At 41.8% G+C, this 144,179-nt stretch overlaps 3 protein-coding genes across 11 annotated transcripts in view; all 3 read left to right on the top strand.

Annotated features, from left to right (window-relative positions):
* Nucleotides 1-21,312, top strand: part of ak9 (adenylate kinase 9) — a 274,249-nt gene extending 252,937 nt beyond the window's left edge. For all 3 annotated transcript variants that reach the window (XM_087983041.1, XM_087983046.1, XM_087983034.1), the window contains 6 exons: nucleotides 2,768-2,964; nucleotides 4,568-4,737; nucleotides 4,844-4,942; nucleotides 14,174-14,276; nucleotides 17,808-17,922; nucleotides 20,460-21,312. In XM_087983041.1, coding sequence (XP_087839167.1) covers nucleotides 2,768-2,964; nucleotides 4,568-4,737; nucleotides 4,844-4,942; nucleotides 14,174-14,276; nucleotides 17,808-17,922; nucleotides 20,460-20,671 — 896 coding nt within the window. In that variant the 3' untranslated portion in view covers nucleotides 20,672-21,312. The remainder of the gene's footprint in view (nucleotides 1-2,767; nucleotides 2,965-4,567; nucleotides 4,738-4,843; nucleotides 4,943-14,173; nucleotides 14,277-17,807; nucleotides 17,923-20,459) is intronic.
* Nucleotides 21,313-31,004: 9,692 nt separating this feature from the next.
* zbtb24 (zinc finger and BTB domain containing 24) lies at nucleotides 31,005-56,769 on the top strand. 6 transcript variants are annotated; one of them, XM_087983002.1, is made up of 8 exons: nucleotides 31,112-31,147; nucleotides 33,726-33,825; nucleotides 36,446-37,431; nucleotides 38,003-38,170; nucleotides 38,738-38,821; nucleotides 49,587-49,670; nucleotides 50,992-51,073; nucleotides 54,695-56,769. In XM_087983002.1, exons 3-8 carry the CDS (start codon nucleotides 36,483-36,485, stop codon nucleotides 55,542-55,544), a joined length of 2,217 nt encoding a protein of 738 aa, XP_087839128.1. In that variant the 5' UTR covers nucleotides 31,112-31,147; nucleotides 33,726-33,825; nucleotides 36,446-36,482; the 3' UTR covers nucleotides 55,545-56,769. The 6 variants fall into 6 exon arrangements, with proteins under 6 accessions (XP_043543047.1, XP_087839128.1, XP_043543046.1 ...); XM_043687112.2 differs by lacking the exons at nucleotides 31,112-31,147; nucleotides 33,726-33,825 and adding an exon at nucleotides 31,005-31,045; XM_043687111.2 differs by lacking the exons at nucleotides 31,112-31,147; nucleotides 33,726-33,825 and adding an exon at nucleotides 32,261-32,373.
* Nucleotides 56,770-59,150: 2,381 nt separating this feature from the next.
* Nucleotides 59,151-111,951, top strand: ppil6 (peptidylprolyl isomerase (cyclophilin)-like 6). 2 transcript variants are annotated; one of them, XR_015751955.1, is made up of 9 exons: nucleotides 59,151-59,234; nucleotides 93,443-93,538; nucleotides 96,979-97,167; nucleotides 98,361-98,423; nucleotides 99,322-99,469; nucleotides 99,728-99,784; nucleotides 102,198-102,333; nucleotides 108,210-108,870; nucleotides 111,480-111,951. XR_015751955.1 is itself a non-coding variant. In XM_087976301.1 (8 exons), exons 1-8 carry the CDS (start codon nucleotides 59,151-59,153, stop codon nucleotides 108,319-108,321), a joined length of 885 nt encoding a protein of 294 aa, XP_087832427.1. In that variant the 3' UTR covers nucleotides 108,322-109,077. The 2 variants fall into 2 exon arrangements, 1 of the variants encoding a protein (XP_087832427.1); XM_087976301.1 differs by lacking the exon at nucleotides 111,480-111,951 and having other exon boundaries at nucleotides 108,210-109,077.
* The last annotated feature ends 32,228 nt before the right edge of the window (nucleotides 111,952-144,179 follow it).

Here is a 144,179-nt window from a genome sequence, read left to right as displayed (position 1 = left end):
CCTTTCATCTGAACTTAACCTACATTGTTCATCAATTTTTCCCAGGACTTTTCCATTTACTGTATAGTTGGCTCTGGAATTGCATCTTCCAAAATGCATCACCTTGCATTTGGAGTCATAGAGATGTACAGCATAGAAACAGACCTTTCAATCCAACTTGTCCATGTCAACCAGATGTCCCAACCCAATCTAGTCCCACCTGCCAGCACCAGGCCCATATCCCTCCAACCCCTTCCTATTCACACACCCATCAACATGCCTTTTCAATGTTGCAATTGTACCAGCCTCCACCACTTCCTCTGGCAGCACATTCCATACCCGTACCACCTTCTGTGTGAAAAAGTTGCCTCTTAAGTTTCTTTTATATCTTTGCCCTCTCACCCTAAACCTATGCCCTCTAGTTCTGGACTTCCCAACCCCAGGGAAAAGACTTTGTCCATTTATCCTATCCATGCCCCTCATAGTTTTATAAACCTCTATAAGGTAACCCCTCAGCCTCCGACGCTCCAGGGAAAACAGCCCCTATAGCTCAAATCCTCCAACCTTGGCAACATCCTTGTAAATCTTTTCTGAACCCTTTCAAGTTTCACAACATCTTTCCGATAGGAAGGAGACCAGAATTGCACGCAATATTCCAACAGTGGCCTAACCAATGTCCTGTACAGCCGCAACATGACCTCCCAACTCCTGTACTCAATACTCTGACCATAAAGGAAAGCATACCAAACGCCTTCTTCACTATCCTATCTATCTGCAACTACAACTCCATCTGCCATTTCACTGCCCAACTTTCCAAATTATCCATATTCTGCTGTATTCTCTGGCAGTCTCCTTCACTATCTACTACTACACCAATCTTAATGTCATCTACAAACTTGCTAATGAGGCAACATACACCTTCCTCCAAATCATTTATGTATATCACAAACAACAGTGGTCCCAGCACAAATCCCTGTGGGACACCACTGGTCACAGGTCTCCATTTTGAGACCCCTCCACAACCACTCTCTGTCTCCTGTTGCCCAACCAGTTCTCTATCCATCTAGCTAGAACACGCTGGACCCCATGCGACTTCATCTTCTTCATCAGCCTACCCTGGGGAACATTATCAAATAGGAGAAAGTGAGGTCTGCAGATGCTGGAGATCAGAGATGGAAATGTGTTGCTGGCAAAGCGCAGCAGGTCAGGCAGCATCTAGGGAACAGGAGAATCGACGTTTCGGGCATTAGCCTGTTCCTGAAGAAGGGCTAATGCCCGAAACGTCGATTCTCCTGTTCCCTAGATGCTGCCTGACCTGCTGTGCTTTTCCAGCAACACATTTCCAACATTATCAAATACCTTACTAAAGTCCATGTATATGACATCTCCATCCCTTCCCTCATCAATCAACTTTGTCACTTCTTCAAAGAATTCTGAAGGTTGTAAGACATGACTTTCCCTGTACAAAACCATGCTGCCTATCACTGATAAACACATTTTCTTCCAAATGGGTATATATCCTATTCCTTAGTAACTTCTCCAGTAGCTTCCCTACCACTGACATTAGACTCACAGGTTTGTAACTACCTGGATTATCCCTGCTACCCTTCTTAAACAAGGGGACAACACTAGTAAATCTCCAGTCCTCTGGGACCTCCCCCGTTTTCAAGGAGGCTGCAAAGATGTCTATTGAAGCCCCAGTTATTTCCTCTCTTGCTTTCCTTAGTAACCCGGAATAGACCCATCCAGTTCTGGGGACTTGTCCACCTTAATGCCTTTTAGAATACACAACACTTCCTCCCTCCTTTTGCCGACTTGACTTAGAGTAATCAAAGATCTACCCCTAACCTCAACATCCACATGTCCCTCTCCTCAGTGAATACCAACTCAAAGTACTATTAAGAATCTCACCCATTTTCTCTGACTCCACGCATATCTTTCCACTTTTGTCCTTCTTTGGCTGAGGTATCGAGTACAAGAGTTGGCAGGTCATGTTAAAATTGTATAAGACTTTGGTTTGACCATATTTGGAATACTGCATACATTTCTGCTCGCCACATTACCAAATGCACGTGGATGCTTTGGAGACGGTGCAGAGGAGGTTCACCAGGATGTTGCTTGGTATGGAGGGTGCTAGCTATGAGGAGCGGTTGAATAGGTTAGGATTGATTTCATTGGAAAGAAGGCAGTTGAGGGGATCCTGATTGAGGTCTACAAAATCATGAGAGGTGTACTCAGGGTAGATAGCAAGAAACTTTTCCTCCAGAGTGGAGGACTCAATTACTAGGGGTCACAAGTTCAAAGTGAGAGGGAAAAAGTTAAGGGGAGATATACATGGAAAGCTGTTTATGCAGAGGGTGATGGTTGCCTGGAATGCATTGCCAGCGGACATGGTAGGGGCAGGAACGGTAGCATCATTTAAGATGTATCTAGACAAATACATGATTGGGCAGGGAGCGAAGGGATACAGACTCTTAGAAAATAGACGGAAGATTTAAATAGAGGATCCAGATCAGTACAGATTTGGAGGGCCAAAGGGCCTGTTCCTGCGCTGTAACATTCTTTGTTCTTTATTCCCGAAGTAATTAATCAATTGTCTTTTCAGTATCAATAACCAGTAGTACTAAGATAAAACATAGATGTGTATTATATAATTACTAGATTCTAATATTTAAAATGCAACCTTTTGATGATATTTTGTATAAATGCTTTTTTTGTGACTATGTTATTTGAGAAAGAATGTTCCATCTTGAAAAATATACATATATGTGTACTCTCTCACATACAGGTAAAGCTGCCTGTATTATTGGTCTGTGTATCACTCCCAAGGAACTAAAGTCTCGATTTGGAGCGTTTCAGCAATATTGCCCTGTTAGCCTTCAGTTGCATGGAGAACTCGTAGACTGTTCTATTGATCCGTCATTAGAATTTGCAGCAGAATTCCGAGGATATTACTATAAAATGGCATCAAAGGAGGCTCTAGATGTAAGTATACTTACAGTCAGATAATAATGAAAATTAGCGCTGAAAATGTGTTGCTGGAAAAGCGCAGCAGGTCAGGCAGCATCCAGGGAGCAGGAGAATCGACGTTTCGGGCATGAGCCCTTCTTCAGGAAAAGAAGGGCTCATGCCCGAAACGTCGATTCTCCTGCTCCCTGGATGCTGCCTGACCTGCTGCGCTTTTCCAGCAACACATTTTCAGCTCTGATCTCCAGCATCTGCAGTCCTCACTTTCTCCAATAATGAAAATTAATCAAGAACTGAAAAGAATATATTTCAGAATTCCTCATTATGTGTCTAAATTATAGGGTGTTTCTCCACGTTCATAAAATGATGGGATAGGACTTTTTGAATGGCAGTATTTAGAAAACTGCACTAGCCAATCATGTAGACCCAGCAGTGTCATTGGCAGCAGTAGGCAGAGTGGAACTACAAGAGTTGTTGTTTGTCTCATGGTTAGTGTGTCAGTATCTTTAAGAGGCATGTCCATGATCTCATCACTACATACTAGATCATGGACTATGAGATCTTTATGCCTCAGATGACATGCATTGATGATATCATGGATATGTCTTTTAAAGTATACTATGGATCATTTCCCACCCTAATACATTCCTGGCCGAACAGCAGCCTCCAAATGGGATTATTTCTCCTGACCTACCATGACAATCTCTCTAACCCAACTTGATACCTTCCCTGCTGCACTTAACACCTTCTTCCCCTACCTCAAAAATGATACCTCCCTTGACTTGACCCCTCGGTCTACTCTAAGCACTTGTCCACTTACCTAGCACCTTAAACGCCTCATACATCTAACTCATTGACCTAGCATTCTATCCATTTATCGGCCTGGCATCGTACTCATTTTCCAACCTGGTACCCAAATTCCTAGCCCCAACCCCAAACAATGCTCACCTTACCACCATATTTACATGATATACTAAGTCACACAGTAGCGGTCAATGTGGCTGACTGCTGGACATTTAAACTTCAGATTACAACACAGTTACTGTTGCAGAAGGTTGTGGTGGGGTGGGAATGAAGTGGGGGGGGGGGGGGGGGGGGGAGGGAGGTGGGCGGTGTCATGGCTTTAATGATAATTTTCTCCTCAATTGGCTCTGATGTTTCCTGGAAAGGGCTCTGTGGTTTTGTAACAAGAGGCTTCTATCCAGGAAAATCCAGTGCTGAATTGATCTCAAGTTAAGTAGGTAACTTACAAATTAAGGTTTCTGACTCCAATCTGGATTTCTGGTTCAAAGTTCAGGGTGTGAAAAAAGCAGCTCCAAACCAGATCCAGTTGTTATATGGTATCAGCTTATTGTATCATGGTATTATTGATAACTTCATAAATCCATTTCATGTTACAAAATATCATACTGATTCTGTGGAAGTCAAGTTTGGACAAAATGTTGCATGAAAGTATACAATATTAAGTATGAAAGGAAAAATAATGAGACATTCAGAGATAATCTCAAACATATAGTTCCATATTCGTACTATTCGTATAGAACACATTCATGCTAATGTTGTGATGAAAAGTATAAAACAATACTCAATTTTCAATTTGTCTGCTTTATCAATTTTTCAGATGTTCTTGGACAGTCCAGAGGCATTTGTACCTCCAATAGCTTCTAAATCTCTTCCAACATCTGAAATGCTACCCAAAAGGCTTACTGCAGCTGGAGTAAAAGCCAGATTTCCTAAACAGGCAGAATTTATGGGCTATTGTCCAGTCACATTTGTGGATGGAAAACTGAGGTACATTCAACTAACCAATATTTTTGAGGATAAAAAGAATAGAATGTTAAAAAAAAATGACTTGACAGAGAAATGTTTGTAACTGCTGTTTTGGTGCTTCTATCAGATATGAAGCATTGATCCCTGGAGTCATTGATAATGCTGCTGAGTACAGAAACAGAATATACCTTTTTCAGGATGAGGAACAGCTTGAAAAGTTTATGCGGTAAACATTTCTGAATAATATTTTCACCTCAATGTTGTTATTTTCAATTATTTAATTTTATTAAAACTTTGTATTTTGGTGTTAAAGAATTTTATGAACACTTGCACAATGATACAGCTGCACATTTATTCACACATTTTTAAGATCCTGAATTTATGCAAGTATTCTGTTGGTTGAGCTGCGTATTCTCATAATGTTAGACTCTTGAGTACAACAGAGTCTTGTTAGTGGTGGTCATAAGTGGAATTCTTTTGACATTTATGCGATAGCTATCAGATTTAAGTTTGGGAAGCACAAATTATGCAAAAAATGTGGTGGATCTCATGTATATTTTAAAGTAGTTTATTAAGATGCAACTGTTTAAATTATGATGCACAAACTAAATAACAGAAAAAAGTATACAACCCTTAAAAGATGAGAGAGGTTTACTGGTCCCAGACGATGAGGCAGATTGAGTGTTGGTCTACATAGCAAATGGCTGACAGCAACATTCCTTTTTGCTTCTTAACCAAAGTGTTAGAATATTCCTCTCTGGCTTTATCCGTTTGATGCTGGTAGCTGCTGTTTGCCACCAACCACTCATTTATATACTTCATTTATAAACAATTGTTTTTCCAAGAATCCGGAGTAGACCACTCACTTGATTGAGCCTGTTCTGTCACAAACCCATCTATTTATGACTTCAACTCCACATTCCTGTCTACTCCTATAATCTTTGGGCTCTCCTGATACTGCCAACATAGTTCTCTGGAGAAGAGATTTCCTCATACTAAGAATACTCTGAGAGGCAAAAACAATACCCCTCATCTTCAATTTAAATGGAAGATGCCCGATTTTTAATTAAGGTTCCTTATTTCTGGTCTCTACCACAACATCCATGCATCTTTACCATCTACACTGCAGGTCCCATCAGAATCTTACATGTTTCAATAAATAATTTATTCTTTTTCTAAACTCCAATAAATCTGTATCTCAACCTGTTCTTGTAAAAGAACTCCTTCATTCTAGTAATCAGTTAAGTGAATCTTCTCTGAACTGTTCTAATGCAATCAGATTCTTCCTTAGGCAAGGATAGCAAAACTATAGAGTACTCCAGATGTGGTCTCTTCAATGCCCTTATAGACTAAAATAACTGTCCTACTTTAATGTTCCATTCTGCATGCAAAAACTGACAACATTCCATTTGACTTCATGATAAGTTGCTGCACCTGCCACACCAACTTTTCATGATGCATGTCCCAAGATATCCAGATTCTTCTGTACTGCAGAATTCTATAATGTCTCTCAAGTTAAATGTAGTCTTGATGTTTTGTTCTTCCTGCCAAAGTGGATAAGTTGATATTTTTCTCATGTACTCTACTGCATGTTTCTATGTCAGAAGCAAATTTTACAAATATACATAACTCATATACATTCAACCCCTTCAACCAAATCCTTGATCATAAATCGTTGAGGCCCCTGATCAGTATGGCACTCCACTGATTAGAGGTTGCCAATCCCAAAATGATCCATTTACCCTACTCCATATCAATTATGTATTCACTTTCACCTGTTGATGAACCAATGGATAGGTACCCAAGATAAGCTCTACATGAATTTGCCTGAAGAACTTCTTTCATTAAATCTTATGCTGGCTGTCACTTGTTAATCCATGCCTGACACTTGTCGATTATAAAAGCTAATCTTAGCAATGATAATCAAGACAACTACCATCCATTATCACAAAGACCATCTAGTCCACTGATTACTATTAAGGAAGGAAATCTACCATCCTTAATTGGTCTGGCCTCCAGCAATAGCATTCCTGATGAAGAGCTTTTGTCCGAAATGTTGATTTTCCTGCCCCTCGGACGCTTTCCAGCTCCACTGTAATCTTGACTCTAATCTCCATCATCTGCAGTACCCACTTCCACTCCAGCAATAGCAGTCCATTCCATTGGATCAAACCACTAAAGAAACAAAGACAGGTCTGGCATAGACCTCAGCATCAAAACCGACATTAGCAAAGACAGACCTGTCAACTCTGCAAAGTTCTCCTTGCTAACATTTGGAGAGCTGTCTTACAGACTGGTTAAACAACAGTCTGACATTATTATACTCACAAAATCATATCTTACAGTGGAAATTTCCCAGGCTCTAAATAAAATTAACAATGGCAAGACAGGTGAGAAAATGCAGTGAGAATGAAAAAATGTATCTCAACATTGAGAATAAGAAGTCTGACTTTCTGCATAAGTTTCCAGTGGCTAGAATTTCACTAGGGAACAGCAAGGGTCCAGTTTGCGTGCACACTGTTATTTTCCCAGACAGCACCAATTTCCAAAATGAAAGTCAGTGCAGTTTCCTGGTGACTGCAACTCACCGGTGTCTTTTCCAGACACCCATCTTGGCTAGCATTTCCCAAAACCTCAGTGACTGTCTGTACTCTCCACCCATGCAGGTTGGTTTTGGCCAAGCATCAATCTCAGCATGTTGTCATGGCACATTTCAGACTAACTTATAACAGCTCAGCACTTCAATATTGCACCTTGGAACTCACCAGCACCTTCCATTTCAATGCTGCCACCAGACTAATTTGCATGCAAAACACACACCCATCTCATATATTAGAACAAGCTGTATTTCAAGGTTGTTAGCTTGCTTTTTTAGTGCCAACCCATTTTGTGCCTACTTGGATGCTCACAGCATCTCTGCCTTGCTTTTTTGTGTATTGCGCTTCATTCAGAATTTAAAGGCTCAAGGTATTTCAGTCTTACCTTTTGGTGCAGACATAAAGTAGAAAGGCATACAGGCTTGGCATGAAACCAGCAAGATCAGTCAAGAGGGTGGACATGTAGCGGTATGGCACCATGTAACATCAATATCACGTCTATATCATGTAGTAGCAGCTTATACAACAAACACATTGTATATATGTCAAATGCGAGGTGTTACATTTTGGTAAAAACAGTTATGCACAGTTAGTGGTAGAAGCCTGGGAATGTTGTGGTAAAGAGAGACTTAGGGGTCCAGGTACATAGTTCCTTAAGAGTGGCGTCACAGGTAGGGTAGTGAAGAAGGTGTTTGGCACACTTGCCTTTATCAATCACAGCACTGAGCACAAGAGTTGGGAGGTAATGTTAGGCTCTACCAGAGGAGAGGCTGGATAGGCTGGACTTCTTTCCCGGGGGTTTTATAAAATCATGAGGGGCATGGATAGGGTGAGTATCCAAGGTCTTTTCCCCAGATTAGAGAGAAAAGATTTAAAAGGGACCCAAGGGACAATTTTTCACACAGATGGTGATGCATGAATAGGAAGTCCAGAGGCAGGTACAATAACAATATTTAAAAGACATTTGGACGGGTACATGGATAGGAAAGGTTTAGAGCAACATTAGCCAAACACAGTTCACTTTATGCAACCTAATTCGCATGGATGTGTTGGGCCAAAGGGCCTCTTTCCATGCTGTATGACTCTCTGACTCTATGACAAAATGGCCATCTCTCAAAGTCCTCATTCAAGTCCAGGGGAACTGTCACCCAGGGTTCCATTGTTGTCAGACAAGGGTGTTTGTTTCATCTCAGTCCAGAGGCTTGGACATGACCAGTCAGCCAAATTCAGAGGGTCAATATCATTTCAGTGCAGTGAATGACCATAAACTGTCCAGCATGTTCCAGTGTAATCAGTTTAGGAATTGGTGATAATTCATAGTGGAGCAGCAGATATCAGTCATGGATCTTTTAAACATCAGACATAGCTGTCACTCCTAGTTGATCAGGGTGTACGTGGTCATTCTTGATTCCTTTTAGTTCACTGAAAGTCAAGGTGAGTTATTGGGTGTCACTGCTTGGTGGAGAAATTGGGAAATCAGAATGGGAGGCAGGATGCTGGGATGTAGAACAGACAATAATTGTGAAGGTGAAATGTATAAGTGTTGGAGATAACAGAACATTGAGGTTATGGGTACTGAAGGTGAGGGAGTCATTGATGGTCACCACTACCCTGGCTTCATTTGGGAGATTTGGCAATGTTTGGTATAACTAAGCTGGAGGCCTGAGGCTCAGGGATAAAGTGAGAATGTGGGGAATCTCAAACCTGACAGGGTTGATGGAGAGTGCAAGACAGAAAAGAATGGGGGTCACGAGCATATAACTGTGAAGCACAACTGTGAAGGGATGCCTTCCATGCTTTTATTTAGGAAGCTTGACTTGTTTGATCCTGCCATCGAAGACTAACTCCAATATGTGGAAAGAATGCAATTTTGTTTTCAGGCAAATGGCATTTGGGCAAATGAAAAGCAGGATAATTCTCCTGACATCTTGCTGACCTGCAGTATTTTCAGTTATTAGGAGCAGAACTTTCCCTGTGGCGCCAGACACTAAAACCTTTCAAGAGCCGACAAATTTAGTTCAGGAATATTACAACCCCAAACCTCCTCGAATTCTGAGACACTATCAGTTTTCATCAGCATTTCAAGAACCAGAGGAATTTGTATCGGGATTTTTGATAAGGTTAAGATCAACTAGGAGAAAGTGAGGACTGCAGATGCTGGAGACCAGAGTTGAAAAGTGTGGTGCTGGAAAAACACAGCAGGCCAGGCAGCATCAGAGGAGCAAGAGAATTGACGTTTCAGGCATAAATCCTTCTTCAGGAATGAGGTTAAGATGACTGGCAGAGACATGTAATTTTGAGTTAACCCTGAATGCGATGCTGCAAGATAGTTTGGTGTGTGGAATTAGTGATGTAACCATGCAAAAGCACCTACTAGCTGAAGCCCAACTGGACCTCAAATAGATGCTGCAGCTGGCCTTGTTGTTAGAAAATGCAGCAAGTGAAGCATGAGAACTACAGGGCATCCCAATGGAAGTTGACACCTTCACCTGTCTGACTGAGCCTGGAGAACACCACTTGAGTATAGGCAATCGCAGAGCCTCACACAGGGCACATCCTGAGCAGAGGGCTCCTAGGTCAGGCCACAGCAAAATCCCACAATAAAGCTGAGCCTCAGCTAAATAGCTAAGATGTTCTTCAGGATCCAAGCCAGCAAGCCATTGTGTTGCTGCCAGTATGCAGACTCAAGACAGCAAAGGAGGCCTACAAGGCCTGACTTGAGTAAGAGAATCATAGGCTGGTATCCAGGAGAGTGCACACTCTGGAAAGTCCACCTGTAACTGGTTTGGAACAGTAAAATTGTTTAGCAACATCCAAGTCAGAACCAATCAAAGTAAATATCTGATTAAATGGTTACCCAGTTCTAATGGAGTTTGATACAGCCATTGCTGTATCAATGATTGCAGAGTTAGTCTTTAACAAGATTCACTCTGGACTCCAACCCTTAAGTTTGCACAAGACCTTGGACAAGCTGAGAACGTACACTGGGGAACAGTTACAGATTAAAGGTACAACTTCGGTTCTGGTCTCCTATGAGAAGCAGTTGGTGCAGTTATCTCTGATTGTAGTTAACGGCTATGGCCCAAGCTTGATGGGGTAAAATTGTTTGAGAAAGATTCACCTTGATTGGCTCAACATTTTTTGATTAGAAAATGGCTGACTGAGCAAAGTCCTACTTATATATCTGGACATTTTTCAAGAAGGTCTAGGGACAATCAAAGGAGCCATGGTCACCTTACATGTTGACCAGGAAGCAATTGCATGATTCTACAAGGCCCGCACAATGCCATTTGCCTTACGGGCAAAAGTAGAGGCAGAAATCAGAAGGCTGGAATGCGAAGAAATCATCAAACCAGTCCAGCAACACTGGTTATTGTGAAGCCTGACGTGTCAGTTCACCTTTGTGATTTTAAGCAAACAGTAAACTATTTCTCACAGCTGGATAAACACAAAATCCCTCGCGTAGAGGACTTGTGTGCAAAACTGGCATGCGGCCATCTTTCATGAAGCTGGACACATGCCATGCACACCTGCAACTGCAACAAGATAAGGAGTCCCAGAAGTGGACCACAAATAATACCCATCAGAGTTTGTGCCAATATACAAGACTGCCACTTGGGATATCGTTCAACCTGTGCCCTTTTCCAGCGGATGAACATTTTATGGAATATACCCCATTTTACAGAATCTACTGGATGATATGCTACTAACTACAAAGACCAATAAAGAGCACTTGGGGAACTTGGACATAGTACTTAAACATTTTTCGCAGGCAGATATTTGCCTCAGAAGGGAAAAATGTGTATTCTAGACACCCAAGTGACCTACTTGGGCTACAGAATTGACAAGACTGGGTTACACCTTTTAGATGATGAAATGAGGGTAATCATCGGTTCCCAAGCTTCCATGTCTGTACTGGAGCTTAGGTCTTTCTTTGGCTCAGTAAATTATTATGGAAAATTCATATGTAACCTGATCTCCATCTTGGCATCATTACACCTGCTATTGAAAAGATGTCAGCTTTGGAAATTGTCACATGACCAAGAAGTAGCCTTTAGGGAAATGAAAAAGAAACTATTGTTGTCGGGGATGTTGGCACACTACGAACCCATGTTGCTGACATGCGATGCCTCCCCATATGGCAAAGAGTAGTGTTGGCTCACTGGTAACCCTACAGAGAGGAATGCCTGATAGTGTATGCTTCCTGGACTTTGGCAGGTACTGAACGCAAATGCGAACAGATAGAAAAGGAAGTTTTGGCAGTCCTCTTCGGTGTGAGAACATTCCACCAATACCTTTATGGACATAAATTTATAATATTAATGGACCACAAACCCTGCTTGGGCTACTTAAAGGAGACAAAATAGTGCTGCCCATAGCTTCGTAATTCAGCGGTGAGCCCTTATTCTCAGTGCGTACAATTACAAGTTGGAACACCTACTGGGAGGCCAAGTAGCAAATGCGGATACTTCGAGCTGCCTCCCACTGGCAGATACACCATCAGTGGTACCTTCCCTGAAAGAGTCCATTCTGGTTTTAAACTTTCTAGCCACCCTTCCAGTCAGTGCTGACAATATCTGACTGTGGGCAGAAAAGAGATCCCATCCTATCAAAACTAAAACAGCTGATGGTGTTGGTGGAAACAAAAGGGCTATTACAACCAGAATTGAAATCTTTTTGGAACCAGCGAGACCAGATAACATATTATTATGGGGAGCAAGAGTGGAGGTCCCTAATAAAGGTCACCACCAAATACTGGCTGAACTCCACCTGGGTGTCCCAAGGGTTTCCAAAATGAAGATGTTGGCAAAAGGTTATGTCTAGGGGCAAGGATTGGTTGTCGACATAGCCACATTGGTGGGGAAATGCCCAGAGTGCCAACAGGGACAAAAATTATCACCAGTAGCTCCCCCAAATTGTGGCCAGGGGTGATGGGGGGAGGGGGAATGGCTGGGTAAACCCTGGAGTTGGTTACACATCAACTACACCAGTCCTTACATGGGCTTATTGTGAATGCCCATTCAAAGTGGTTGGACATGCATAGAGCTGATTTATTAAACTCAGGGATGACTTTGGAACAGCTGCAAGCATCTTTTGCAATGCAAGGACTCCCAGAAGTATTGATCATGGACAATGGAATATCATTTAGCAGCAGGGAATTCAAGTATTTCTTGAAGTCGAATGGCATTCGGCATGTTCGGACATCTCCATACCATGCATCATCCAATGTTTTGGTCATAAGAGCAGTCGAAATGTTGAAGGCAGGCTTAAGGAAACAGCCTACAGCTTCAATTGATACCATACTGTCCTGGTTCCTGTTTGATTGCAGGACCACCCTCACACAACTACAGGGATAGCTCCAGCAGAGTTGTTGATGGGGAAAAGACTCCAGATCAGATTAAATCTAAAATTCCCAGACCTAGGAGTGAGAGTGAAATGGCATCAGGAATGCCGGCTACATGCCTCCTCGAAGTGAGAGAGATAGTTTACTTCAGGGGACAAAGTTTGGCACTAAAACCACAGAAATGGCCCTGTATGGGTATGAGGCAAGGTCAACGGAGGTCAGATCTCATGACATACCAAGTTCAGGTAGGTGAGGTGATCCTGATTTCCCTGAAAACTGGTAGGGATATCCAGTGGAGGGCTCTCTACGCAGGTGTCCTCCCCCTTTCTGTCGGGGATCTGGGTGGAGGGTGCTGCACGCAGCGGTTCCCTGCAACCGCAGATTGCAGTGGTTCACGGACTGCCAGCCCAACTGCTTGTTCTGTGGTGCTGTGGAGTCTGTGGACCATGTATATATTTGGTGTGGGCATTCGCACTCCCTTTTTGATTTCATTAAAGACCTTCTCCTCTGTTTTTGGTTGCACTTCAGTCCCACGCTCCTGATCTTCAGGCACCCGGTGCAGAAGGGGGAGGGCAGGTCAGAGGACGTCCTCATGGGTCTGCTCCTGGGACTGGCCAAACTGGCCATAAACAGATCCAGGCTGCGGGCCGTGGAGGGGGTCGTTAGGGCCGATTACCTGCCCCTCTTCTGCGGCTATGTCCGAGCCCGGGTGTCTCTGGAGAAGGAGCACGCGGTGTCCACAAACACCCTTGAGCTTTTCAGAGACTGGTGGGCAACGCAGGGAATGGAGTGGAGTATTCCCCATCCAACTCTATTTTGATTTAATCCCTGCTATCCCCTTCACTGTTTGATCATGCAGCATTGCTCTTTGATGAAAAGGGCATTGCTTGTCACTGGCCACTTGGGTGTTGCCTTTCTTCCTGGTGGTGGAAATTGAATAAAAATTTGTACACCTGGTGTGTTTCACTGTGTCTCACATTTGCACACACACAACATGGGTGCTGGGGAAAACAAAAAAAGCAGCAGTGTGTTAACCCCCCTGCATTTTTTTTCACATAAGCATTGCCCTTATCAGACTTTGCTTATTCATGTTTTAAAAAAAGGAAAAAAAAGATTAAACAGGAGTCTCAGGGACTTCCCTCACTCTAGGGACTGGTTCTAAGCTAGCTGGTCAGAATCTGTGTACTGTGCATGTATCAACAAAGGCTAACTTGGTAACAGGACAACAGCCTCAATGGAATTATTTCAATGACCTTTAATATAAAGGGAAACATTTCAGGAAATGTGATATATAATAGTACCAATTCATTACCATTTACAGAGGCTACTCTTTGGGTGAGCACCTCCTTTGACCGCTGTAAATTACAACAGAAAATGATATGGGGATCAAACTTGGCAGGGTTCTGGCATTTTTCTGTCTCAACCATCTGATATTCCAGTAACACAGGAAATTCTGATCAGAAAATTAAAGCATCAATGTCTTAAAGTCACCAATTTTAATTTTGCTCCCTTTCAGACTTCCTGACAAATACTGGGATCTAATACTCCCAAATAAACTTCCACCAGTAAAGGATCCAGTTCTTCCCACTTCACTTCCAATGCTTGGATACATGGAACAAGTAAGGAATCTATTGTTGACGGTTTAGCTTATACGATTACTTTCGATACTATCAACAATGCATCAGCCCATACTCATGTTGATTTGCATCATTGAAAAACTATAAAAAGTAATCATAATAAGTATTAACAGAATAGACCTATTAAAGTCAAGTCTTGTGTTTTCTTGAATTAGCTGTAATTTCAATACTTCCTAGCTGAGTTAGAATTATCAAAATTCTCTACAGCATTATTGATACCTCGTTTACTACTGCCGGTTCAAACATTTCAATCAGATTTGTGCACATCCTCAGCATGGAAACTGCAGCAAAGTCAACACCATTGATATCTCACATGCTGTATTTGAGGATTATTATCTTTTCACATCTTCCTCAATTTCTACACTGCTATTAACACTCCATTCTCCTCAAGTATCTCACCTCCAGAGTCCATCCTCATGGCTCTAGGCATGTTTCTGTTCAAAATTAATTGGATTCTTTCAGTTGTTTGAAGGCAATAACTATCCAGAAGAACTGGCCTGTAGAAAAGGCTAAGATGATTCAAAGGCAGTCTTTAAAATTATGCAGTGATTCAATCAGGTAAATGCAGAAAAGATACTTCCAGTCATGGGGAAAGCCAAGATTAGTCATTATATTGCACAGTCAGTAATAAATCCATCAAGAGCAGGTGAGAAACAGAGTACAGGCAGTTCCTAATTTACAAATGTTGGACTTATGAACACTCCTACTTATGAACGCGATCCCACACAGGAGTGTATTAATATTAATTTTAAAGATCCAACTTGTGCATATTTCCTCATACTTACAAACAGCTATTTTATATTGTCCTATAATATGTTCTGACTTGCGTACAAATTGATTTCTCCATGGTCTCCAGAACAGAATCCATTTGCAATCTGGGACTGCCTGTACTTAAACATGTTAGGACGCTATGGCATCTGAAATTGTATTTCCAGGATTTAATTTCAGGTATGGGCCAAATAAAACACAGAACTGGACATCTTTGAGAAAACAATTCTTGAGGTATAGAATAGCTTTGAACTCGATACTAAGCCAGAAACTGGGCTCCAAAGTACACATCTCGATACATTTGGGAATATAGCCATTTGGGAATATCCTCCAGTTAAAAAAAATCTAATACATTCTAAGAGGTGCTGAATGACTATGATAATTATTTTAACCTCAGAACTAGTAAAATTTGTGAAGGACAAAAGGTTGGCAGAGGTTAGAAACATGCAATCCTTATTCTGAAATTATGTCCTCAGACCAGGAAGAGGAATGAACAGAACTTGTCAGAGAATGTGAGGCTCCACCTTCATCTCCAAACCTGAGCAATGGACCTGCCCTGACCTCCAAACCCCAGCACAGTATCCTATTCCTGGACTCCAGGCCACATTGCCCCAAACCCACTCACTGATACCTGAACAACATTCCACTCCTTGACCCCTATGACAGTAACCAACACTTAATTCATCAAGGAAAATCATGTGCTTGACAGGTAACTGCTACTAACAGGCAGCTATTTATTTAACTAGAATATTTTAACATTCTTAAAGACTATTGTTCTCAGTCTTATTCTGACTTCTATAATAAAACTTGCAAAAGATTTACCAGTCAAATTCCCAAACCTCCAATTACTGTACTCACTCCATCTCAGTCTCCTTCACTCTGACCAGCAGCTTACTTCTCAGTGTTGAGACAAAGGTAAAGTTACCATAGTCTTTCCAAACCATAGGGCTGACCTCTCATTCGAGACAGAGTCATTTGATGGTGGTTTAACCTGAGAGTCACCATACCTAGGCAAGTGAAGAGGTTGAGAGGGAGAGTCCTTCATGGTAACCTCAACTGCTGTGAGAATTGATTTGGTTATTATTGTCACATGTACCTAAGTACAGTGAAAAATTTTGCTTTGCGTGCAGTACAGATGGTACAGTTAGGGAAACATAACAGAGTGAACAATGTTATGGCTGCTGAGAAAGTGCACAAGAAGTAAGATCAACATTAAATTTAAGGTTTGATAGGCCTATTCAGAAATCTAATAGCAGGGAAGAAGCTGTTCTTGATTCTGTTGGTATATGTGTTTAAGCTTTTGTACCTTCTGCCTGACAGAAGAGGTTGGAAGAGATTATAACTGGGGTGGGAGGGGCCTTTGTTTATGTTGACTGCCTTCACAAGGCAGCGAGAAGTATAGATGGAGTTACTGGATGGAAGGTTGACTTGTGTGAAGGACTGGCCTGTGTTCACGACTCTACATAGTTTCTTACGGTCCTGGGCAGAGCAGTTGCCATAACAAGCCGTGACACATCTGTAAAAATTGGTAAGAGTCTTTATGGACATGTTGAATTTCCTTAGCCTCCTGAGGAAGTAAAGGTGTTGTTATGCTTTCTTGACCATAGCGTCAACGTGGATTGACCAGGACAGATTGTTGGTGATCATCACTCCTAGGAACTTGATGCCTTCGGCCATCTCCACTTCGGCACCATTGATCTAGACAGGCATGTGCCTGCCACCTTGCTTCTGGAAGCCAATGACCAGCTCTCTAATTTTGCTGACTTTGAGGGAAAGATCTGTCTCATCATTGTTTGATATCCGGCCTACATTGCTGGTGTCATCGGTGAACTTGCAGCTGGAGTTAGGATGGAATTCGGCCACACTGTCATGATTGTAAACGGAGTATAGAAAGGGACTGAGTCCACAGCCTTGCCTGGAGCTGATGCTGAGGATTATCATGGAGATATTGTTGTGTATTCTCACTGATTGCGGTCTGTGGATCAGGAATTCATGGATTCAATTGCAGAGGGTGGAGTAGTGACCTAGGTCTCAGAGTTTTGAGGTTAGTTTGGTTGGAATTATGTTGTTAGCATTACTGTGCATTGTAAACCAGCAGTCTAGTCAACTGAGCTAAACTGACCCACTCCCAGGGCAACTGCCTTCCAACTGTATATCATTGTGCTACCTCCTCTGATAGGTCAGGATGGTCTACTGGCAGGACAGTCCAAGGGATGCCATTGTTGTTGTCTGGGACACAATGTATGAGGTGTGACTTTGTGAGTATATCAGGCTGTTGCTTGTCTACTTTGTGAAACAGCTGTCCCAATTTTGGCACATCGTCCAAAAGCTGAGTTTGCCATTGTCATTTCTGGTTCCTTATCAATGCCAGGTGGTCTGTCTGATTTCATGTTTTGAAGAATTTATTGATACAACTGAATATTACACTTTAGAGAGCACTTAAGAGTCGATCACGTTACTATGGATCTGAAGTCACGTGTAAGTGTATTAATGAACCAGATTTTTTTTTACAACAATGGTCACCCAGATTTTTATTGAATTCAAAGTCTACTGCCTGCTGTGTTAGAATTCAAATCTAAATCCCTAGAACATTACTCTGAATTACTGGGCCAGTGACAATACCACTGCAACTTTAAATCCGGGAAATATTTAAGAAATGTTATTGCGTGCGTTAATATGTTTGATCTATATAAACAGAAAACTTATTGACTTAAAGATTTATCATTTAAAACTGATGTATTGTAGGGTGCAGCATTATCAATAATCAAAGCATTGACGGCTGTAGGTTGCCTGAAGCCAAAATATCCCTTCTTGAGTGTGAAGAAATCTGCACTACTCTACGTTTTTTATCATCTGAAAGGTAACAAATTGTACTAGATATCATTGGAAACTCATCATAGTTCAGAGCCATATATTTCTGCCCAGTCTGGTGATTAAAATTGTTAATTTGGATTCATGACCTATTTTTGATGGTTGCCTTTTTCTGAGAGTCATAGAGATGTACAACACAGAATCAGACCTTTCAGTCCAAATCATCCATGCTAACCAGATATCCTAACCTAATCTAGTCCCATTTGCCAGCACTTGGCCTATATTCCTCTCAATCCATCCTATTTATATACGCATCCAGATGCCTTTTAAATGCTGTAATTGTACCAGCCTCCACCACTTCTTCTGGCACCTCATTCCATACACACATCACCCTCTACGTGAAAAAGCCAACCTCCCATCTGTAGAATCCATCTACCAGGCCCGCTGTCAAGGAAAGGTTGCCAGCATTCTCAAAGATCCATCCCACCCTGGTAATGTTTTTCCACAACCTCTACCACCGGGGAGAAGATACAGAAGCCTGAACACACGCACCAGTCAGTTTCAAAACAGTTTCTACCCTACTGTTGTTAGAATACTGAATGGACTCACAAACTCTTAACATGCACCTATACCTGTGTTTTTGTTTTTGGCACTGTTTACCTATTATTTACGTATCTCTGCTACTTAACTCTGTGACCTGCCTGTATTGCTCACAAGACAAAGCTTTTCACCATGCCTCGGTACACATGACAATAAATTCAATTCAATTCAATTCATTTCATTTCAAAGTTGCCTCTTAGGTCCCTTGTAAATTTTTCCCCTCTCACCCTAAACCTATGCCCTCTAGTTCTGGACTCCCCCAACCCAGGGAAAAGACCTTGTCTATTTACGCTATCCATGTGCCTCATGATTTTATAAACCTCAATAAGGTCACCTGTCAGCCTCCAATGCTCCAGGGAAAATAGGCCCAGCATATTCAGCCTGTCTCTGTAGCTCAAATCCTCCAACCCTGGCAACATCCTTGTAAATCTTTTCTGAACCCTTTCAAGTTTCACAACATCCTTCCAATAGGAGGGAGACCAGAATTGCACACAATATTTCAAAAGTGGTCTAATCAATGTCCTGTATAGCTGCAACATGACCTCCCAACTCCTATCTTCGGAAAATTTGCTGAAATTATTAATTACAAACTTGAGCCACACAGCAGCTTTGTGGTAAATCAAAAATTTTGAATCTTAAAAATAAAACAGACACCTGATTCCAAATTCTACATGCCTTGTCAACAAATTTACGAGGAATCATTCCTCATCAATGAAACACATTGACAATGATACATACTTTTCTTTAATATGGAACAGTATATCAATTGTATCTGTAGTTGAGGGATGTTGGAGTCAATCACGATTACTCAAGAAATCCTGTAATGCTGACAGAGCATAAGAAAATATTTTATTTGCTACAATGGACTTACATTTAAATTTCTTTTGGAGAAACTTAAACTCACACCAAAAGTACCTTTACAGCTGTTTCTTCAAGATTGTCATTTTTGTCTGATAGTTGTAAGCCATCAGTTTTTGCTTAGTGCTGAAACTTGCTGCCACACAGAACATCTACCATCAAAACTAGTTACTTTGTCTTTGGGGAGAAATTTGGGTGTGACATAAGTTAACTTGTAAATCCACATGAATTTCCAGCTGGGATGAGAATGAGAGAGAGTTTTTGTTAACTTCATAAGCAATAATGACATAAATCATTTAAGATTCATTTCTTCATGTATTCTTATTCAAGAAAGTAGTCAGGTTACAAAAGAAAAAAATAGTTAAATTGCAGAAACATACTCAGATGCTGATGCAGCAGACAGAGTTTCTGTGAAAATGCAATGTGGCTGATCCAGCATTAACTTTGAGGCCTGATTTAGAAATGGAATATGAGATGCCCCTCTATCATTCCATGAAAGACAAAGCAATGGGTCCAAGATGGGAATGGAGCACAGGCTTCGGAGAGGAGATAGGATAGCACCTGGGAAGGTAGGGAGTGGTGAGACCACAGGTAAGAAATAAGGAATTTATCTAAAACAGACCATTTGAAAATTTGAGTAATATACTGTCTACGTGACTTACAATGTTTCAATATCTGATGAATTCTCATTGAGTTAAAGTGCTACCTTGGATTGCTTTCTGGGGTGGACATTCCCAACGTTGACTTAATAAATGATCATTGTCCTTATCTCAAGGCTCCTAAGATTATTTCATAAAATAATTACCACATTTGTAACAAGCAACACATCTTCAGCCAGTCTTAAATCCAGGAACCAATTTGGCGAGATACAGGTGATTCATAGCATACTTTCACAAAGGAGGCCTATTTCCATAAATAGAAGTCTTTAATCATGAGTCACAAATATTTTCCCTGAGTGGGTGTTACAACATTATTCAGTCTCAGCTCCAGAACTTCTCCAATTATATTTCCTATTACGGTTCAATATTTCAATTTTAAACCAGATATTTTAAAATTGTTCACTAGATTTTTCCATGATTTTCAATTTATAGAAAGAAAAATAATTTTAGATATATTTTCTGTTTCCAGCGTACAATCCAAACAGCTTTGACTATGTGAAAAAGAAATACAGAAAGAAGTTGGAGCAGTATGAAGAACATTGTGAACTTATCCGTTACCTCGGATCAAAGATGACCAGAAAGTACAAGGAGCCCAAAGATAGACCTATTGACTTTGATCACAAGTTACAAAAGTTCCTATCACTCAAAAACTTGGATCCTACAGTAACTGGAGTTCCTTAAGAAGATTTGCCTTCACTAAACCTGTCACTATTTTTGAAATTGAATTATCTATCAGCCAGCAAACATTTTTCTTCGAGTCACACATTCTTTAATACCTGTCAGTTCTTCAAGAAATGGTAAATGCCACACTGTTAATTAAAGATGTTTTTGTATCACATTTTAGAATAGTCCGCTATGTTGCTTTTCTTTATATTTATTGTCTCCATGGCATTAGCTTTGACCCTACAGAAGTGGACAATCACCTTGCTCCTGTGTATCTTACAAATTTTATTACCTCATTAGTAGCTAGAAGGCATGTAAGAGCAGCCTAGTGATGCTTGCTTTGTTTCTTCCCCTAATTGCTCTGATTAAGTACTTACTCCCTGTCTATGTTAACCCAGCTTTGATTTTATTTTGCAGAGAATCACAGCCATGAAACTTTCCTGTTCTAAAGGAGTGATTAATTTGTTTCATAATGCACCTGCCTAGTAGACGGGCTTTGTGTTGCATTCTTACCTCTAAAGATTTTCAAACTTTTTTTGCTTTATTCTGCTCATAAGCTACATTTAAAACTGAGAACAAATATTTACTTGAAATAAATGGTATACTAGTAACTATTTGTTTATCTTCAATGGCATGATGTGCAGACAACAATAAAAACTAATTCAATGCATGTGTATTTATAGAGGAAATATTGGAAGCAAAGGTATTTTATGTAGAAAGATAAAAAGGTTGAAAAAACATCAGATGGAGATATTTGAATCAGAGCTGTTATCTACCTTGAATTGCTGAATTAACAAACATGGGACTGAAAGTTACCATGTTTCGACAGTGTCATTTTCCTTGAGTTTCATGGAGTGTTTCTCTTTCAAGGCCTAATGAGTCAATTGTCCCAAACTCACCTCATTAACTGCCTACCCTATCCCTATGGCACTCATTTTTCCCAATGATAACCTGATTCTAACTCTCCCCGTAGACAGAAGAAAAACTCACCACTGCCAGGATATTCTGGAATAGTGTTGTTTTGGAACCCCAACTGTGCACCTGGTCAAGCGTTTTCAGTCCAGAGTTGCCTATCACTGTCAACATAGGACAACCCCAGTGCTTCTCACACTTACAACTGCACATGCCTACCCCAATCACATTTAAGTACCAGGCCACAAACCTTACTAGTCCTTAGTCATAACTCATCTTAAAATCCTTTCGAAGTCAATTCAACTCTGTCTCCAGTGCCCACGAGAGCCCAGCATCTCACCATTGTACACTGTGTGGCCATCTCTAATAACTACATACAACACTGACTTTTATTTGCAGAAACCAAAAGTGAACAGATGTCAAACCAACAGAGGTTGCATTTCTTCCCTGCATACAAACAAACTGTTTGTGTAAGAACAACAAGTATTTTACTATCAATGTGTGATCACTGCACCCAGCTGGGGTCAGTGAAATTCTGTCTGGCCTGATGCAGCTGTGCTCTGTCATGTAAAAAGTGATGTTTCTCTTGCTCAATGTCCCCATTCACTTCCTTGGAAGACTGCTCCCACTCTCCTAGTTTCTCCACATTTATCACATCCACCTGCTTCAGTTGTGCAGAGCACTTCATGCTAGGATTACACACCACTCTCTGTCTAGACTATACTGAAGAGCTTTACCAGATCTGATCAACCTCACCTTCAGCAGTGAGATAAAACAAAGAACTCCAGTTGCTAGAAATCTGAAAGAAACATTTCTGGAGAAACTCAGCAGATCTGGCAGCATCTGTGGAGAGAAAGCAGAGTTAATGTTTGAGATTTTGGAGAATATTTGTAGCTCAGGTTGTAGTTCAGGTTGTAAATTTGCTCACTGAGCTGGTAGATTTGTTCTCAGATGTTTTGTCACTATATTAGATAACATCATCAGTGAGCCTCCGATGAAGCATTGATGTTCTATCCCATTTGCTATTTATCTGTTACCATAAATCTGAAATCAAGGACCCCAAGAAAAATTGGAATCAATAGTATCGATGGGCAAACTCTGCGCTGGTTGCAGTCATACCTGGCACATAGGTAGATGGTTGTTAGAGGTCAGTCATCTCAGCTCTAGAACATCTCTGCAAATGTTCCTCAGGATCGTATCCTAAGCTCAACTATCTTCAGTTGCTTTATCAATGGCCTTCAATCCATCATAAGGTCAGAAGTGGGGATGTTCACTGATGATTGTACAATGTTCAGCACCATTCGTGACACCTCAGATACTGAAGCAATCCGTGTTCAAATGCATCAAGATATGGATGGAATCCAGGCTTGGGCTGAAAAGTGGCAAGTAACATTCATTCCATAAAAATGCCAAGCAATGACATCTCCAATAAGAAGCAATCAAATTACTGCCCTTGCCATTCAATGGTATTACCATCTCTGTCAACATACTTGGGATTACTATTGACCAGAAAGTTAACTGGACTCACTATATAAATACAGTGGCTACAAGAGCAGTTCAAAGGCTAGTGTTACTGCGGCAAGTAACTCACCTCCTGGCTCCCAAAGTCAGTCCATCATTTGCAAGGCACAAGTCAGGAGTGTGATGCAATACTTGCAGCTTCCTGGGTGGGTTCAGCTCCAACAACAATCAAGAAACTTGATACCATTCAGGACAAAGCAACCTGCTGATTGAACATCCACAAGCATCCACTCTGTCTATCTTGATGCTCAGTAGCAGCAGTGTGTACTATCTACAAGATACGCTGTAGAAATTCACCAACGATCTTTAGACGGCATCTTCCAAACCCATGAACCACTGTTTTTAAGGTGAGAGGAAAAGATTTAAAAAGGACATGAGGGCATCTTTTTTACACAGAAAGTGGTTCGTGTGTGGAATGAACAGCCAAAGAAAATGGTGGATGCAGCACGGTTACAACATTTAAAAGACATGAGTTCATGAATAGGAAACGTTTGGAGGGATGTGGGCCAAAGCACAAGCAGGTGGGACTAGTTTATTTTGGGAACACGGTCAGTGTGCAGTGGTGCAACCAAAGGATCTGTTTCTATGTTGTATGATTCTATAACTCTATAAGCCGATCACCATCCTGATTTGGAAATATATCATCATTCCTTCACTGTTGCTGGCTCAAAATCCTGAAAGTCCTTTCCAAAGGGATTTGTAGGTCAACCCATACCATATAGACTGCAGCAGTTCTAGAAGGCAGCTCACAACCACCTTTTCAACGGCAATTAGGGACTGACAATAATTCCAAGCCAACCAGGGACACCCATGTCCCACAAGTGGATATAAAATAAATGGCAGCGCATGACACTGAGACTGCATCTCAGAATGGAGCAAGAACAACTGTCCGACGTGCTCTGAACATCATAGAGATATCTGTGACGCTGGATGGATTTGAAACATGAAGAAATTTCAATTCAAATCCATATGGGTTGAGTCTGAGCCAGAGGCAGTCACTGCGGAATGTGATGTGCTGTGGAAGCAAATTTTGGCAAATACCTTTTCAAATAATAGGAACAACAACAAAAGTAATGATGGTGAACAAGAAGGAAGATTAAAATCTCCATCAGAGAGAGGAACAGAACTTCTGGGAGAGATGCAGCAGCAAGATAAACACTGAAATAAAACAAAGAACTCCACATGCTGGAAAACTAAACATAAACAGAAATAGAAATTGCTGGAGAAACTCGGCAGGTCTGGCAACATCTGTGGAGAGAGAAAGCAGAGTTAAAGTTTTGGGTCGAGTGACTCTTCTTCAGAACTGGAACTCCAAAGAAGGCCAACCAGAGTCAAAACATTAACTCTGCTTTCCCTCTCCACAGATGTTGCCAGTCCTGCTGAGTTTCTCCAGCATTCTCTGCTTTTCTTTCATTTTCAGCAGACCTATTGCCCATTCCATTATGGCCCTAGTTGAAAAATAGGCTATGTTGAATCTGTGGTCTACCACAATCAGGGAATTTCACAACAGAGTCAACAGCCATGGATGCAGTGGAATATCCCAGGTCTCCCAGTAAACATCCATGTTGGCACCTGGACCTTCAGAAGCAGCAGGAACATGAGAGTTGTCAAGCATATAGGGGTTATGGCAGCTCCCAGGGTATCAGGCACAAATCTGTAAAAAATCTGTGAGCATCATGCTAAACAAGCCCCCATCGAGGTGGCAGATAGTATAATAATTAGCTGTATATTAATGAGGTGAGATTCAATGTTAGAGACAATGATCATGAGCAATAATCCCCATTAATGGGCATCTCGTTATCTCAAGAATCTCATCCTGATGTCTGGAACTTAGTTGGAAAATGCAACTTCTTTTTCCTGCCATTGCAAAAGGTGTAGCTGAACTTCTCCCATGATTCTCCCAGATTTCCCAGCATAACCCATTTCATTCAGGGCCATGAAAGATTCCAACACTGGACTCAGGTTTGCAGGAACAGAGGGTTGACAATTACTTGAGACCCAAATATGACATAGCATAAATTCCCATACCTTCCTAATTCCGTGGAATCAGTATTATCCGTCAGCTGGAAAGCTGTCACTCCTTCTAGAATCCCAGCAGATCTTACGCCTGCATTAGTCAGATCCTAGAATGAAATCTGGCTTGTTAGGTCATATTTTATTTATTTAGGTTTAATGTGACAGTTTTCACTGAAACATCAACACACAAGGCTGCAAATTTGGTTTTAATAATATAGTAAATTTAATAGGCATTGGCTTAATGTGTTGCCTAAAATTCCTAGTCCCAAGAACTCTTGATCACAACAGTCAGTGTTATTAATTAATTCTGCCAAAAGCTTCAGGTATCAGCAATGTCTTGTGGCCTGGAAAGATTCACCCTAGTTACTAAAGTGGCAATCACCTTCCAAGATCCCATCACTTTCACAAGGTGCAGAAGCTGTGCACTTCATACCTTAGACCATAAGACACCCACACAGTTACCTTTTATACATTCAGCCTTTGTTGGAATCTGTGGAGATGGTGGAGAGGTCCTCAGTATGGCTACCACATGTACAGTCTGCTGTATGTGTGTCAAGAGGCTTCATCAATAGATATCTCAATCAGGGCAATGATGTGCATTGTCCATGTACAGATATCCTTGTTAGGGCATCCAAGTCCTAATATGTGTAAATAATTGTTGAAGTATCACCTCACTGAGAAGCTTTGTTTCTGATAAGGGCTCAATGAAACCATCACTAATGGATTTAGGCAGATAAGTTGTGGTCATTCCTGTGGCCTCTGAACTAAGGGCTGCTACACAAATAAGTGAGGATCACATGTGTCTGCAAGCCCAGGACCAGCATCAGTTTCCAGTGAATGTGGAGTCAACCCCTTCTGAGGAATTTCCAACTTAGGTGGCCTCATGATGTAGCAAATATGCCAGAAAGCTACCGTCACTCATCTTCCATGGAATGCCATGCAGATGAGAGGGAGCAGTGGTGCTATACTCTGTTCAAAAGTGGAGATTAGATTAGATTAGATTAGATTAGACTTCTTGCAGTGTGGAATCAGGCCCTTCGGCCCAACAAGTCCACACCAACCCACCGAAGCGCAACCCACCCATACCCCTACATTTACCCCTCACCTAACACTACGGAGAATTTAGAATGGCCAATTCACCTGACCTGCACATCTTTGGACTGTGGGAGGAAACCGGAGCACCCGGAGGAAACCCACGCAGACACGGGGAGAATGTGCAAACTCCACACAGTCAGTCGCCTGAGGCGGGAATTGAACCCGGGTCTCTGGCGCTGTGAGGCAGCAGTGCTAACCACTGTGCCACCGTGCCGCCCACATCTGAATAAAGTGTCATGCTGTCCAGCATTTCTGAAATGCAGCATCTTCTACCACTGGGACCAACAAGGCCCACAGGATGGCCCCTCCACATCAGGTTTCCATACAGGTCATGTCTGGGGCTTTGAACCAATAACGTCCAAAGGACATTGCCTTGATCCTCAGAATCACAGCTCCAAACAACTGCAGGACACACCAAGGCAATGGAAGAGACAATGGGGATCTGTGAGGCCTCCAGCATTGTGCCAAGAAAGAAGGTGAGGATATTTTTCAAACAGAACAACATCTTCAGCATCCTACAGCATGTCGACCAAAGCAACAGGGGGAGGACTTCCTCATGAATGTCATTCAGTGGGACTCAGATGTGTGATGTTCTCTTTCAGTGATTGCAAATACTTTAATGGTGCTGATGCCAGTGTTCCCTGCATAATTCCAAATGCAAATGCTGTTTAATGGTTCATTCTGTTTAATAAATGTTGAGATAACAAACAAAGGAGAGATGGAAGTCTTTACAACATCTGATGTTCCCTCATTTAATCCTGACAAAATTTCAAGTCAGTATGGGTGCTATGGAAAAGATAGCTATCACTCAGATAGGGTTAGAGCAATGGGTGGCACTAAGGAAGGCTAGTTTATCTCTACCATTGTTCTTGTAGTTGCAGCTAAAGTGATCACACAGCCAATGATGAAAAGTAAGCATTTACTTGCAAATGTGATAATATATTTATAATGTAGTGTGACCACTGCCACCTATGGAAAGTCTTGACCTGACACATAGCTGTGTTTTAAAAATGTTGCCAGCACCAGGAATCCTGTGTTCTGCAGCTGGTGAGCTCATCCTAGAGAGAAAAGGGCACCATAGCAAGTGCATAGAGAATGAGGCAAGCTGCAGAGAATTGTGGGTGAGCTCGCTAGAGTTCACAGGGGAAGCCCTCTACGGAACTGCCCAAAATTTATACTTAGCAGCTTTTTTTGGGAAAATTCAACTTATTTTTTCTTTGTTTCTGCTTCCAAATCCAGCCTCATATTCCTTCAGCCTGCCTGCTCCCCAGCACTAACTCAACAGAGCTCCATAAATTGAGGGTCTTTTATATGGTTCCAAACCACATTAATATCCACTCCAGTTTTATTTTCCCTAGAAATCTAAAGATTCAGATGATCCCTCAGTTAGGATCTGATCCAAAAAACACACACTCTGAAAAATACAGACACTAAAACTGATTTCTGGAATGCAGGGATATGTAAAGGAGAACAAAACGAATGTTGTGGTTCCACAGAATCTATGGACACAGCACAGGTCCAGCATGTTCCTGACAGCATCAGGTTGGACACCTTAATTAGCTGTCAGCTAAAGCTCAGCCACTCTGTTCTCCCACTATCCAGACAGCTTCTTGCACAGTACAGAAAGCGGGTCAGAATCTTGAGACCCAGCAACCCTCTATTTGTCTTTACCCTTTGTTTCTAATTATGAATCAGCTTGCTCTACAGGAGAAAGTGGCGATTTCATTATGCAACAATTGCTTATTGATCCTTGTCTGCATGTATCCACATCATACATATAGTGACCATCAATGTTAGGTTCTATTCAATTGGTCACTCAAGTCAATCTGTATTACACTTTGAAGTCAGGTGTCATATACAGTAGTCCTGGTGCCAGCCACCTAGTGTGCTACACACTTACACAAACACATAGCCTAATGCCATCAAGAAGCAATCATGATTCCTCATACTAGATAAGTTCTCATTAGCATCAACTCTCACTGTGAAGTTTATTGGGCAACTGCTGTGCCCAAGATTGCAAGAAAGTACAGTTGTGAACGTAGCCCTGTCCATCACTCAAACAAGATTTCCATCCATTGATTCTGTCTATATTTCCTGCTGCCTCAGGAGAGCAGCCAACATAAGTTAGGACCCCTCTTCCACACTCTTCTGCCAGACAGCAAATACAAAAGTTCGAAAACACCAACGAACAGATTCAAGGACAGCTTCTTCCCCATTATTATCGGAGTCTGAACGGATCTCGTATATATTAAAGTTGAATTTTCTCTGTACCTTCTCTGTAAGTAGAATACTATATTCTGCATTCTATTCTATTCGCCTGATGTACTGATGTAAGGGATGATTTGCCTGGATAGTATGCAAAATAATACTTATCACTGTATTTTGGTACACGTGACAATAATAAATCAAATCAAACCAAATCAAGTCACTGGGGTATAGGTAGCCATCACTGACTGCATTTACTGATGTAGAGCTCATTTCTTTCCATTGACACTCACTGGGAAGCAGTTTCCTTCACTGACAGATCATAGAACTCATCGTCACCACCAGCACTCCTAGATCATAGAGCCTTCACAGCGTGGAAAGAGACACTTTGGCCTATCGTGTTTGCACTGGTCATCAAACATCCTTACATCTATTCTATTCCTGTTTTCCAGCACTTGGCCTATGATGTTTGCTATGATGCTTGTATGCTATGATGTTTCAAGAGTTCATCTAAATATTTCTTAAGTACCTTGAGCATTTCTGCTCTTCCATTCTCTTACTAGCCATTCCTGTGTCAAGAGATCTGAGTTCAAGTCCCTCCTGCTCCAGAAATAACATGCCTGAATAAGTGATTAAAAACTGTATATTTAAAAATTCCACAGCATGTAGAAGTGTCCCTTATTTCTGAAAATCTCACTTTAATTTCTACAATAAAATAAAACAAAGAACGGCAATGCTACAGACCTGAAACAAAAATAGAAATTGCTGAAGAAACTCAGCAGGTCTGACAGTATTTGTGGAGAGAAAGCAGAGTTAACATTTCGGATCCAATGACCTTTTCTCATAACTATTAATAGCAAGGAAAGGTGGTATGTATGCTGAAAACGGAGTTGGGTGGAGAGAGGGTGGGTGAAGATAGATGATAGATGGAGATGGAGCCCAGAGACAGAGGGGAAAAGACAGTTAGACAAACAAAAGGATGGACAATGCTAAGCCAGGGAGAAAGAAAAGCTGATAATGGGGACAAAGGTGAAAGTGAGCTGGCTGTACTGAAAGCAGCCCATGTCATGACAGGGCCAAGGGTATGGGGTGGGTAAAGGGCATAGAGGAAGGAGTTCAGGTTCTAAAATTCAAAGGGATCATAAGCAGCCTTTTCCACCACCTCCAGCAGGATGCCACCACCAGGCATATATTCCCCTTTCCTCCCTTGTCAATATTTTGCAGTGACTGTTCCCTCCAGAACACTCTGGTCCTCCTCCATTCCCGGCACTTTCCCATGTAATTGAAGAAGGTGAAACACCTGTCTGTTTATTTCCTCCCTCCTCAATATTCAAGGCTACAGACAACCTTCCAGATTAAGCAGCAATTTACCTGAACTTCACTCAGTCTGGTGTACTGTGTTCTCTGCTCACAAAGTCGTCTGCTCTGTATTGGAGAGATGCAACACAGAGTGGGCGAATGCTTTGCAGAATACCTACATTCTGTCGCAAAAAATGACCCCGAGCTTCCAGTCACCTGAGACTGCAACACAACACCTTGTTCCCTGGCCAACATCTCGGTCCAGGCTTGCTGCAAGTGCTCCAGCAAAACTCAGAGCAAACTGGAAGAACGGCATCTCATTTTCCACTTGGTGATCCTGCAGCCTTCACGACTCAACAAATCGAAGGACCGAACACCTCCTTCCATGACTTTCACCCACACCCACAGCCCTGTCATGACATGGGCTGCTTTCAGCACATCAAATCCATTTTTACTTACTTATGGCCCCCATTATCCACTTTTCTTTCTCCCTCCTTACCGTTATCCATCCCTTCGTCTGCCTGTCTTTGTCCCTCTCTAGGCTCCATCTATTCTCTTACACCTTCCCTTATCTTCTGCCCTCCACATAACATGTCACCTTTTCCTAGCTACTGACAGTTTTGAAGAAGGGTCACTGGACATGAGATGTTAGCTCTGCTTTATCTCCACAGATGCTGCCAACCTGTTGAATTTCTCCAGCAATTTCTGTTTATATTACTTCTTCTGGAAATCTGTGAGGTATGCAATTGCTAAGTAAATCTACCTCTTTGTTTAAGCTTTTGGTCATCTGCCCTAACAAATATGGCGAGGAGTCAAAAATTCAGCTTGAGAAACCTCCTTGGCTCTTGGGACATTTTAGGGAAAGTGAGTAATTCAGATGCTGGAGATCACAGTCAAGATTAGAGTGGTGCTGGAAAAGCACAGCAGGTCAGACAGCATCCGAGTAGCAGAAGCCCAAACGCGGATTTTTTTGCTCTTCAGATGCTGCCTGACCTTCTGTGCTTTTCCAGCACCACTCTAATCTTGGGACATTGTGCTATCTTGGAACAAAACAAAGAACTGCGGATGCTGGAAAGCTTAAACAAGAACAGAAAATGCAGGAGAAACTCAGTAAATCCACAGAGTTTTGAGGAAGAGCCACTGGAGCCGAAACATGAACTTTGTTTTCAGTTCCCAAAAGCTGCCAGAGTTGCTGTGCTATCCTGGGCGCTGCTCTCACTTGCTCAGACCCAATGGGGAGCTCTAGCTGCTCTCTGCTGCCCCCTCTTGGTGTCAGAGGCGGACTCCGTGCTGTGTCTCGCGCGAGTCGCCGTGCCGCCGCCGCCATCTTGTTGGTGCCGCAGGGTAAGGTCCCGGCAGCGGAGCGTCCACCGTTTCACCTTTAACCCGATCCCCGCTTTGCGCGCACTTGAGAAACTCGGCTGGTCTTTCACCTACATTAATCCTGTAAATACATTCACAAACCCCGAGTTCAGGAAACACTCCGCCTCAGAAAAAAATACTTTTAATTCTTCGCCTGAGAGTCAGTGAAAGGAGAGGGGCCTTGGCGCAAACTTCAAACCCCAGCAACTCAGGGGGAGTGGAGAGGGGAGGGAGGGGAGAGAGAGAGAGAGAGGGGAGGGAGGGGAGAGAGAGAGAGAGAGGGGGAGAGAGAGGGAAGGGAGGAGAGAGAGAGAGGGGAGGGAGAGGGGCAGGGGAGGGAGAGGGGCAGGGGAGGAAGAGGGGCAAGGGAGGGGAGGGAGAGAGGGGTGAGGGGGAGGGGAGGGAGAGAGAGGGGAGGGAGGGGAGAGAGAGAGAGAGGGGGAGAGAGAGGGGAGAGAGAGAGAGAGGGGGAGAGAGAGGGGAGAGAGAGGGGAGAGAGAGAGAGAGGGGGAGAGAGAGGGGAGGGAGGAGAGAGAGAGAGGGGAGGGAGAGGGGCAGGGGAGGGAGAGGGGCAAGGGAGGGGAGGGAGAGAGGGGTGAGGGGGAGGGGAGGGAGAGAGGGGTGAGGGGGAGGGGAGGGAGAGAGGGGGAGGGGGTGAGGGGGAGGGGAGGGAGAGAGGGGTGAGGGAGAGGGGGAAGGGAGGGAGAGAGAGGGGGAAGGGAAGGAGGGGTGAGGGAGGGAGAGGGGTGAGGGAGGGAGAGAGGGGCAAGAAAGGGGAGTGGGAGAGGGGCAAGGAGGGAGAGGGAGAGAGGGGCAAGAAAGGGGAGAGGGAGAGAGGGGCAAGAAAGGGGAGAGGGAGAGAGGGGCAAGAAAGGGGAGAGAGAGAGGGGCAAGAAAGGGGAGAGGGAGAGAGGGGCAAGAAAGGGGAGAGGGAGAGAGAGGGGCAAGAAAGGGGAGAGGGACAAGGAAGGAGAGAGGGAGGGAGGGAGAGAAGGGGAGAGGGGCAAGGAAGGGGAGGGAGAGGGGCAAGGAAGGGGAGGGAGAGAGGGAAGGAATGGGGTGATAGAGGAAGGGAGGGAGCGAGGGGAAGGAGAAATAGACAGAAAGGGGGAAAGGAGAGAATGGGGTAGTGGAGAAAATGGGGAATGTGTAAATTATCATGTGGTTGATAGTGTGGAAGGACACAGTAAATTACATGGAGATATCAGTGGATCGGCAAGGTTTGCAGAAAACTGGCAAATGATATTTAATCTTGAGATTAAGCAGAATACACAGGAAGCAGTGGATATAATGTATTTGGATTTCCAAAGGTATTTAATAAGGTACACAAATATCTGGTCGGCGTGGAAGGATTGGACCGAAAGGTCTCTTTCCATGCTGTACATCTCTATGACTCTTAACAGAAGTCAAAGAGTTGGCATAAGTGGGAGTATTCAGGATAACAGCTTGCAACCAGTAGAATTCCATAGGGATCAGTACTGGGGCCACAGTTATTTACAATATACATTCATGACTTGGACAAGGAAAGTTGATATGCTAGATCCAAGTTTCTAAGTAACACAAAATTAAGGTAGACAAATATTAGGGATGGCACAAAAAGGCTACAGACGCATTTGGATTGGTTAAGTGAAAGGGCAAAAAATTTGGCGGATTGAATATAATGTGAGGTTCTGCACTTTGGCAAGTACAATAGGAATATTATTTAAAAGGAGAAGGATTGCAGAATGTTTACAGCTCGGAGTAATTTGGGAGTCCTCATGCATGAATCACAAAAAGTTTGCATATAAGTTCAGCAGGTACTAGGGAAAGAAAATGTAATATTGGCTTTTATTTCAAAAGGAACAAAGCATAAAGATAGGGAAGCTTTGATAAAACTGTTCAAGGCACAAGTCATACCGCAGCAGGAATACTGTGAACAGACTTGGGCCCCTTATCTAAGGAAATATGCTAGTATTGGAGGCAGTCCAGAGAAGCTTCACTAGGTTGATACCAAGGATGGATGGACTGTCTTTTGAGGAGAGATTGAATAGGTTGAGCTCATCAAAATTTTGAAGAATTTAGAGATAGCGTGATTGAATTGTACAAGATTCTTTGGAGATTACATAAGACAAATGTAGAATGGTTGTTTCACCTTGTGGGAGAGTCCATAGAGTCATAGAGATGTACAGCATGGAAGCAGACCCTTCGGTCCAACCCGTCCATGCCAACCAGATATCCCAACCCAATCTAGTCCCACCTGCCAGCAACTGGCCCATATCCCTCCAAACCCTTCCGATTCATATACCCATCCAAATGCCTCTTAAATGTTGCAATTGTACCAGCCTCCACCACATCCTCTGGCAGCTCATTCCATACACGTACCACCCTCTGCATGAAAACGTTGCCCCTTAGGTCTCTTTTATATCTTTCCCCTCTCACCCTAAACCTATGCCCTCCAGTTCTGGATTCCCCAATCCCAGGGAGAAGACTTTGTCTATTTATCCTATCCATGCCCCTCATAATTTTGTAAACCTCCATAAGGTCACCCCTCGGCCTCCGACGCTCCAGGGAAAACAACCCCAGCCTGTTCAGCCTCTTCCTGTAGCTCAGATCCTCCAACCCTGGCAACATCCTTGTAAATCTTTTCTTAACCCTTTCATGTTTCACAACATCTTTCCGATAGGAAGGAGACCAGAATTGCATGCAATATTCCAACAGTGGCCTAACCAATGTCCTGTACAGCCGCAACATGACCTCCCAACTCCTGTACTCAATACTTCAGAGTAAGGATGTGTCCAATTAAGACAAAGATGAAAAATGTTGTGAATCTGTAGAATTCTTTACTACGGAGTGCTGTCAAGGCTGGGTCATTAAGTATATTGAAGGCTGAGATAGATGGATTTTTAGAGGAATCAAGGGGAAAGACAGGAAAGTGGAGTTGAGAATTATCAGATCATGATCTCATTGAATGTCAGACTAGACAGTACTTCTGCCCTTATGTTAATCGTGTGAAAGTTGTCAGAGGAATATACACTTGAGCTAATGTATTCAGCTGGGCTACAGGCCAGGAATGGATTATTTTGTTTTGCCTGTTGCAAGGACAATGATCTCCTGTTGTGCTGTAAATATTCTACATGAAGGGGGAGACATGGGTTAAAGTGGATAAAGACAGATAAGAATAGAGAAGATAGGATACAAATGTAAAGAGAGAACCATTGATTGGATATAAAGTGAAGTACAATATAAAGAGGGAGACACAAGATAAAGTAAGGGAAGCATATGATAAAGTGGAAAAAAAGGATAAAGTGATGAAAAAAAACAGACCAGGGATAAATGTGAAATATTTGCAGTTCTCAAAAGATTCTGAACACTCATCTTCCCATTTTATGTTCCGTAAGGTATCTGAAAAGACTGGGGAAGCAGAGTCACTCAGTAGTGATTCTTCACTGTTGTGAGCACACCTTTATTGGTTATCATTGCCTCGTTTTGTACATGATGACAGTGACAGCACTTCAAAAAGTACTCAATTAGCTGCTAAGCATTTTGAGATGTCCTGAGATTGTAAAAGGTTCTCTGTGAATATAAATTTGGTCTTTTTATGTGGCTGAAAATTTTCAAATATTTTATATAGGCATATTCAAAAGATTTCTACCATTGGCAGATATGAGAGATACCTGGGATAAAATGAGACAAACGAATGGAGTAAAATGTAGACAGATACAAAAAATTATCATGTGGTTGATAGTGTGGAAGAACAACCAGAGAAAATTCAGCGATAATTTTAAAGCATTGGAGTTTTGCAGTTTTTAGCAAGAAGATATGATATACTTTTAATTTTTTAAAAATGGGAATTGTTAAAATATATAGTTGTATTTTTAGGAGAAAGCGAGGTCTGGAGATCACAGTCGAGAGTGTGTTGCTGGAAAAACAGCAGGTCAGGCAGCATCCAAAGAGCAGGAGAATCAACGTTTCGGGCATAAGCACTTCATCAGGTTTTTAGTTGAGCTAGCAAGTCTGCTATGTCTAGAGTATGTACCTTGCTGATGTTGCTGTACTAAATTGCTGCAAGTGTTATTGCTGTCCAGTTTTATTTCAACAATACGTATGCTGCAGTTGGGTGGCTGGGAGGTGGATTGATGTTACAGAAGCAAAAGCTGGTTTTAGTGCAGTGGGATTATCTGCTAAATGAAAGTGAATTCTCAGGAACTTTGCCTGGGATAGAATAAATCAAAAAGCTGTGTTTTGTCAGGGAATCTGGTATTTTGAAGTTCTAAGGAATTAACTTTGAAGTTTTTTTGAGATTTGATACAGATGATTATCACAGATTGTCCTCCCGTAAAAGTGTTTCTGACTTAAGGAAAAGTGAAATGAATGTTGACAAATTTTAAAATTGATTTAAATGTGTGAATATGTATGTGAAGGTATTAGATACAGAGAAACATATTTTGTAAACTTTTTACTCAACTTTCTTACATCACAAGCCTGTGAAAGTGGATTAATTGTTTGTACTTTTCCCTCTCCATGTATGAGCAAGTTGTCAAGGCAATATAAGACAGCATTATGCATTGAAATCTGGCTGCTTTGCCTGAATGTTTCAACGTGTGTGTTTGACATCCATTCAGAGAAATGGAGTTTAACCATGTATTTTGTTTTATTGGAAGATTAAAGAATTCAAATGTAGTGATAAGTTTGAGTGTAACTGTAGTAGACCACAGTTGGAGTGATGTATTTCGGGCTGCATGCTATAGGATACTGAGACCTTTGTAGATGGTATAAATTCCTGATGAGGAAGTTACTTTGTATAGGCAAATAATAGATTGGTCTGTTTTTATTGGAACTCAGAATGAAAGAACTTTGCATTAGACATGTTAGAATTAATGCAATTTTAAACAATGCAATTAGAAGCTGACTGGTTCCAGTATTTGAGGGAGCTGGACAAGGGGATGTAGATATGTGTTTACAGCGCACTATATAGGAAGCTTTCTACATTATCTTAACATTTATAACTGGAGGTAAACGTTGTTGGTCAGCATCTGGATTACTGAGGAACACATGACTTATATTCCTTGTTATCACTAGAATTTCATGAAACAGAATATTTAGTCACATTTCTATATCTGACTGACATTTTAGATTATGAAAAGTGCCCAGCACTAAAGTTATAGATTTTGCTCTTCCAAACTTGATGTATGTCAGGAAAACATGTTAAGCTGTGGAAAACACTGAAATGAACCGTTGGTGATTACACTAAAGTGATCAAGTAAGAGTAACATAAATGTGAATATATCTAAGGTTTAATGCATAAAATATACCACATAGTTATCAGCAAAAACACAAATGGCAGTTGGGATCTGTACTGCTGAATCAAAAATACTGACTATTTACATGTTCTTTCATTGGTAGGTACATGGGGATGTATGTTTGACTGAGTGCCATCAAGATGGATGAGACATTGCCTGCTGTTTCACCTGCTTCTTCTCTCATCATTCAATCTAAGACTCACAAAGACACAGTTTTAACTAACTTTGAAGAACAAAGAAAAAGAAATTTCTTGTGTGACATCACTTTAATTGCTGAGGATGTTCATTTCAAAGCACACAAAGCACTGCTTGCTGCTAGCAGTGAATATTTCTCTCTGATGTTTGCTGATGAAAGCCAGCAAGGTCAAGGTATCTATATGCTTAATGGAATGGCAGCAGATACCTTCAGTGCTGTGCTGGAATTCATATACACTGGTCGTCTGAATGTTGCTGAAAAGTCCATTGAGCATATTGTGACCATTGCTGAGATTCTGAAAGTGAATGATTTAATTAAAGCATATTCAGACTATCAGGACAACCACTTACATGTTAAGGTATCATTGGCTTCCAATGGAATTAAAGTGGTAGTTGTGGATCCCAATGTTGATAATGATCAGCCCTCAAAGCCAAAACGCAAAAGGGGAAGACCCCGGAAATGTGAACAGCTGCAAACAGAAAGGACTGAAGCTGACAGTGGGACTCCAACTGACCCACAAGAACATCTGAGCACATTGGAAGAACCTACAGATGAATCTCATTGTAAAACAGGCAATAAGGTTACCAATGAAGGGAGACAAAGCTGTCAGATTTCAGAACCAGAAACCTGTTTTGATGCTAACGCAGTTTCACAGACAGAAGGTTATGAACGTAAATTAACGGCGGTGGGTCGCAGCCGCTATAGCAACCGTAGAATTCAGAGGCCTATTAAGTTAATGGGGTACAAGCTTGGCACAGTAGAGGAGGAACAAGAGGAAATGAAGAAGCGAGGGAGGAAGAGAAAGTATCCGGATGTGGAGGCTAGATGTGAAGACTGTGATAAAGTATTCAAAAATCACCACTTCTTGGCCACACATCGAAGGACACACACAGGTGAGCAATGAGCAGCCTTTTTAGTTTTGTGATTGGGGGAGCTTTGAAACGGGTAATTCACCCAGCATGACAGTCATAGAAAAGTTATTCCTTTCCCCAGTGCCCTAATCCCATACTCAGAACCTGTAAGAAAATGTGAACTTTTCAATATTATAAGTTTTTAAAATTTATAACCTTGTCTTTACTAATGATTGCATATTTTTGCAATTTATGCTTATTAAAATGGCCATTGTTTATTTGGTATGTCCGATGTCATAAATTTGTTCCTAAACAATGAGAAAGTACTGTCTTCTGTTTCCATTTTTTGTTCCTGTTTTAATAGCATAAGACTTAAACCTACCATTTGGGCTGATAAAATCCACATTTCAGTCCCTAGATTTGACAAAACATATGTTTCCCTGCCTAAGTGCTTTCTGTCCAATGGACTATCAGCAGGTGCTGCTAACCCTCAGGCCCGCTGTTATCTTGTGTTACTATACAACTGAATCTCACCAATGACATAAAATATTGTCATAAGGTTGGATACAAATTTTGAGACTTAAATATTCACTTCAATTTTTTTTTGTGGTAGGTGAACGTCCTTTTAAGTGTTTTGAATGTGGTAAAGGATTTTCACAGAAGCACACGCTGCAGGTTCATGAGCGAATGCATACAGGGGAGCGCCCTTATCACTGCACAGTTTGTGGAAAGGCATTGACCACCAAGCACTCTTTGTTGGAGCACATGAGTCTGCACACAGGTAATTGCGCTGCAACTTATCTTTTAAGCCTAATTTAAATAACAAAATGGACATTACCATTAATAGGTAAACTGCCATTATGGTGCATTGCATTGTAGTGATTTGCTCCATGATACCTCAGAATCAGGTGATGTTAGTGTAGTAATAACCTAATTACAATTGAGCAGATGGCCATTTCACTCATTTGAATTCATGTCAGCTCTCTGTAATGATAGCAATCAGTCCTTTACTCCTACTCTATACTGGCAAACCCTGAAAGTTTATCTCTCAAATGCCGATTCAGTTATTGTATGCTGACGTAGAAGTCTAGCATTTTGGAATTTTAAATGTTTCAATCAGATCCCCTGTCATCCCTCTAAACTGTAGTTTAAACAGGCCAGGTCGAACCAGCCTCTCTTCACATGACAGCCATTCCATCTCCATAAGTTAGTGAACCAGTTGGGTTTCATGGCACAGTATTTGTCCCACTATCTGGTCATTACCACATTGATTTTTGTGGAAGATTCTTGTTTTATTGTCTATCTCTTCAGAAAGCCTTCACTAAAAAATATTTTTTTCCATTTTTAGGAAAGAAAGCTTTTAATTGTGACCAGTGTGGGAAGGTTTTTACTCAGAGAAGACAGTTGAAGAGCCATTACAGAGTCCATACAGGTATAACTTTTTTATTCATTCACAGAATGTGGGCATCGCTGGCTAAGCCAGCATTTATTGTCCATCTCCAACTACCCAGAGAGCAGTTAAGAGTCAAAGAAGTAAAAATACAATGTCGTAGATGTTATACTAATCTTCCACCCTGTCTGATGCCTCAAGTGGACAGAAAAGATTTTAAAGATTTCATTCAGAGGATGTGGGCATCATTGGCTAGGCAGGCATTTATTGTCCATCCCTAACCTAAAGCTGTGAGTCTGGAGTCACTTATAGGTCAGACCAGCTAAAGATGGCAGATTTCCTTTCCAAAAGGATACTGGTGAACCAGTTGGGTTTCATGGCACTGTATTTGCCCCACTATCTGGTCGTTACCACATTGAGTTTTGTGGGAGAGTGCATATTTAACTACTATATTTTCTATGCCATACCAAATTAAACAGTAGTTCGTTTATTGTGATGGGCTTTGTGATACCTGAGGGCACGTGAGATGCTGTATAAATACAAGCATTTCTTTTTAAACTTTCCCAAGGCACAGGAATTTTACGAAACAAAGTTAACAGAAAAAGGATACACAAAGAACCGTTATGGTAGATACCAAAAACATGGACTAGAGGTAGGTCTTAAGGAACATCTTAAAGGAGGTACGCACATTAGAGGGACAAAATGACTTAATGAATGAGTTCAGAGTTTAAATCATGAGCAGCTGATGCAAGCCTCCCCCCCCCCAACCCCCCACCACCACCATGGTAGACTGTGTATGTGCAAAGGTCAGAACTGAAGAAGTGCAAATATTTAAAGCGTAGTAGGATTGGAGGAGATCATAGAAATATAGAGTGCCAAGTTTATGGAGGATTTGAAAATAAAAATGAGGAGCTGATAAGGATTTGATCAATTAAACTTGATCCCTTGTTACTGTTCAGAAGTAGACATCAGAAAAAAAGGATTGGTTTGAGTGTATTTCATACATTACTCTCTAAGTTCATTTTCTTCTACAGTGTAGTATTCTTATATTTGGTGCTGTAATGAAATCCCCTGTTCATATCTACTTTTTGTACTGAGCAATTCAGCATTCTATAGCTGCTACACTTATTGAACAGTTAGTTCAAATAGTTGTTTGCTGGCTGTATTTAATTCTGCCCAACATTAGGAGAGGCTTATTACAATGTTCTCAAGAAGTCACTCAGCACAGTTCAGGAGTCACTGAAGTGGAGTTCAAAAGTTATGTTTGTTAGAGAAAGAGACAAGAACTGAAGTAGACTCCATGCTAGGCACTACTACTGTAAACAATGCTGTTAAAGGTAGCTGAACTATGTGTATTTTGTGTAGTGAAGACTCAGGGAAGAACTTGAGCAATTGAATAGCTCTGCATAGGAGAATGGGAGAAAGTCCTGGAAGTAGTACACAGAAAAAGCTGAGTACTACTAATAGTTCAATTCAGCTGAGAGCTGAAAGGTCCACAAGCAGGATTTCCTGGATGCGGTTGAGCAAGATCAAAGCTCAGGGGAAAAAAAACTCAGGGGCAGTTTTAGCTTGGTAAAGCCAGCATTTGCCAAAAAATTGGAATTATTCTTGTGCAGTTTCAGAGTCCAGGATGGACTTTGGCGAGGAGAGTGATTGATCAGAATGGGAACTTTGGAGTTACTGGGACACTCCAAAGCTGGGCAATTCTTGAGAGGGAATTTCAAGGTTAGATCAGCAAAAGTGAGGATTTGTAATCCCTTGTGAAGTTTATCAATAATTTGGTGACCCACTGCATCGATAACTTGGGTGGGGAGGAGGAATTGTTAAGAAATCCATTGGATCTGTTTTGATTACATTTGCTAATTGATATGCTCTGTGGGATATTCAATCACAATCTGTTACCCATTCTAATGACATGTTAATTCTGGTTGTTAGTAAATGTAGATTGTATGACTGTTCCAACACAGTACAGTAAATTTTAGTGTTGTAGGTTCAAAACTGTGGAATCTTATGACTTTATTCTCTTCATAAGTCTCCTGGATCTCTCAATTTATGCAGCAGGCAGTGAAGAAGTCAAATGATATGTTAACTTTGATCGTGAGAAGGTTTGAGTACAATGGCAAGGATGTCTTGCTGCACCTGGTATAATACCGCAAAACTTTGTTTCAAGTCCAGTATATGATCACAAAATGGATTAGATCGTGGACTGAGATTCAGAAACCCATCTATTGGGAAACAAATTGACTTGTGTAGGACTCATATAATTGTACACAGAAAAAGCTGAGTACTACTAATAGTTCAATTAGTGAAACCTCATCTGGAGTATTGTGCGCAGTTTTGGTTTCCTTATCTGAGGCAAGATGTTCTTGCTCTAGAAGGAGTGCAGTGGAGGTATACCAGACTGATTCCTGAGATAGCAGGACTGGCATATGGAGAATCAATCTGTTAGGACTATAATCACTGGACTTTAGAAGAATGAGGAAGAATTTCAAACAAACTGTAAAGTTCTAACCAGACTAGACAGGGTGAAGACAAGATGGATCTTCTTGACAACTGAAGAGTCTAGAATCAGGGATCACAGTCTAAGGATACAGAGTAGGCCATTTAGGACTGAGATGAGGAGACATGACTGGAATTCTCTCCCATGGAAAGTGGTTGAGGCCAAAATGTTTTCAAGGAAGAGTTATTAAGGCTAAAGGGATCAAAGGGTATGGGGGAAAAAGTGGCAAGAGGGACTGAGTTAGATGATCAGCCAATAGTGGGTGGCACGGTGGCACAGTGGTTAGCACTGCTGCCTCACAGCGCCAGAGACCCGGGTTCAGTTCCCGCCTCAGGCGACTCTGTGTGGAGTTTGCACGTTCTCCCCGTGTCTGCGTGGGTTTCCTCCGGGTGCTCTGGTTTCCTACCACAGTCCAAAAATGTGCAGGTTAGGTGAATTGGCCATGTTTAATTGCCCGTAGTATTAGGTAAGAGGCAAATGTATGGGTGGGTTGCGCTTCGGCAGGTCGGTGTGGACTTGTTGGGCTGAAGGGCCTGTTTCCACACTGTAAAGTAATCTAATCTAATCTAGTCATATTGAATAGCAAGTGGGCTTAAAGAGCTGAATAACCTACTCCTGTTTTATATATTTCTTCTTGACTTAAAACTAAAGGTTGCTGGGGAGATCCAAGAGGGCGGCGATCAGATAGGTCTGCTGTGCTGGGCTCTACATCATAACCGAAGTAAAGTGGTGCTTTTACCTCCGCCTCACTAGCTGTCTATAAGGAAAATTAGGAAAATAAAGTAAGACAAAAGCCCTAGAACCTTTTAAATACTGATCCTAATGTTTTGGGAAGAAGTTGAAGATGAATAAAGGAAAGGGAGTGTGAGGGTCGCAGAAGCAGGGCACTCCCCTACAATGCCGGGCACACCTGCAGCCGCAGCCCTAACTCCTGTGGTGGTGCTTTGGATCCCATTGGAGCAATAGAACTTAGTCTCGGAGTTTGTAAAACTCTGAAAGAAAATCGATTTGGTGCTGGAACCGATCTCTGCCATGCTACAAAAGCATGAGTTGGTGATTCAAACGCTTGATTGATGTGTTAAGGCAGTCGAACAAAGGACCACAGCGTTGGAGACCGTGGCGGAGAATTCGGAGGTGAGGATCCGAAGGCTGGAAAGCCAGTTTCGGACCCTGCTGGTCTAGGTCGACAAACTTGATTCTCAAGGTAGAAGGAAGAACTTATGGACAATCGGGCTCCCGGAACATGACAAAGGTGAGAACCTGGTCAGCCTCCTGGCAGTGACTCACCCAGTTTCTGGGGCTGGGAAGTCGAGTCAGGCTGAATGTGTGTGGAACAGGCCCACTGGATCACGATGCACAGGACCAGGTCAGATCAGCGTCCCTGCCCGATCCTAGTGCAACTCCAATGTTACAAGGAGAAACAAATGATAATGGAAGCCTCCAGAAGGCTGGGAAAAGACTCGCAGTCCCTGGTACACAAGGGGTTGAAAATGATGTTCTTTTAAGACTTCTATATGGCTGTAATCAAGGAGAGGAAATCTTTGGATAAAGTCAGGAAGAGGTTGAAAGACCTGAATATCCAGTACTCTGTGAGGTACCTAGCAGTACTGCACTTTAATCATGGAGGGTCGATTTACAACTTTGACTCAGCAGAGAAAGTAAGGGATTTCCTAGACTCTTTGAAATAGATGGTCTGGATCAGAAAATACTATGGACAACGGTATATCCTTTGGTCTCATGATTGTTGGTTTTTTAGGCTTAGCATTGCTTTGATGTGAAATTCCCCCTTTTGTTTACTAATTCCTGTTATTCCCTTGTTTTCTCTGCGTTTGGGATGGTTATCTCTTTTATTAAGGACAAATAGGATTGATGTATGGAGGGGATGGGTTGGGCATCCACTTTTAATTTTCACGTGTAAATAATAGGTTTTCTTTGTCTCTGTGGTGCTTGGGTTTGGGGCGTGGCTTTAGCTGGAAGGAACCATGATGGTTGTAGGGATTGAGACGAATGCCCCCTATAGGCGAGGGGGAATCTTCAGTTATTTGTTGTTTGTATGTTTGTTTGTTTAATTTAAGAGTAGTGGTTAGTTTTTGAGTTTTTGTAGTATTTGTAGTGGTAGTTTTTAGATTTTATAAATCCTGCTTTTTCTCCATTTAGCGCACCATGAGTAAGCTTCCACCTCTTGGAGGGCCGCGGGCCGCTTTGGGCAGTTATGACTAGTGGTTTGTTTAGATGGTGCACCTGGAACATAAAGGGGAGCCATTCCCTGATTAGAAGAAACCTCAGAAAGGAGAGGGTTGACATCACCCTGCTATAAAAAACACACTTGAGTGACAAGAAACATTTGAAATTACAGCAGGGAGGGTTTGGTAGGGTATTCTTCTCCTCTTTCAACTTTAAAAGCAGAGGAATGGCCATACTAGTACAGGGGAACCTCCCATTTCAGATAATAGACCAAGTTAAGGATGAACATGGGCGGTTCATCAAGGCCTCAGTACATGGGAATGAATATGGCATCCTGAATGTCTCTTGACCCCCCCCCCCCCCCGTGCACCCCCTTAAATTCTTAATCGACCTATTCTCCAAGTTGATGGCTCTTAGGGTGTGCCATACGGTTATAGGAGGAGACCTATCCATCTCATGGACCCTGAGGTGGACAGGATGCCAAAGGGTCTCTCGGGGATCTCGCCGCAATCCAGACGGTTGGTGGACTTACGTGGGGAGTTGAGATTGGTGGATGTTTGGACATATCTCCACTCTAATGGACTTTTACTCCAACCCACACAAATGCCGCATAAGAATTGATATGTTCTTTGTTCCATTGATCTGTCTGGATTCAGTGTTATGATTACATTAGATTCTCTACAGTGTGGAAACAGGCCCTTCGGCCCAACAAGTCCACACCGACCCTCCGAAGAGTAACCCACCCAGACCCATTTCCCTCTGACTAATGCACCTAACACAATGGGTAATTTAGCATGGCCAATTCACCTAACCTGCACATCTTTGGAATAGAAACATGGCATTGGCACATGGATCCATTTCTTCTGAAGGATAGCACATTTATAGAGTACTTCACGAGGGAGTTTAGGACCTTCTGGGACATTAATTCGGGTACTGCCAGTAACCCATCAATTTGGGAGACTACCAACGTTTATTGAGATGCTTAATTATTTCATGCTCAGCTGAAGGCAGCCAAATTGGCATATTATGATAGACTGTCTATGGCTAAGCTCCAGCGGGTCACAGCTCTCCAGGCTACTCTGAATTCAGTACTTAACCCAGGCGGCGAAGAGAGAGGTCTCCTTTGCGAAATAAAGGATCTTTGAATATGGTGATAAACCAAGTAGATACCTGGCATGTTTGACCAGGAATAAAAGAGCCCCACAGTCCATTGTGTCCATTATGGAGAGAATTTGTACTATTACTCACAAGTCTAAAGAAATTAATGCAAAATTCAGGAGATTTTACGCAGAGTTATACTAGTCGGAGGGTTGTGAGGATGGAGTAGCAAGGATGGAATCCTTGTTTGAGAAACTGGCCCTCCCAGGTATAAATGTAGAGCAAGCCTCCCTTTTGAATGCACCCTTAACAATGCAAGAAAATCCAGAGGTGATAAGGCAGCTCCAAAGTGGCAAAGCACCTGGCCCAGCCAGGCTCCCATTGGCCAAGCCAATATTGGGTGTGTACAAACACTCATCCAGTCAGGACTGCATTTTGCCGTCTCTTCTTCTCCCTTATTCGAAAGAGTGGGAAAGATCCTGAGGATTGTGCCTCATACAGACCCATCTCACTGCTGAATGTAGATTTTAAAATCCTGTCTGATATGTTAGCTTTGAGATTGGAGAAAGTACTGCCTACTATCATAAAGGAAAACCAGACAGGTTTATTAAGGGTCGTAGCTCTTCCAATAATATCAGGAGAGTGTTGAATATAGTACAGGTATGTCAGCAGAGGTCAGTTCCAGGCTTGGTGGTCTCCTTGGATGCAGAAAAGGTGTTTGACCGGGTGGAGTGGCCATATCTTTTTGGTGTCCTGGAATGTTTTGACCTTGGGTCGACTTTGGCTAGGTAGGTTGCAGTGCTGTATAATAACCCTATAGCGCAGTCCTTACAAATGGCGTAAAATCAGATAATTTTAGCATTGGGAGAGGCAGCCGACAACAGTGTCCTCTCTTGGTGCTGCTGTTCGCTTTAGTAATCGAACTGTTGATGGAGGCTATTCAGAAGGACTCTAAAATAGTTGCCGCGGAAGTAGGAATGGGAAAGCACAAAATTACTGTCTACGCTGATGAGGTTCTTCTCTTTTTGGCTAACCCGAAAAGTCATGTTTGGCATGTTCTGGGGGTATAAAATTAATTTTACAAAATCGGAAGTCATGCCTGTGGGGGGCTTGGTGGGAGTGCCTGACCTGGAGGATGGAGCACAATTTCCTGTCCGGTGGTCACAAAAATGTTTTCTTTACTTGGGTATTTTTATTAACCCTGCTTTCCACCAGCTGTATACAACTAACTTTGTGCAACTATTTGAAAGGATAAAACAAGATCTTCAGTGTTGGGAGGAGTTACCAGTATCATGATTTGGCCAAATAGCCCTGATAAAAATGAATGTTCTTCCTCGGTTACTTTACCCCATGGAGAATGCTCCAGACGTTGCTCAGACAAGTGCTGCAGAGACTCAGTGGCTGGCTTGGATCCTTCATTTGATGTCGTAGATGCCCTCTGATTAAATTCACCAAATTGCAACTCACACAGGATATGGGGGGGGGGGTAGATCTCTCAACCTTTAAGCGATACCAAATAAGCGACTTATTGTCCTATGTGAGTGACTGGGTGTAGAAGGATCCGAGGTCGATATGGCTTGATATCGAGGCCACGCAGGCAAGGTGTCCCCTCCTTAATTTGTTATTTATGGATAGGATGAAATCTGTTTTTGAGCATTGTATAAACACAGTGAAAGCATGGAGGATGATGCGGCAGGGCGAGGGCAACCTGCATAAGACTTCACCATTTACCCACTTAGTTAGAACCCCAGGATTCAGGCCGGGGTCAATCAATTCCGGCCTTAAAGCAAAGGAGGTCAAGGGATTCTCCTGTTTGGGAGACCAATTTGAGGGAGAGGTCCTGATGTCTTTTGATCTGCTAAGTCACAAATATGGGCTACCCAGCTGGGATCTCTTCCGTTATTTTCAGATTAGGGATTATATGCAAAGAAGGACCACGCTTTTAGCTCAGCCCTACAAGCCCGACATGGAGAGAAGAGTGCTCCCGTGCGCGGGCACTCTCTTGGTGAGTACACTGTATCATTCACGGAGAGGATGCACCTTGGAAGATATGTTGAGACTCTACGGAGTCTGGAGTTAAGAATTAGGTGTAGAACTTCCGTATGAAACATGGGAGGACAAATGGGAGAATGTGAAAAAAATCAAGATATGCAATAAAGTGCAGGCTATGCAATTGAAGATTCTCCACAGAGCCCATATGGCCCCAGAGCAATTAGCAAAATTCAGGAAAGGAGCATCTCCAGGATGCCCTAAATGTAAAACAAGCACCGGCGCCCTCACACATTGTCTGTGGTCGTGTCATAAGATCTGTAGGTACATAGTGAATGAGGTGGAGGAGATCCTAGGAATTGAAGTTAAGGTGGACCTGGTATCCCTTCTTTTGGGACTGCCGAATTTGCCTTCACTAGATGAATACAGCAAGAGCTTATTCAGCATTCTCACGTATTGTGCAAGGAAGAACATTTTCATGAGCTGGACCTCAGAAAACCACCAGGTCTCATGGGGTGATGCAGATTAGTGATTACATTAGATTAGATTAATTACAGAGTGGAAACAGGCCCTTCGGCCCAACAAGTCCACACCGCCCCGCCGAAGTGCAACCCACCCATACCCCTCACCTAACACTACGGGCAATTTAGCATGGCCAATTCACCTGACCTGCACATCTTTGGACTGTGGGAGGAAACCGGAGCACCCGGAGGAAACCCACGCAGACACAGGGAGAACGTGCAAACTTCACACAGTCAGTCGCCTAAGGCAGGAATTGAACCCGGGTCTCTGGCGCTGTGAGGCAGCAGTGCTAACCACTGTGCCACCGTGCCGCCCCTGGAGCACATTCGCCTGGATTTTCTTACGAATACGGTGCACCAGAAAACAGAACTATTCTATAAGATGTGAAGGCCAGATTTGGCAGTCTGGGAGCCTTTTGGGGAGAAAGCTTGAATAAATACGGATAGAATAATTCATGCTGCCATGGATGGGAGTCTCGGCGGGGTGCGTCAGGTGGTGTAATTTTAAGTTAAGCTAATTTAAGTTGATTTAATCTAATTTGACCTAATCTAAGTTAGGTTAGTCCAGTATAATTTAATTTAAACTAATTTGTAAAGTTCAAATATTTATCAAATTGTAACATAGAAAGATTGTTCTGTACCTTTATGATAGTTTCGGTTTTGTTTTGTAGAATAGTAGGTAGTTTATTGTTAATGTTTTTGTACATAAGATTGTTGTACTACCTCTTATACTTTTATAATTGTAAAAAATAAAAACCTTTTCAACAAAAAGTTGCTGATTCCTAACCAGATCATTACATAAATTTGCTGGTCAAGTCTGGGATCATAATAGAGGTTTGCTTATTTTGCACGGTAGTTTTCCTCTTCTTCGCTATGCCATGTCTTAAGATCAAACAATGTCCTTAAGAGAAGTTCTCCTTTCCTGGCTATTTTAAAATTTGTGCATGCTGGTTACTAGTGCCAAAAAAAACTGATGTTATTATAGAGATTTCTGCAGCTGGAGCTAGTAATATAAGCCATAGTACTATTAAAGATAGTCATGAGAAATGGTCATTTGTGAAAGGATTACTGCAAGTAATTTCCATTACATTCTGGTGCCAGATTTACAATGTCTACAACATCACATTTATGCGTTTCACAACCCTTGATGAGATGTCCATTATAGAATAGAAATTACTGTTGGTAAATCAGAATATGAATTTTTAATATATTAACCATTTGAGTTAATACCTTCATTAAAATTTAATAAAGCAAGTTATTTCATGGACTAGTTGAATGGTTATAGTATGGAAGAAGATCATTTGACCTAACATAGCTGTGCCAAGTCTTTGTGAGAGCAATTCAACTTCATACAGTCCCTTGACTTTTCCCCATAGTCCTGCAATTTTTTTCTCTTCAGATAATTAACCAATTCCCTTTTGATGACCACAATTGAATTTTTTCAGGTACCAGACTTAACCACCTGCTGTCTACACAAGTTATTCCTCTTGCTTCTTTTGCCATTCATATTAAACCGATGTCATCTGGTGTTTGGCCCTGCTGGGTTCACGGCAGTCAGTTGGTAAAAACGAAAATCAGAAGTCAATCTCGAGTCAGTTTTATTTATAAATTGAAACATTACATATTTATGGCGATTAACGGTCCAAGTAGCACCAGTGTCAATAAATATCTCTTTATGCTTCTTTGGAAATAAGTAAACAAAATTAACCAGTTGACAGTCCCTTGAAGGGCCATGTGACTCTTTATACACCTGTAAAACCCATTCAAAACAAATAGATTTATTTAAAAATGTGACTGATATACTCTGGCCCCTTAAATAGACCAGAGTATATCTTTATACTCTTTGAAGAAATATTTTGCCTTTTTAAGGGCCTATCATTTGGGAGGCAGGTAGGACTTCAAACCAGACCAGAGATAGGAACACAACCACAGAACCACAAGAACCCCCAGTTAATTTGTTTACAGTGGTATTTTAATCAGTTTGTATTGACGTGCTATACCACATCTCGGAGCCAGATGGGATATCAGTCTGACCCTTCTCGCCCAGAGGTAGACACATTACCACTGTGCCACAGGACCCCTCCATGATCCACAATTCTTCTTGTAACAAAGGATAACATCTCATTATCCTTCTTGATTATGAGCTGTACTCACGTACTAACCTTTCGTGACTCATGCATGAGAACAGCTAGCTCCATCTGAGCTCTGAATTCCGTAGTCTTTCTCCATTTTAGTAGTTCTTGGCTTTTTCATTCCTCCTGCCAATGTGAATAGCTTTGCATTTTCCCTCATTGTACTCGCTCTACCAGATTTTTGCCCATTCACTCAACCTGTCAATATTCATCTGCAAATTTAGCTATCATGTCTTTGCTTCCCTCATCTAAGTCATTGTTGTGAATTGTAAAAGCTTTGAGTCTCTAGTAGAGAGTCCTATGAATTTGCATATATACAGCAATAGATTTGTAAAATATATTGTTTTATAATGTTGTAATTTTTCCCACTACCTGTTTGCCAGGTCAGTCTATGCCTGAATGTGTGCACTGTCATCGTAAATTCATGGATGCTGCTCAGCTGAAGAAACATATGAGAACACACACAGGTAATGTGCACTGTGAATGATAGATAGCACAGGAATACATTTTTGGAAAAATGTGGGAATAAATGAGAAGCCAATGGTGAAATGGGACAGAATATTTGTCTGAGCCAAAGAAATCTCACTTCTTTTTCACGATAGTTTGTTGGAGAATATTCTCAGATAAGCAGTTTGATAATGTAGAAATCAGTTGTAAAATTCATGTTGGTGGCAGGATGTATATCTGATTGTTGATGGTGTTTACCTGAAAAGTGATCATGTATCTGTGCATAATTATTGAGGCAACAGGTCAATATTGAAATGAAGGGGTCCAGAGTGGAATTTTAAGAGTTCTTAAACAATGACTGTAGGGAGGTGTGAGTGTCAACTATTGCTAGAAATGTGCTGGACTTGTTGGGACAAATAGATAGAACAAAACAAAAATACCACGTTGTGGACGACAGACAACAGGGTGTAGAATGGAAGGAGTGATCAAAGATCAAGCAATGGCATGAAGGTCAAAGACAAGAGGAAGGGGCGCTGCGTGCTTGCAGTCACAGAAGATGTTATTGACCTTATGAGGGCAGTTGTAGTCCTCTGAGGAAATATAACTGGATACTTTTGAGAGAGGTAATAATGGAGCAATGTGTTTAGGAACCTTGGAGATAAAGATATTTATAAATGGAGGTAGCTGACAAGGAAAGCAAATTGTGGATATTATTTTAGAGTTGAGGTGACAATAGAACATGGAAAGAAATGGATGAGTTTGTGACTAAAGACAGTTGTTTTAGGATATAGCAAGGTAAGAAATAACAAATCACCAAATGTGTCAGAGAATTAAGTACATGGTTGTTTGACAGTTGTTATCCCCTTATTGTGACGATAGAAAAGACTTCATTTCAGATTTACTTCATCCTGGACTAAAACCGAACTGTTTGACACCAACACTGCTGTTTTCTGTTATTAGGACAATTATTTTCACAGGATCACAGAAGTATTACAGCCCAGAAAGAAGCTACTTCGCCCACAGTGCCTCATTATATGAATATCATTAGCTAGTGCCAATATCCTGTTCCCCCCCCCCAAACCGCCAGCCAATGGCTTCTTGAATGCCTCAATTGAATCTTGATGCATTTTCAATTTAGATGAGCACAACAATTCATTTAAAGGTGTAGAAACTAAAGGATTAGCATTGGCACTCACGAAATGAACTGTAGATGCTTGAAATGCACGGGATGTTCTTCAGCATGAAACTTAGGTTACTGTTTCACGGAAGCACCTGTCAGAAAATTATAGAGGCACGTAACCAACTATGACAATAATGTTGACCTGTCTTTTGTTCTTTCAGGCGAGAAACCATTTACATGTGAGATTTGTGGTAAATGTTTTACTGCAAAGAATACCCTGCAGACCCACATCAGAATCCACAGGTATATTCTGTTGAGTATCGAAGCTTTAACATGATTTGAATATTAAAAGACACTTGTAGTGAATTAACCCATTTTCCATATTTAAGCATAACTTGTATTACTACTCTGTTGAAGAAAGAGGAAGCTTATTTACCAAATAAATACTTTTTGTTTCTATAACCCCTTTCATGAGCTGGGGACATTCGAAAATGCCTTATGTTATGATGTGCTTTTAAAGTCTAGTTGCTGTTGTACAGAAACATGGTAGCCAGTTGGTGTGTAGGAAGATCCCAATTCCACTATGTTGGCTGACGGATACTGAGCAGAAAAAAGGCCTGCAGCACTAAAGTGTGACCATTATTAAATTTGATCACAGCTGATTTGCACTTGAACACCATCAATAAAAACCCTTACCTAATGAAAATACATCAAAATCTTGTAAGCTGTTATTGTTGGAATTTCTGTCTTTTTGGAGAGAGTGCCAGATTTTACTATCCTTTTGAGTGCAATAATTTATCTTGATTTCACTGTCAAATAGCCATTCATTGATTTAAAGAATGTGTTCTTAATTCCCCAACTGAATAATAGTTTATTGATATGCATTCTATCAGATTATGTTAATATTTAAAATACTCAAGTCTTCTCTGTTTAAGAGAACAAAAGCCAAGTCTAAGTGTCTGCTCTCATTATTTAATCCTCTAAGCCTTGGTACAATTCCAGTGAATTTGTGCTGCATCCAATCTGAATGTGAAAGATCTTTACTGAGGTGCCAGGCCCAAAGGTGAACAAATTACTCCAGGTGGGATTGAACAAGGCTATATAACTATGTAGCATCCCCTTCATTAGTTTTCCAACCTCTCTGTCATTAAACTATTTTATTGCTTTCTGTCTGTTGTCTAAATCATTTTGCTTCTTTATACTACCTCTTTACATGCTATTTGTTTTCCTTTGATCCACAACAGTTGACTCACACCAATCCCTGTTGAACTCTATGTCCCTTTACTTTACTCATTTAGTAATATGTTTCCTTTTACAACTTTCTTCTTCAGCACACTCTGTTAATGGTACTTTCTATCTTAGTTGTATCAGTATGTTTGGATGTCATAGAATTACAGAATGACACATTTCAGCTCATTCTGCCTGTGCCTGTTCTTTGAAGGAGTTACTCAGCAAATTCCATTTTTCCGTACTTTTCTATATATTTGGACATTTTCCATTTCAACTCTCTACCCAATTAATTTCTGAAACTTATAATTAAATCACCTGAATCCTCGCCAGCCTTAGCTCATCTGCTGCTCAAATCTCTTAGTCATCTCTTTATTACCTCTGGACTTGACTGTTTCCAATGTGTTCCTGTCCAATCTCCCATTTTCAACCTAAGTACATTCAAGGCCATCCATTACTCTGCTCCTCATGTGCACATTTACGTCATGTCATGCATGTTCGCATCAACTCAACTGATTCATGTTCATCTATCAGTCTTGTGCTCACTGACCTAAGTTTGCCGTTCATGCATCCTTATTTTTAAATCTCTTCACTCTTTGTTTCTCTATCTAAGTTATTTCTTCCAGCCTATTGCATTTCATTGTCTGCACTCCTTGAATTCTACTTGTTGACCATTTCTGATTTTAATCACTGGACCACTGCCAACCACGTTGTCAGCTGCCAAAGTCTTAAACTGTGGAATTTTCTCCCTAAATCTCTCATCCTTTAAGGTTCTCTTTTCCTCTTTGATTAATTTTTGCTTATCCTCTTAAGTCTGTGGCATTCCATTGCTACAGGAAACCCTTTCTTGTTTATCAAACTCTTTCATGGTTTTGAACAACTCTATTGAATCTCCTTTTAACCTTCTTTACTCTAAGGAGAACACTATCAACTTCTCAAGTCTCTCCATATAACTGAAGTCCTTTGTTCTTGATTCCAGCACACTAAATGTCTTTGCATCTTCTACAAGTCCTTAACATCTTTTATATAGAGTGTGGTACCCAAAATTGGACACACTACCCCATCTGAGGTGTAACTAATGAATTATCAATTTAGCTTCATTTCCTTGCTTTTGTTTTCCAGCCATCTGGTTCTGAATTTTCACTGCGGGTTCAGTTCCTGCACGCACTTTAAAATTGTACCTTGTAATTTATATTGCCTGTGCTCATTGTTCATTATAGAGTGCTAACTTGGACTTCAGTAAACCCTTCAACAAGGTTCTGCATGGTGGCTTAATTAGTAAAGTTAGGTCACATGGGATTCAGGGTTAGCTTGCCAATTGGACACATAATTGGCTTAACGGCAGGAGACGGAGAGTGGTGGTGAAAGGTTGCTTTTTGACTGGAGGCCTGTCACCAGTGGTGTTCTATAGGGATCGGTTTTGGGTCCTCTTTTGTTTGTCATTTATGTAAATGATTTGGATGAAATATAGAAGACATGTTAGTAAGTTTGGGGACAATACCAAAATTGGTGGCAGAGTAGACAGTGCAGAAGGTTTTCTAAGATTACTAAGGGATCTTGATGAAATGAGTCAATGGGCTGAAAAATGGCAGATGGAGTTCAATCTGGATAACTGTGAGGTATTGCATTTTGGTAAAACAAACAAGGGTAGGGTTTATATAATTAAAAATAATGCCTTGAGTAGTAGTGTTGTAGAACAGAGGGACCTAGGGATTCGAGTACAAAATTCTTTGAAGTTTGTGTCAAATATAGATAGAGTTTTAAAAGGGTATTTGGCACACTTGCCTTCATTGCTCAGTCCTTTGAATACAAGAATTGGGAAGTCATGTTGCGGGTGTACAAGCCATTGGTAAGGCCTTTTCTGGAATACTGTGTCCCGTTCTGGTCACCCAGTTATAGGAAGGTTATTATTAAGCTGGAGAGGGTTCAGAAAAGATTTACCAGGATGTTGCTGGGTATGAAAGGTTTAAATTACAAAGATAGGCTGGGACTTTTCTCTGGGACCTATCTCTATAAAGATAGGCTGGAGTGTAGAAGGTTGAGAGGCAACTTTATGCAGTTTATAAAACGAGTATAGAGAGAGTTAATGGTAGTTGTCTTTTCCCTAGGATGGGGGATTTCAAAACTAGGGAGCACATTTTTAAGGTGAGTGCAGAGAGTTTTAAAAAAGACACGAGGGGCAAATCTTTTACACATAGGGTGATTGACATGTGGAATTAACTTCCTGAGGGAGTAGTGGATGTGGATACAATTACAACATTTAAAAGACATTTGGATAAGTACATGAATAGAAAAGGTTTAGAGGGATATGGGCCAGCGGTAGGCAGGTGGGATTAGTTTAGTTTGGGATTATGATAGGTATGGACTGGTTGGCCGAAGGGTCTGATTCCATGCTGTATCACTGTGACTTGGTCGCATTAAATGTCATTTGCCCTGTATCTGCCGATTTCGCTATTCTGTATCTTCTTGAAGTCTGTTGCTTTTTTAAATCACTGTTTTCTACTTCTCAATGTTTTGTGTCATCTGCAAACAATTAAAATTATTCCCTATACTTTCAAGTGTAGGTTATGTGTATGTATCAAAAAAGGCAGTGGATCTAATACTGTCTAGTGTCAAAATACTATTATTCCTAGCAAAGACAAAGTAATATTTTTTTAAATTTTATGCGTGGAAATTAATGTACGATATTTGTTCTAGGGGAGAAAAACCCTTTACCTGCACTATATGTGGAAAATCCTTTGCTGATCCAAGTGCTAAAAGACGTCATGATGCCATGCACACAGGAAACAAGCCTTTTGTGTGTCCAACTTGTCATCAGCGATTCACTCGAGCTGACAATCTTAGGTCTCACATGAAGATTCACAGCAAGGAGAGGAAAAACAGTGAGATCATTAATGTTCCAGCTAATGGGGATGCAGAAGGAGTGAAGACTATCTTGCAACTGCAGCAGTACCAGCTTCCTACTGTAGGTGAACAACAGATACAGCTGGTGGTAACAAATGATGTTGACAATATTAATTTCATGCCCAACCATGGACAGAGCATTCGTATTATTTCGGCAGAGGGATCACAGAGTCTACCTAATGACCAGGCTTCAAATTTGGCTCTGCTTACTCAGCAAGGAGAGCATATGCAGAACCTGACTCTGGTAGCTCAGCCTGGCCAAACAGACAACATCCAAACCATTGGCATGGTGGGAAACCAGCAATGTCCAGGCCACCCAGAGCATATGCATGTGATCACATTGACGAAAGAGGCAATGGAGCACCTCCAGGGTCAAGCTCAACAACTGCAGATAACACAGGGGAGATCACAGCCTATTAGTCTTGGGCAGGAGCCCACTCAGCCAGTTCATTTGAACCAGGAAACAGCACAGCATCTTCAACAAGGTCGATCAGCAGATGTTTCTGATCCATCAACTCAAACAATCTCTGTGAACCAATCTTCACAACAAATGCAAGGAGAGCCACTTGCAGATCAAACATTCCAGTTGCAAGCGGACAATGTTTCTTACCTTTACACTACTAACTTAGTTACACACAGCTAGAAAAATCAAAAAATGTAGTTGCAACTGTTTACTGAAAATAGGATAATGATTATGTAACTAAGAGGTTATCACATAATCTGTGATATTCACAGTCACAGTTTATCTTTAATATAGCACTCTATTGGTCTATTTTAAGAATTCATTTGAAAATTGATTTGTTCCAAATTATTTTCTCCTCTTTGCTTTTACTTCTTTGAAGGTTTCCCATTTTCAATCTTACATAATATTATGATGAATTTTCTTTCCCCTCTACTTCCTATTCTCAAAATCAGAGTGGAAAGGAGGAATGAAATGATTTGCATATTCTTGATATGCAATTTGAAGATTGATATCCTCATTAAACTTTTTCTTTAAACAAGTTTCCTGAAAAACATGCTTCACTCTTGGTCAGGTCAACACAAAAAATTTAAAACACCCAAATAGTTCAGAAGAGGCTCATGTTTCATTTATCTGTTTTCTGTTGTGCCTTTTCATAACCAATCTTAAACTTGAATGCGTTACAACAAAATTAACTCCTCCTAATTGCTGCTGTCCTTTATAGTGTTTTTTAATTAAGTGTCAATATGAATTTTTTAAATATTACAATTCTCATCAACTCATGGTTTAAAATTCATTGTGTCTAAATGATTCACATCACAGAATGCAAAGTACTTGTATGATTATGTGGCTAACTTTTGTTTTAGGAGATGAACATTTAAAAGATACTGCATCACTAACTCAGGAATAACATTATTAGAAATATTTTCTTTTGCAACTTTAAGATATATTTTGTGATACAGTACCTCAAGTTGCATCTTTCTGCTCTCTGTTTTCAAGCTTCAGCTTCTGATGATGCTGTGGATATAATTACAACTACAGTGTGTTTTCTTCTGAAAAAGAGATCATATTTTACAAATAAATTCACTTTTTGCTTTAAATATCGCACACAATCTTGTTTATGTGCCTAAGCATATGATTGGCTTCAATTTGTTAGCACAAATACGTGGGTGATTAGCATCTCTGATAGCTACATCTCAGTTGTGTAAACTGCATAATTTATATTAATACAAAGCATCCAGAATATTTTATAATATAAATATTGAAGAATACTATAATTTGCATACTGCCACCATTTGCTGATGGGGGATCAATCTGCAGACCAAATGTTTTGTGCAGCAAAACATTGTAAATAATTATAACTTTTAATAAATGTATGTGCTTTTGATAGAGTACATATTGATTGCCACATTGCAGTTATTCCAAGCTGCCGCTAATACAGTGCAAGTCAAATTTGTGTCCAGTTTGTTTCTTACAGCAATCAGTGTTTGTTTCATGGTCACCATTACTGAGATAAGCATTCAATTTCAGATTTTATTAACTGAATTTAACTTTCATCAGCTGCCATGGTTGGATTTGATCCTGTGTCCACGGGATATTAAACTCCACCTCTATATTACTAGTTAGTGACATGACCATTACAGCAGCACAGATGGATCACAGCTTGGTATGGCAACTGCTCTGCCAAGACTGTAAGAAATTAGAGTCATGATCGCAGCCCACATATCACACAAACCAGCGTCCACCCCATTGACTCCATCTACACTTCACGCTGCCTTGGGAAAGGAACCAATATAATCAAAAAGTTTCTTCCACCCAGGTTATACTGTCTTCTTCCACCCTTTTCCATCTGGCAGAAGATACAAAAGTTTGAAAGCACATATAAACAGACTTAAGAACAATTTCTCTGTTGTTATCAGACTTTTGAATGGGCCTTGCATATAGAGAGTCATAGAGAGATGTACAGCATGGAAACAGACCCTTCGGTCCAACCTGTCCATGCCGACCAGATACCCCAACCCAATCTAGTCCCACCTGCCAGCACCCGGTCCATATCCCTCCAAACCCTTCCTATTCATATACCCATCCAAATGTACCAGCTTCCACCACTTCTTCTGGCAGCTCATTCCACGTACATACCACCCTCTATGAAAAAGTTGCCCTGTAGGTCTCTTTTATATCTTTCCCCTCTCACCCTAAACCAATGCCCTCTAGTTCTGGACTCCCCGACCCCAGGGAAAAGACTTTGTCTATTTATCCTTTCCATGCCCCTCATAATTTTGTAAACCTCTATAAGGTCACCCCTCAGTCTCCGACGCTCCAGAGAAAACAGCCCCAGCCTGTTCAGCCTCTCCCTGTAGCTCAGATCCTCCAACCCTGGCAACATCCTTGTAAATCTTTTCTGAACCCTTTCTTTAGCACACAAAACAAGGTTTTTTTCTCTGTATCTCAATACATGTGACAATAATAAATCAAATTTTATTGAGTTACCTAGAAGGTCCAACCTTCTCAACCTCTCCCCTTGCCTGAGAGGTGGTGACCCTCAATCTTACTATCAGCCATCTCTAATGCGACAAGTCCTATGCTCCTGTGAAACTATGGTGACTTTACGAATATCAATAGGCCATTGTCTCCCCAAATGCTTGAAATGCAAGTTATTGGAACAATTTATTTCTGGATATCCTGCCTTTGTCCAACCAACTGGATTTTGAGTGAAGACATTTGCTAGGTTGTTATTAAATCACCCAAGTATAGTGAAGTTGGCATCTTCAGCTAGCGATGGGAAGCATGTTGTGAAACTTGACAGCAGAGTGTATCACCAGTGTGATCCTCTTTAGTAACTCAACAAAGCTCATGCAACAGCCCCTTACAAACCCATGATCTATTCCACTTAGAAGGACAAGGACAGCATACAAATGGAAACACACAACCTTTAAACTTCCCTCCAAGTCACATACCATCCTGCCTTTCAGAAAGGATTTACAAGGATGTTGCCAGGATTGGAGGGTTTGAGCTACAGGGAGAGGCTGAATAAGCTGGGCTGTTTTCCCTCAAGTGTTGGAGGCTGAGGGGTGACCTTATAGAGGTTTATAAAATCCTGAGGGGCCTGGATAGGGTAAATAGATAAGATCTTTTCCCTGGGGCGGGGGAATCCAAAACTAGAGGGCATAGCTTTAGGGTGAGAGGGTAAGATTTAAAAGGGACCTAAGGAGCAACATTTTCACACAGAGGGTGGTATGTGCATGGAATGATATGCCAGAGGATGTGGTGGAGGCTGGTACAAATACAACATTTAAAAGGCAGCTGGATGGGTATATGAATAGGAAGAGTTTGGAGGGATATGGGCCAAATGTTGGCAAATGGGACTAGATGAATTTAGGATATCTAGTCAGCAAGGACAAGTTGGACCGAAGGGTCTGTTTCCGTGTTGTACAGCTATATGGCTGTATATAGATAGAAATGAAAGAGGGTAATAACAAATCTGCCAATGTTTGATGGCAGTATTACCCAGAATATGACAAGTGATATTGTTTGTATCACAATTATGTTCCAGTAGTTCTGTGTCTCAAGTTGGTTCTGTTTAATAGTGACTCCTCTGGAGTTTGAAGGTTTGCAGGTTTGTGTGCTGAATCTTGTTCACACCATAGCTTTGTCTTCCTCTGAAACGTCAGCTCTCCTGTAGTCAGTTTGAAACTAGCCGCTCTTATTGCTTAGGCAGGAAGGTTTCTCTGTACAGGCCTTTGACTGTCTCCATAGAAACTGTGTCTGTTTACAGCTACTCCTTTCAGCATGGCTCTGTCTCCATACTTGCAGCTTGAAGTAGCCGGTTGCATTACAGATCCAGCATTTTACAGGGCAAAATGTGCAGCAGAGGTGATTACTATGTTTTTTGTCTTTTTGCTTATTAAAGATTGCCTTGTTTTAAAAGGCAAGAAACCTATCAGTACAGACTGAACCAGTTTCAGAATCTCATCTGGTTTTATTTCAGTTAAAAAGTGAAAATTTAATACATAAAAATTAGCATATATATGTCAAGTGATTTACTTTCTAAAATTATTAACATGAAAATGCATTTTTTCACATTATTGAGATGTGAGCATTACAGGCTTGTGCAGCATTTATTGCCCATCCCTAATTGTTCTTGAGATGGTAGTAGTGTTTTGCTTTCTTGGACCATTGAGGTCCACCAAAAGGTGCAGACACACCCAAAGTATTATAAGAAAGGAGTTGTAGCAACAGTGAGGGAATGGTAATATAGTTCTAAGGCAGGATGTTATGTGACTTTGAGGGAATTTTAAAGGTTGTCTGTTCCCATGTATGTACTGTCCTTGTCCTTCTAGCTGGAATAGATCACAGGTTTGGAAACAGGTATGGTAGGAGCTTTGTTGAGTTGGTACATTAAGTGAAAGTTTAAGATTGTGGGTGACGTACCAATCAAGCAGCCTGCTTTTGTACCAAGCTGCTTGCATATTACTGGAGCTGCAGTCACCCAGGCAAGTGGTTTTGTGCCTTTTAGATGGTGTGCAGGTATTATGAAGTCAGGTGATGAATTACACACCACAGTATTTCCAACCTGCTTTTATAGCCATGAGTATTTATATGACTAGCTGGTTCATGTTTCTGATCAATAATATTGTGTAAAGTATTGAAGAATTGTGAGAATGGGTCATTCAGTGGTGATAATGATTCAAGGGGAGATGGTTACATTCTTTTTTTTGGTGCTGGTCATTGGCTGACATTATGTGGCACGAATTTATCAGCCCAAGGTGGAATGTGATGTATGTCTTGCCCTACACAGACAGTGAAGGCAAAAAATAGTGGAGATCGCAGCGTGTCAGGCAGCATCCATGGAGAGAAAGCAAGCTAACATTTCACAGGTTGTTTTATCACGTGAGGAGTTGCAAGTGGTATTGAATTATGTGATCATCAATGAACATTCCCTTTTCTAACTTACAGTTGAAGGGAATGCTATTGATGAAACAGCTGAAGATTGTTGAGCCGTGAGCTTCTTCAGCTTGATATTCCGTTAACTGGCCTTCCACATCACAACCATCTTCTTTTGTGTTAGTTGTGACTCCATCCAGCAGAGGGCTCTTCCTCTTGATTTACTCTAATTTTGTTAGATGCATTGAGGGCAGTGATAGTGTCTTTATTTGAACCAAGAGGTTCAAGTCTCACCTGTCTCAGAGGTCATAGGTGTGTAATAACAACTCTGAAGAGGCTGATGAGAAGATGCGTAGGAAGGAAATAAGCCCTGTCTATATGTTTCTAGTCTTTAAAATGCATTCTATGCCATGCTGTTTCCAGGCTTTAGTATTAGTTTTGTTTGTAATTTCACCGGACTCACATGTCATATTTTAAACCTAATTCTGCTGCTGGCATGCTCTTTTACATTCACTGATGTAGGGTTAGTCCTCTGGCTTAAAAACAGAAAGTGCTTGAGAAATTCAGCAGGTCTGAAAAACACCTGCGGAATGAGAAAGAGAGTTAATGTTTTGAGTCCAATGTGATTTCTAAAAAGGAGTCAAACCAGACTTGAAATCTTAACTGTATTTTTCTCTCCACAGATGCTGCCAGACCTGCTGAGTTTCAGATTTCCAGCATTCATAGTATTTTGCTTTTACTCAGTTTTGTGGCTGGCTGATATAGGTAGGTGAAGGATATGGCATACCATGAAGTTACAGGTTATTATTGAATGCAGTGCTGTTGCTTGCAATGGCCTACAGCACCTCACAGAAGCCCATTGTTGAGCTGCTAATGAAGAATGAAAATTATTAGCTATTGGAACCAGTGCTAATACAATTGCCCTTGAGACCGAGTTATAGGTTCAAGCCTCACCCCAGAATTTGGATTCACAAGTATCTACAGTCAGAAGCACTGTGTTTCAAATCTCAGCTTATCTAACATGGTAAATGAACACGAAGGATGTATTTTTAATATATGTGGTTTACAATGAATAGTAAATGGATGGCAGAGAGTTTCAAACTAATTTAATATCCATGTCCTCCTGCTGTTCGCAAATAACCTTGAGCTTTGCTTTTCATTTATTGCTAGGCTACCATCTGTCAGGCGAAACTATAATTGAAAATTAATAAACTATGAGACTTCATTTTATGACCAGCTGAAAAGTGTTGAGAGTGTGATGTTGTAATATCTGACTGTAGAAAGGGACCTACTTCAACAGAAAATATCCACTTGATTAAACAATTTAATTAGAAAAAACTGTAGAAGCTTTCCTACAAGGACAAACTTTATCGATTTCATTATTGGATAGAGGTCAATATGAGGCAAGCCATTTCAAAAGGTCTGCTTGGAAAGACCTCTTTGGGTGAGAACAGGTGACTTTGTGCGTGTTTTCGTTATATTGAATGCAGATCTTCATTGTAGACCTAGTATTGACTGTGACACTCTAAACATACACTATCAACCAGGGAAGTCGAGTGTTATAAACATACAAATTAGGAGCCTAAGTACGCCATTCAGCCCTTAGGCCTGCTCTGCTATTTTATAAAATCATTGCTGATTGGTTTGTGTGCCAAACAATTCCCCATTCCCACTATCCCCTAAAATCTTTGGCTCCCCTGCTAACAAAAAGTTATCCCCCTCCACCTTCAAAGTATTTAGTGATCCCACTTCCACCACCTCCTGATCTAAAGTCCTAAAGTCACACAACAGTGAGAGAAACAATTCCCTTCATTCTCAACTTAAAAGGGTGACTGCTAATTTTAAATAGAAGGCTTTATCCATAATGTCAAAATAGTCCCCATACATTCAGAGTCAGGGGCCCATGACATCAGCTAACCATGATAGAACAGGCCTGAGGACACTTCTGCACATGTGCTCATCAGTGAATGCACCACTGTTGAAGGAGCCACGTAGATTAGATTAGATTGCTTTCAGTGTGGAAACAGGCCCTTTGGCCCAACAAGTCCACACTGACCTGCCGAAGCCCGGACCACCCAGACTCATTCCCCTACATTTACCCCTTCACCTGACATTACGAGCAATTTAGCATGGCCAATTCACCTAACCTGCATATTTTTGGACTGTGGGAGGAAACCGGAGCACCCAAAGGAAACCCACGCAGACACGTGGAGAATGTGCAAACTCCACACAGACAGTCGCCTGAGGCGGGAATTGAACCCGGGTCTCTGGCGCTGTGAGGCAGCAGTGCTAACCACTGTGCCACCATGCTGCCCAATAGGCACTGGGCAAGAGGGAAGCTGGGGGCTAGGGCATTACTGGGTCTGATGAAGTAGTTTCTCACCCCTGGTAGAAGTAGGGGCAAAGATCTGGAGTGGGAATGGAGGTAGGTCTTGCACCAGGGATGGAGGTGGGAGGGAATTCTGGCATTGTGTAATGGGGGGGGGGGGGTTGCGGTGGGGGCAACAGGAGTTGGCCAGAACTTGAAGCTCTATCTTTCAGACTGACTACTGCTTTCTGTCTCTTGCCTGTAATATCAGATTTCTCTTTGTGTCATCTACAAGTGGAGTTATGCAAATTCACAGCCAACATTTTAGCAGCACCCTCTAATTGTAGATTCACCAAAAAGATGAAACATCCTTTACATGCCTATCTTGTCAAGACCAGCTTCCAATTATCAATGAAATCACCCCTCACTGTTCTAAACCTCCAATGAAAACCAGGCCAGTCTAATATATTTTCATAAGAAAACCCAATCATTTCTGGTGTCAATGTAGTAAACCACCTTCACTATCTCCAATACATTTATATCCTTCCTTTATGAAGGAGACCAAAATTGCACCCAGTACTTGAGATATGGTTACACCAATGCCCTGGATAACTGAAGCATAACATCCTTCGTCTTATGTTCAGTTCCTCTGGTATTAAAGAATAAAATACCCTCAGCTGCTTCTTCACTTACTGTACCTACTTACTATGTTTTTTTTTGTCACTAATGCAGTAGAATAAAAATCCCTCTGAGCCTCAGAATTCTGCAATCGTTCTCTGTTTAAATAATACTTTCCTTTAGTCTTCCTGCCAAAGTGAACCTTTTCCCAGATAATACTCCATCTACCAGATTTTCACCTTCTCGCTAATAATATGTACAACAAAGTGTCATCTCCATAGCATACATTCTTTCTGACCTTTGTGTCAACCGAACATTTAACTCCCAAGTCTTGATCCCCTCATTTAACCCATGGGTACAAATTGTAAAAAGCTGAAGACCCAGCACAGATCCCAAAGGGACCCCACTCATCACATCCTGCCAATCAAACAAAGGATCATTAATGTACGCTTTGTTTTTGCCAGCAGCCAACCCTTTACCCAAATTCATTTGGTATCCCCACTCCATCAGCTTTTATTTTCTGCAATAATCTTTTATGTGGAGCCTTGTCAGGATGTGTCGTGGTGTAATCCTCCACCATTTTACACTGTCACACTATATTAGATTTTGCTTTACAGCTTACACCTTGTTTGTTTCACTAGTTTCGTGAATATTTTACATGTTTTTTGCGCAGTGAAGGGATGTCACTAATTTTGTGCTACATATAACCCCATCATACTGTTCTGTATTTATAAAATCTTCTTTGATGTCCTGTTTTGATACCATCACATGGATAACTGGTTATTACCTCTCTACCTTATGTAGTTTATACAGTTTTGGATTAGTTGTTACTTTGGTTAGGTCCTCAGCATGCGACTCTTATACCTAGCATGTTAATCTAGCTATTTGCTTTGTTTCCAGCACCATCCTATTTTTCATTTTTTGTAATTATCTTTTGCTTCAATTAATCGAATCACAGATCATCTCTTCACTTGCTATTCAGCTGTTGACACTTTACTCACACATCTGACTTTTGTTCACCTGCAGAGACTTGTTATTCACTCTGTCAACAGTCTACTCCCACCATTTGTACGATCTTTTGATCTCTCTGCCTATAAATTCTGTTAAAAAGCTCACAACACCAGGTTATAGTCTAACAGCTTTATTTGGAAGCACTAGCTTTCAGAGCACTGCTCCATCATCAGGTAGCTGTGGAGCAGCATCATAAGACACAGAATTTATAGCAAAAGATTATAATGTCACGCAACTGAAACAATATATTGAACAAGCCGAGATTGCTGTTACATCTTTCATCTTTTAGAATGGATTGCAAGTTTCGGTTCATTAATGTGTAACTCCCAGAACTTCTTTTAAGTCACATTCTCGAGATAACTTAAGGTTTTATAAAAAAAGACAATGCATTAAAGGTGTGAGGTTAGAGACTGCCTGTATCCCAATCTTGAGTCAGACTGGTTCAATTTCCAAAGTAGAAATTTATAAAATGTTATATAGATTGACTGCCTGCAGATTATGTGCTTGGGTTCATGTCACACTGCGCTGCACTCTCTCAATAGCCATAATGTCTTTCCTCAAATTTGGAGACCAGAACTGCACACAGTACTCCAGGTGTGGTCTCACCAGGGCCCTGTACAGCTGCAGAAGAACCTCTTTGCTTCTATACTCAATCCCTCTTGTTATGAAGGCCAGCATGCTATTAGCCTTCTTCACTACCTGCTGTACCTGCATGCTTACCTTCATTGACTGGTGTACAAGAACACCCAGATCTCTTTGTACTGCCCCTTTACCTAAATTGATTCCATTTAAGTAGTAATCTGCCTTCCTGTTCTTGCCGCCAAAGTGGATAACAATACATTTATCCATATTAAACTGCATCTGCCATGCATCTGACAACTCACCTAACCTGTCCAGGTCACCCTGTAATCTCCTAACATCCTCCTCACATTTCATCCTGTCACCCAGCTTAGTATCATCAGCAAATTTGCTAATGTTATTACTAATACCATCTTCTATATCATTAACATATATTGTAAAAAGCTGCGGTCCCAGCACTGATCCCTGCGGTACCCCACTGGTCACTGCCTGCCATTCCGAAATGGAGCAGTTTATCACTACTCTTTATTTCCTGTCAGCCAACCAACTTTCAATCCAAGTTAGTACTTTGCCCCCAGTACTATGCGCCCTAATTTTGCTCACTAATCTCCTATATGAGACTTTATCAAAAGCTTTCTGAAAGTCCAAGTACACTACATCTACTGGATCCCCCTCATCCATCTTCAGAGTTACATCCTCAAAAATTCCAGAAGATTAGTCAAGCATGATTTCCCCTTCATAAATCCATGCTGACTCTGACCTATCCTGTTACTACTATCCAGATGTGTTGTAATTTCATCCTTTATAATAGACTTCAGCATCTTTCCCACCACTGAGGTCAGACTGACTGGTCTATAATTTCCTGTTTTCTCTCTCCCACCTTTCTTAAAAAGTGGTACAACATTAGTCACCCTCCAATCCGCAGGAACTGATACCAAATCTATCGAACTCAGGAAAATAATCACCAACGCATCCACGATTTCTCGAGCCACCTCCTTCAGTACCCTGGGATGTCGACCATCAGGCCCCGGGGACCTATCAACCTTCAGACCTAACAGTCTCTCCAACACCAATTCCTGGCAAATATAAATTCCCTATTTTCTCCCAGGAACCAAGAAAATGTTTTCTGATAAGAAGGAAAATGGGCATTTCACTGAAAAATACAGAGAGAAGTATTTACTGACACCAATTTTCCATCCATTGGGGCAACTATCTTTTGTCAAAATGGTTACTCATGAAATGCTTGATTCTGTTCTGAAATGCAGGAACGTCAGGCGAAGATGAATGGTGAATATTTAATACATTGTGTGGACAGGAAACAAAGCTAATATTTGTGCACTATCATGCAATGGTATCCTTAGGTAGAAGTCACTGCTAAAGAATTCACTATTTTGACCCCACATATAACCCAATTGCAAGGAACAATGGAGTGGGGTAGAAATTACATAGGTAACATTAATCAGCACTGAGACACAAAGAGCAGAATGGGCACTGCATAAAAAGCTGGGCTGGGAACTACTAAAATTTCATTCACTCAGAGTCTTTAGTGCAGCAAGGAATACTCAAAGCACTTTGCCAGAATGTAGTCTGACAAGAGACAGAGACCTCAGAAGAGTGACATAAAATCAAAATAGCGGGTTTTAAAGAAGTACTCAAAGGAAGAGTGAACAGTGAACACCAGAGAGTGTAGGAAGGAATTACAGATTGTAGATCATGACATGAAGGTATGGCAGGTATTTGGCAAAGGAACTGGAGAATTCAAGAGACCAGAATAACAGGAACGTGAAGCAAACATATTAAGTCTTGAAAAGACCACAGTTGCAAGTGTGAGGCCATGAAGAGATTTAAACATGAGGATCTGAAGTTTGACTTTCTGACATAGTGGTTAAGAGTCGATAGGTAACTACAGAAGTGATGGGTCAAGGATGTTTGGTGTGGAGTAGAATTCTGACAGCTGAAATGAATGCTGGAAATACTGTGCAGTTCTGGCAATTCTGAGTGCTCTGAAAAGGAGTCATATTTGACTTGAAGCATTAACTTTGTTCCTCTCATCACGGATGCTGTCAGACCTACTGAGCACTTCCAGCGGGTTCTAGTTTTACTTCAAATCTTCAGCTTCAGCAAAACATTGCTTTTATTTTACAGGCAGTAGAGTTCGGGTTGGGCCGACTTTTGGGAAGCTTGTTAGGAGAGCATCATCACTGTCAAATCTGCAAGTGCCAAAGACATAACTGAGACTTCCTGAAGTAGATGGATCCTGTTGTGTAAGGGCAATGTTGCAACTGAATATAAATAAGAGTGTGAGTGGAGTTAGAACATATAATAAGATCACAGGAAGATTAAGACTAGAAGGAACACTCTGACAGACATTAGGATGACACACTATGGGAAAAACACAGAGAGCACATGGACATGAATACATAGTGTTAGCTACAAGATTCATTGCCTAGAAAATTATGTCAGTAGAGAAGATCAAGAAACAGACTTGAGATCATCTGGAGAAAAGAATTGAAATAACTCCATAGCGGCTGGTATTCTGTCACCAAGTCAGACTTTATTTACACATGATCAGTCCTTAACTTTAGTACTGCCTCTTCAGAGTCAACTCTCAGTGTGTCAGGATGTATGACACTCCTTTTTTTTAATCTCAAATTGAACAGAACCTCTGACGTTCCTGTTAATAATTTTTTTTTTAAATCCTTATTTATATTCCACCACCAGGAAGAAAGGAAACAGCCAAGTGGCCAATGACATGCAGTACCCTTCTTAGAGGGCAATGCTGTGTGATCAAAAAAGTGACAGGGAGCGCAGGGATTAAATCAAAATAGAATTGGACGGGGAAATAATATACTCCACTCCCTGCAGTGCCCACCTCTCCCTGTACACCTCAAGGGTGTTGGTGAACATTTCATGCTCCTTCTCCAGAGACACCCAGGCTCTGACATAATCGCAGAAAAGGGGCAGGCAATTGGCTCTAACAACCCCCTCTATGGCCCGCTGCCTGGACCTGTTTATGACCAGGCGCAGGAGTAGACACACGAGGAGGTCCTCTGACCTACTCCCTGCACGCAACCCCTCCCCACACACACACACACACACAGGGTACCCAAAGATCAAGAGCGTGGGACTGAAGTGCAACCAAAAACAGAGAAGGGTTTTAGGAAAATCAAAAAAGGGAGTGCAAGTGTCCACGCCCAATATATACATAGTCCACAGACTCCACAGCACCACGGAACAAGCAATTGGGCTGGGAGTCCGTGAGCCACCACAATCTGTGGTTGCAGGGAACTGCTGTGTGCAGCAGCCTCCACTCCACATCCCCGAGAGAAAGGGGAAGGATTCACACTTAGAGAGTCTTCCATTGTGGAACCCCACCATCCAGTGATAAATGGGTGGATAAGGGAGAAGAAGTGGATGGTGTGCAGCAGCAGTTGATATAGGGCCCGCCTTTTTATGTCCCTAAAAAAGGTAAAACTAAAATTCCGGAGGTGGCTCAGGTTGTGGGGCATAGGTTCCCCCAGGAAGTACGGGACCTTGAGGTCAATGTGAAATTCCGTACAGGCAGGGGTGAGCACAGATGGGATTCTACCGCGCACCTGAGCATCCTCCAACTGGTGCACTATCTCGGGGCTGAACACTGCCATTTTAAGATGTTGAATGGCAGTGGTCACGATCTGTTACTGCCCTGCTCGCTATATCCTATGGCAGCATACAGCCCAGGCCCCCGCCACCCAGCACATCCTCAACTCTGGTCACCCTCACCACCACCGCCCTCCCCTCTGACAGCCACTCAAACCCGCACTCCTTTTTATTTTTTACTCTTTTTATTCTTTTGTTTACCAGAACTCCTGACACTCCTGTTCTTTAGCACCCATGTTGTGTGTATGCAGGTGTGAGACACAGTGAAAGACACAAGGCACAAATCTTTATTCGGTTTCCATCACCAGGAAGAAAGGAAACACCCAAGTGGCCAGTGATGCACTCCTGTTTTTTTTCTACTGATCCAGCTCCCTCAGAGCCAGCTTTAAGAGTGAACAGAACCTCTGACAATCCTGTTTATTTTTTTCTTGCTTATTTTTTCTTTTTTTTCCTTCTTTTAAACCCCCACACTACCGCCTAACTGCGGTAGTGCTTATATTTTCCCCAGCAGCCATGTTGTGTGTGTGCAGGTGTGAGACACAGTGAGAGACACAAGGTGCACAAATCTTTATTCAAATTTCCACCACCAGGAAGAAAGGAAAACACCCGAGTGGCCAGTGACAAGCAGTGCCCTTCACATCAAAGGGCAATGCTGTGTGATCAAACAGTGAAGGAGAGGGCAGGGACTAAATAAAAATAGAGTTGGAGGGGGAAATAAGGCACTCCACTCCCTGCGGTGCCCACCTCTCCCCGAACAACTCCAGGGTGTTGGTGGGCACCACGTGCGCACTCTTTTTTTAGACACAAGGCGCACAAATCTTTATTCGGTTTCCATCACCAGGAAGAAAGGAAACACCCGAGTGGCCAGTGACACACTCCTGTTTTTTTTCTCTCTCGATCTGTTGAAGGAGAATCACAGTTAACAGGTTTCACTGTAATAGTGTACCTGAGGACCATGTTCCATCTCCTCACACATTTACTCAGATACATAAGAGATGTAAGTGTGTATACACATTCAACAAAAGGTTACTAAAATATTTCAACAGAGGCCGGTATCCTGTCACCAAGTCACCCGTTATTTACACATGGAGACTGATACATCTCTGTCAGTCAGGGCCAGCTCTCAGAGTGAACAGAACCTCTGACACTCCTGTTTTTTTTTGTGTGTGTGCAGGTGTGAGACACAGTGAGAGACACAAGATGTACGAATCTTTATTCAATTTCCACCACCAGGAAGAAAGGAAACACCCGAGTGGCCAGTGACAAGCAGTGCCCTACACGAAAGGCAATGCTGTGTGATCAAAACAGTGAAGGGGAGGGGAGGGACTAAATTAAAATAGAGTTGGAGGGAGAAATAAGGCACTCCACTCCCTGCTGTGCCCACCTCTCCCTGAACAACTCCAGGGTGTTGGTGGGCACCACATGCGCACTCTTTTTTTTTAGACACAAGGTGCACAAATCTTTATTCGGTTTCCATCACCAGGAAGAAAGGAAACACCCGAGTGGCCAGTGACGCACTCCTGTTTTTCTTTTTTTTTCTTCTTCTTTTCTTTTCTTTTTTTTTCTTCTTTTTTTTGGTAGTGCTTATTTTATCCCCAGCACCCATGGTGTGTGTGCGCAGGTGTGAGACACTGTGGAAGACACAAAGTGCACGAATCTTTATTCAATTTCCACCACCAGGAAGATAGGAAAACACCCGGGTGGCCAGTGACAAGCAGTGCCCTTCACATCAAAGGGCAGTGCTGTGTGATCAAAACAGTGAAGGGGAGGGTAGGGACTAAATCAAAATAGAGTTGGAGGGAGAAATGATGCACTCCATTCCCTGCGGCGCCCACCTCTAATGTCCCATTTATTTTGATTTTTTTTTTCTTTTTTTTTCCAACTGAGTGCAGTAGTGCTTATTATTACCTGTTTTTTTAAATTTAACCCCCACACTACCACCTAAGTGCGGTAGTGCTTATTATTTTTTTTCCCCAGCACCCATGGTGTGTGTGTGTGCAGGTGTGAGACACAGTGAAAGCACTCCTGTTTTTATCTGTCAGTCAAGGCTCCCTGATTGGACCAGACAAACAGCCTCAATCAGGGAACTCATATTCTCCGCGGTCCAGCTGGCTAACCTCATGACAATCACTACAGAATACTTTTTTAAAATCATCCAAAATCAAGAAAAGTTACCATCCAGAAAAAAAGGTACCTATGGTAGAAAAATATCTGAAAAGAAACTCCTCCAGAGAAACTATCAGAAAACTAAGTCTCAAAAAAGCTTTTTACAGGCAATAATTGGGGAAGCAAGCCATTTTAAAAGTCAGAGCAGAAAACGCTCACTAGCAGCTGAGGCCCCTGGATATAGGAGTCATTCCTCTGGATTGGAAAATTGCAAATGCATTTTCTAAGAAACCCTAAAGAGGAAAGCTAGGGACTTTCAGACCAGTTAGCCTGACAACTGTGGGGAATTTCTTGGAGTCCCTGATCAAGGGTGGGATAAATGATCATCTCAAAATTTTTCTGTTAATCAGGGAGAGCCAGCAGGGATTCATGACAGGTAGGTCATTCCTGACAAATCTAGTTTAATCTTTTTGAAGACAGGTTTCTGGGTAATCCAAGATGGAGGACGGGAAAAATTTCTGGCTGTAACAGCTGCTCCTTTATTGAGAGGTGATTTTTAGGTGTTGGAGGTGATTTCCTCGAATTCCAGGAGCAGCAATTACTGTTTTATATGCTGTTGCATTGTTTTGGAACTTTGGAGAAAAAAAAGTCAGAACAACCGCAGTTTTAAAAGGGAGAAGAGCAGACAAAGGAAGCACATGGTGAGGTCAGTGCAGGAGACAGAGAGAGAGAGAGAGAGAAAGGAACTGACACCACAGTGAACCTGCACAGTTACGGCCTTTGCTGTTTGAATTCATGTATCGCTGTGCATCGGAGTGCATCTGGAAAAATTAATAAACAGTAAAATTCACAACTGATCTCGGAGGGACCTGTTTGGGAAAGGTTACAGCACAGAAGCAGATAAGTGCATTTTAAGCACGGCCTTAAAATAAGTCTGTAATAGTGAGTAGAGTGAGTTCTTTCTTGATTATATATTTTAATGATTTATGTCTCTTGATTAAACTTAAAATATAAGCCATAGTCTTAATATAACCTGAAGCAGCGTTTTATAGAGGAATAAGACAGTGCTATTTTCTGGGTCTGTAGATTGAAAGAAGCAAAAATGGCCCTTAGTAGAGTGATATGCTTTTCTTATTGGATGTGGGAGTTTAAGGAGAGTTTACAGGTTACTACAGATTACTGCGAATCCTACCGGATCAAATGGATCAGTTGGAGAGGCAGCTAGAGGCAATGAGGAATTTACAAGAGCAAGGGGATGTATTGGATGGCAGTTGTAAGAAGGAGGGAAAGTCTCAGGTACAGTCACATAGATTAGATTTTTTTTTAGATTACATTACAGTGTGGAAACAGGCCCTTCGGCCCAACAAGTCCACACCGACCCGCCGAAGCGCAACCCACCCATACCCCTACATTTACCCCTTACCTAACACTACGGGCAATTTAGCATGGCCAATTCACCTGATCTGCACATCTTTGGACTGTGGGAGGAAACCGGAGCACCCGGAAGAAACCCACGCAGACACGGGGAGAACGTGCAAACTCCACACAGTCAGTCGCCTGAGTCGGGAATTGAACCCGGGTCTCTTGCGCTGTGAGGCAGCAGTGCTAACCACTGTGCCACCATAGATGGGTTAACTCCAGGAAAGGTAAGAGAGGTAGGCAGGTAGTGCAGGAGTCTTCCATGGCTATCCCCATTTCAAACAGGTATGCTGTTTTGGAAAATGTAGGGGGTGATGGACACTCAGGGGTACGTAGCACTAACAGCCATGTTTCTGCTATTGAGACTGGCTCTAATGTAATGAGAGGTATGTCGGGTTCCAAGTGATCGATTGTGTTAGAGGACTCTCTGTTCTGAGGTACAGACAGATGTTTCTGTGGCCAGCAGCAAAAAATCAGAATGGCGTGTTACTTCCCTGGTGCAGAGAGGGTGCAGAATGTTCTCAAGGGGAAGAGGGCCCAGCAAGAGGTCATTGTCCACATTGGACCCAATGACGTAGAAAGGGAAAAGGTTGAGATTCTGATGGGAGATTACAGAGAGTTAGGCATGAATTTAAAAAGGAGGTCCTCAAGAGTAGTAATATCTAGATTACTCCTGGTGTTATGAGCTAGTGAGGGCAGGAATAGGAGGATAGAGCAGATGAATACATGGCTAAGGAGATGGTGTACGGGAGAAGGATTCACATTTTTGAATCATTGGAAGCTGTTTTGGGGTAGAAGTGACCTGCACAAGAAGAACGCATTGCACCTAAATTGGAAGGGGACTAATACACTTGCAGGGAAATTTGCTAGAGCTGCTCGGGAGGATTTAAACTAGTAACGGGGGGGGAGCTTAGGGAGATATTGAGCAAAGATTTCAATCTGAGACTGGTACAGTTGAGAACAAAGGCAAGTCAAACAGTCAGAGCAGGAAGGGACAAAGCAGAGAACAAGGTAGGACTGATAAATTAAACTGCATTTATTTCAATGCAAGTGGACTAACAGGGAAGGCAGATGAACTCAGGACATGGTGAGGAACATGGGACTGGGATATCATAGCAATTACAGAAACATGGCTCAGAGATGGGCAGGAGAAAGTGAGGTCTGCAGATGCTGGAGATCAAAGTTGAAACTTTATTGCTGGAACAGCACAGCAGGTCAGGCAGCATCCAGGGTACAGGAGATTCGACGTTTCGGGCACAGGCCCTTCTTCAGGAATGAGCAGAGAGTGTTTAGCAGGAGAAGATAAAAGGTAGGGAGGAGGGACTTGGAGGAGGGGCGTTGGAAATGTGATAGGTGGAAAGAGGTCAAGGTGAGGGTGATAGGTCGGAGTAGGATGGAGGCGGAGAGGTCAAGAAGAAGACTGCAGGTCAGGAAGGCGGTGCCGGGCTGGAGGGATTCGGCTGAGACAAGGTGGGGGGAGGGGGGATGAAGAAACTGGTGAAGTCCAAGTTCATCCCCTGTCGGTGGTCGACGGTGCCCTCCACCGCATCTCCTCCACTTCCCGCTCCTCCGCCCTTGAGCCCCGCCCCTCCAACTGCCACCAGGACAGAACCCCACTGGTCCTCACCTACCACCCCACCAATCTCCATGTACAGCGCATCATCCGCCGTCACTTCCGCCACCTCCAAACAGACCCCAGCACCAAGGATATATTTCCCTCCCCTCCCCTATCAGCTTTCCGTAGAGACCACTCCCTCCGCGACTCCCTTGTCAGATCCACACCCCCCACCAACCCAACCTCCACTCCCGGCACCTTCCCTTGCAACCGCAGGAGGTGCAACACTTGCGCCCACACCTCCCCCCTCACTTCTCTCCAAGGCCCCAAAGGAAACTTCCATATCCGCCACAGATTCACCTGCACCTCCACCCACATCATCTACTGCATCCGCTGCAGCCGGTGTGGCCTCCTCTATATTGGGGAGACAGGCCGCCTACTTGCGGAGCGATTCAGAGAGCACCTCTGGGCCACCCGGACGAACCAACCCAACCACCCTGTAGCACAGCATTTCAACTCCCCCTCCCACTCCACCGAGGATATGCAGGTCATTGTACTCATCCACCGCCAAACCACAACAACGCGACGGTCGGAGGAGGAGCGTCTTATCTTCCGACTGGGAACCCTCCAACCACAGGGGATGAACTTGGACTTCACCAGTTTCTTCATCCCCCCTCCCCCCACCTTGTCTCAGCCAAATCCCTCCAGCCCGGCACCGCCTTCCTGACCTGCAGTCTTCTTCTTGACCTCTCCGCCTCCATCCTACTCCGACCTATCACCCTCACCTTGACCTCTTTCCAGCTATCACATTTCCAACGCCCCTCCTCCAAGTCCCTCCTCCCTACCTTTTATCTTCTCCTGCTAAACACTCTCTGCTCATTCCTGAAGAAGGGCCTGTGCCCGAAACGTCGAATCTCCTGTACCCTGGATGCTGCCTGACCTGCTGTGCTGTTCCAGCAATAAAGTTTCAACTCAGAGATGGGCAGGACTGGAAGCTTAATGTTCCAGGATACAAATGCTACAGGAAGGACAGAAAGGGAAGCAAGAGAGGAGGGGGAGTGGCATTTTTGATAAGGGATAGCATTACAGCTGTATTTAGGGAGGATATTCCCGGAAGTACATCCAAGGAGGTTATTTGGGTGGAACTGAGAAATAAGAAAGGGATGATCACCTTATTGGGATTGTATTATAGATCCCCCAATAGTCAGAGGGAAATTGAGAAACAAACTTGTAAGGAGATCTCAGTTATCTGTAAGAATAATAGTGTGGTTATGGTAGGGGATTTTAACTTTCCAAACATAGACTGGAACTGCCATAGTGTTGAGGGTTTAGATGGAGAGGAATTTGTTAAGTGTGTACAAGAAAATCTTCTGATTCAATATGTGGATGTACCTACTAGAGAAGGTGCAAAACGTGGTAAAAACAATGACTGCAGATGCTGGAAACCAGATTCTGGATCAGTGGTGCTGGAAGAGCACAGCAATTCAGGCAGCATCCGAGGACAGGCAAAATCAACGTTTCGGGCAAAAGCCCTTCATTCAGGCTCTCTGCCTTTATTCCTGATGAAGGGCTTTTGCCCGAAACGTCGATTTTGCTGCTCGTCGGATGCTCCCTGAATTGCTGTGCTCTTCCAGCACCACTGATCCAGAAGGTGAAAACTTGACCTACTCTTGGGAAATAAGACAGGGCGGGTGACTGAGGTGTCAGTGGGGGAGCACTTTGGGGCCAGCGACCATAATTCTATTAGATTTAAAATAGTGATTGAAAAGGATAGACCAGATCTAAAAGTTGAAGTTCTAAATTGGAGGAAGGCCAATTTTGACGGGATTAGGCAAGAACTTTCAAAAGCTGATTGGGGGCAGATATTTGCAGGTGAAGGGACAGCTTGAAAATGGGAAGGCTTCAAAAATGAAATAAGGAGAGTCCAGAGAAAGTATATTCCTGTTAGGGTGAAAGGAAAGGCTGGTAGGTATCGGGAATGCTGGATGACTGAAGAAATTGAGGTTCTTGAAGAAATAACAAAGAGGATTGATGAGGGCAGAGCAGTAGATGTGAACTATATGGACTTCAGTAAGGCGTTCGACAAGGTTCCCCATGGGAGACTACTGAGCAAGGTTAGATCTCATGGAATACAGGGAGAACTAGCCATTTGGATACAGAACGTAGAAGACAGAGGGTGGTGGTGGAGGGTTGTTCTTCAGACTAGAGGCCTGTGACCAGTGGAGTGCCACAAGGATCGGTGCTTGGTCCACTACTTTTCATCATTTATATAAATGATTTGGATGTGGGCACAAGAGGTATAGTTAGTACGTTTGCAGATGACACCAAAACTGGTGGTGTAGTGGATCTTGATCAGATGGGCAAATACACTGAGAAGTGGCAGATGGAGTTTAATTTAGATAAATGCAAGGTGCTGCATTTTGGGAAAGCAAATCTTAGCAGGACTTATACACTTAATGGTAAGGTCCAAGGGAGTGTTGCTGAACGAAGAGACCATGGAGTGCAGGTTCATAGCTCATTGAAAGTGGAGTCGCAGGTAGATAGGATAGTGAAAAAAGCATTTGGTATGCTTCCCTTTATTGGTCAGAGTATTGAGTGCAGGAGTTGGGAGGTCATGTTGCGGCTGTACAGGACATTGGTTAGGCCACTGTTGGAATATTGCGTGCAATTCTGGTGTCCTTCCTTTTGGAAAGATGTTGTGAAACTTGAAAGGGTTCAGAAAAGACTTACAAGGATATTGCCAGGGTTGGAAGATTTGAGCTACAGGGAGACGTTGATTAGGCTGGGGCTGTTTTCCTGTAGCGTCAGATGCTGAGGGGTGACCTTATTTATAAAATCATGAGGGGCATGGATAGGATAAATAGACAAAGTCTTTTCCCTGGGTTGGGGGAGTCCAGAACTAGAGGGCATAGGTTTAGGGTGAGAGGGGAAAGATATAAAAGAGACCTAAGAGGGAACTTTTTCACTCAGAAAGTGGTACGTATATGGAATGAGCTGCCAGAGGAAGTGATGGAGGCTGGTACAATTGCACCATTTAAAAGGCATCTGGATGGGTATATGAATAGGAAGGGTTTGGAGGGATATGGGCCGGGTGCTGGCAAGTGGGACTAGATTGGGTTGGGGTATCTGGTCGGCATGGATGAGTTGGACTGAAGGGTCCGTTTCCGTGCTGTACATCTCTATGACTCTACATGACAAAGATGGTGGACAGGAGAATGTCTGTGAATGTCTGTGGATGTTGTGGATGGGGATCGTGTTGCGAGTCATCAGAGCTGCTGGAGATCATCACTGGATCATGATTGGACGTTGGAGGATTGTTTGGTTGTGCTGATCTGCTCTTGGTGGATCTTCATGCTGGCTTCGGCCTAACGCCAATTCAGGTACCAGACAACCTCAGAGCTATGGCCTCAGCAGCCGCTCGAAGCCCAGGCCAGGGCATTCGCAACACAGTCAGGGTGACTGTGAAGAAGGTGGAGGAGCATATACCAGTCGGTCGGACAGCATTTGTTAAGAAGATTTTGCTGGAGTGCTGTGGGTTTGAGGAGTCGGGCCCGGACTCTCAGCCGCACCGCACGCTGCCCTCGAAGCGGCTGCCGGGGGGGGACGAGACTGTCACACACCTCCTTCTGGAATGTGCCTATGCCGAGGAAGTCTGGAGAGGAATGCAGTGGTGTTTGTCGAGGTTCGTCCCGAGCAGCGCCGTGACGCGGGACTCCGTGCTCTACCGTCTGTTCCCCGGGACGCACACCGAGACGAACATCAACTGTGCCTGGAGGATCATCAACTCAGTGAAGGACGCTGTCTGGGTGGTCCCCGAAACCTGCTGATCTTCCAGCTGAAGGAGTTGACCTCGACTGAGTGTTGCAGACTGGCACATTCCAAGGTCCAGGACTACGTGTTGAGGGACGCGCTGAAGCTTGGGGCAGCTGCCGCCAAGGCGCGGTGGGGAAAGACCACTGTGTAAAGTCTGCCTGCCTAACGAAGAACAGGGGGCCCATGCAGTCATTTGGGCTCTGCTGACACCTCAGCTAATTATATGGGCATATGATCAAAAAATGTACAGACCTGTATAAAAATGATAAATTCTGATCTCTGTATGTACATGTTTACATATGTATGGCATGACCAACTGTACAGACCATCAAATTATTTATGAATAAAGTATATTTTTGAAATTAAAAAAAAGTCGGGTTGTAACAATCCAGATGTCCTGACCTTCTTGACAACATACGTCCAGGTCGAGGGAGAGAGTACTGATGTGGTCGATCCTTTCGGGATCTGGGCCAGCAAAAGACAGGTCAGGGTAACCCTGAGGGTCGATGCCAGTGGGAACATCCTCCACCCACCCTCCAGCTTTGCCATCGGAGGAAGCAGAGGCTACCTGACATACGCAGGGCAGCCGAAAGTGTGCCAAACCTGTGGGAGGTCAGGCCACGTGGCGGCGGATTGCAAGGTGACCGTCTGCCGAAATTGCAAGCAGGAAGGCCACCCGACCAAGGAATGTAAGGAGGCCAAGAACTGTAGTCTGTGCGGAGAGGCGGGCCACATGTACAAGGCCTGCCCAAGACGAGAGGCCGCCACCTACGCACAGATGGCCGGAGGGGGCAACACGAGCCGTGGACCGCCTAAGACCAGCAAGGTACCACAAAACAGCACGGGAACGGTGTCTGGAGGCAACCAGAAGGAAGGGCAGGCTGTAGCGGTACAGACGGCAGACAGCGGGGAGGAGCAGCAGCCGATCCAAGCTCCTTCAAGACAGACGGAGGAAATGGAAGAGGAAGGATCAAAGGAGGCAGAGGACTGGATTACTGTCAAAAGCAGGAAGAGGAAACCTCTCAAGGGCCCCAAAGCCACCAAGCGAAGGGGGAAGCGACACCGACACGACGAGGACACAGGCAGCTTTTCCGACGGTGAGGACGGGCGCAAGGAGGGTCGTCACCAGAGGAAGAGACAGAGCGCTGCAGGGAAAAAGGAGGGCAGCACCATCCAAGCAGGAAAAGACGATCCCTCTGAGGGGATGGGTAAAGGCCTCCCCCCACCCGGTGAGAACCAAGAGGTACCCACCGGCCCAAAGCTCCAGGTAACTGGGAGCAACGGTCCTGTGACAGCCCCACTGTCAGATGGAGAACTGGACGGTGCGGACCCTGGGCCCGATCCGAAGACACCAGAGCGGGGAAATGGCTCCAGTATGGAGCCAGATAGCTACCTCAGCCCTGGGAAGGTCCAGCAGTTTGCTGTCACCACGGGGATGCACACAGCTACCCAGAGGGGCAAGACCAGCAGCAAATGGACACTGTTAATCACGTAAACTGTTAAAATGGGGTTAAAAATTGCCAGCAGCAATGTGCATAGCATCAAATTGGCTACGCGATGTGTTTCTACGATGGCCTTCCTGGCCAACGTTAAAGCCAACGTCCTGTTTCTGCAGGAGTGTGGGATACCGCACCTCAGCAGCTACAGGAGATGGTCGAGCTTGTAGGCCCATTGGCCATCAATTTGGTCGGGGGGCAACGATAGCCGCGCCTCCAGCCCAGGTATCCTGTTGCAAGGAGGCAACTTCACCATCTCTGATGTTAAGAATGTGGTGGGTGGGCGCCTCCTCGTCACTGATGTCATGTACAGGAATGCTACCCTGAGACTGATTAATGTGTGGGTAAGAGTGAATGGTTGGCCGTCCTGCAGCAGTTTCCACTGTTGCTGGCTACGTCCAGGCCAGTCATTCTGGACACAGTAAAAGATGCCAAGCTGCACGACGTCTTCAGCACCCCTGCAGACGGAGTGCAGCGTAGATACACCTGCTCACGGGCAGACGGGTCTATCCGCTCAAAGATAGATTACCTGTTTGTGTCCCGAAAGCTCTCGATCAGATCCACCGACATCAAGCCGATTGTCTTCTCTGACCACTGCCTCCTGCTGGCCGACTGTCACCTACAGGACGAGCAGCGGGCTGGTAAGGGAACGTGGAAGCTGAACACAAAGCTGTTGACCCCGGGAAACATTAAGGAGCTCAAGAGGGACTACGCTGGTTGGAGAACCGTGAAGACCCTCTTTGAGTCCCCAGTGGACTGGTGGGAACAGTAAAAGGGAACATCAAGAGGTTCTTCATCCTCAAAGGTGTTCAGGAGGCGAGAGAGAGGCGGGGAAAACTGTCCCAGCTCCAGGAAAGTATGCAGAACCTGTTCCTGCTGCAGACGATGGGGGTCGATGTCACGGAGGACCTCAAGGAGGTGAAGGGCCAGCAAGCCTCGCTCTTTGCCTCGGAGGCCTCCAAGATAATCTTCCGGTCCAGGGTCCGCTCAGTGGAGCGGGATGAGACGTGCTCACGTTTCTTCTTCCAGAAGGTGCACAAAGAGAGCTCCGTGCTCAGCAGCCTGAAGGAAGAAGATGGCTCGCTAACGTCATCTCAGGCTGACGTCATGAGGATCAGTAAATCCTTCTATGCCAGTCTGTATGACGCGAAGCCGACCGACAGCGCGGCCTCCCAGTTGTTCCTGTCCTCTATCACGGAGGTCTTAGACAACAGAACATGGGAGAGGCTGGACCAGCCGCTATCTCTGGACGAGCTGACCAAGGCCCTCGAGTCCTTCGAAAAGAATAAAACTCCCGGAAGCGACGGCTTACCGGTCGAGCTCTATTCCGCTCTGTGGGACTTGATTGGCCAGGACCTGCTGGAGGTGTATGTCAGTATGCTTCGGGCAGGTACCATGAGTGAATCCATGAGGAAAGGTATCATCACCCTCATCTACAAGCGGAAGGGGGAGAGGGAGGAACTCAAAAATTGGAGACCAATCTCACTGTTGAATGCGGATTACAAAATTCTGTCAAAGGTAATCGCCAACCGGGTCAGGTCTGCTCTGGGGTCGGTGATTCACCCTGACCAAACCTGTGCTGTGCCGGGCAGGAAGATCACTGAGAGTCTCGCACTCCTCAGGGATACGATCACCTACGTGCAGGACAGAGGGTTGGACACCTGCCTGATCAGCCTGGACCAGGAGAAAGCCTTTGACAGGATATCACACATGTATATGAGAGATGTTCTCTCCAAAATGGGCTTTGGGGAGGGAATCTGCAATTGGATCAGACTGCTCTACACCAACATTGTCAGTGCAGTCTCAATCAATGGGTGGGAATCAGATAGCTTCCCAGTCAGATCTGGAGTCAGGCCGGGCTGCCCTCTCTCTCCTGCCTTGTTTGTGTGCTGCATAGAGCCATTGCCGAGTCCATCAGGAAGGATGCGAGCCTGAGAGGGGTGACTATTCCTGGCAGCGGGGGCCTGCAGGCCTCCCTGTACGTGGATGACGTCGCCGTTTTCTGCTCGGATCCGCTGTCCGTGCGCAGACTCATGTGCATATGTGACCAGTTCGAACGGGCCTCGGGGGCCAAGGTAAACCGAGGCAAGAGCGAGGCCATGTTCTTCGGGAACTGGGCTGACCAATCCTCGATTCCCTTCACCGTCAGGACCGACCACCTGAAGATGCTGGGTATTTGGTTCGGGGGGGTTGGAGCTTGCGCCAAGTCTTGGGAGGAGCGTATCAGCAAAGTGAGGCGGGAACTGGGCAGATGGAAGCTACGGTCGCTCTCCATCGCGGGAAAAAACCTGGTCATCAGGTGTGAGGCACTGTCATTGCTATTATACGTGGCACAGGTCTGGCCTATTCCCAGAACCTGTGCCACTGCAGTCACCCGGGCCATCTTCCAATTTATATGGAGGTCAAAGATGGATCAGGTCCGAAGGGACTCGCTGTAGAAAGATCTGGGCAACGGGGGAAAAAATACACCCAATGCCACCCTCACCCTGATGGCCACCTTTGTGTGTGGCTGCATCAAGCTGTGCGTGGATCCCCGGTACGCAAACACCAAGTGTCACTACGTACTGAGGCTCTACCTGTCCCCGGTGTTGCGAAGGATGGGCCTGGCCTTGCTGCTGCGGAACGCTCCGAGTAGTTGGACCGTTCCATATCACTTGTCGTTCATGGAGAAGTTTATGAAGAAAAACACCTTTGACCACAAGTCCCTCAGGAAGTGGTCAGCACGTAGTGTCCTTGAGACCCTTCAGGAAAAGGAGAGGGCGGATCCTATCGAGCCGTTCCCTGAGCAGACTGTCAAAGCCATTTGGCAGAATGCCTCATCGCCAGAACTTTCCAACAAGCACCAAGACATGGCTTGGCTGGTAGTGAGAAGGGCTCTGCCTGTGAGATCCTTTGTGCATGCCTGGACTCTCAGCCGCACCGCACGCTGCCCTCGAAGCGGCTGCGGGGGGGACGAGACTGTCACACACCTCCTTCTGGAATGTGCCTATGCAGAAGAAGTCTGGTGAGGAATGCAATGGTGTTTGTCGAGGTTTGACCCAAGCAGCGCTGTGACGTGGGACTCCGTGCTCTACGGTCTGTTCTCTGGGACGCACACCGAGACGAACATCAACTGTGCCTGGAGGATCATCAACTCGGTGAAGGACGCTCTCTGGGCGGTCCGAAACCTGCTGATCTTCCAGCTGAAGGAGTTGACCCCGACTGAGTGTTGCAGACTGGCACATTCCAAGGTCCAGGACTACGTGTTGAGGGACGCGCTGAAGCTTGGGGCAGCTGCCGCCAAGGCGCAGTGGGGAAAGACCACCGTGTAACATCTGCCTGCCTAAAGAAGAACAGGGGGCCTGCGCAATCATTTGGGCCCCACTGACGCCTCAGCTAAATATATGGATATATGATTGATAAAAGTACAGACCTGTATATATGAATGATAAATTCTGATCTCTGTATGCAAAGGTTTACGTATGTATGGCATGACCAACTGTACAGACTATCAAATTATTTTATGAATAAAGTATATTTTTTGAAATAAAAAAAAATTCCTGACATGGCTGGGAAATTGGTTGAGTGGTAGGTGACAGAAAGTAGGGATATTGGGTAGGTTCTCCAACTCAGTAATGTCCCACAGGAATCTGTGTTAGGGCCTCAATTATTCACATATTTATTAACAACTTGGATAATAGCATAGGAAATTATATATCCATATTTGCTGATGACCCAAAGTTAGATAGCAATTTAGACAATAGCATAAAATTACAAAAGGATATTGATAGACTAGGTGAATGGGCAAAAATGTAATAAAGTGTGAGGTTATCCATTTTGCCCTTAACATGATAGATCATTGTGCTTTTGAGATGGTATGAAGTTAAATACAATGCATGTTCAAACAGATATGGAGTTTAGGTTACATAGATGTTTAAAATGCCACAAACAGGTGCAGAAAATAATCAAGAAAGCTGGTGAAAAGCTGATCTTCATTCCTAGAGGACTGGAGTATAACTGCAGGAGTTATGCTGCAATATACAAAACCCTGGTTAGACTCCACTTGGGCCTCACAGTGAGCAGATCTGGACATCACATCTTAAAAAATATATATTGGCTTCTGAGGGAGTACAATGTAGGTTTACCTGAACTTCAGGCGTTAAGGTGTGAGGAGAGAATATACAAATTAGGCCTGTTTTCTCTAAAACGTAGAAGGTTAAGGAGAGATCTGATTGAAGTCTTCAAGATATTAACAGGTAAAGTCAGGGTAGATAAAGATGAACTTGTTTCCACTGGTTGGGCATTCTAGAACTAGGGGACATAGTCTGAGAATTAGGGCCTTGTGGTTCAAGAGAGATGTTAGGAAGCATTTCAAGGGTGCACAAAGGGTGGTAGATGTTTTGAACTCTCTTTTACAAACTTTAGTGAACATTGGATCAGTTATTAATTTTAAATCTGATATAGATAGCATTTTGTTAAGCAAAGGTATTACGAGATATGGGGAATATGGAATTAAGCTACAGCTCAGCCACGATCTCATTGGATGCTGGAACAGGCTAAAGGCAGTTAAATAAAGCAGAAGGAAGTGAGGACTGCAGATGCTTATAAATGGGAGGGAGTGGGGCTGGGGGAAGGTAGCTGAAAATGCAGCAGGTAGATGAAGATGGGGAGAAGGTGATAGGTTGGAGAGGAGGGTGGAATGGATAGATGGGAAAGATGATGGACAGATCAAGAGGGCGGTGCCAAGTACGAAGCTTGGGATTGGGATAAGGTGGGGGGGAGGGGAAATAAGGAATCTGGTGAAATCCACAATGTGGTTGCAGGGTCCCAAGGCGGAAGATGAGGCATTCTTCCTCCAGGCATCGAGTGGTTAGGATTTGGTGATGGAGCAGACATTGTTCTCAGCTTTATTAATAGGGGCATAGGGTACAAGAGTAAGGAGGTAATGTTGAACTCGTACAAGACAATTGTTAGACTTCAGCTGGTTTATTATTGAGAGTGTGGTGCTGGAAAAGCACAGCAGGTCAGGCAGCATCCAAGGAGGAGGAGAATTGACGCTTATGCCCGACACGTCGATTCTTCTGCTCCTCGGATGCTGTTTGACCTGCTGTGCTTTTCCAGCACCACACTCTCGACTCTGATCTCCAACATCCGCAGTCCTCACTTCCTTCTAGCTGGTTTATTGTGTACAGTTATAGGCACTCTATTATAGGAAGGATATGAATACATTGGAGAGAATGCAGAGATGATTTACAAGAATGGTTCCAGGGATAAAAACGTTCAGTTACAAGGGTAGACTGAAGAAGTTGGAACTGTATTACTTAGAGAGAAGAAGTCTGAGAGATGATTTGATAGAGGTTTGTGCATGGGCTGGATAGAGTTGATAAGAACAAGCTGTTCCTGTTAATAAAAGCAAGAACAAGGTACAGATTTAAAGGGATGTGCAAAAGAAACGAGAGTGATATGAGCAAAGATTTTATCACTCAGTAAGTAGTTAGGGTATGGAATATACCACCTTGATGTGATATTCAAGAGGGCATTGGTTAGTTATTTGGATAGAAATAGTGTGCAAGGATATGGAGGAAACAGCAGGAGATTAGCACGAGGTAATGATGCTCGTTTGAAGAGCTGGAGCAGACATGATGGCCAAGGGCCTTCTTCTGTACTTCTGTGATTCTATGTCCGTATTATTGATATCTACTTTTCAGTCAGCAACATCTTTTGAGATTATGAGCAAGAACTCTATTAATGTTTCTAATGGGCTTAGGTTTAGGGTAAGAGTGGAAAGGGACCTGAGTGGCAACGTTTTCATGGAGGGTAGTGCGTGTATAGAATGAGCTGCCAGAGGAAGTGGTGGAGACTGGTACGATTAAAACATTTAAAAGGGCTTTGGAGGGATATGGGCCTAGATGAATTTAGGATGTCTGGTCGGCATGGACGATTTGGACCAAAGGGTCTGTTTCTGTGCTGTACCTCTCTATGACTCTGTGATGTCAGTGGGCAGTATTTATGAGACTAACAGCATAACTCTTAAGATCTTTAATTTACCATGTTGTGTGCACCAAATGTAACATTTTGCCAGTAATAATTTTGGCACATAGAAAATAGCACAGTAATTGCTTCATTCAGCAGTACTGTAGGGCAAAGCAGTTCTTAAAAACAAGTGTTACTGAGTCAATGTTTGACTAAGCAACGTCTAACGCTACATTTACAACTCGGGCTCACATCTTTAAACTTAAAAGTTGAATTTAAAGACTTCTGTCAAGAGTTGGAAAAAAGTTGATGTTATTGGCTGAGTCATCAGATGCCTGGATGTTTGGAAAAGGTTGCTGTGTCAAGCCTGTGGTTCAAGGTGTTTTTGCTGTGACATCACAAATGATTAATTGTGAATGTTTTGTGTTGGTGACATGGTAAAATTGTTTTGTGTCCTCACTAAATGATAACTGTTTAATTATAAACTTGCTCAAAGTTCCTGTATATTAATCCTTGACCATTTTCCATGAAACTGCATATTTGTTGACAGACAGTAATCCAACATGTATCCACCCTTTCACTTAGAGGTCGTGGGACTCCTCAAAGATTCAAGATTTCATACAGTCTTATTGGCTGTACAGGTGATCAAAGAGTTTTATTTTACTGAATAGTTTTGAATTAAGCTACTATTTTTAACTACAAGAGCAAGGCTGGTGTTAGAGAAGTATAAATCAAAATAGTGATGGAGTTTGCACACAAAAGCTCAGAGTCTGACTGCCTGGCACTAGTGACAATCCCATTGGAACAGCATTAGTGATTTTAAAGGGTGTTGCACAGGGCAGCGGATATATGTTGCCACATCTCAAGAACTTAAATCTTGATAAACATTACAGGACTTAAAGCAATCTCATAAAACATTCAAAATTATAAAGGAAATTGATAAAATCTCAATAAATAAATTGTTCAGATTGATAACTAGTTCAAAAACTAGGGATACACACAATTTAAAAACTTGGAACCTGTTGCATAAACATGTCACACGATAATAATAATGTTAAATAAATTCCCTCAAAAGGTCATAAACATAGAAACTGGTTCAAGTTTGCATTTCTCGAGAGAAAAAAAAAGTGAACCTAGGAAGATTAAAAATAATTTGATAAGAGATAGCTTGTTTATCCTAGCCATCTTGTGTCAAGTGACCTCAATCTTACCTTATCCTTTTGCCTCCTTTTTCTCTGCAATGCATCCAGCTGAACTATGTAACTGTGACCTTCCATGATAACCTTCTGTCCTTAGAGTGTCGCATATTCTAGTGAGTTAGGTAATTGTTAAAAGAAAGAGGCAGAGTCAGAGAGCTAATGTGGTAACATATACCATGAGGAATTTACATTCTTCATCTAGATTTTGAGATTCAGAGTGTTTTATATGTTAAATATTAACAGCTAGAGAGAAAACATTTTTTCTCCTTTGATCTTGGGTACTCAGGCTAAATTGTAGTTCTCCTCCTACTATCACAATGGATAACTGCATATTAATTAGATATTGACCCTGAAGGGTTTGTTTTGTGAAGTCTGGCTATTACGTTCTTAGATTTTGCTAAACAAGAACAATTCAAGGAATCAGTACACATGGAACATAGAACATTACAGTGCAGCACAGACCTTTTGGCCCTTGTTGTTGCGCCAACCTGTGAAACCAATCTGAACCCCACCTAACGTACAATATCCCATTTTCATCTGTATATTTATCCAATGACCATTTAAATGCCCTTAAAGTTGGCGAGTCTACTACTGTCGCAGGCAAGGCGTTCCACGCCCTTACTACTCTCTGAGTAAAGAAGCTACCTCTGATATCTGTCCTATATCTATCAGCCAACAATTTAAAGCTATGTCCCCTCGTGCTAGCCATCGCCATCTGAGGAAAAGGTCTCTCACTGTCCACCCTATCTAACCCTCTGATCATCTTATATGTCACAATTAAATTACCTCTCAACCTTCTTCTCTCTAACAAAAACAGCCTCAAGTCCCTCAACCTTTTCTCATAAGACCTTCCCTCCATACCAGGCAACATCCTAGTAAATCTCCTCTGAACCTTTACCAAACTTTCCTTCCTTTCATGCGGCAACCAGAACTGTACACAGTACTTCAAGTGTGAGCACACCAGAGTTTTGTACAGCTGCAGCATGACCTCATGGCTCCGAAACTCAATCCCACTACCAATAAATGCTAACACACCGTATGCCTTCTTAACAACCGTCTCAACCTGGGTGGCAACTTTCAGGGATCTATGTACATAGACACTAAGATCTCTCTGCTCATCTACACTACCAAGAATCTTACCATCAGCCTAATATTCTGTATTCCTGTTGCTCCGTCAAAGTGAATCACCTCACACATTTCCACATTAAACTCCATTTGCCGCCTCTCAGCCTAGCTCTGCAGCTTATCTATGTCCTTCTGTAACCTGCAACATCCTTTGGCACTATCCACAACTCCACTGACCTTCGTGTCATCTACAAACTTACTAACCCATCATTCTACATCCTCATCCAGATCATTTATAAAAATGACAAATAATAGTAGATCCAAAACAGATCCTTGCAGTACACCACTAGTAACTGAACTCCAGGATGAACGTTTCCCATTAACCACCACCCTCTGTCTTCTTTCAGCTAGCTAATTTCTGATCCAAACCACCCTCAATCCCATGCCTCTGTATTTTCTGAAATAGCCTACCATGGGAAACCTTATCAAATGCCTTACTGAAATCCATATACACCACATCAACGGCTTTACCCTTATTCACCTGTTTGGTCACCTTCTCAAAAAACTCAGTAAGGTTTGTGAGGCACTACCTACCCTTCATAAAACTGTGTTGACTATCCCCAATCAAATTATTCCTTTATAGATGATTATAAATCCTATCTCTTATAACCCTTCTAACACTTATTCACAACCGAAGTAAGGCTCACTGGTGTATAATTACCAGAGTTGTCTCTACTAAGCTTCTTGAACAAGGGGACAATATTTACTATCCTCCAGTCTTCTGGCACCATTCCCGTAGACAATGACAACATAAAGATCAAAGCCAAAGACTTTGCAGTCTCCTCCCTGGCTTCCCAGAGAATCAGAGGATAAATCCCAACTGGCAGAGGGGTTTTAACTATTTTCACACTTTCCAGAATTGTTAGCACCTCCTCCTTGTGAACCTCAATCCTGTCTAGTCTAGTAGCCTGTATCTCAGTATTCTCCTCGATAACATTGTCTTTTTCCAGTGCAGATACTGATAAAAAATATTCATTTCATGCCTTTCCTATCTCCACGGACTCCACACACAACTTCCCACTACTGTCCTTGATTGGCCATAATCTTACTCTAGTCATTCTTTTATTTCTGACATATCTATAGACATCTTCAGGGTTTTCCTTGATCCTACCTACCAACGACTTCTCATGCCCCCTCCTGGCTCTTTTTAGGTCTTTCCTGGCTAACTTGTAGCTCTCAAGCACCCAAACTAAGCCTTCACGTCTCAACCTTACATAAGCCTCCTTCTTCCCTTTGACAAGAGATTCAACTTCTTTAGTAAACCATGGCTCCCTCCCTTGACCAGTTCCTCCCTGCCTGACAGGTACATACTTATCAAGGACAAGCAGTAGCTGTTCCTTGAATAAGCTCCAAATTTCAATTGTGCCCATCCCTTGCAGTTTCCTTCCTCATCCTACGCATCCTAAATCTTGCCTAATTGCATCATAATTGTCTTATCCCCCAGCTATAACTCTTGCCCTGCGGTGTATACCTATCCCTTTCCATCACTAAAGTAAACGTAACCAAATTGTGGTTACTATCACCAAAGTACTCACCTACCTCCAAATCTAACACCTGGCCAGGTTCATTACCCAGTATCAAATCCAATGTGGCCTCGCTTCTTGTTGGCCTGTCTACATACCGTGTCAGGAAACCCTCCTACACACATTAGACAAAAACTGACCCATCTAAAGTACTTGAACTGTAGCATTTCCAGTCAATATTTGGAAAGTTGAAGTCCCACATAACAATTACCCTGTTAATCTCGCTCCTATCCAGAATCATCTTTTCTGTCCTTTCCTCTACATCTCTGGAACTATTCAGAGGCCTATAGAAAGCTCCCAACAGTATGACCTCTCCTTTCCTGTTTCTAACCTCAGCCCATACTATCTCAGTAGACGAGTCCTCAAACATCCTTTCTGCCACCGTAATACTGTCCTTGACTAAGAATGCCACACCTTTCCCTCTTTTACCACCTTCCCTGTTCTTACTGAAACATCTAAACCCTGGAACCTGCAACAACCATTCCTGTCACTGCTCTATCCATGTCTCCGAAATGGCCACAACATCGAAGTCTCAGGTACCAACCCTTGCTGCAAGTTCATCCACCTTATTCCAGATGCTTCTGGTGTTGAAGTAGACACACTTCAAACCACCTTCCAGCTTGCCGGAGAACTTTGGCGACCTTGAAACCTTATTTCTGACCTCACATATTTAAATGACCTGTGAAAGGCAATGCTTAATTACTACGTTTGATATGTGAATTCTCAAACTTTAGAAATAAAATTTATATTAAAACAATTCATATTCCTTGTATCTTTATCATGATAAAATGCCCCACAATGATTCACAACAATGTTTCTAAAATTTGTTGAATTGGGAATTTGATCATTTAAAATTGCCATGACATTCTGACTAAGTCAAGTTTACTTACTGTAAAGTGTGTCATACTAGTGTCGTTTTTCCGTTCTAAGTTCTAATGCCCACATTCGAGTAGAAACAACTGAGAAATGATGTTTTCTTAGTATTAGATTGTGTCCCTCTACTGCAGCAAAGCACCTATGCTCTGACCTAATTGCCACGTGTTTGTCCTTCATTAGATGCTGTAAATGTTGCTATTTGACTAACTTACTAATATCAAATACATGTGAAAGACTTCATTCCTGGTGTTTATTGTGATCCAATATTATATTGGATATTATATTGTATCCAAGTATTATAATTTAAAATTGCAAAATGACAGGTTTGCTAAAGATTTTCTTTCTACTAGTTTCTGTTCTTACTATGAGATAGTGAGGAGTGCAGATGCTGGAGAAGTCAGAGGCGATAAAAAGTGGCTGGAGAGTCCTGATGAAGGGTTAAGCCCAAAACATCAACTCTCGCTCCTCAGTTGCTGCTTGACCTGGTGTGCTTTTTCCAGCACTGCACTTCATCAAATCTGTTCTACTGTGAGAACTAAGGTTACAGTAATGTTCAAAAAATGGAAAATGAATCAAGAGGAGGAACTTATTAGTTTTAGTGTAAATTTTAAAATACAGTGTGGAAAAATAAGGAAGCTACAGATAGATGCAACATCAAGATCATATGATTCGCAGCTCAGGATATTTAAAAAGTGAGAAATTACAAGTGCTCTAGAAATTATCTTCCAAAAGTCACTTGATTCAGAAATCCTTCTCCTGGATTGGAAATTGCCAAAGTAACTCCATTGTTTAAGAAAAGTAGTAGAGAGTTACTAAGATATCACAGTAAGCTAACATTTGTTATAGTGGGGGTAGGAGGTGGTTATATGCAGCTTTTGTTTGGAAGGGAGTGATTGAACATTTATACATGAGCTGATGGGATTCAATTAACATGGATTTGTAAAGATAAATGTTTGAGGATGTGATTAAAATAATTAAGTGATTTATTTGTATGAGATTCTGGAAGGCATCCAATAGCATTTCATACAAGAAGATGTTAAAAATTTATGATGTGGGATTGTGAACATCTACTAATATAGGTGGGGAATTGGTTAAGAGTTGGAAGACAGACTAGTTGGAGGGTATTGTGGCATAGTGATAGTGTCCTTTACCTCTGGAAAGTGTGAGGTCATCCACTCTAGTCCAAATCAAGATAAATGATGAATAGCTGGGAACTGTAGAGGAGCAGACGGAAAGCCAATAGAATGTTTATTGGTTTATTGTGAGAGGAATTGAATTAAAGAGGTTCAGTTGTGTAGGACATTGGTGAGACCATATCTAGAGTACTATGTGTAGTACTGGTCACCATACAGCAAGAAGTTAATTTATTATAAGCAATTCAGAGATGGTTCACTAGACTAATACCTGGAATGAAGAAAGAACAGACAGGCTGGACTTGCATTCTTTGGAGTTTACAGGAGTCAGAGGTGACTTAATTGAAACATCTAAGATCCTGAGGAGACTTGACTAGGTGAATGTGGAAAAGGTGTTTCCACTTGTGGGAGAATCTAGAACTGGGGTTTAAAAAATAAGGGGATGCCCATTTAAAACAGAGTTGAGGAAAACTTTTCATTTCCTCGGAAGGTTCAGAGTTTTTGGAAATTCCTCCTTCAAAAGGAAAAGGATATTGAATCCTTAAATAGTTTTAGGACAGAGATAGATAGGTCTTAGTTATCAAGACGATGAAAGGTGATCAGGAAATGCAGGAATGTGAAGTTAAAGTTAAAATTAGATAAACCAGACCTCATCAAATGGTGAAGTTGGCTCAAAAGGCTGCATGGCCTACTCTTGTTTCTTGTTTTTATGTTCATATGATGTAGGTCTCTTCTTGTATAAAAAATCATAGAATCCCTACAATGGGGAAAGCAGGCCATCCTACCCATTGAGTCCATACTGACCCTCTAAAGAGCATCACACCAGACACCCAATCCTCCATCCCATCTCTGTAACTCTGCATTTCCTATGGCTAATCCAGCTAGCCTGGACATCTTTGAACTGTGGGAGGAAGCCTGAGCACTCAAAGGAAATGCATGCAGACATGGAGAGGATGTCCAAACTGCACGCAGACAGTCACCTGAGGCTGGAATCAAACCCAGGTCCCTGACACTGAGGCAGCAGTGCTGACCACTGAGCCACCATGCTGCTAAAATTGTTATTCGTTATTGAACAATGACAAAAAGTAGCTTAAAAAAAAAGAATGCAATGTCAAATTATATCTCAGTGAATCTGAAATACAAAGGGTTAGAGGTTCATTTATTTCTAAAAGTTCTGGTCAGATCTCACTTTGAAAGGCCATTACGTTTTGTGCATTCCTCCCCCACCCACTCAGGACACATTGGTCTTTGAGGCTACACAGTGCATTGTGATGAAGTTCTCACGTTTTATCTAGCTCCTTCCTATTAAGCAAGTCCACATTATTTGTGGGCAGTAACATTCAGAGGAAACTGAGCTTTAGAGTTCCTAAGAGGCACCATTCAGTTGTACCTCAGATAGAGGCCTTGCTTGTTCTAAAGTTTTTAATGGGTCACTCAATAGTTCATAGAAGAGGAATTCGAAAGATTGCAGGCAAGGACTAAGGTCATTAAACTGTGGAACACAGAGAGAGAGAGAGAGAGAGAGAGAAATGGTTTCTTCATGTTAAGGTGCTGATGTTTAGCTTCACTGCAGGCGAGACAATATTAACCCTTTGTCATTGGGGATCCAGTGCAAAATCGAAAACAGTTGAACTGCTCTCTGTAGCTGCGGCTCAGGGATGTCTAAGGAAAAAGGGAGTGAGCTCCTTGTGCAAATGAACTGCTGATCTGTGTTGCTGAAAACACAATTGAAGTATACAGTCTGGGTCAGAGACTCCGTGGGATAGCCATTAACGAAAGCTGGTGTTGTTAGTGAATAAATATGGAGTGCAGTTTTTAAAGTCCAGGGGAGTGTGAACCCAGGAAATGAAGGTGATCAACTAAAGCAGGGATACTTGTTGAGGCAGTTAATAATGCATAGCTCTTGAGAACTCTTTCAAAGCCAGATAAGCAAAATGAAGAATTGTAATCTTTTGTGAAGTTTACTAAGGATTTGATGACACATTGGGCCATTAATGTCTGGAGGGGTGTTACTGAGAAATCTGTGACATCTTTCTTGGTCAAATTTGATATTTGATATGCACTGTGGGGTGTCCATTCACACTAAGATATTTCTGTTTGCCACATGTTAATTCTGGGTGTTTGGATTAAGTTGTAGATTGTGTTACTGTTCTAACTTGTAAAGTATAGTTGTTTGTTCAAAACTGTGGAATATTGTGACTTTATTGTTTTAGTAAGCCCTTCGATCTTACTTTTGTCTACTTTAAAAATAAAGGTTATTTCTCCCAAACTAGATTGTAACAATAATTGGCACTCTGGTCTGGGATAACCAGAATTACTTTGGGTAAGTGACAAATTATGATTTATGTGTGAAGTTATAACATATCAGTTCTGACAAAGGATCACTGGATTCAAAGTACTAACTCTGCTTTTCTCTCTCTGTAGATGCTGCCTGACCTGCTGAGTTTCTCCTGCAATTTCTGTTTTTGTCTCAGATTTCCAACATCTGCAGTTTTTTTTTGCTTTACTTAGATTATGAGAAGAGGTTGCATAATATAAATTTATATTCTCTTAAACGTAGAAGAATAAGGGGTGATCTAATTGAAGTCTTTAAGGAAATTAATGTTTTTTATTAAGTACAGAAAGGAACTATTTCATTTGATTTGAGGGTGCATAAGGGGCAGTTCAACTAGGCAGTTCAAAGCTGATCTTAGGAGGTTATGTGAATGTAAACAATTTTTCCCTATAAGTTAATTTAAGTTAATTTAATTAAAACATTCACATCTGAGAATATGGCACTCTTCTCATTGTGGGATGAAAGACTGATAGAAAAGACAAATTTTAAGAAAATCTTTCCTTCTTATAGGAGCTGAAACGGACATATCCTTCCCATATGGCTGAGCCAGTCATATGCCCACTTCTGGAATTTGCCTGGGATATGTACTTAACTCAGAAAAAGAAGGTATTTATCTAGAGCCAACAAGAAAGCAGGGAATTCTAGAGTTGGTAATGTGTGATGAGGCATACAATGTGGTGAAAATTAGTGGGCAGCCAGAGGGTTAGGAAGCCTTTAAGAACAAGGCAATAGGGGACAGAAGTTAAAATATGAAGGTAAGCTAGCTAAAAGTATAAAAGAAAATGGCAAGTTGTTTTCAGGTATCTAAAAGATGAGAAAGGGACAACACTGGACATTGGCCCACTGAGAAATGAGGCTGGAGAAGCAGTAATGGAGAATAAAGAAATGGCAGGGGAACTGAATAGGTACTTTACATAAGTTTTCAATATGTGGAAGACACCAACAGCATACCAGAACTACAAGAGTCGGGGGGTGCGGGGGCAGAGGCAGAGGAGAGTGTAGTGGCCATCACTAAAGTAATGATGCTGGGGAAGCTGAAAGGTCTGAAGGTGGATAAATCACCCAGGCCAAGATGATTACACTCCAGAGATCTGAAGGAGATAGCTGAGGAGATTTTGGAAGCATTAGTGGTGATTTTTCAGGAATCATTAGAATCAGGGAGGGTCCCAGAGGACTAGAAAATGAGGGAAACAGAAGACAGGAAACTAGAGGCTGGTTAACCTGACATCAGTCACTGGTAAGATTTAAAGTCCATTATTAAGCATGAATTTGCAGAGTACTTGGAAGTATGTGGATAGGGCTAAGTTAGCAAGGCTTCATCAAGAGGAGCTCATGCCTGATAAATCTGTTGAAATTCTTCAAGGAGGTAGTAGGTAAGTTAGACAAAGGAGAGTTAGTGGATGTGATCAGTTTGGATTTCCTGAAGGCCTTTGAGAAGGTGCCGCACAGGAGGCTGCTAAATAAGATAAGAACCAATGTGTTCGGGGCAAGGTACTGGCATGGATAGAGAATTGACTGACTGGCAGAAGGCAGAGAGTGGGGATACAGAGGTATTTTTCAAGATGGCAGCCAGTGACTAGTGGAGTTTCACAGGAGTCAGTGTTGGGACCATAGCTATGCACGTTATATATTAATGATCTGGATGAAGGAACTGAGGGAATTGTAGCTAAGATTGCAGATGACACCAAGTAGGTGGAGGGGCAGGTAATGTTAAGAAAGTGGAGAGGTTGCAGAATGACTTGGACAGGCTAGGAGAGTGGGCAGAAAGTGGCAGATGGCATACAATGTAGGAAGGTGTGAGGAAGAATTGAGGCACAGACAATTTTCTAAATGGGGAAAGGCTTCGGAGCACAAAGGGACTTGGAAGTCTTAGTTCAGGAGTCTCTGAAGTTTCAGATTCAAATTCAGTTGACAGGAAAGCAAATGCAATGTAGCATTCATTTCAAAAGGCTTAGAATATAAGAGCAGGGATATACTGCTAAGACTATAAGTCTCTGGGTCAGACCACATTTGGAATATTGTAACCAGTTTTGGGCCCTGTATATAAGGAAGGATAGTTGGAATCAACCAGGTGAAAGTGAAGATTGCAGATGCGAGAGATCAGAGTTGTGACTGTGGTGCTAGAAAAGCACAGCAGGTCAGGCTGTGCAGGAGAGTCGACGTTTCAGGCAAAAGCCCTTCATCATGAAGGATGTTCTGACATTGGAGAGGGTCCAGAGGATGTTTACAACAATGATCCCAGGAATGAAGGGCTTGTCATGTGAGGAGCAGTTGAGGATTCTTGATCTGAATTCAATGGAGTTTAAAAAAATGAGGGGAGATCTAATTAAATCTTACAGAATATTTAAAGGCCTGGATAGAATGGAGATTTTATTTAAAACTGGATGGGTTTCAAAACAGTCCAGTCATTCCATGGCCATCATTGCTGATATATTTTTCGAGTACAGACTTAATTAATTGAATTTAAATTTCCTCAACTTCCCTGCTTGGCAAATGGCCTGGTAAGAACTCTAGTTTATTAATCCAGAGACCCAGGTAATGTTCTGGGGACCTGGGTTCAAAACCCACCATGATAGATGGTGGAATTTAAATTTAAGAAAAATCTGCAATTAAGAGTCTAATGATGACCGTGAAACGATTGTCAATTGTCAGGAAAAAAAACCCACCTGGTCCAACTGATGTCCTTCAGGGAAGGAAACTGCTGTCCCTACCTGGTGTGGCCTACGTGTGACTCCAGACTCTCAGCAATGTGCTTGACTCTATTAGGGATGGGAAATAAATGCTAGCCTAGCCATCAGCACAAACATTACATGAATTAATTTTTTAAAACTGTAATAGTAAAATTAAATAGGAGTAAATGCACAAATGTTTTCAAATTCATATTTGTTCATCTGAGTGAAAGTTTCTAAATAGGAAAAGTTAAAATATAATAGATTTAAGCAAGTGCAAGGATGGAAGCAAGGGCCAAGAAAATCAAAGGGGAGGTCTCTGAGTGGGTCAGAACAGGAGAGGTTGAAAGATAAAGATTTTATGTTGCAAGGCCAGATAAAGTGGTAATGAAACCAAAATACAAAAGAAGATTAACAAGAGAAAAAAGTAAATATGGGTGAGTTGTGCCATTAATAAGACATTTAACAAAGCACAAAGGAGACCACAATGTGAGCAGCAAATATAATATACCAATTTGAAAGAAGTAGGAAAAGATCAGGGTTCTGCATCGGTGAGAGTTCCTGGTGTCTTGAAGAGAAAAAGATAAAAGGATGGGTGGTATGTCTCCTGTGCTTTCACAGGACAGTGCCGTAGGAAAGGGAGGTAGTGCTGACGGTTACTGAGGAGTGGACGAGGATGTTACAGTGACTGGTTACTTTAGAAATCTCTACCCTCCGCTCTGACCCATCACCATATACCCTACCTTCATCTACTTATTGTCTTGCAAGCAACCTTCCCCCCACATCCCCACCCCACTCCCATTTATCTTTCAGCCCTCTGGGGTTCTTCCCCCCATTCCTGATGAGGAGTTTATGCCCGACATGTTGGCTGTCCTGCTCCTCGGATGCTGCGTGACCGGTTGTGCTTTTCCAGCGCCACACTTTTTGACTCTGCTTTAGAAATCTGACAGTGGAAGGTGTTTTCGTGATAGCATCACACTGGAGCAAAGGATAGTCCACTGAAGGGCAGAGTCTAGTGTGGTGGAAGATGAGGACAAGGGAGGTCCTATCATGGTCATGGGAAGGGAAGGAAAAGTGTGGGAGCAGAAGTATGTGAAATAGGATGAGCTGTTTCTGACTGATATCTGGTAGAGTGACTCTGTGAAGAATGAGACTATACAATAGGTTGCATGGCCTTCTCTGCTCTGAGAATCTATGCTCTATACATTACTTCAATTAGATGACTTGATACTCAAAATGACAAGAGAAATGTGCATCAGTGCACATTCAAGCATTGAATAATTGTTTATCAAATTAAGAGTTGATGAAGGTGGTGCCGATCTAACGATGAGTATATCATATTTTCAGAACTTAAAGACAGCAGTTCTTGTTTTACAGGAGCTCAAAGGTGACATGTGGGGCTTCTCCTCCCATGTCATGTGCTTTATCAATGGCCAGCTTATTGGAGATGAGAAAGATTTCCTCAAGTGGGCAGAAAATGAATTTGGCTACGTAGATTTCAGACCGAAAGCTCTGTATGATGCTATAGCTGAAGATTTTTATTCTGATTACCTAAAGGACATTCAGGTAAATATCAATCTTTCTTTATACCACCAGGACACACAGAGCAAACCCCTCTCCGCAGTGGCCATCCCATTCGTGGCTGAAGATTGAAAAAAATCAGAATGATAAAAATAAAAGAGGACCAAAATCTACTCAATATGAATGATTCCGTTGGGTTTGATGCTGTTTAAATCCCAGAAGTAGAGAGGCAACAGGAGAGACCTTAACATTCTCTTAGGCCTGTTTTCTCTACAATTTAAAAGATTTGGAGTAATCTGATCAAAGCCTTTGAGATATGAACAGGAAAAGACAAGATAGATAAACTATTTCCATTAGTTGGGGATTCTGGAACTAAGGAGCATCATCTGAGAATTGGGGCCAGACTGTTCAGGATCCTGAGATGTTATGAAGCACTTTGATACAAAAGGTGGTAGATGTTTGGAACTCAGTTTCACAATTGGCAGCGGATGCAGGATATGTTAGTAATTTAAATTTGAGATAAATTTTGTTAAGCAAAGGTATTAAGAGATATGGAGTTAGACCACAGATCAACCATGATCTCATTGAACAGGCTTGAGGGGCTGAATGACCTACTCTTATTCCTATGATTTCAAGAAAACATCTAAATTCCTTCCAGGTCATGGAATTAAAAACTATTGAATATGTAATTTGGGTCGATTAGCATCTAAAACACAAAATTAAACCTTTGTGCTAAGGTCGTTAACTGAGATCGCAGTCAAATGTTATCCATGTAGTTTACCTTTCCAATACATTTCCTCTTTCCCTACCAGAGTTCCAGGATTTGCATTTTTCATTGTCCATTCCTAATCCTATTTTCTTGAAATGTCTTCCATTTCAAAGCCTCAACTGCCTGCATTGGGGGCTTCTCAGAGCTGTGTGACTCCTGTGATAAACCTAACACAGTTCTGTTCTATTAGTTATACCAATCCTTGGCTGCGAGAATGACAGTCACTTTTTGTTGTTTCAATTACTTCAAACAAACAGCTTCTTATCTGGTTTTCAATCCATCTTAATGCTGCAGACATTTTGATGTGGCAGCAATCAGTTTGAGTTATCCTTTAGATTATCTCTCCATATGTTTCACTGATAATGATCACTTCTACAACAGGCCAAATTGTCCTTTGCCAAACACTTGGTTATCTTCTTCGACGTAGGGCAATTCAACTAGTCTAATGTTTTGTCTCTATTTTCTGCAGCACACATTTGTTTACATGGACATTTCCGTTGATCAGAAACCTATTGGGAGATTATTATTTGAGGTAAGGAATGTAGTGAAAGGTTGTTACCTAGTCCTCTCCCTAGCTTCAGACAACATCCACCCTCATTATCTCTCGTATTCTGAAGGTCCTGATCCTCCTAGAGTATAGTTCCACAGGAATGAGAGCAACAATCAGATGTCCATCCTTCACAATCAAAGTGTATAAGGTGTTGACAGGTTGCGTAACCTGAAACCATTGCTGCTGAGCTTGAACCTATCCGATGTATAGATAATCATTTCAATAAAGGTCACTGAATTAAGGCAGCAATGCCAGGTCAAAATGTAATGCTCTCAGTATTGTGTCAGTGTGATCATTTATCTTAATATTAACCAGCTCGTTTCACGGTCTCCATGGTTCAGGTCATGAAGATCTTGATATTGGATGTGACTCAAAACATCATGGCTTTAAGTCACATTTCAGAGACTTGAGCAAATGAATGAGGCTAAAACTGAGGGAACACTGCATTGTCAGAGATTTTGTCTTTCTGATGAAGCACTAAATTGAGGTTCTAAAAAAAAAATCAAAACAACTGCGGATGCTGTAAATCAGAAACAAAAACAGAAGTTGCTGGAAAAGCTCAGCAGTTCGGGCAAAATCTGTGGTGAGAAATCAGAGTTAATGTTCCGGTTCCGGTTCTGAGAAAGGGTCACCGGACACAAAACATTAACTCTGAGTTCTCTTCACAGGCACTGCCAGACCTGCTGAGCTTTTCCAGCAACTTCTGTTTTTGCTTTTGAAATTGAGGTTCTGTCTGGCTTCTCAAATGGACATATTGAAGTCATGAAATGCGTTATGTGAACGCAATTCTTTATTTCTTGCAGAGAGAAAAACATATTCGTAATTGCAGTTATAAAGTCAGTAAACAGAGTACTGATACTAATTGATTATACATTGATAGCTTTTTACAGATGTCTGTCCAAAGACGTGCAGAAATTTTGAGGCACTTTGCACAGGAGAGGTAGGTTTCTCACCTACAAACATTCGGCTGTCTTACCAAGGAAGTATATTTCATAGGCTGGTGAAGAGTACCTGGATTCAAGGAGGAGGTGAGAATCAAAAGCTACTCGTTTTTTTCCACCAAGCACCATAAATCTGCACATGTTAAAGTAGCCAGGATTGTAAACAGCTACATCTCACATGTCTCATCTATGGCATGAGTAAAATTAATTCCAGAAGTATGAAAGCAGCAAATTGTACCATACACTAATCACAATTATGATATTTGGAGTAGAATTATTTAAACTCTGTCCTTTTCTGTTTATAAGTTTGACTTCTATTCTGATATTTTCTTCCCAAAACCATAGACATTTTCAAAGGTAGAGGAGATGGTGGAATATCTATTTATGGAGAAACATTTGAAGGTAAAAAGAAAACATCAAGAACGTTTTATAGTGGAAGCATTATTACAGAGTGTGATGCGGGATGTTATCTATAATGTTTGTATAGTGACTATCCCTGTCAGTAAGGGAGACATATGTCACTACATGGAGTACACATAAGTGGAGAGTTTTGGATTCTCGCTGCTCAGGGAGAAGTATTTATAGTACGGGTTGTATAGGACATTAGTTAGGCCACTTTTGGAATATTGTGTGCAATTCTGGTCTCCCTCTTATCAGAAGAATGTTGTGGAACTTAAAAGGGTTCAGAAAAGATTTACCAGGATATTGCCAGGGATTTGAGCTACAGGACAGGCCGAATAGGCTGGGGCTGTTTTCCCTGGAGCGTTGGAGGCTGAGGGGTGACCTCATAGAGGTTTATAAAATCATGAGGGGCATGGATAGAATAAATAGACAAGGTCTTTTACCCGGGGTGGGGGAATCCAGAACTAGAGGGCATTGGTTTAGGATGAGAGGGGCAAGATATAGAAGGGACCTAAGGGACAACTTCTTCACACAAAAGTTGGTGCACGTGTGGAATGAGCTGCCAGAGTCTGGTACAATTACAAATTTAAAAGGCATCTGGATGGGTATATCAATAGGAAGGGTTTAGAGGGGGATGGGCTAAGTGCTGGCAAATGGGACTAGATTAATTGAGGATATCTGGTCATCATGGGCAAGTGGGACTGATGTTTCGGTGCTATACATCTCTTCCTCTATGACTATGACTCTATTACATTTTCCCAGAGAAAGAAAACTGACTATTGAATATTTCCATTGCCCTTTGGAGAGAAAACAACTCCCTCCCTTCCTTAACTCCACACTGGACGTTAACCCAGCATTCAACTTTAACTATACCCTCTTTAAATCCAAACATTCATTCACAAAGAAAATAGACCAGATAGAGAGACAAACAATACCTTCATCTACCTATCACATTCTCAGCTATCTTCCCCCCCCCTCCCATTTATCTCTAGGCCCCCTCGGCCCACAAGCCTCTTTCCTGATGAAGGGCTTATCCCGAAACGTTGATTCTCTTGCTCCTCGGATGCTGCCTGACCTGCTGTGCTTTTCCAGCACCACACTCACGACTGATCTCCAGCATCTGCAGCCCTCACTTTCTCCAAGACAAATAATATTCAAGAATATATTGAGAGTAGAATATATAGGCAAGAAGGAACACAATCTGTGAATTAAAAATCCCAGGGGTGGCATGAGGTGACTTTCTCCCAGTACTTTTGATTTTTTAACAATGGTACCACACTATTATTGACTGTGGCAGTCCTCAATCCAGTAGCTGGTCAGTTGGATTAGGTCTTTACTTGACTTAGAAGTTTTACGTGTTGTAGAGTCTTTGAGTTTTATTTCTTTTTAATTCTCAGAGGGAGAGGGCAGGGTCTGGCTTTCTGATTTCTGCAGGTCTAAGAGCCCAGTTTCTCTCTCCTCAGAGCTCTGTGACAAGTCAATCCTTAAAGCCAATCCAAAAGCTGTTGTTGGGCAGTTTCTTTTTTGTTCAACCCAAAAGTACCTGGTGCCAGCCAATCAAAAGTAGCAAAGTCCAGATTCAGCCAACGTTACATGTTTTTATGTAACCAATGAGTGAACTGCTTTAAGTTGTTTTAAAAAAATGATTCTTTCATTGCAACATGGTTGTCCAAACTTTCATGTTCAGTTTATTTTTTTCCAAATAAAATATATGTCTCCCTACAAATGATGCGGAGGTTCGGTGTTGGACTGAAATGGACAAAGTCAGAAGTCACATGACAGCAGGTTATAGTCCAACATGTTTATTTGAAAGCACAAGCTTTCAGAGCGCTGCTCCTTCATCGGGTGAAATGGAGGGAAGCACACAGGCACAGAATTCTTATGCAGGGAAATAATGGTGAGATTATTTCAGGTAATTAAGAGTGTCAAAAGGTAAATACAAATGTTGTGAGGAAAGTCTTTTCAGGTGTTCCAAAGTGTCAGACGGATTGAGTAAAGTGGCAACAGCTGAATAGAAAGTGAAGAGGTGACCTATGATCCAATTAATAATTACAAAAAAAGTGAAAATTAGGATAATGCCAGAGACAAACCAAATGGCTGGAATAACATGATAGGTCGAAGAGTTGCATGACAAGCATCTAACCAAAGTAACAACCGATCCAAAACTATGCAAACTAGTTAAGGTAGAGAGATAAAAAAGTTATCAAGATGATGGTGTCAAAACAGAACAGTAAGGAAGAGTTTACACAGAACAGTATGGTGGGGTCACATGTGGCATGACATGAACCCAAGATCACAGTTGAGGCTGTCCTCATGGGTATGGACCTTAGCTTTCAGTATCCTTACAAATGGGCATTGTTTTGATCACTATCAAAATACTTACTCATATCCAGGATGTGTTTTCTATTATTAGATGAGACCTTTGCAATCTCTCACTGCAAGAGAGGAATTCTTGGGATGGCTAACAAGGGACGGCATACGAATGGAAGCCAGTTCTATATCACACTGCAGCCAACTCTTTGGATGAACACCAAGTTTGTGGCTTTTGGGTTGGTATTTCAGGTTTTTTCCTCACTTTTGTCTGAACATTGCTGGTTTAACATAGTGAGGGAAATGTTCCACAGTGTTATTTTGAAGAATTCTGTTCAGAGAGCAGACTGGGGAGTCCCTATCTGGCAGAGAATTGAGTTATGCCTGTGTTACACAGTGCTCTACAATGAAATTCTTCCCCAGTCTGGTTATAAGTCCATGGTTAACTATATTGTTCAATTTGAAGTTTGTCACTTTTTTGTTTTACTATTCTTTAGCACATTTTTCTGTGAAAAATTAATTTCTAATGAAAGATCTGATAGATCAAATTTTTTCTGTTAAGTTTCTTATCTCAAGTTGGGAGAGTCTCAAGTTCACAGAATTGTCCTGCTGTCTTGAACATTCCTCACACAATACATGAACAGACAAATGCAAATACTCATGGGCACATGTTGGGCGTTCTCTTCCAGGTCTCCCAGGAGCTTTTAGAAGGTCAGGCAGAAAACCTTAATTGTGTGGGAGGCAAAATTCAGCTTCTCCATGATAGGTTAGGGAATTTGCTGATAAGTTCTCCAAACTTTTCTGGTGAACTAGCTTTTCCACCCTTCATTGTCAGGATCCTGTTTTATGCATCAGCATGCTGTGAATACTCATTCAAATCCCAAACTGTTGCATTCACAGTGTAACAGGGGAAGCATCTTGATATTGATCAGTTCGTGAGGCGTCAAAGTCATATGCAGTTTGACTTATGGAGTTAAATGCTTACAGTGAAAAGGGTGAAGCCTCTCGATGTTCAGTAGCTCAAGAGACGTTTCAACCATATGCAGTCTGGCTCGATGATGTTGAATGTTGAAGTTGTGAAGCCTGACCAGGCCAACAAGCCTGCCCACGTGATGCAGCCACACAGGCTGGCACCAGTAAACTTGACCTTGACAACCAAGTGGGGCTGAACTCAATAGGGAGGCTCAACTCAAACAGCCATCCTTTGTGCTTGTGTCCTTTCTCAAGCAAGCCTTTGGTGAGACATTCTGAGATGTGCAGCATCTCCCAGTTATAATGAAAAAGATGAAATAAGATTCTCTTGAGATCCCCATGAACTCTGATGTCTGCAATCACCTCTGTTATCATCTGTGGGGCTGACTTCCGACTGCCGTACATAGGGAAAAGAACTGCTCCCCGGACTGTCTTTAGGAGATCCTTTAGGGAGGCATTACTGAATGGTGGTGCCTTTTTAAAATATATTCATTCATGAAATATTAGAAGTTAGAAGATAGTTGCAGGAGTAGGTTATTCGGCCATTTGAATCTGCACCACCATACAGTATGACCTTGGCTGATCATGCGTTCTTAGTATCCCATTCCAGCCCTCTCCCTTTACCCCTTGATTCCCTTTAGTTGCAAGGGCCACATTCAGCTCTCTTGAATACAGAGGAACCTCGATTATCTGAAGGACATGAGCGGGGAGTATTTCTTTCAGTTAATCGAATGCCGGGTAACATAGTTTAGCCAAGCATCGGGACCTTGTGCTCTTGCCGTATAATTCAAAATTCAGATAATCAGATGCCAGATAATTGAGGCTTCTCTGTATATCTAATGAATTGCCCCCAACAGCTTTCTATGGGATAGAATTCCACAGGTTCACAACCCTGAGTGAAGAAATTCTTTCTTATCTCAGTCTTGAATGGCTTACCCCTTATTCTTAGATTGTGACACCTAGTTCTGGACTTCCCCAACATTGAAAACATCCTTCCTGCAACTAGGCTGTCCAGCCCCATCAGGATTTTATATGATTCAATGAGATCCCTCCTCATTCTGCTAAATTCCAGTGAGTACGAACCCATTCGGTCCAGTGTTTTCCTCGTATATCAGTCCTGCCATCCTGGGAATCAGTCAGGTGAACCTTCGTTGGACTGCCTCAGTAGCAAGAATGTCGTTCCTCAGACTAGGTGACCAAATTGTGCACAATACTCAAGGTGTGGCCTCACCAAGGCCCGAAATAACTGCAGCAAGATATCCTTACTCCGGTACTCAAATCCTCTCACTATGAAGGCCAGCATGCCATTAGTTTTCCTCACTGCCTGTTGCACCTACATGCCAACCTTCAGCGACTGTTCCACCATGACATCCAGGTCTTGTTGCACCTCACCTTTTCCTAAACTGCCACCATTCAGATTGTAATCTGCTTTCCTGATTTTGCAACCAACATGGATAACCTCACATTCATCCACATTATATTGCATTTGCCATGTATTGCACATTCAGCCAGTCTGTCCAAGTCACCCTGCAGCCTCACAACACACACTGTAATCCAGCTTAGTGTCATCTGTGAGTTTGATGATATTACATTCAATTCCTTCATCCAAATAATTAATGTATAATGTGAACAGGTAGACTCCCAGCACTGAACCCTTTAGCACCCCACTCATCACTGCCTGCCACTCTGTAAAGGAACCGTTTATTCCAACTTTCTGTTTCCAATCTGCCAACCAGTTCTCTATCCATGTCAATATATTATCTCTGATACCATGAGCTTTAATTGTCCTGACTAATCTCTTGTGTGGAATCTTGTCAAAAGACTTTTGAAAATCCAGATACACAACATCTACTGATTCACTCTTGTCCACTCTACTGGTCACAACCTCAAAACATTCCAGAAGATTTGTAAAGCATGATTTCCCTTTAGTGAATCCATGCTGACTAGAACCAATTCTGTCACCACTTTCCAAATGCTCAGTTATTACATCCTTAATAATTGACTCCAGCATTTTCTCCACCACCGATGTTAGGCTGACCAGCCTATAATTCCTCATTTTCTCTTTCCCTCCTTTTTTAGAGTGAGTTACTTCAGCTACTCTCTAGTCCATTGGAACTCTTCTAGAGTCTACGGAATACTGGAAAATGATCACCAATATGTCAACTACTTTTAGGGCCACTTCCTTAAGTACTATGGGATGCAGAGTAGCAAGCCCTGGGAACTTATTGGGGTTTAATCCCATCAATTTCCACAACACCATATCCTGACTAATAAGGATGTCCTTCAGTTCCTCCTTCATGCTTGATCCTCTGTCCCCTCGCATTTCCTGAAGATTATTTGTGTCCGCCTTCGTGAAGACTGGTCCAAACTATTTGTTCAGCTAGTCTGCCATCTCCTTGTTGTCCATTATGCACCTGCTTCTAATTGCAAGGGACCAATATTTGTCTTCATCACTCATTATTTGCCTCCTATTTGGTTTTAACACTATCCCTGCTTTTCCTTGTTAGTCATGGTTGATCTACGTCCCTGTTTTACTGTTATGCCAGAAAGGGATGTACAATTGTTGAAGTTCATCCTTGTGTTCTTTAAATGTCTGCCATTGCCTATTCACTGTCAACCCTTAAGTATCCTTGACCAGTTTATCCCAGCCAATGTGTGCCTCGTACCATCAAAGTTAGCTTTCTTTAAGTTCAGGATCCTAGTTTCAGATTTAATTGTGTGACTCTCTATCTTAATGAAGATTTTTGCCCTATTTTTTGGTCACTCTTCCCCAAAGAATCTCACACCACAATATTGCTAATTAATCCTCTCTCATTACACAATACCCAGTCAAGGATAGCGTACTCTCTAGTTGGTTCCACGACATATTAGATGAGGGAACCATCCCTCATATGTTCCAGGAAATCCTCCTCCATCGCATTGCTACCAGTTTAGTTAATTCAATCAATACATAGATTGAAGTCACCCATAATAATTGCTGTAGCTTCACTGCATGCACCTCATTTCCTGTTTGATACACTCCCCAACATCACAATACTGTTTGGCGGTCTGTACACAACTGCCACTAATGTCTACTCCCTTTAGTGTTCCGAAGCTCCACCCATACTGATCCACATCTTCCAGGCTAATGTCCCCTCTTACTATTGCGTCAATCTCTTCCTTTACCAGCAATGCTACCCTACCTCCCTTTTCTTTCTGACTATCTTTCCTGAAGATTGAGTAACTCTGGACATTGAATTCCCATCCTTGGTCATCCTGGAGCCAGGTCTCTGAGATCCCAATTACGTCATATCCATTAATAACTGTTTGCATAGTTAATTCATCCACCTGATTACAAGTTTCCTTGCATTGAGACACCACCTTCAGGTTTATTTTTTTGATATTTATTGCCTTTATAGAATCATTGTGAAATGTGGCCCTTTTTGATGGGACATGAACATCTCTGGCCAGGTCAGTATTCAATTGCCCAGAGGACATTTGCAATTAAGAGTCAACCACATTGCTGTGGATTCATATGTAGGCCAGACCGAGCAAGGAAAATGGATTTCCTTCCCTACAAGACTTTAGTTTCATGGTCTTTGTTAGACTCAAATCCAGATTTTTGTTGAATTCAAATTACACTATCTGTTTTGGCTGGATTCAAACCTGGGTCTCTCGATTAATAATCTAGCGATAATACCACTAGGCCATCACCTTCCTGCTGCTTTTTTACTGACATCTCTGGGCTGGTTGGGGGTGATGAGCAGAGGTTGAATGATGCTGCTGCATTGCAGAGAGTGAAGTACTGTCCCAGTTCCTTTTAAATATGGTGCCGAGCTGTTGAAATCCAGAAAGTCCTGATGGTTTTTAGCCTACCCATAAAATTTCCCGTTTTACCCAAGCATGGCTGTGCAGTGAGCTGAGAAGAATGCAATCATGTAGAAAAAATTGGGAATCCTCCTACTTTTATACTCACTTCTGCACTTGGCTATAAAGAAATGTATTTCCGCCTATTGTATCTAATGCTTATGGTATAAGAGCGTTCACTCACTTAAAGGAGTGAGCTTATATTTTAATTCAAAAACCAAGGCACAGATAGGTACATGGCCAATAATGCATGTCCAAATGTGAAAAGACTGAAACAGAAGATGTGGTAAATAAAAATTGAAGGAATTATTGGATCCCATTCCTGCATTTTAAAGATTGCAATGTTATCATGGAAAGTAAAGATTGTGGGAGAATGGGGACTACTCAGTTTTGAAGAACTGGGAAAAGAATTAGATTAGTTTCATATCAAGTTGCGAATGATAGAAATGGAATGGAAATTCGATATAACGAGAGCAAAATTTACATGAGTGCTCACTGGAATAATGTGAAGAAAACAGAGGATAGTCAAGAAAGACTGTAATGGAGAACAATGACCATGATGTCTATTGGCAGCAGCTTCCCAAATGTCAGCTTCTATGTGAACGATTTCAACAGCCACTTGAGAACAGCATAACCTGAGAGTGCCTCTCCAAGTTGCACACTGTTCTGACTTGAACCTTTTATTGTTCTAGCATTTTGCTGAGTCAGTATTTGTCTTCCCACTAGCGTTATGTATGCATGTGGGACTGTAGTGATTCCACAAGGTAATGAAAAGGTCAAGGACAACAATCACATGGATACAGCACCAGCTGCAAATTCCTCTCCAGGTCACACACCATCCAGACATAGAATTAGACCATTGCTCCTTTACTGTCTCTGAATCAAAATCCATGAAGTCCCTCCCCGACAGCACTGTAGATGTATTACCACCACCACATAGACAGCAATGATTCAGAAAGTCAACTCACCAGTGGCTTCCCAAAGTCAATTAGGAATCCTAAAATCCCTAAAATGTAAAAGCAGGCCATTCGGCCCATTGATTTAAGTTGGATGGCCAACAAACCTCACCCCCCATGAATGAATTTTGAAAAACATGTGACAGAAGGTGAAAGAATAAGTGATAGACAAGATCCACAGTGATATTTTCCCTGTATCTTTACCTAAGAAGGCATCAGAGATATGTGAAGATTTTCTCAGATAGTGTTCATGAATTACTTTAAATAGCCATCAATTCATTCATTCTTTTCCTGCAGAATAAAAACTTTCCTGAAATAAATTTTATCTTTTCTTTTGACAGGCAACTGGTAGCAGGCACAGACGTTCTCGATGAATTGGAATCAGTTTCCACATATAACGAGAGACCAACAGTGGAATGTAAAATCACAGATTGTGGTCTCTATTCTCCCTAAATATTGTTATTCTTGTAGTTTGGCTAAAGTACTATTCTATGGTATTCTGATAATCTAAAATAACATGGGTTTCCTGTCCATTATTTATTATCCTCATAGTGACATGCTTTCTTGCATGACATAAACAATATGGCATCTTTAATACTCTCCAGTAAATTATATATTAACGAAAGTGAAGATTGACAATGCTAACAAATTGGGGAATGAGTTTCATAAACTCCATCAGAAGAAAAGCAAAAAACTTCCCCAATCTGTGGCTGCAAATTATTGTTGCTGGTGTTTGCATACTAATCCTCTCTGTTTCCTAATTTAACAAGCAAGATCCCACATCACATCTCAGACATAAACCACTACCCACGCTGCCTCACACTGAGGCTCCCATCTCAAACAATTCCTCAAAGAAAGATGGAGGTGAGCTGGGGTTTCACTCACCCTGAGCTGCTATGATAATCTTCTGTTCATTTTCAGAGGCCCAGTAGTTGATCTGCGAGGTATTGTTCTGGTCTGGGAAGTTAGGTGGTGAGAGAAAACTCAGAGAGGCCTGACAAGGTGAATATTGTACCTCTTTCGTAGAAAGACTTTTTTTTTATTTAAGTTTTATCTTAAGGACATGTTATTTATGTAATGAAACTACCACTGGCTTATGTTGAGGGACAATTGTGATGCATTAACATTAAAATATATTTGTGGAATTACGCAGATGTTGAATATTAATGAAAATAGGGACTTGCATTTACATTGTACCTTCCACCTCCAAACATACAAAATTTAATTAAAGTCGCTGGGGTACGTTTGAAGTCGAGTCACATTTGAATTGTGTTCATGTTTCGATGTTCTGTGAACAAAATAGAATGGAAGGAAAGTGAAAATAATGCTTTCTGTTAGGTTGATACATTTAATTTTTTTCTGAACTGCTTTTTCTCCTGATTTAAAGCGCTTAATTCTTGCTGCAGGGAATCATTACTGATGTAAAGCTGAGCTTGACCTGAAGTCATTAGCCCAGATTTTTCAGATCTTCCACACCTCATGGTATGGCCCCACAAATTAGACTTTGTGTTGAATTTTTCAGCTCAGTAAGGCATGGCGCTGCAAATTGCTGGCCCAGCAAGGGCAGTGGAGCATCTAGAAACTTGGTGAACAATGAGTCCAACTCCTTAAGCAGAGGGAATTAGAAATTGTGGGGGAGAAAACCCAAACAATGGAGAAACCAATAGAATGAAATAGATTCAAATCAGAGACAGAAAGTGAAGTTGATTTAATTCAAAGAGAGGAGGGGACACAGAAAAGTAAGAAAAATATTTTAAAAGTTTATATTTTAATAAACTCAGAACAACAACGTCATTGAGTCACACAGTACAGAAACAGACCCTTAGGTCTAACTGGTCCGACTATAATCCCAAACTAAATTCGTTCCGCCTGCCTGTGCTTGGTCCATATCCCTCCAATTCCTTATTCATGTACTAAGCTAAATGTCTTTCAAACGTTGTAACTGGACCCGCATCCACCACTTCCTCGGGAAGTTCATTCCACACTCGAACCACCCTCGGTGTAAAAAAAATTGCCTATCATGTCTTTTTCAAATCTTTCTCCTCTCAACACTTCCTCTGGCAGCTCATTCCATACAAGCACCAGCCTCTGCATGACAAAGTTGCCTCTTAGGTCTCCTCCAAATCTTGCCCCTTTCACCTTAAACCTGTGCCGTCTCATTTTGGACTCTTCTACCCTGGTAAAAGAACTTGGCTGTTCACTTTATCCATGCCTCTCATGGTTTTATATTCCCTATAAGGTCACCCTTCAGCCTCCTACACTCCAGGCTCTACTCCTGATGAAGGGCTTTTGCCCGAAATGTCGACTTTCCTGCTCCTCGGATGCTGCCTGGCCTGTTGTGCTTTTCCAGCACCACTCTAATCTAGACTCTGGTTTCCAGCATCTGTAGTCCTTGTTTTTACCTTGGAAAAATGTCCCAGCCTATCCAACTTCTCCTTATAACTCAAATCTGTTATTTTGCAGGAACATAAAGCTCATCTACAAAAGGTCCTTATGCTGTAAAGTGGCAGCCCTAAATTTCTGCTTCGAGTTTAATTATTAATTAATACATGAATGCAAGAATGTTTTGGAACATTCTTGCATTCATGTATTAATTAATAATTAAAGAGTGAGTTGTGATTAGCATAAGGCCAAATTCTCCTCGGATTTGTGATGCCTGGATTCACAATGCCTGGATTACCTCTTTCACTACATCTTGCTGGACCATTTATACACTAATAAAATGAGCTCATTACTCCGAGGATTGAGTACATGCAGTTGTTGAGTAATAAAGCCTTAATTTTTGTTTTATATGAATCTGAAATAACTGCACAGAGGCCAGTACCCTGTCACTAAGTCAATCTTTATTTAATAGGAGAAAGTGAGGATTGCAGATGCTGGAGGTCAGAGTCGAGAGTGTGGTGCTGGAAAAGCACAGCAGGTCAGACAGCATCCGAGGAACAGGAGAATCGACGTTTCAAGCATAAGCCATTCATCAGGCTTATACCCAAAACATCGATTCTCCTCCTTGGATGCTGCCTGAGCTGCTGTGCTTTTCCAGCACCACACTCTCGACTCTCTGTTTACTAGTGCACAGTACACTGGCTGTAGCTAGCCAGCTCAGAGTCAGTCGCCCAAACTGAGGAGATTCTAATATCCCAGTTATATTGGTTAGGGCTTCCCTGACTGACCCAGGTTTACAAACACAATTAATGACCTTGTAGTCAACAAGGTCAAACTGGTTCCAATCACTACAGAATCTAATTTAGTTTATAATGGCATTAAATTCTGTAGTTTCCAATTCCTTAAGTAGGGTATTAACAATGCTTCCAGTGAAAGAGCAGTTTAAATGAAAAGACAGTTGAATCTAGATCCTCATTAAGTGTGTCAAATTGGTATTTTCTCTTAGCATACTAATCAACTTAATACTAAGTTGCACAGTGTGTAATTTAGATTGATCGCTGAAGTTAAGTTGTTTAGAGAGTTCACGGGAGGAAGGGAAAAAGGTGTTTTGTTATTTTTGCTTTTCCTCAATCTTTTTAGCCTCAAGAATTGGTTTTTACTCTGCTATAAGAGAAGCTGGTTATTTGACAAGTATCTAGCAAGTGACGAAGATTTATTCTATTCCTTAGGTTCCACATTGGATAGCACCTCATGGAAGGTCAATGAAGCATACAAAAACATAGTAAAACACAAAATTGAGTAAAATAATTAAGAAGCTCCGTAGAAGTCATTAAAGATGGCAGGACAGGTGATGTAGTTGCATTATGTGGGAATTCCTGATTGCCAGTTTGGTGCAGAGCAAACATGTGTAGCAAGTTTGGAGGTTCAACAATGGACACTATAACACTTTGGTGAAGAGTAAAAGTTACCTGGACTTTTCTAAGTCCGCAGCAGCAACACGATTTGGAATATTTGCTCAAGGCTGGAGACGAACTAGCAGTGGGAGGTGTAAGGGTCCTTGCAGTGTCAGTGACCTATAGGACATGGAGGAGGTTATGAATAGTTAGTATGAGAGGCTAAGTGTCAAGAACAGAATCTGAAAGGACATAAGGTTTGCATTATTACTTGAACCATGTGCAAATTGGCACAGGGAATATCAGATTAGAGGTCAAATGCATGACAGAAAAACTGGTGTAGGCGAAGTGGAATGTGGTTTGTGGGATACTTGCCTTCATCCACCAGAGCATTAAGTACAGGAGTTGGGAGGCCACATTTGGAGTACTGTGCACAATTCAGGTTGCCCTAATAAAGGAAGGATGTTATTAAACTGGAAAGGATACAAAAAGGATTTATAAGGATGTTACCAAAACTGGAAGGTTTGAGTTATTAGGAGAGGCTGGATTTGCTGGGACTTTTTTCTTGGAGTGTAGGAGGCTGAGGGGCAACCTTAGAGGTTAATAAAATCATGAGGGGCATGGATAGGGTGAATAGCCAAGATCTTTTCCCTAGGGTAGGGGAGTCTATGACTCTAAAATGGTGGAAGGATATCTCTGTTAGTTACTGATGGTGTTAGCACAGTAAAGAAGGATAACCTAAGTTCAAGAAATCAACAGTTTGGGTAGACATGATAAATAGAAATGACAAGCAGTCGCTTGTGTGAGTGATGTACAGGTTCTTTAATAGTAACCACAAAGAACAGTGGGACATAAAGGAAGAATTACTGACAGGCTGTCAGAAAGGCACACAATAATCATAAGAGACTTTAAACTACAAATGGACTGAAAATAAATCAAGTAGACAAGGGTGGCTTAGATGAGGAGTTCATAGAATGTTTTTAAGATAATTTCCTGGAACTGCCTGTTCTGGGCCAATCAGAGAGCAGACCGTTACTAGACTTGGTAATGGTGTAATATGATTGGGCTAATTAATGATCTCACAGTGAAGGTGCCTGAGGTAGCAGAAGCAATAATATGACTGAATTTTATATCCATTTGAGGGAAAGAAGAGTGAGTCTGAGACTATATCCTGGGCGTGAAAGCAGAAATGAACTAAAATGAACTGGAAAATCAGAATGGGTCAAAGACCTGCAGGTGTAGACATTGAAAGTAATATTTCAGAATACACAGAATAGATACGTTCCAATGAGTAAGACAAATTCCAAGTGTTAGACCTATGGCGATTAGCGAGATATGTTAAAGGTAGTATTGCACTAAAAGTTAAAACCTGTACTATATTTGTACAAAGCCATGTGACAGGTCAGAAAATTACTTAGTATATAAACACTGCAAAGAACAACCACACAAATTAATAATCATGGAAAGATTAGAACATAAGAGAAAACTAGGCAGAAAAATAAAAAAAAGTTAAGAGCTTCTCTAAATATTTAAAGAAAAATGAGTTAACAATATGAATGGCCTTTCGAAAGTGAGACTGGAGAATTAATAATGGAAAATAAGGAAGTGGCAGATGAATTGAACAGGTATGTGTATTGATCTTCACAATAGAGGATAAAAGCAACATCCAAGAAACAGGGTCTGATGCTATGGACTTCACAACTTTAATAACTTCATAAATTGAAAGAATCAACAATAGTTCCATCTGAAATAAACTGTTCCTTGAGATTAAAGGGGCAAGGAGAAACTGTTAGAAAGCAATTAGAGGAAATACATGAATTAACCATCTCTGCAAAGGCACAGCACAAAGAAACTGTTTCCTGAGAGAGAGAAGCTAACACTGCTTGATAACCTGCTACCTCATGACAGATGGACCATTAAATCTGCCTGCAGAAAGAATGTTCTGACGTAAAGGGGATAATTGCAGGAAAAGCTATATTTTAAATGGACAGACAACTCCAAATACATAAAGAAACAAGGACCTACTTCTGATAAGAAGGCAAGCTACAGACTTGAGGTCTCCAGAAGTGTAATCAATGTTTGGGATGAAAGAATCTATTGAATCATCAATTATTGAATCACCACAAACTTAAAAGAAAGAAAATTTTATAAGAATCACGTTCATAACTCTCCTTTAGCAGAACTTCGAAGAACAACACTGCACAAGGATCAAACCCTGGACATTTCAGATACTGGTGGTTAGAATCGTAGCTAAATTCCACCATTAATCGGGTAATAACAAAACTGAGTTGTGAGGCTTAATTTGCTTACTTGAGGGATCTTACTTTGGTTGCTATGTGCAATAAAGTTTCAATCATTGTTTCAGTATTTGATTGTGAGATTTCTTAATAAGTAGCCTAATTAAAGGTAGCTTGTGGTGATTTACACACAAAATGTGATAAATCAAAATATGGAAGGGAGCGGGTGGGGTAAGTCTCAGAAAACTCATAATCACCAGAGAAGTTGTTCTGAATAAATTTTTGGTGCCATAGGCTGACAAATGCTTGAGTTCTAATGGACTTCGTCTCAGGATCTTAAAAGAAGTGGTTAGCGGGATAATTGTTACATTTCTTTTAATTTTCTAAAACTCCTCTGATTTGGGGATGGTTCCATGAGATTGAAAGACTGTAAATGTAATTACTATATTTAATAAAGATAGGAGACAGAAAGCAGGAAACTACAGGATACTTAGTTTACCATTTGACAAAAGGCAAAAAGTTATTACTTGATTCTAAGTTAGAGTAGAGCACTAGGATAAAGTGAAGGCAATCAGGCAGACTCAACCTAGTTTTGTGAAAGGGTAATTGTGTTTGACCAATCTATTGGAGTTTTTCAAAGGGATTGCACATCATGCTGTGCATAAAGGAGAACCAATGAATGAACTGTACTTCAGTTCCCAGAAGCCATATGATAAAATTCCATATCAAAGGTTATTATAGAAAATAAAAGGCCATACTGTTAGGGGACAGCATATTGGCATGCTGATTGGCTAGCCAACACTCTGCTGAGTGTTTTTTCAGATTGGCAAGATGTGGTCTGCTACAGGGGTCAGTGCAGTGACCTCGAGTGTTTGCAATTTATATAAATGACTTGGATGTAGAGACAGAAGGTATTGTTGCCTGTTTTACTAATGACACAAAAATAGATAGGAAGGTAAATTGTGAAGAGGACACAAAAAGAATAAGATACCTATTACATGAATGGGCAAATATGTGACAAGTGGATTATATTATAGGAAAATATGAAATAGTCCATTTTGACAGAAAGAATAAAAAAGAAACATCATCTAACTGATGAGTGGTTACAGAGCTTTAACATGCAGAGGAATCTGGGTCGCCTCATGCATCAATCATAAAAGGACAGTATGCAGGTCCAGCAAGTCAGTAGGAAAGCTCATCGTAAGTTATTATTTATCACAAGAGCAAATGAATACAGAAGTAGGGAGGTTACATATCAATTATATAGGGCATTGGATTATTGTGCACAGCATTGATTGGTTAGTTCAGTTGGTTGGATGGCTGGTTTGCAATACAGAGTAACAACAGCCCCAGTAAAATTCCCATATCATTTGAGGTTACTGTGAAGGTCCTACCTTCTCAGCCTCGAGTCTTGCCTGAGGCATGGTGACAAGTTAAACTACCAGCAGTCAGCTCTCTCTCTCTAATGAGACATTGCTGGGACAATGGCAACTTTACCTTTACCTTAGGTAAAGGTGGACATCACATTTCAGAGAAGGTTTACTTGAATAAAAATCTGGAATAGAGGGATTGTATAATGAGGAAACATTAGTCAGAGTAGGCTTGTATCTGTTGGAGTCTGAAGGAGTAAGGGTGGCTTGATTGCAATGTATAAAATCCTGAGGAATTTTGACAATGTAGATGTGGAAAGGATGTTTCCTCTTAGATCTTTTGCTATAAATTCTGTGTCTTATGATCCTGCCCCACAGCTACCTGATGAAAGAGTAGCTCTCTGAAAGCTAGTACTTCCAATTTAAACCTGTTGGACTATAACCTGGTGTTGTGTGATTTTTAACTTTGTCCCACTACTCTGACACAATTTTATCTGCAAGAAGCTTCTCCAAGTCCAGTTAGAATCATAGTCACAGAGTCAGAGAGTTATACAGTATAGAAACAGGCCCTTCAGTCCAATGCTGACAAGATATCCTAAATTAATCTAATCCCATTTGCCAGTATTTAGCCTATATCCCTCTAAACCCTTCCAATTCAACCTCCAACACACCAGGTAAAATAACTCCAGCCTATTCAGCCTCTCACTATAGCTCAAAACCTCCAAACCCAGCAACATCCTTGTAAATAGACAATAGGTGCAGGAGTAGGCCATTCTGCCCTTCGAGCCTGCACCACCATTCAATTTGATCATGGCTGATCGTCCTTAATCAGTATCCTGTTCCTGCCTTATCTCCATAACCCTTGATTCCACTATCCTTGAGAGTTCTATCCAACTCTTTCTTAAATGAATCCAGAGACTGGGCCTCCACTGCCCTCTGGGGCAGAGCATTCCACACAGCCACCACTCTCTGGGTGAAGAGGTTTCTCCTCATCTCTGTCCTAAATGGTCTACCCCGTATTTTTAAGCTGTGTCCTCTGGTTCGGCACTCACCCATCAGCAGAAACATGTTTCCAGCCTGCAGAGTGTCCAATCCTTTAATAATCTTATATGTCTCAATCAGATCCCCTCTCAGTCTTCTAAACTCAAGGGTATACAAGCCCAGTCGCTCCAATCTTTCAGTGTAAGGTAATCCCGCCATTCCAGGAATTGACCACGTGAACCTACGCTGCACTCCCTCAGTAGCCAGAATGTCTTTCCTCAAATTTGGAGACCAGAACTGCACACAGCACTCCAGGTATGGTCTCACCAGGGCCCTGTACAGCTGCAGAAGAACCTCTTTGCTTCTATACTCAAACCCTCTTGTTATGAAGGCCAGCATGCTATTAGCCTTCTTCACTACCTGCTGTACCTGCATGCTTACCTTCATTGAGTGGTGTACAAGAACACCCAGATCTCTTGGTACTGCCCCTTTACCTAAATTGATTCCATTTAGGTAGTGATCTGCCTTCCTGTTCTTGCCACCAAAGTGGATAACCATACATTTATCCACATTAAACTGTATCTGCCATGTATCTGACCACTCACCTAACCTGTCCAGGTCACCCTGTAATCTCCTAACATCCTCCTCACATTTCATCCTGTCACCCAGCTTAGTATCATCAGCAAATTTGCTAATGTTATTACTAATACCATCTTCTATATCATTAACATATATTGTAAAAAACTGCGGTCCCAGCACTGATCCCTGCGGTACCCCACTGGTCACTGCCTGCCATTCCGAAATGGAGCCGTTTATCGCTACTCTTTGTTTCCTATCAGCCAACCAACTTTCAATCCAAGTTAGTACTTTGCCCCCAATACCTTGCGCCCTAATTTTGCTCACTAATCTCCTATGTGGGACTTTATCAAAAGCTTTCTGAAAGTCCAGGTACACTACATCTACTGGATCTCCCTTGTCCATCTTCAGAGTTACATCCTCAAAAAATTCCAGAAGGTTAGTCAAGCATGATTTACCCTTCATAAATCCATGCTGACTCTGACCTATCCTGTTACTACTATCCAGATGTGTCGTAATTTCATCCTTTATAATAGACTCCAGCATCTTTCCCACCACTGAGGTCAGACTAACTGGTCTATAATTTCCTGCTTTCTCTCTCCCACCTTTCTTAAAAAGTGGTACAACATTAGCCACCCTCCAATCCACAGGAACTGATCCCGAATCTATCGAACTCTGGAAAATAATCACCAACGCATCCACGATTTCTCAAGCCACCTCCTTCAGTACCCTGGGATGTAGACCATCAGACCCTGGGGACTTATCAACCTTCAGACATAACAGTCTCTCCAACACCAATTCCTGGCAAATATAAATTCCCTTAAGTTCAGGTCCTTTAGCCACTGTTACCTCAGGGAGATTGCTTGTGTCTTCCCCAGAGAACACAGATCTGAAGTACCAATTCAATTCTTCTGCCATTTCTTTGTTCCCCATAATATATTCCCCTGTTTCTGTCTTCAAAGGCCCAATTTTAGTCAACCATTTTTTTGCCTTTCACATACCTAAAAAAGCTTTTAATATCCTCCTTTATATTTTTGGCCAGTTTACCTTCGTACCTCATTTTTTCTCTGCGTATTTCCTTCTTAGTAATCCTCTGTTGTTCTTTAAAAGTTTCCCAGTCCTCCGTTTTCCCACTTATCTTTGCTATGTTATACTTCTTCTCTTTTAACTTTATATGTTTCTTAACTTCCCTCATCAGCCATGGCCACCCATGCCTCCTCCTAGGATCTTTCTTCCTTTTTGGAATGAACAGATCCTGCATCTTCTGCATTATACACAGAAATATCTGCCATTGTTCCTCCACTGTCATCCCTGCTAAGGTATTGCACCATTGAACTTTGGCCAGCTCCTCCCTCATTGCTCCATAGTTCCCTTTATTCAACAGAAGTACTGTCACTTCTGATTGTACCCTCTCCCTCTCAAATTGCAGATTGAAGCTTATTGTATTATGGTCACTACTTCCCAATGGCTTCTTCACTTCGAGGTCCCTGATCAATTCTGGTTCGTTGCACAATACCAGATCCAGAATTGCCTTCTCCCTGGTAGGGTCCAGCACCAGCTGTTCTAAGAATCCATCTCGGATGCACTCCACAAAGTCTCTTTCTTGGGGTCCAATACCATCCTGATTCTCTCAGTCTACCTGCATGTTGAAATCCCCCATAACAACTGTAGTAACATCTTTGCGACAGGCCAATTTCAGCTCCTGATTCAACTTACATCCGACATCCAGACTACTGTTTGGGGGCTTGTAGATAACTCCCAAGAGGGTTACTTTACCCTTAGAATTTCTCAGCTCTTCCCACACTGACTCAACATCCCCTGATTCTAAGTCCCCCCCGCGCAAGGGACTGAATATCATCCCTTACCAACATGGCCACCCCACCCCTTCTGCCTGTCAGTCTGTCCTTACGATAGAATGTGTAGCCTTGAATATTCATTTTCCAGGCCCTGTCCACTTGAAGCCACGTCTCAGTTATCCCCACAATATCGTATCTGCCAATTTCCAAAAGAGCCTCAAGCTCATCCATCTTATTTCTAATGCTTCGTGCATTCATGTATAGTTTTTTTTATATAGTATTTTTAATTTGCATCTGCATCTTTTCAAGGTTAAAATCTTCCCTATAGCAGGGAGTCCACAAATGAAAGCAGTATTCCAAAAATGGCCTATCCAATGTCCTGTACAGTCGCAACATGACCTCCCAACTCCTATAGAGAAAATGAGGTCTGCAGATGCTGGAGATCAGAGATGGAAATGTGTTGCTGGAAAAGCGCAGCAGGTCAGGCAGCATCTAGGGAACAGGAGAATCGACGTTTCGGGCATTAGCCCTTCTTCAGGAACTCCCAACTCCTATACTCAATGCACTGACCAATAAAGCCAAGTGTACCAAACACTTTCTTCACTACCTGTTTACTTGCAACTCCACCTTCAAGGAGCAATGAACTTGCATCCCAAGGCCTCTGTTTGGCAACACTCCCCAGAATCCTGCCATTAAGTATTTAAGTCCTGCCCTGATTTGCTTTACCAAAATTCAACGCCTCACATTGATCTAAATTAACCTCCATCTGCCACTCATGGGCCCATTTGATCAAGGTCCTGTTGTACTCTGAGGTAACGTTCTTCACTATCCACTATACCATCCCTCTGCAATCTTACTAACTATTCCCCCTGCATTCACATCCAAATCATTTATATAAATGACAAAAAGCAGTGGAGCTTCCACTTGTATCTTATGTTAGTCCCAGCAAATTCTGGCTCAATATGTTTGGCGTGATGCTGCTTTGCTGAGTGATATGCAATATTGAAACTGGCTTAATTAATCAATTCCAATCTTTCTCAAATCCTGACTTATTGATACAGGAATAATTAACTATAGTTTGGAGCTTTGAACATCTCACAATATGAAATGTGCGTATCTGTAAATCTGGACCAAGATTCCAGAAATTATAAGCATTCTTTTGCCACCATGTGACTTTTATTTTGATAAGGCAAGAAACAATGCATTAAATTACAGCATTTTAATTGGGGTCAAGAACAGCAGCCGTGCCAACTGCGAAAGACTTGAATTAAATTAGTTTGACCAGACTTGACCCAATTTTCAATTATGTGTCTCGTGGCCACAATACAAGTCTGTTCAGTGTTTGGCAACTTTTCATTAATAAATGTCAATTTCAGATATGTCCTGAGGATGGTTCGTGTATGAACTGCAAATGTCGCACCAGTGCACTGCAGCTCAAACTTTTCCAAGTACTGTATGTAAATATTAACATAGCTCTGAGGTGGGTGGGGGCCAATTCCCTGTTCCAGCATTTGAATGATTGTAACATCTCTGCAAAATATTACATTGATTTACAGTGATGAAGTTAACACTCAAGGGACTTAACAAACAGATTCCTGATGTCAAATGGACCAAAACTTGATGAGCTCAGAATAATTAAGATCTGGTAAAGTGCAATTTGAAAACCAAAGCTCTCATAAACTCAAAAACTCACAGATATTTACAGAACAGAAGGAGACCATTCAGCCCATTGTATCAGCCCCAGTCAACAGCAATCTGGCCATACAAACCTCTTTTCCCAGTTTTTGACCTGTCGCCCTGGAGACTATGGCAATGCAAGTGAGTATCTAAATACGGCTTAAATGTTATGAGGGTTTCTGACTCAACCACCCTTTCAGGCAGTGAGTTCTAGACTCCTCCAATCTTCTGGGTGTAATGAATTTCAGCTCATCTCTCCTCTTAGTCTCTACCTCTTTTCTTCAATCTATGTCCCCTGGTTATTGACCGCTCTACTAATGGAAAAAATGCCTTCCCATCCACCCTGACTGTGCTCCTCGTAATCGTATAGATCTCTGTCAAGTCACTTTTTAATATTTGCAACTCCAAAAAAAGGATAATCTCATCTTTTCCCCATAGCTTTGACACTCCAGTGCAGGCAGCCTCTTGGTAAATCTCCTGTACCCCTGTGCTATCGTATCTTTCTGATAATGTGGTGACCAGAACTGCACACAGTACTCCAGCTATGGCCTAATCAACCTTTTATTCCTTTGGATTACACACATTCTTACAAGGGAATGGGGACAGAATCCAAGAAGGAGCTCCTTGAATGACTAAAAATATGGACAATAATATTGCTGTTAAAAAAAACTCATTCTGTTTAAGCTTTTACTCATCAGGACAATGCACAAGAATACCAATTCAAGGAGAAAAACAACATTTATATTTATGCTGTGGGTTTGCAAGTGCAGCTAGCTAGGTCTTGTTTGTTGTGAAGTGCAAAAGGTATACAGTACACTGTTTGCAACAATCCATCAGCCTTTAGGAGATATGGACTACATACCCGACACCATACCATCACGTTACATGTTTGATTGGAAGAGCACCTTATTAACTTGGTAGCAGCATCTTGTTTGTGGCAAACACCGAGCGTTTCAACCACAAGGTGAAACAGCTAACTTAATCTGTTACTCAATCATTTGAGATACATTACTAAACATGCTGATCTGAGGCAGACTGGGCATTTTTCAGGACCAAGTGTGGCTGTCTTAAGGCCTTTCATCCATTTGCCTGAAGTACTGCGCTAAATAATCTGATTGGTGTATCTGTCAATCATCATTAACTGGTGCATTCTCCATGGTAACGCAGGGACTAATCAATTTCCACTTGCCAATCAATTAACATTCTCCTCCCACACAACTCTCCAATATAAATGTTAGTTTTCCGTATTGAATCATTATTCTTGGATGCAACAAAATGTGTCTTTTTTCAGTAATAACCAAGTTTTGTACTCCCAAGCGACTATTTGTAAAAATATGGACATTCAAAATAGAATTGAAAAAGGAGCCTGATGGGAAATAACATGCAGTTCATAAAACAGAAGACAACAAAGCTGATGACAGAAATTACAAAGACAATGAAGTACTCAAAAATAACAGTGCTCTAGGAAGCTCAAAAGTACAGAAGGATCTTGGGATCCTTGTCCACAGATTCCTAAAGGTGATAGGACAAGATAATAAGGTAGTTAAGGCAAATGGAACACTTATGTTTATCAGCCAGGACACAGATTATGAGAAAAGGAAGGTTTGTTGGAGCTGTACAGAACTTTGGTTCAGCCGTGGCTGGAGTACTGTGTGTAATTCTGGCCCCCATACTATGGGAAGGATGTGATTGCACTGGCAAGGATGCAGAGGAGATTTACCAGAATGTTGCCTCACATGGAGCAGTTTAGTTCTGAATAGAGGTTGGATAAGCCCAGGTTTTCTTTAGAGCAGAGAGGGGGCATGATAGAAATAGCTGCCTTAACCTCTGAGGTTATGAGGGGCATGTTCAGGGTCAATAGAAAGCAGCTATGCCCCTCAGTTGAAGGGTCAATGTTGGTCGGGGTGTAAATGCAGAAGGTTTAGAGGGGATTTGAGGAAAATAATTTTCACCCAGGGGTTGGTAGGAATCAGCAATGCACTGCCTGGGCAGGGTAGTTCAGGTGGGAAACCTCTTAACCATTAAGAAATACTCGGATGAACATTTGAACTGTCATAACATTCAATACAATGGGCCAAATACTGGAAAGTGGAACTATTGTAGAGTTAAATTAGTCTTGTTGGTGCAGACTGAATGATTAATGATTCAATGATAACTGATAAATGAAAATAAAAGTTGATTCAAGGTGCAATATGACCTATGCCTGGCTTAATTTCTTATAGTTGGTGATTAATGTAAAAACACATAAATCATACAAGTGTAGTTGATGGAAGGGTGGGGCTGATAATGGACCAAAAAGGGGATCACACTGTGGAGTCAGAGGACGTGATTTAGGTAAAAGATATACGAGGAACAGGGTGAGCCATGATTCCCTTGAGCCAATTTTGCCATTTGATAAGGTGGTGCCTGATTTTGACCTCAACATGTTTTCACCTGATCATCTTGTCCCTTGATTCCTGTTGAATGACAGAATCTATCCACTTCAGATTTGAGTATACTCAGTGACTGAACTCTCACATTGAGTAGAGAATTCCAAAGATTCACAACCGTCAGAGTTTAGAAATTTCTCATCTCAATCCTAAATGGCCACTCCCTTATTGTGAGACAATGCTGTTTTAGTTCTCAGCATCTACTCTGTTAAGCCGTGTCAAGATCTTATTTGTTTCAATGACATCATTCTTCATTGCATTCTTCTAAACTCCAGAGAGCACATTCTTCTCAATTTCTCCACAAGTGACAACAATCTGGTACCAAGAATCAATCAATTAAATTTTTGTTGGATTCCCGCTAAGTGGACCCTTCCTTAGATATGAACACCAGTGATATTGAAAACTATACAGCTTTTTGGGTGTGATCTCACCATAATCCTGCATAATTGCAACAAGTTACATCAATTCACTTTATCAATTGTTTGCCATGCCTGCACGTTTCATGTACAAAATCATTTTGTGTATGAAAATGCCCAAATTCTTCTGTCAGGTTTATTTGAAATCACAAGCTTCCTGAGCGCTGCCCCATCATCAGGTGATGTCCACCTGACAAAGAAGCAGCACTCTGAAAGGTTGTGATTTCAAATGAACCTGTTGGACTATAAGCCAGTGTCGTGTGACTTCTGATTTTGTCCACTCCAGTCCAACACCAGCACCTCCATATCATAACAAATTCCTCTGAACTGACATTTAATAAATTCTCGCCATTGCTTTTTTATTGGATGCTGTAGTTTGTAGCGTGCGTCTCCCCACCTTCTTGTCCACTCATTTAACTATCACTGACTCTGAGACCTCTTCACCATTACTGTCCCTCCTAACTTTTTATCATTAGCAAATCGGATAGAGAAAGTCTGCTCCTCCATCTTGGTTATTAATATAGATTGTAAATTATAAATAATTTCAGGCAAAACTAGGCAAATTAGGAATAGGAAGGGAATAGTATATGGATAGATTTAGATTTCTGTATAATTCATTCATACAGATATCACTGGGTTGGCCAGCATTTATTAGGCAAATGTGAGGACTGCAGATGCTGGAAATCAGAGTCTGGATTAGAGTGGTGCTGGAAAAGCACAGCAGGTCAGGCAGCATCCAAAGAGCAGGAAAATTGATGTTTCGGGCAAAAGTCCTTCATCAGGAATCAGGAACTTTTGCCCGAAATGTCGATTTTGCCTGACCTGCTGTTAGGGAGGCAATTTGGATTTTGACTCAGCCACGGTAAAAAGAAACAGTGATAAATCTCTAAGTCAGGTGGGTGTGTGGTTTGGAGGGGAACCCGGGCAAAGATAAAAGGGGGTTCCAGTGGAGTATAAATGTCAGCACTTACTGGTGGCCAGGGCGGTCACATTCTAAGCTGTATACTAATTGTAAAAACAGCTCAAGCCTGGGCCCATTCACCAGCTCAGTAGTAACAATCTATCAACTTAAAAATGAGCTGTTTATTCCTCCTCCAATTTACGTGCTTTCGCTAATATTCTTAACCATGCTTCGAATGTGAGGCACCTTATCTATTACCAATTTGATAATCCAAATATAAATTGTCCACTGGTTTCCTTTTAGCTCCCCTGCCAAAAAAAAAATTAATTGATTGTCCAAAAAAGATTTTTTTTTTATAAAGCCACAGTTTCCTTTTATTTGATCATGGAATTTGAGTTTCCATGTGACGTTCTTGAAGCTGAGATGATCAGCTCCCAACAACCACAACCACCTCCCTTTGTGCTCCAACTGGCTGAGAGCTTTGATCTGATTCCCATCATCCCAGTTCTGTTAGGGCCTCTGATGTCATATTAAGTCAGACTCTCCTTTGGTGTGAAACGCAGTGACTTTGAGTGAACAGCTGAGTTGTCCTGCTGGAACCCAAATTGATTGTCAGTGAATAAGCTTCAAGCAAGTGCCACTTGACAGCATTGTTAATGGCACCATCCATCACTTTTCTGATGATGGAGAAGACGTGGACAGGACTGTCAGGTTGGATTTGTCTTGCTTTTTGTGGATAGGCTTATGCCCGAAACGTCAATTCTCCTGCTCCTCGGATGCTGCCTGGCCTGCTGTGTTTTTCCAGTACCACATTTTTCAACTCTGGTCTCCAGCATTTGCAGTCCTCACTTTCTCCTAGTTTCTCCAGGACAAACCCAGGCATTTTTCCATTGTGCCAGGTAGATGTCATTTCTGGTATAGCTATTGATGACTTGCTAGTCTGCAATAAGAGATCAGCCATACCAGGAACAGTCTAGCTTAATATTCTTCAAAAACATCACCAAAGACTTTGGGAGATTATGTTGTGATGGCACATTTCCCCATTCATTCAACACTTCCAAAGTGCCATCTTTACTTCCTCCTCATCACTAGAAATCCTATCCAGTTTTGTGTCATCAGTAAATTGGAAATATTACATTTGATGTACATTGTGAAAGCTGGGGCCCAAACATTGATCTCTGCAGTACCCCAGTAATCAGTGCCTTCCATTCCAAAAAAGTCTCATTTATTTCTACTGTCTGTTGCCTATCTATGAATGAATTCTCAATCCATGTCAATTTATTACCATCAATTCAAGGTGCTGTAATTTTGCACAATAACCTCTTGTCAAAAGCTTTCTGAAAATTAATTATACCACATCCACTGGCTCCCCCTCATCTTATTTGACTAGTTACAAGCTCAAAAGCTTTCAGTAGGTTTATCAAACATGATTTCCCTTTCATAAATCCATGTTGCCTTTGTCCAATCCTGTTGGTATTTTCTAAGTGTTCTGTTATCATATATTTTATAGGAGAATTCAGCATATTCTTTACTAATGATGTTAGGCTAACAGGTCTATAATTCCCTGTTCTCTACTTCCATCTTTCTTTAAATAGTGAGGTTACAGTTGCCATCCTCTGATCTGCTGACACTGGAAGTTCCAGCATTTTGGAAGGTGACAACCAATATATCCGCTATCCCAACAGCCAACACCTTTAGGTTCCTCGGGATTTAAATGATCAGGTCCAGGGGATTCTCACCAGACCTTACTTCCTCACCATTTCTGGCAAGTTATTTGTGGCTTCTTCAGTAAAGACAGAACTAAAGAAGTTGCCCATTATCATTTCTCCTATTTCAAACTGTAAGGAGCCTATATTTGTCTTCACCAGTCTTTTCCATTAAACATACTTATAGAAGCTCTTACAACTTTATGTACATTGCAAATTTACTTTCATGCTCAATTTTTCCCTTCTTAATCAACCTCTTTCACCTCCTCTGCAGAATTCCAAATTGCTCCCAGTCCTCAGGCTCATTTTCTGACAACTTTATATGGCACCTCTTTGGATCCAATACTGTCCATAATTTCATTTGTTTGCCATGGATTCTGCAACTTTTACTGCTGTGTTCTTTCACCTGAAAGAAATGCATAAATGTTGCAATACATACAATTGTTCCTAAAATACTAGTACTACCTATCCACTGTCTTGTCTTCTCGTGAAGTTATCCAGTCTATCACAGCCAACTTCCCTCTCCAAATCTGACCAGAACCAAATCTGGGAGGTTACTCAAGGCACCAATGAGACTAATCCTGCAAAGTATGAGACTTTGGGGATAGATGTTAAATATGTTAATAGAATAAGTAGACCACTCTGGCCCTCTAGCCTTCTCCATCATTCAGTAATGCGGGATACTCGACCGATGAGGCAGAGGAACTTTCAGCATTGATCACCAGCATATGGGAATATGAGATTGTTGCAATCACTGGGGCATGTTTGAAAGAATGGTAGGACTGACAGCTCAACATTCCAAGGTGTAGAAGTTTCAGACATGATGGTGAAGTGTAAGAGATTGGGGACATTGCATTATTGATAAAGTAAACCCAACACTGGGAGAGAGGATGTCCTAGAGGTCACCTGCGTAGAGCTTAGAAATAAAAAAAAGGTGATTACATTGCTGGAGTTATACTACAGGTCTCCCAATTGTCAGAGGGAAATAAAGAAACAAATATGTAGGCAAATTACATAAAAGTGTGAAAGAAACAGTTGTCAGGGATTTCAACTTCGCTAATATGAACTGGGATCGCCTTAATGTGAAAGGATTAGACAAGTGGAAGTTTTAAAGTACATCCAGGACAGCTTCCTGCGCCAGTACGTAGTCAGTCCTGTTGGAGATGGGGTAGTGCTAGACTGAATCTGAGTAAATGAAGCAGGTCAAATGATTGCAGTGTCAGTGGGCGAGCATTTTGGGGATATTGACTATAACATCATTATGGAAAGGGATGCAGATAGTGCAAAAGTGTTTAAATCGGGGCAAGTCCAATTTTTGTATCAATAGACAGGATCTGGCAAGCATAGGCTGGGAGCACATACTTGTAGGTAGGACTACATTTAAAATAGTATAGTGAGAATTCAGTGCTAGTCTGTTTGTCTAAAATGAAAGACAAAGGCAGCAAGTCAAGGGAACCCTGGATGTCAAGGGACATTGAGAACTTGATAAAGGTATAGAGCATTAGAAGCAGGAGAGGCTCTTCAGGAGGCTCTTCAGGAGTGTAGGGGATTGCTTAAAAAAGAAATTAGAGAGTCACAAGATATCTTTAGCAAACAGGATTATTGAAAACTCCAAGACATTTTAAAAGTCTGCTAAGAGTTAGAGGATTACCAGGTAAAGAGTGAGGCCAATTAGAGACCACAAGGGCCATCCTATGTATTGAGTCAGAGAATGTGGGTGAGGGCTTAAAAGAACATTTATCATCTGTAATTATTGTGGCTGGAGATTTCATTTGGGATGGTGAGGTTCTGGAACATATTAAGATTAATAAGGAGCAGGTATTGGATGTTTTAGTGGACATACAGGTGCATAAATCCCCAGGTCCTGCTTAGTTAGGAGAAGATTCACTAAGATGATCCCCAGTATGATTGAATTGTGTTATGAGCAAAAGCTAAATAGGTTGGGACACTACTCACTGAAAGTTAGAAGAATGAGAAGTGATCTCATTGGAACATATAGGATTAAGGGGCTTGACAGGGTAAATGCTGAAGGGATGTTTCCCCTCACGGGAGAGTCTAGGACCAGCGGGTATAGTGTCAGAATTAAGGGTGTCAATTTTAGACTGAGATGGGGAGGAATCTCTTCTCTCAAAGGTTTGTGAGTCTTTAGAACTCCTTGCCACAGAGATCTGTAGGGGCAGAGTCCCTGTGTATATTTAAGACGGAGATAGATTCTTGACCATTTGGAGAATCAACGGCTGTGGGAAAACACAGGAAAGTGAGGAATATCAGATCAGCCCCGTGATCCTATGAATGGCAGAGCAGGTTTGAGGGGCTGAATGTGTGTATGCAAGAGAGAGAGAAAGAGAGAGAGAGTGCTATCTCTCTCTCTCTCTTTTAAGTGCACTCACTCATACACCCTCTCACGCACAAACTCTCTCACACACAATCTCTCTCACACACACATTCTCTGTGACACACATACACACACACACACTCTCTTGCACACGCAGACACTCTCACACACACATATACTCTCATGCACCCTCTCAAATATTCTGTCACATTCTTGCACACACACTGTCTCATACACACACTCACACTCTGTCTCACACACTCTGTCACACAAACTCTTGCACACATTCTCTAGCATACACACACAGACTCTCTTGTGCACCTTCACACACACACTGTCAGCAATGTTCTCTCACACACTCTCGCGCACGCACTCTCTCAGAAACACATGCACTCTCTCACACACATACTCCATGTTGCACACACAGTTTTATCGCACACACTGTATCACACACACACAATCTTGCACACACATTCTTTGATGCACACTCTCTTGCACACACTTTCAGTCTCACAACATAGCAACAGGAGGAGTTCAGATGTTCCCAGCTCAGGGCCAGATACCATTGAGAGTCAATTTATTCTTGATTTTTGTTTCATTATATTTTGAAATAGTTTGCATATGGCCCATTCAAGTAAATTAGTCATTTAGAGATGAGTTAGATAATTGAACTGAAAATGTAGTCACTAAGAGCATTCCATGATTGTCCCAAGTTCATAGCAATGGCATTTGACTTTAATAGTCAAAACAGAGAAATAATAAAGTGAAAGGAAGAGGGAAATAAAACAGTAATGGTCTACGAGTTATGTATAATCTGTCATGTACAATTAACACTGATAACATTAGAATAAACCAAAAGGAAATTGTACAGAAGGGAAATAAGAAAATTCATAATATCCATCATCAGATATGTATTATGTGTGTGTGCATGAATCTATGAGTGCATGTGTGGTCCATGTATGTGACTGTGTGAGGTTGTGACTGTCGGGGTGTGTGTGTGTGCGTGCTCACCATGACATAGCATTGAATTCATTGACTTTAAATCACAGATTCCGTCTCCATCCTTGGGCTTTTGTTTCTTCCATTTTCCACACACCCCTACTCCCCTTCACCCCACCAACCTTGTTTCACTGAGTTGGCCTTTGTCTTGGTTCTTTCTTCCCAGCATGTTTCATTCATAGTTATTTTTATGTAGCATTTGTGCCTCATTTGGTCACTATGACTATGATCCTTCTGTTTGACTGTTGCTTCATGAACTGGTTTGTAATTTAATCTCCCCTGGTTGCCGCTTTATTGTGTATTTTCCTCTTTATTCTCTCTGGCACCTCCCCAGTTCTGAAAAAGGGGCCTTTAAGCACATGTGTTCACTCAGTTTCTTTCCACAGATGCTGCCTGACCTGCAGAATCTTTTCCAGCCTTTCACTGTATTTATTAAACCAGCCCTGCTCTGGGAGATGCACTGATTTAAGTGAATTTGAGGAGCTGCTTCCGAGAAAAGCTTTGACCAAGGCTGTGACACTCTTCTTACTGAAAACAGACACCATGCAGACACAGAAACCACAGGCGTAAGGTGATGATTAGGCTCCAAAGTTATGCTGTGCAGTGTTCGTATATTATAGGTTCAATTCCTTTTGGGAGCTGCACCCAGCAGTTGGAAATGGTGGGAAGAGAATGAACATTCCGTCACTGACCAGGGATAATGAATAATGTCATGCCTGCAACCGTTATTCCCTCCAAGATATAAAAGTTAGCCCTAAGGTTATTAGCCAAAATCTCTCTGCACTATGTAATGTGTGATATTAATGGATTTAAATTGAATGGGTTAATTCTTCCAGAACGTAGCAGAGAGCTGAATTTCAGATGAATGGGTTAAGAATTGACATATTCTCAGGCCCATTATTCAAACAAGTCTGATGGATTGAAAAAGTCTCATTATTTCACTATTAAAATTTCCACATGGCATTGATGTATAGTTTCAAAAAGAACTAAAGCCCTTTGCTCGCCTCCATAATATTCTACACAAATTTGAGTGGGTGAAATGTAATATTTCTACAAATGAGCTGTCAAGGAGCTCACATTTGAAGCTGCAGCTGCCTTGGGTGGTTTTACTTTTAAATCACACAGTGCTGTGTAGTTACAATAAGTTGTTAATACTCTGAAGCGGTTCCCAATTGATTGTCCATTAGAAAGTTTATTATTGTGTCCCTCAACTGTGGTAATTGTATGTTACTGTTGCGGACTCATAAATTATCCCTGTATTGACCCTAAAGGCACAACCAGAAAACACAAATCATTGAAGCAGCACTTTAATAGCTTTCAGAATTAAATATTGATTGGGCAGGTCTTTATTAAAACTCTTTAATCACTTAGCTAAAGTCCCATAGAGGTGTTAACTATGTTTTGCAGCAGCAATCTATTATCTAAGCTGCCAGCTGCATTGACCAATCTCACACTTGAGCAGACTGACAGAGTGGAACAGGATCTCCAATTACATTCAGTTCAATTGACAATTTGTTCATTAATCTGCTTGGCCATCCATCACCAGGTGGCTTGGCGGAGTTAATTGTTTTTTCTTATTCTTGGGGTGAGTCAGGGACAGGAATGGAGGAGTTGAAACGAGGGAGTGACTGCTGAAAGTCAATCCCCTACCATTACCTCCGTCACCGCCCTAACGTCTCCCCCCACACCACCATTCCCTACGGCGTCCACTCCATGATTTCCTGCAGAGTTTGGGCTTCTAGCAACACTGCCCACCCTGAGGCAGAGCAGGGCATCAGTGGGGAAGCTCCTAATCAAACAAAAAGTCTCCCAGACAGAAGGAAGTAGCTGTTTTTGCTTTGGTGCTCAATCCGGGAGATCTTCTCACTGGCGGGATTAGGGAGTCAATCAGCCGTGAAGTCAATCTGCACCAACATTTAATGCACGAACTCCTGCTTATTGTGTTTTCCGTTATGACACAGTACTTTAAAGTTTATTTTCCCAGGATGGGGAGGAGAGAAAGGAAACACAGATATGATTCCAATTCGCACTGGGCCAATTGGTCATCCTGTCATTTCCTGTCTGGTTATTTTTCTATGACATGCTGACAAACATTTGTTGGCGTTGATGGCGCTATATAAATTCATGGTGCTGTTGTTACTATCCTGAGTAGTAGGGAATCCAAAGAAAGAGGGAGGTGTGGCTGTATTTGTGGAGGAGAACATTGCAGCATTGGAGTGCGAAGATGTCCCAGAAGGCTTAAGGACAGGATCGATTTGGATAAAGCTAAGGAAGAAAAGTAATTGCACATTTTATATTCATTTGTGGTACGTGGGTGTCACTGGCAAAATGAGCATTTAATTCCTCTCCCTAACTGCTCTTGAGGAAGTGGTAATGATGCATCTTCTTGAAATATTGCAGTCTTTGAGGAGTAGGGAGATACACAGAGCTGATAGGAAAGGGAGTTCCAAGATTTTGATCCAGCAACACTGAAGGAATAGTGTCATCATCCCAGACCACGATGATGTGAGGTTTGGAACACACAGGTCCTGGTGTTTCCCTCCATCTGTTGTACTTGTCCTTCTGGATTGTCGTGGTCACAGTGGTAGAGGTGCTAATGCAAGAGCTCTGGTGAATTACACATATTGGATCTTTTAGATGATACACAATGCTGTCACTTGGTAATGGAGACAGTGAACATTGAAGGTGGTGAATAGGCAGCAAATCAAGCTTTGTCCTGGATGGTGTCAAGCTGTGTTGTTAGAGCTGCACTCACTCAGGCATGTGGGCAGTATTCCATTACACTCCTGTTTTAGATGATGGGCAGGCTTTGGGGAGACAGGAAGTATGTGAATCACCACGATATTCCTAACCTCTGGCCTGCTTTTGTAGACATTCTATTTGTTTGGCTGGTCCAGTTCAGTTTGTCATCAATGGTAATCCCACGAATGCTGATAATGGAGGTTTCAGCAATGGGAATACCACTGAATGTCATCAAGCAATGGTTAGATTTTCTCTTTTTTGAGATCATCTTTGCCCAGCACTTATGTGGCACAAATGGTACTTACTTGTCAGCCCAGACCTGGAAATTGTCCAGGCTTTCTTGCATTTGGACATGGACTGCTTCAGCATCTAAGGAGTTGTGAATATCATTTCTATCAATCAAAGTGCACTTGCCAACCAAGCAGCATCCTCCTCTCATGTAGTATTAGTGCTGGTTTCCTCTTGATCTTATCACACCCTTCAAAGTACTAGACACAATCTTGTGCATGAATCTTTATTTTGTAATAGCTACATGAGTAGAAAAGGTTATTCAAAGAGTCTTAGAGGTGTACAGCATGGAAACAGTCTCATTCGTCCAATTCACCCACACCAACCAGATATCCTAAACTGATCTAATTCCATTTACTAGTATTTGGTCCATATCCCTCTAAACCCTTCCTATTAGTCGACATTGGTCTTTAAACTTGGGTCCTTTAAATGTTGTTATTGTACCAGCCTCCACTACCTCCCCTGACAACTCGTTTCATACACGCACCACTCTCTGTGTGAAAAAGTTGGCCCTTAGGTCCCTTTTATATCTTTCCCCTCTCACCCTAAACCTATGCCCTTCAGTTTTGGACTCCCGACCCTGGCAAAAAGACCTTGACTATTTTTCAATCCATGCCCCTCATGATCTTATAAACCTTTATAAGGCCACCCCTCAGCTTCCGACACTCCAGGGAAAACAGTCCCAGTTTATTCAGCCTTTCCCTATGCCTCCAATCCCGGCAACATCCTTGTAAATCCTTTCTGTACCCTATCAAGTTTATCAATATCCACATACCTCAAAATGAGGCAAACAACAAGATATCATTTTCACAAACTTAATGAACGAGCGATGTAACTAAGATGATAACTTTTGCAACTGTACAAATCTGTCCTTGTCTGAAATCACAGAAACATTGATTACATCAAAGTCCAATAGTGTCACTGTTATTTAGCAAGCCATTATGTGGGACCTCATGATTCAAATATAAATCTGAAATAATATTACATTTGTTCTATCTATGAACATTTATATGACTGACATTTTAGTTCTTTTCAGTGGCAGTCAGTTTGTTTCATAACTAAAGGAAATATTGGAAACCAATACTCAGGCAGTAACCTGTCCTGAGAGCTGTCCACCGAGTATCTGTCAGTGAGTCTGTAATAATGTCAAGTAAATACAGGATTGTAATCATCTGTGGTGCCACAAATAGTTGAATAAACCAAACTCATTCACTATCTGGGATCACAAGTGAAGAACGACAACTTGGTTCAGAAGGGCAGTCACTGCATATGGAATCATTAGCAGCACATTCAGGAAGAAAAGCAGAAAATTGAAAAACAAAGATAAGTCAACTAATCAATCTCAATCTCATATAGTTGACATCTTACTGAAATGCTGATGAAGTAGATGGTTTTTCAAAATGGTTATTCAATAAACTGCAACTCCCCCCATTACATTTCAATAGTTCAACAAACATTTTGAACAGATGAGATTTTATTTTGAGTTGTATGAGCAAGGTAAGAGATCAAGATAAGTGCTGAATCTTCTTTGTTTCTCGATGCCCCATTTCATTCCGTTTCATTTCATCAACTGGGACTGCCATATGTTAAGGGCTTAGATGGTGAGGAATTTGTCAAATGTGTTCAAGAAAATTTTCTTTGTCAATATGTAGATGTACCTCCTTGGAAAGGAGCAAAACTTGACTTTCTTTTGGGAAATAAGACAGGGCAAGAGGCTGAGAATTTTGTGGAGAAGCACCTTGGGACCAGGGATCATAATTCTATTAGTTTTAAAATGGTTACGGAAAAGGATAGGCCTTGAATAAAAGTTTTTAATTGCAGTAAGGCAAATTTTGATGTTATGAGAAAGGAACTTTTAAAAGTTGATTGGAGTAGATTGTTCACAGGTAAAGGCATGAGTGGCTAGTGGAAGGCTTTCAAAAGTGAAATAAGGAGAGTTCAGAGGCATTATGTTCCTGTAAGAGTGAAGGGTAAGGTTGGTAAGAGTAGGGAACAATCGATGAATAAAGATATTGAGGCAGTGGTCAAGAACAAGAAGGAGTCATATATTAGGTATAGACAACTGCGATCAAATGAATCTCTTGAAGAGTACAAAGGGAGTAGGGAGATTCTTAAGAGGGAATTCAGGAAGGCAATAAGAGGATATAATATAGCCTTGACAGATAATGTTCAGGATTATCCAAATTGATTCTACAAGTACATTAAGAGCAAAATAGCAACTAGGGAGAAAATAGGGACCCTTAAAAATTAAGGAGGTCATCTTTGTGTGGAGCCACAGGGGATGGGAGAGATACTAAGCAAATATTTTGCATCAGCTTTTACTTTGGAGAAAGAAATCGAGGGTAGGGAACTTGGGGCAATCAATAGTGAAAACAGTCCACATTTCAGAAGAGGAAGTGCTAGAGGTCTTAAAAAGCACAAAGGTGGATAAATCTCCAGGACTTGATCAAACATATCCCAGGATATTGGGGGAAGTTACGAAAGAAATTGCAGAGCCCCTAGCAGAAATACTTGTATAATCCATAACCACGGGTGAGGTCCCGAATGACTGGAGGGTGGCTAATGTTGTGCCTTTATTTAAGAAGGACTGTGAGAAGAACCCCGGGAACTAAGGAACAGTAGTTCTGACATTGATGGAGGGCACATTGTTGGATGGAATTCTGAGAGGTAGGATTTACATGCAGTTGGAGAGGCAAGGACTGATTCGGGACAGTCAGCATGGCTCTGTGCGTGGAAAATGGTGTTTCACAAAACTTGATTGAGATTTTTGAGGACGTAACCAAAATGGTTGATGAGGATAGAGTGGTAGACGCTGTCTACATGGACTTTACTAAAGCCTTTGACAAAGTTTTGCATGATAGACTAATTAGTCAGGTTAGATCACATGAGATTCAGGGAGTCCTTGCCAACTGGATGTATATTTGGCTTAGTGGAAGGAGACAGAGAGTGGCGGTGGAGGGTTGATTTTTGGACTGGAAGCAAATGACCAGTGGTGTTCCACAGGGAAAGGTGCTAGATCCACTTTTCTTTATCTTTTATATAAAAGCTTTGGATGAGAATTTAGGAGGCATGGTTAATAAGTTTGCAGATGACATCAAAATTGGTGAAATAGTCAACTGTGGTGAAGGTTATCTAAGATTACAAAGGGATCTTGATCAATGGGCTGAGGAGTAGCAGATGGAGTTAAATTTGGACAAATGCAAGATATTGCATTTTTATAAAAGAAACAAGGGCAGAATTTGTCCAGTTAGTAGTATGGCCCTAAGGTAAGTTGTTGAACAGAGAGACCCAGGGATTCAGCCACATAGTTTTTTGAAAGTTGCATCACAGGTAGAGGTGGAAAACAGTTAGCATGGTTGTCCTCATTGCTCAGACCATTGAGTATAGGAATTGGGACGTCATGTTGAGGTTGTACAGGACATTAGTGAGGTCACTTTTGAAGTATTGTGTCCAGTTCTGGCTGCCTTGCTATAGGAGGCATATTATTAAATTGGAGAAGGTTCAGAAAAGATTTACTAGGATATTGCTGGGAATGGAAGGTTTGAGTTATCAGAATAAAGCTGGGATATATTTCCCTGGCATGTAGGAGGTTGAGGTATGACCTTATAGAGATTTATGAAATCATAAAGGGCATAGATAAGATGAATAGTAAAGGTCTTTTCTCTAGGGTAGGGAGTTCAAAACTAGGGGGCATATTTTTAAGGTGAGAGGAGAAAGATTTAAAAGCACCTGAGGGGCAACATTTCATGCAGATTGTGGTTCATATCTGGAATTTACTGCCAGTTGAAGTGGTAGATTCTGGTACAGTTATAACATTTAAAGGATATTTGGACAGGTACCTGAATAGGAAAGGTTTAGATGGATATGGGCCAAATGCAGGCAAGTGGGATTAGTTAAGTTTGGGAAACTTGGTCAAAATGAATGAGTTGGACCAAAGGCTTTGTGCCATGCTATATGATTGTATGACTCTACGACTGTATTCATAACAAAGAGACAGTTAGTGTTCAGACACAAATATTGGTCAGGCCCGCAGGAGCAATCCTTTTCTCTTTAAATGGGGTTAAAGCAAATTCTTATGTCAAACTGCTCACAATGATCAGGCCTTGGTTTAATGTCTTGCCTAAAAGTGACAGCCCTGACAGTGCAGCACTTCTTCAATATTGCATTGCACTGTTACTCAAGCCACTGATGTGTGACCACTTACTCTGAGATTATGCCGTCTGGTCCTGGATTCTCCGACAAGCAGAGACAACCTCTCATCATTTACCTGCCAATGAATCTTATGTTTTAATAAGATTGCCTCCCATTTTTTTAAAACGCTAATGATTACAGGCCCAACCTGCTCAATCGCTACCATAAGAAAAACCCTCCATAGCTGGAATCAATCCAGTGAACCTTCTCTGAACTGCTTTCAATGCCATATATTCTTCTTTAGGAAAGGAAACCAAAACTATTCAGTTTTCCAGCTGTGATTTGACTGCTGCCTTGTATATTTCTAGCAAAATGTCTGTTATAAAGACTAACATTCCATTTGCCTCCTGATTACCTGCTGAACTGGAATGCTTAAGCACAATTAATGCACATTCCCCAAAATTCTTCTGTGCTGTAAATTTCTGCAGCTTTTCTCCATTTAAATAATATTCAGCTCTCCCATTTTTCTTGCCAAAGTGCACCATGGCTACATTTTCCCAAATTTATATTCATTCTGTTCACCCACAACCTGGACATGCACTCTCCTCATCCAAGGTATTTATATATATTGTAAATAATTGTGACACTGGTACTGACCCCTGCAGCACTTCACTAGTGATAGGTTGCTAGCCTGGAAACACCCCATTACTGTGCTAGTAAACATGTTCCCATTGTGGGCTGTATGACTCTGACCTGTTAGATAATTGAGCTAGCTCTAAGTCAATATTAGCTTTGTGTCTGTGTTTGCCAGGTTTTATTGGGCAAAAAGTGTTAGTTGTGGCAAAAAGCTTATGTTTTGTTAACTTTGTCCACACAATGTGTTCTATTGACAATGTGAAATGAATGTCCATTTTCTGGTTAGATGTTGTTCCACTCTGGGCTTTAGGTTGGGGCTTTCTAGCTGTGAATTTTGTGCATTTCTGTTTACATGAATCTCTGGTACATTCCTTACTGCTGTCGCATTACGCTGTACTGACTCTTCCTTGTTGTAACTCTGGTTGTATCTTTGGAGCCAGGTTTCTTGCATATTTTGTACACAGACCTAGCACATTTTTTGGAATGAAGGACAGCTTCACAGTGGACAGCAATTGACCAATCTTGACTCGTTTTCTCTGTCCTGACTACCGTGTCTATATGTTTTGCTACACATAATATGTACAGGTGTTGTTATCCAGCAACAATGGTTTTGTATTTCATGCCATTCTTTAGTAAGGAATCAATGCTGTGACCTTTTTTTTAAAACAAGAAGTCTTTTTGGAATACTTTGATAGGTCAATCACTAACTCTATTATCCACTCTGAAAAATCAGATTGCTAATCTTGGGCATCTACTGATGAATTCATCAATTGATTCCTGTGGCTTTTGCCCGTAGACCATCAGTTCAAAGAAATGAATTTTAAAGTTTACTCTTAAAAACATCTCATCTTCTGGGATGTTCTGTGTCTCTATGGGATCTTTGTGGTCTATTTCAGATACGCCCAAGGTATTCTCCATCGACAAGGACACCCTTCAGGTACCCCTTGGTTAAGAACATCAGGATTCTCTAGGCTTTCTTCATGAGGGATAAACCTTTTATGTGATATCTGTACCACTTACTGTCCTTGAACGAGTACCTTTTTCCTAGTTGATTACCAGACTAGGCGTCAATTTGTATTCTGATAAGCACCATAAATGTTAATACCTCTCCTGGACTAATAACTCACAGTTTAGGCTATTAACTTTTTTTTATTTTCACTTGTGGACATGGGCATCGCTGGCTGGGCCAGCATTTATTGCCTGTTCCTAGTTGCCCTTGGGAAGGTGATGATGAGCTGCCTTCTTGAACTGCAGCAGTCCACCTGATGTGGGTTGACCCATAATGCCATTAGATAGGTTATTCCTGGATTTTGACCCAGTGATAGTGAAGGAATGGTGATATATTTCCAAGTCAGGATAGAGGGGAACTTAAAGGTGGTGGTAGTGCTGCCATATATCTGCTATCCTTGTCCTTCCAAATGGAAGTAGTCGTGGGTTTGGAAGGTGCTGTCTGAGAATCTTTGGTGAATTTCTGCAGTGCATCTTGTAGATACTACACACTGCTGCTACTGAGCATTGATAGTGGAGGGAGTGGATACTTGTGGATATAATGCCCATAAATTTGGCTGCTTTGTCCTGGATGGTGTCAAGCTTCTTGAGTGCTGTTGGGGCTGCACTCATCCAGGCAATTGAGGATTATTCCATCACACTCCTGATTTGTGCTTTGTGGATGGTGGGGAGTCAGGAGGTGAGTCACTCACTGCAGGATTCCTAGCCTCTGACCTGCTCTTGTCGCCACTGTGTTTATGTGGTGAGTCCAGTTGAGTTTCTGGTCAATGATAACTCCCAGGATGTTAATTGTGGAGGATTCAGTGATGGTAACACCATTGAATGTCAAATGGTTATGATTAAGTTGTCTCTTTTTAGTGATGGTCACAGCCTGGTATTTGTGTGGTGCAAATGTCACTTGCCACTTGTCAGCCCAAGCCTGGATATTGTTCAGATCTTGTTGCATTTGAACACTGACTGCACCATGAATCACGAGTCACTAATGGTGTTGAACATAGTACAGTCATCAGCGAATATCCCCAGTTCTGACTTTATGATGGAGGAAATGTAACTGATGAAGCAGCTGAAGATGGTTGGGCGTAGGACATTACCCTAAGGAACTCCTGCAGAGGTGACCCGGAGCTGAGATGACTGACCTCCAACAAACACAATCATCTTCTTATGTATCAGGTATGACTCCAACCACCAGAGAGTTTGTCCCCTGATGCCCACTGATTCCAGTTTTGCTAGGGATCCTTGATGCCACACTTGGCCAAATGCAATCTTGATATCAAAGGCTGTCACTCTCCCCTCCCCTCTGGAATTCAGCTCTTTTGTCCGTGTCTGAACCAAGGCTGTAATGAGGTCAGGAGCTGAGAGGCCTTGGGTGTCACTGATGTGAACTGACTCGATGTTTAATTTATCCCTACACTTGAGGGAACTCTGCCTTGCGCAGAAAGTGATGCACTCTTGTTTAGTTTGTACTGTTGTTCCACAGACCAAGTAATGAAAGTTTTCTAAGCAAAATGTTTATCACTTACTCGATCCACATGAGATCTGCTGGCCACCTGATATCACTTTGTTTAAGTTCAAAGAGTAACATCACCATCCCTTCACTGAGAATATATCTTCCTGTTCCACAAATTACCCTTATTTGGAGAGGATGGTGAGACTCTGTGGCAAGTACAGATAATTCGTTTACAGAGAAGAGTTACAAGTGAAACCCTAATGTCACAAGGAATTAAGGGCTACGGGGAGAATGCGGGTAAGTGGAGTTGAAATGCCCATCAGCTATGATTGAATGGCGGAGTGGACTCGATGGGCTGAATGGCCTTGCTTCCGCTCCTATGTCTTATGGTCTTATAAGCCTTAATGTTGTTGCATGCTCATTTGTTGACATCTCATAAATTCTGCTTCACCCTCAAGAGTATTATTCTTCCCTCTGACTCTGAAAGTTGTGCAGTGACACTTGAGTACATTCTCCCAGCTAATAGTGCAATGCAGTAGTGACAAACTGCTGCACTGTCAGGGCTACCACCTTTAGGGCTTTTAAAACTAGGCCCCATCTGTCTGTTCAGTTCGACACAAGTCATCCCTTTGACCCATGCAAAGAGCAAAGGATTGCCCCTGGAGCCATGGCCAATATTTATCTCTGAACAAACACTAGCTCTCTCATTGTTACTAATGAAATGGGACAGTGAAAAACAAAGACGATTCAACATCTGAGCCTGCTCCCTTACCTTACTCATACAATTCTAAGCAGAATCTTATCTGTTTAAAACATTTGTTGAAATATTGGGCCACGTATGTAATGGTGGGAGTTGAGGTTTATTGAAGTAACCACTGCGTAAAACTATTTAACTCCTCATCATTTCAGTAATATGGCAACTGTATGAGATTGAGATTGATTGGTTGAATAATGTTTGCTTTTCAATTTTCTGCTTTTCTTCCTGAATGTGCTGCTAATAAGCAGCGACTGCCCTTCTGAACCAAGTTGTCGTTCTTCACTTGTGATCCCAGATAGTGAATGAGTTTGGTTTATTCAACTATTTGTGGCACCACAGATGATTACAATCCTGTATTTACTTGACATTATTACAGACTCACTGACAGATACTCAGTGGACAGCTCTCAGCACAGGTTACTGCCTGAGTATTGGTTTCCAATATTTCCTTTAGTTATGAAACAAACTGCCTGCCACTGAAAAGAACTGAAATGTCAGTCAGATAAATGTTCATTGATAAACCAAATGAAATATTGCTTGAACTTCAATTCTTACAGATATTGTATATGTTAAACATGAGCTCACACACATATTGGCCCACAATTTGTTGCCAGAGTAACAGTGACAATGGTGGTATTTGTCATTTCTATGTGTAAATGCTACAGTAACATCAGACAAGGCAGAGAAGGGGAAATGTGTCCTTTTGCATCAACAATCTATTTTCGTAATTATTTCATAAATCACAATCAGAACATTCCAACAACCACAATCTCTGTCTTCACAGCATTTTTAGCCAGTTCTGCAAATGCCTGGTGTATGAAGCATCCTTTGTTTAAAAAGTTTGTATTTGATTGTAGATCCGTGACCTTCCAATTCATGATGGAGGATTTGGCCTCCATCTTCCTGCTCTTCGTTTGTCATTTCAATTTATCTTGAACTTTGTGCACTCTTTCTGTGCTCTCAGCATTTTATTAAGTATTTCTTTCTATTGTTTAGCGCGAAACTTGCTGATGACTTGTTCTGTTGGTTGTGCACTGTTCCTGAAAGTGACCCTTTACATAGAACATAGAACATAGAACATAGAACATAGAACATAGAACATAGAACATAGAACATAGAACATAGAAGAATACAGCGCAGTACAGGCCCTTCGGCTCTCGATGTTGTGCCGATCCAAGCCCACCTAACCTACACTAGCCCACTATCCTCCATATGCCTATCCAATGCCCGCTTAAATGCCCATAATGAGGGAGAGTCCACCACTGCTACTGGCAGGGCATTCCATGAACTCACAACTCGCTGAGTAAAGAACCTACCCCTAACATCTGTCCTATACCTACCCCCCCCTTAATTTAAAGCTATGCCCCCTTGTAATAGCTGACTCCATACGTGGAAAAAGATTCTCACTGTCGACCCTATCTAAACCCCTAATCATCTTGTAGTTGTTGTTTGATGTTGTTTGAATTTAGGCATGTTCCTCATATTTCAACACAGATCTGACTCCGGATGGCCATTCAAATTTGGAATAATTTTTCAATAGGACAGGTTTGAATCAACTGCCAGCCTGCACTAACCTGACCAACCTGCAGATAGAATCATAGAATCCCTACAGTGTGGAAGCAGGCCAATCAACCCATCAAGTCCACACTCACCCAAGGGTGGAATCAAACCTGGGTATCTGGTGCTGTGAGGCAGCAGTGCTAACCACGGTGCCACCATGCCACCCTATCATCACAGTTTGAAAATAAATCTTATTTGATTTTCTTATCTGCTCTATGGGAATGTCTGGTTTGTTGTAATATTTTGTTTGTTGTTGATCCCCTAGGCCTCAAGCTTGTAAGGCTAGGTTCCTCTTACTTTCTCCTACTTTTTACACAAAAAAATTCCAACAGCAGCATACAATATTATTCTCATGGTTAGCTGAATGAAATACAAATAAGGTACTAGGATTATATTTAACTGGTGAGCATATTACTACTAACTGAATTTATACAGTTCAGAGTAATCTCCAGACACAACTGCGCCGGGAGTGCTGTAGAGCAGAAAGCCTTTCATCATGTGACTTCACCCAGGTACTTGATTCCTTTACTTATTGATCTTCTAAAGAGGTATCACTCCAAAGGGCTATCCCTCTTGAAAAATGCCTCTGAGTTGGACAATTGCGAGTTCAAAGTTTTTCTTCAGACACTACCTCTAGTGCAGTACTGAGGGAGTGCTGCAATGTCAGAGGTGTTACCTTTTACTGAGTGATTCAACTGAGGCCTCGTCTGATGAATCCAGTGGTTGTAAAAGATCCTATGACACTACTTCGAAGAGCAGGAAGTTACCTTCAGAGACCAGGCAAGTTTGACCATCAACCCAACATCACTCAGGTTGGTATCATAGTACTCCCTGTCAGATTTTGTTATGTACATTCTGGAGACAATTTCCTATGTTGTAATAGTGACTAAAGTACTTCACTGGTTAGCTGTGAAGTGTTTTAGAAAACCTTTAGAGTTGAAAGGCACTATATAAATGCAAATCTTTCTTTCTTTTACATAGATTCGCCATCGCATCTCAACTTGTATGTTTTATAACATTTACAATAAAGCTCAGTATCATATTTAGTAGTGTGTTTCCTTATTAGTTTGAGGTGCTTTTCCAATATCCTCTACCCAGTGGCAGTTATGTAAGAAGATACTTCAGCATATTCTAAATAACCATATCTTACTATGAAGAAAATTTCTAAGAGGAGGACCCATCAGCCATGGTCATATCAGAAGTTAAGGAATTGTGTGAAGATGAGTGACAGCACAGATGATGACTGGGCAGAAAATAAAGAAAAACAGAGGATGACTAAAAGATTAAGCAGGAGAAAGAAATCAGAGCATGAAAGAAGCCAGCCAGAATTGTGAAGAATGGATAGCAAGAGTTTCTATAGGTACTTAAAATAGAAAACAGTAAGTAAAGTGAGTGTTTGTACTCTACAGAATGAGAATGGGGATTAAGTAGTAGATACTAAGGAGACATCTGAGGGAAGTGAACAATTATTTTGCTTCTATCTTCACTATAGAGAATGTCAAAACATCCACTAAGATATTGCTACAAGTCAGGAGGTGAAAGGGATAGAAGAACTTGGTGAAATTACAATCACCTAGAGAAGTGGTTGTGAACAAACTGATGAAACTGTGAGCTGCTAAATCTCTGGATCTTGATAGATTTCATTGTAAAGTTGTATGAGAAGTGGGGTGGTAGATGCATAGGTGTTATTTTTCCAAAATTCGCTAGATTCTAGAAAGGCTCCATCAGCATAGGAAATTGTCTCCAGCAAACAGACCAACTCTGTTCAAGAAGGAGAAAGGAAACTATAGGCCAGGTAGCTTGGTCTCTGTCATGAGGCTGGTGCTAGATTTAATAACTAAGAGGATAAAGCTCAGAAAAACTCAAGGTAATCAGGAAGAGTCAGCATCATTTTGTGAAAGGAAAATAATGTTTAATCAGTTCATTGGAATTCTTTGAAGGAGTAACAGGCTCTGTGGGAAAAGGGGGAGCCTGTTTTTGTGCTGTATTGAATATGTATTTCCATTAAGCATTTGACAAGATGCTACAAAGAAGATTATTACACAACATGGAAATTCATGATATCGTGGGTGACTATATCCATGGTAAGAAGCATGGTTAGAAGATAGGCTAGCTGGCAGAAAACAGAAAGCACACTCATATGGACCTTTTCCTGTTTGACAGGATGTTGAGCTGAGTTTATATGCTGGGTGGGGTCCTGAAGGGATCTGTGCTGGGTCGTCGCGGTTCACAATCTATATCAATGGCTTCGAGGGAACCAAAGACATGACATCTAAATTTGGAGATGGTACAGGTAGGAAAGAATATTGTGAAGAGGACAGAAGGAAGATCCAGACTTCTATTGACAGGTTGATTGAGTGGGTAAAAATTACTTAGATCAGGCAAGTGAAGGCATGGTAACTAAACATGCAGACACAACTAAGATAGGTAGAGAAGTATGTTGTGAAGAAGACATAAGGATGCAGGTGGATACAATTAGAATTAGAATGAGCTCTATTGTCACATATACACACGTGAGTACTGTGAAAAGTTTACAAGTTGCCA

The sequence above is a fragment of the Chiloscyllium plagiosum genome, unplaced genomic scaffold (assembly GCF_037043375.1).
Source record: "Chiloscyllium plagiosum isolate Xiang-an unplaced genomic scaffold, Cpla_swu_hap1 HiC_scaffold_3, whole genome shotgun sequence".
Taxonomy (NCBI): Eukaryota; Metazoa; Chordata; class Chondrichthyes; order Orectolobiformes; family Hemiscylliidae; genus Chiloscyllium; species Chiloscyllium plagiosum.
This window is presented reverse-complemented; position numbering and strand designations above follow the sequence as displayed.

Excerpts from the sequence above, each read along its gene's own strand:
- zbtb24 (XM_043687112.2), top strand. The coding sequence starts at position 36,483 with ATGGATGAGACATTGCCTGCTGTTTCACCTGCTTCTTCTCTCATCATT. Across the intron at positions 37,432-38,002 it reads ACATCGAAGGACACACACAG|GTGAACGTCCTTTTAAGTGT; the intron begins GTGAGCAATGAG and ends TTTTTGTGGTAG. Across the intron at positions 51,074-54,694 it reads ACCCACATCAGAATCCACAG|GGGAGAAAAACCCTTTACCT; the intron begins GTATATTCTGTT and ends TATTTGTTCTAG.
- ppil6 (XM_087976301.1), top strand. The coding sequence starts at position 59,151 with ATGGCTCTGTCTCCATACTTGCAGCTTGAAGTAGCCGGTTGCATTACA. Across the intron at positions 99,470-99,727 it reads TACCTGGATTCAAGGAGGAG|ACATTTTCAAAGGTAGAGGA; the intron begins GTGAGAATCAAA and ends CCAAAACCATAG. Across the intron at positions 99,785-102,197 it reads TTATGGAGAAACATTTGAAG|ATGAGACCTTTGCAATCTCT; the intron begins GTAAAAAGAAAA and ends TTCTATTATTAG.